The 100,999-nt window shown below is 38.4% G+C and overlaps 5 protein-coding genes across 15 annotated transcripts; 2 read left to right on the top strand and 3 right to left on the bottom strand.

The window, feature by feature from the left end:
• Positions 1–5,732: 5,732 nt before the first annotated feature.
• apobb.1 (apolipoprotein Bb, tandem duplicate 1) lies at positions 5,733–22,417 on the bottom strand. Its single transcript, XM_026999050.2, has 29 exons — positions 22,363–22,417; positions 22,022–22,051; positions 21,666–21,769; positions 21,440–21,585; positions 20,882–21,029; positions 20,580–20,732; positions 20,276–20,400; positions 20,099–20,181; positions 19,537–19,987; positions 19,291–19,405; positions 19,044–19,190; positions 18,744–18,955; positions 18,318–18,513; positions 18,053–18,232; positions 17,595–17,798; positions 16,510–16,677; positions 16,194–16,399; positions 15,886–16,065; positions 15,678–15,787; positions 15,379–15,586; positions 15,121–15,293; positions 14,827–14,990; positions 14,283–14,386; positions 13,728–14,101; positions 11,425–13,620; positions 7,597–11,226; positions 7,287–7,392; positions 6,835–7,021; positions 5,733–6,602 (listed from the first exon to the last, which is right to left on the bottom strand). The coding sequence occupies exons 1-29, from the start codon at positions 22,415–22,417 to the stop codon at positions 5,733–5,735; spliced, it is 11,025 nt and encodes a 3,674-aa protein (XP_026854851.2).
• Positions 22,418–32,062: 9,645 nt separating this feature from the next.
• hpcal1 (hippocalcin-like 1) lies at positions 32,063–39,693 on the top strand. 2 transcript variants are annotated; one of them, XM_026998953.2, is made up of 4 exons: positions 32,063–32,388; positions 36,563–37,006; positions 37,620–37,725; positions 37,953–39,693. In XM_026998953.2, exons 2-4 carry the CDS (start codon positions 36,629–36,631, stop codon positions 38,048–38,050), a joined length of 582 nt encoding a protein of 193 aa, XP_026854754.1. In that variant the 5' UTR covers positions 32,063–32,388; positions 36,563–36,628; the 3' UTR covers positions 38,051–39,693. The 2 variants fall into 2 exon arrangements, with proteins under 2 accessions (XP_026854754.1, XP_026854755.1); XM_026998954.2 differs by lacking the exon at positions 32,063–32,388 and adding an exon at positions 33,941–34,006.
• On the bottom strand, positions 39,190–44,867 carry pdia6 (protein disulfide isomerase family A, member 6). Its single transcript, XM_026998956.2, has 13 exons — positions 44,719–44,867; positions 43,513–43,654; positions 43,170–43,227; positions 42,160–42,286; positions 41,934–42,040; positions 41,697–41,833; positions 41,456–41,570; positions 41,148–41,288; positions 40,955–41,039; positions 40,700–40,772; positions 40,410–40,568; positions 40,187–40,283; positions 39,190–40,057 (listed from the first exon to the last, which is right to left on the bottom strand). Exons 1-13 carry the CDS (start codon positions 44,732–44,734, stop codon positions 39,989–39,991), a joined length of 1,326 nt encoding a protein of 441 aa, XP_026854757.2. The 5' UTR covers positions 44,735–44,867; the 3' UTR covers positions 39,190–39,988.
• Positions 44,868–45,986: 1,119 nt separating this feature from the next.
• On the bottom strand, positions 45,987–99,013 carry otofa (otoferlin a). Of its 10 annotated transcripts, XM_026999022.2 has the most exons (48): positions 98,704–98,782; positions 95,242–95,300; positions 84,672–84,760; positions 80,458–80,557; positions 79,039–79,235; positions 68,421–68,494; positions 67,813–67,939; positions 67,628–67,682; positions 66,478–66,609; positions 65,455–65,517; positions 65,178–65,262; positions 64,890–65,049; positions 64,560–64,746; positions 64,175–64,361; positions 63,798–64,021; positions 62,096–62,204; positions 60,617–60,809; positions 60,156–60,276; positions 59,931–60,031; positions 59,636–59,726; positions 59,434–59,550; positions 59,178–59,330; positions 58,826–59,015; positions 58,514–58,638; positions 58,243–58,377; positions 57,090–57,251; positions 56,638–56,709; positions 56,256–56,375; positions 55,877–56,038; positions 55,625–55,784; positions 55,119–55,273; positions 54,868–54,897; positions 54,528–54,662; positions 54,365–54,440; positions 54,051–54,193; positions 53,797–53,934; positions 53,559–53,696; positions 53,279–53,406; positions 52,691–52,861; positions 52,414–52,574; positions 51,992–52,134; positions 51,708–51,796; positions 51,204–51,302; positions 49,153–49,394; positions 48,659–48,837; positions 48,373–48,473; positions 47,702–47,903; positions 46,983–47,064 (listed from the first exon to the last, which is right to left on the bottom strand). In XM_026999022.2, the coding sequence occupies exons 1-47, from the start codon at positions 98,780–98,782 to the stop codon at positions 47,723–47,725; spliced, it is 6,138 nt and encodes a 2,045-aa protein (XP_026854823.2). In that variant the 3' UTR covers positions 46,983–47,064; positions 47,702–47,722. The 10 variants fall into 10 exon arrangements, with proteins under 10 accessions (XP_026854821.2, XP_035380562.1, XP_026854827.2 ...); XM_026999020.2 differs by lacking the exon at positions 47,702–47,903 and having other exon boundaries at positions 45,987–47,064; positions 98,704–99,013; XM_035524669.1 differs by lacking the exon at positions 47,702–47,903 and having other exon boundaries at positions 45,987–47,064; positions 55,119–55,189; positions 98,704–99,013.
• A 377-nt stretch (positions 99,014–99,390) lies between these two features.
• Positions 99,391–100,679, top strand: fam166c (family with sequence similarity 166 member C). The gene is made up of 3 exons (XM_026999064.2): positions 99,391–99,499; positions 99,729–100,002; positions 100,452–100,679. The coding sequence occupies exons 1-3, from the start codon at positions 99,417–99,419 to the stop codon at positions 100,566–100,568; spliced, it is 474 nt and encodes a 157-aa protein (XP_026854865.2). The 5' UTR covers positions 99,391–99,416; the 3' UTR covers positions 100,569–100,679.
• Positions 100,680–100,999: the final 320 nt, after the last annotated feature.

The raw sequence follows: 100,999 nt of genomic DNA, 5'->3' as shown, positions 1-100,999 counted from the left end.
GGGAATTACAGCTGGATCTGTGATGCGCAGTGGATTTTAGTTGTTCACGCCTGCTCAGATCGACAATTAACCCATTGTTGATATTTATTTGCGACTATGTAATATTGTAATTGAGCGATATGGAGGGTTTATCATCGGTTTTCAGTATTTGCTCGTTTTCTTTTAGGTCTTCATGTCGCCAGACATTAAAACAAGGGTTTGGCTGACAATGTTGAAAAATGGGAGCTGATGAGATAATACATGTAGCTGCTAGTGGCAAACCTTGTTTTCATGTGATTTGCTTGTACCTTCTTGTCATATTTTACATCTGTCATATTTTAGAAGCATCACATCTGCATGTCAAGATATATTCTATAATGCCTTCCATCAAGCTTTTCTGTGAAATACCATTGATGATTTGATAAGTTAATCCTTTGTGTGCAAACGTATACATTCTTCTCCACTTAATTTATTTGATCACCTTGTATTTATACTGTTAAGAGACTGTATACTGACAGTGGGTGGTGAGTGTATGTGAGTTATATTTCTTGACATGAAATATCATGTCAAATACCTGTGCATGGTAAAAACATTTCATTCACCATAAATAAACATAGTTACATTAGTAATATATGTTCATTCATTTTTGCATGTACTCCACTTCTGTCAGTAATATTCAGATACAAGAGTTTGGTATGGTAGAAATGACTCAACATAGTATAAACATGACCTAAGTACACTAACATTACATACACCTATGGAATGGATGCACAAGACCGAGGGCAAGAACAGAACACTGAACAGAAACAGACTTGAGGACAACAAAAGGGCCAGGAGTGAGGATGAGGAGACACAAGAAAAGACAGCAAACTACGAGGGACGACCGGAGGCACAAAAGGATGAGGAAAACAAAAACGTAAAACAGACCAGGCTAGGGACAAGGGCACTGGAACAGATACACGGATGGACACAGGGACAGAAACCAAGGGAATATGAAGCCTGTGAGTCAGAAGGCAGGTCTGGCAACAGAGCCGAGAGGTCTGGAGGCACGGCTGCAGCGTTCGGCTAGGGGTCCGGGAGGTCCTGAGGAGCAGCCGCAGCGGGCAGTGGGTACGAGAGGTCCAGAGGCACAGGGACGCTCAGCAGAGGCAGGGCCAAAGGAACAGACCGGGTAACCAGTAGAATGGCATCTTCCATGTTGGGAAGAGGAACTGGCTGGGTGGTGTCTTCCACACCAGGAACAGAAACTGGCAGAGTGGTGTCATTCCTAAATCCCCAGTCAGCTAGTTATAAGTTAAGCATTCAAATATAAAATGAAGATGCAGACTTAATAATTAGTTAAAGAGAATAGCTGGTCCTTCTTTTATTGCAAGTTAATGTTAACAAGCATTATTGAGGCACCCTCTGGAGAATGTCTAACAACCAAACAAAGAACCCACATTTTTATACACTGGTCAGAATTAATTATGTATTCACCCTACCATTTCACATACTAGGGTTTGCATTCACCACCATTACATCCACACCATACGTTAGTCAACATATGCAAACTGACATTCAACACCCACACCAGTTGTAACCTGTTACCACCACATTCCAAGAGAAGACTTGTCTTAACCTTGTCCTAAAGAAGATTGTTTTTCCGTGCCATCCTGAGCCTGGTGGAGAGGTTGTATATCTTACCCTGAGGTCCACCAAAGCCTACCCAGGATCCTTTACTAAAGCCTGCAGAGGCCTCCAGAGAGGCCCTGTATGCAAATCATTCTAAAAGGACAAAGACTCTACACTACTTTATGTTTTACATTATTAATATGTCTAATGCAATGTTAGGCCTCTTTTGCCTGTTAACATTTTTTTATTACCTCAGTGGCTTGCAGGACAGCCACTGGTACAGGTGGGGTGACCCTGGAGGAACACACAGACATAGAACCCATTTGGCAGCTCCCAAGGCTCATGCAAGCTATAGGAAGCTCGCAGTTGCGCTTGAGAGGACACCGAATAACATACCAAGGATTATCTGTGCATTCACTCTGCCTATTCACATCTTGTGGCACAGGTTGCACCTCCCTACGGCATTGATCAAAACGGGCAGACTCATAGCGCTTAGCTGGGGTCTCGTTGCAAAAACTGGCTGAAAGTGAAACTACCTGCATTGCTTTCTGCGAACGACAAGATGCCCTTATACCCGCAGCGCCAGGGGATTTGCTGTCTCTAACTTGGTGGCGCTGAGACTCGGAATGAGTGCACAATTATTAGGAAAGTTGTATTTTTGAGGATTCATTTTATTATTGAACAACTACAGAGCTCTCATCAATCCAAAATGTTAAACCTCAAACCTGCATATTTAAGAAAGTAAAATATAGCCACCCTTCTTTTCAATAAGTCATAAATAAGCCTTCCATTCATGGAGTCTGTCAGTTTTTTACTCTGTTGACGATCAACTTTTTGTGCAGCAGCAACCACAGCCTCCCAGACACTGTTCAGAGAGCTGTACTGTTTTCATTCATTGTATATCTCCTGTTTAAGAAGGTCAGGTGAGGAAGGGAGCCATGTCATTATTCTTTCATTTTTAAGGACTTTACTGGCTAGCCACACAGTGGAATACTTCAGTGCATGCGATGGCGCATTGTCCTGCATAAAAATAATGGTCTTCTTGAAAGTTACAGACTTTTTCCTGTACCACTACTTGAAATGTCTTCTAAAAACTGGCAGTAAGTTTGGAAGTTGATTTTGAGCCCATATTCAACCCAAAAAGGTCCAACTAGCTCATCTTTAATAATACCAGCCCATAGCAGTACCCCACCTGCACCTTGCTGGTCTCTTGAGTCGAAGTGGAGCTCTGTGCCCGTTACTGATCTAGCCACGGGCCCATTCATCTGGTCCATCAAGAGTCACTCTCATCTCATCATTTGGCAGTTAATTTGTCTTTTTTTTCTCAACACATTTCTTGCAGCCCCGTTGACTACTTGCAACAAAATGTTTGATGGTTCTGTAATCACACCACAATTTCTTAGAAATCTTAAGAGTGCTGCATCCCTCTGAAAGACTTTTTACAATTTTTGACTTTTCAGAGTCAGTTGAATCTTTTTTTGGCCCATTTTGCCTGAGGAAAAGAAACTACCTAATAATTATGTACACCTTGATGTGTATTCATTACACAAATACACATCACCTGATATGCTTAATTCCAATAAGATGGTTCAAGAGCGTTTATGGAAGTAAACACGGTAAGCGCAACTACTTAGCCCATTTTAGTTGACATTAGCTTACATTAGCTAGCTTTGCTAGCTACGGTTAACTGACTGACTTGCTAAGTTTTGTGGCCTAAACCATATTCGGCTAAAACTATTCCCCGTAGTTGCATTACGGAGAGTTAACTTATAGATGATCTTATTTGAATTCGACGTGAATCACTTTTACAACAATAACTGATCATTTGCATTTTTACTAGCTAGTTACTTTCATTAAAAGCTCAGTGCGAGGTAAAATGATCGTTATTTATCTAACACCAGCTAGCCACGCTTCCCATAACAATCCAACTTTCCAAACGCTTGACTGGTTAACACTGTCAGTTTATTTGTTTTTACAGAGTTAGCGTTAGAAATTCATAATGCATACATTTTAAGGCTAGACACATATAACCTACACACATGCTTAACCTACCAAAAACACATATTACATCACTAAAGCAACTGCATTAGCTAGCTCAGCTAAGACATTGGTTATTAGCAAAAGGGATCACTGTTAGTTAGTTAGTCACCTAGTTAGTTAGTTAGCTAGCTAGATACATGACAAGCTAGTAAATTGAGAAATGTAACCAGCAGCTAGCTAGCTAATCAAACGCCCCTGCTATAAGTAATTGTTAACAGACAAGACTACTTGTAAGTAGTAACGATTTTTACTTTTAGGATCAGTTTTCAGTATAATGGCTAACACAAAATTCTGACCACTGGGTCAGGTTGTTTGTTGCTCTCTGGTGCAACTTCTTCTATCTCTGGCTCAAATATAAATGATTGAATTTCACTGTTATTATATACAGTCAGCCCCATTGTCACCGCAGATTCGGTACATTTAAAAATATTTTAAGAACCAGAAGTGGAAAATTCGCAGTCAAAGTCATTATTATGCTGTTTGTCATGGCGTTGTTCACTGCTGTCCACCAGTGTCATCACTGCAACTTTCTGGAATTTCCGGAGCGACTTCGGGTTTTCCCATCAATTTACATTAATTCGGCATTTTTAAAGAAATGAGCAGGTTATTTTCTTTTTAATTCACTTTTTTTTCAGTAGCTAAGACAACGTGAAATCTTCAGGGAGGTCCATTATGTGGTGCTTAGCCTTTAATAACCTCAGCTAAATTATTTCCACAGTTGCTGATCAGTCCAGTGCAGTGAATAGAAGGCATTTTGGCCAATTTGGCCAACTGTTTCAGGACATGTATTTTTTCAACCATCGTGCTGGTGTGACCTGCTTCAGATTGCATTCCAGTGGGACTTTAATTAAGCAATTCTAAATTAATATATATTAGTGAGCTGTTTATTTACTCTTTTTTTTTGTTGTTGTTTTTTTTTTTTTGGATTATGGTCATATTGTATGTGCCACCCTCTTCAGAGTTTTAGATCATGGTCATAAGCCCTGGCATTCTGTTGTAAGATTTGCTGATACTTTATTGGTTAGATAATGTTGGGATATAAGATCACTTATTATTTATGAGAACCCCCTATATTGCATGTCTGTATATCCTCCTATATCCCTGGCTGTCACTCTCTCTGCCTTGCCTGCTCTCACCCTCCAGCCCTCATAGTTGTCATCCTACTCATCATCAGTTATGCCCCCTCCTACCTGTTCCCTATTGTTCTTGTGTTAGTTCCATCCATGAGACTTAGCTTTCCTCCTTTATGCTATGGATTATCCCTCTATGGCTGATGGCCGATCGCCTGATGCCTAACTTCTAGATGTATTTTATAGGCGAACAATTACAAACTAGAGCAAATTGTGAATGGTAACCATTTGCTATCATAAATCTCCAGTTGTCCATTTCTCTCCAGGACCACTGGTGGTTGGATTCTTTTAAAAAACTGATACAGAAGAGACATGGAAATTTGGTGATGGAAATCCTGAGAACATAGTAGAGGTCTTGGTTCAAGTCCAAACGTTGCATTTTTTTTATACATTACAATTTTATGTTCTGACTAATATAATAATATAACAAGATCTTCATTCACAGCAGTGTATTCTCAGGTATAATTCATAGTTAACACTGCTCCAGCTATATTTGAGATTCACATTTGGAGAGCTGTAATTGCACTGTAGGTTTGACAGATATACTGTAATTAGTCTCCAGATGTGGGTTATTCATACTAAGTTATATTGAATTAAATTGTAAAACAATTGTTAATACAATAACAATACAATTCACTGCACAAAACATGGTTTTTATTGTGTTTAAATCATTCCATTATGTGTTTTGGACATAAGTGATAGAGGTAAACAAAGATGCCGATATATGAATTGTCATTTACACAAACAGAATAAAATGGAATGTTATCAAGGTGTGCCAGATAGCACTGATTTCATGTATTACATGTTTATATGGTTCTTGAGTTAATTGTGCACTTCATTTGCCCTTCACTAAGAAAGTTCGTTCAGACCAATTTTCTCACTGAGAGGAAAACAAGCTCAATTTTGAGATCAAAATCCTGAATTTTAAACAAGGCTTCAGGCTCTGTTGGAAGCTTTTCATCACTGAGCTTATTAACCATGGATAAGATCCAATAAGAACTCTGCAGTTGCATTCAACTCATCAATGGTCAGCACAGCATCAATTTTCTTAATCCAGTTCTTGATCATGATGACAATATTAATGTAATATATATTGATGTACACAACAGCAGCATCGATAATATCAGATTCAATGGTATCAACAAAATCCTGTGCTTTCTGAACAGCCTGCTGGAGGGTGTGGCTCAGTCTCTCAAGAACAACATCAAGGCTCTCCATATGCTTTAGAATGTTCACAGTGTGGGTCAGAGCATTCTTCAAGGTTCTCTTCACATAATCAAAAATCTGCTCTCCAGTTATGACCTCACCATAAGGCAGGTGAACTTGGACAGTATCAATGGTTTCAGAAATGGAATTGAGGTAAGCATCCAGGTTGTCAGTGATGGCCTTCACAATCTGTTCCATCACTATGGCAGCATTCATTATGACTTTCTGGCATATCTCAGGCAAAGTGGTTTCATCCATCCCAGGCAGTATGATCTGGGTTTCCCTCAGGAATTTGACTACAGCATTAAGTAGACTTTGAATGGCCTTCTGGTACTGAACAATTATATTTCTGTAGAGGATAGACAACTGGCTAAGATTAAGAGAATGGCTGGAAGCAGCAGTGTAAGCTTCAGTAATGCCATGGACAATGGCTGTCCTCAGTCTTTTGATGACACTCACAATGCCATATTTTTCAGCAAAATTAGTAATGGCAGAAGTGATGGCAGGAATCCTCGCCTGCAAGCCCCGGATCAACTCACTGGGTGCTTCCTCCCTGAAATCTGTGTGAAATATTTTTTCATCTTCCATTGTAACAAGCCTTATGATTAGAATGTCTACATCATTTTCAGGCATAGACTGTAAAGAAAAACAGCAATTAGGGCAAAGAAAATATAAATTGTGTATTATTATTATTATTATTATTATTATTTACATTTATATAGTTCCTTTCTCATACTCAGTGATGCTTTACAGACATGTATATACTAGCTTTTACAGTCACTCATACACCAATGAAAAGCAGCAGCCAATGTGCACACAATAAATCAATTATAAAGTTAAATAGAAATGATTTTTAAAAGTTACTAACCACATAACGGCCATAGAGACGTGCATTTAACTCAGATGAAACATTGCCCTGAAGCTGAAAACCAAGAAAGCCTGTAGATGGGGTGGAAACTGAAGCACTGATTCCATCTTTGCGAGCAGAATATCGAAGGTTCATGTCAGTGAAAGTTGGGCTGGTGATGTTCACATTCAGTGTGTGGCTAGGATCACTAAAATGCAATTTATAAAGATGTATGATTACTATTCATACAGCTAAAGAAAAAGTGATGATACCATGTCAATTTTTAAAGTTATTTTGTAAATAAATATATCTATTTAATACATATTGAACATAAATAAAACAAAATGCTATTTTGTATGTTGATGCTGCACCTGAGGTAATATAAAATTGCAATACAGTATTCCATACACTTGTGTATACATATACTGACAGTACATTTTTAACAAAAACAACTGAATTGAACTGAATCTTACCTTAAGGCAATAATACTAATAAAGTCCAATGTAAAATCATCATGTTCAAGGAAAGCCTTGGTTATTGTTTTGAGTCCTTCTTTCTCCATTTCAGTACTGATATAACCTATTGCAAATCAAGGCACCAAAGCACAAATTATAGTGTGATCGATTAAATGCATTTTAACACTCACATACAAATCAAAACAATATGACCATGTTAAATGCAAAATGAATTAATGGTTTGATTAATAAAAAGGAAAATGGGGGAAGATTTGTAGTAAACATGGCTCATCATCTTTAATGAATTTAATGTCTTAAAAATACTTACTGTCCAGATCATAATCCAGGAGCAGAAATGGAGATTTAGCTGAGGATGTGAAATCAATTTTATAGACTGGTGCATTGCCATTTGCATTTACAGCAATATTTGTGGTGTGCACTGGAGAGACTATTTTTGTGAGGTAGGAAATCTTCTGCTTGGAGAATCTCAAATCAACAACTGTCTTCTCATACATAATGAGTTCACCAAGAGAGCTTGGCTGAGACAGGTCAAATTCCACATCAGCAGCCAAGGAACCCATTAGATCCAAATCAATTGTGGCTTTGGTAACATGTGTACCCTTTGTGTAAAAGGATGCAATGTTAACTTCATTGTTGGAAACAATACTGAGAACATTGTACACATGGTAAAGGGCTGCCTCGAAGTCCAGATTTTCATCAACACCAAACTGTAGTTTGAGATCTCCATGATTAACGTTTATATTACCAACAGTCTTCACTTTGGAACGCCACCTTTCACCATTCATGTAGATAGTTGCATCATTATCCAGACCTCCCTTCATAGTGCCAGTTCCTAAAAGTGTTCCATCAATTTTAGCCTTTGTGGTAGACTCAACAGCAATAAAGGAAATAGCTCCAGCAAGCTTCAAGGTTTGTTCAACATTGCCACTTCCAGCAGTTTTGATAAAAGGAAGGTCAAATGTGTGTTTGACTGTCAGTGTGGATGCAGCATTTGGTTGTACCTTGGTGTTTGCAAGCATCTTGTAGTTAACATCAAAGGTGAGGATGGGCAGGTTCAGCTTTGCAACTGTGGTCACAGCTACTGCAGCCTCCAGGTTATCTGTGTTCAGAATTATAGAGCTTTCATGGATTCCCTGAATGTGAGCATTTTCCAAAGATAAAGCAGTAGCCAATTTCAGTCCTCTTTTTGATGTTAGACTGCTGGTCCCTTCAAGCTTGCCGTTCAGTGCTTGAAGGATGGAGGCGGACGTGGCAGCGATGTAGATGACAAGGTCATCATCTCCATTTATTCTTGAATTGGCATTTAGGTTAAAAATTGCGGATTTAAAAGAAAATTCAGAAAATAGGTTACCAAAAGCAGGAACACTAATAATGCCAAGATTGTCAATTGGTGCAAACTTGCTTTTTTGGTACACAGTTTTTGCACTCATTTCAATGCTTTGTTTGGTAGTAGTCAAAAGGTTCTTAAGGTGAGTAGATTCATACAAGTTGAACTCATTGATGGCTGGGATCTTAAAATTGAATACTGGTAACACCATTTCTGGAATGCTGATAGGAAAAGTCAGGAATTTAAGGTCAGTCTCTCCTTTTACCACAGCATAAATACCTGTCTCAGTTTTGTTGTTGTCAACTGTGAAGTTATAGCTATATTTGTGCTGGTTGAAGTGCACATCTGCCATGCTGTTGATGTGTTGCTTTTTGGTGTTGATAATAACATCATAGTCATTCTGAAGATCAATCTTGGCAGAGAAGGATTCTTGAAGACTGATTTTGCCATTACCTTTGTTCTTGAAATGAGCAGTGATCTGAGTAGGACATGCCATGATGTTAATAGAATTGGAAAGGGTACCACTTACAAGTCCATTAAGTTCTGTGCTGTGGTTTGCATGAACCTCCACCTTCATATCTCGAAGTTGAGCATTTCCAGATGCAACCACGAGGCTGTTCATAATGAATGGAGCTTTAGTCTCAATTTGGCCATGGAAGTTAATGTAGCTCAGTTCAGTGGATTCAACCTTCAGTGTCTCCTTAAATTTCAGTGTGGCACTATCTGTATTAGTGGTAAAGGTGAGTTTTACATTTTTTAAATCCATAGCAAAGTTTAGTTCACTCTTGTGGGTGCCTTCATCAGAGTAGTCAAGAATAGTGTATTTGCCAGTGCCTACATTTGCAACAGTTAGTTTGATACTGGTACCTTTCTGTGAAGTAACTGCTGACTGTGTCAGAGCAGCCTCGCTGGTCAGTGAAAGGAAGGGAATGTCCACTTGGTGCTTGTAAGATGTATCAAGAGATGCTGACATTCCATATTCTACAGCAAAAAAAGCTTTGTTAACAATGTCTGCCTTGTATGGTGTAGTAACTGCCTTCACAGTTGTCTGGGCAGTAGCCTGAGCAGCGAGGCCATAGAAGGATACTGATGCTTGGTGTTCAACAGTCAGGGTACTATGTACAAACTTTAAGGTCTCTGCAATAACCACACGGCTCATTTTCGGGATACCAATATGGGCAGTGGAATCTAGATTATAGCTGAGAATATCAAAGCTAGGAGATTTACCAACAGAGGTAATAAATGCTGTAAAATGGTGCATTTGTTCATTTTCAGTTGAATTCTGAATTTCAGTAGTGATCTTGAGGGTGTAAAAGGGGCAATGAAGGTTGATTACACTGTAGAACTTTCCAAAGGCAGGCACCACAATTGCATTGGGGATTTTAGGCAGCTTGATCTCAGGAATCTGAAGAGGAACGTCAAGGAAATGCTTACCACTTAATTTGGGGATAGAAGGGAAGGAAATCTCTGGAAAAGTTATCTTTGGCAGAGTAATGGCAGAAAGGTTTGGCAAGTAGTATATTCTGAGTTCTCCAATGTAAGCATTATTATAGAACATTTCAATTTCAAAGTTAATAATGAAGTTAATTAAATCTATAACTCTCTGCTTGATATCGGCACATGTGATGGTAACTGATGGAACAGTGTGAAATCCCAGAATAGTGAACCGTGGGAAGTCGAGTTGTTTTGGGAATCCAGCTTCCTGCAGTTGGTGCAAACTGAATTTTGTAGAGGGAATGGCAAGGTCAGTGAGTGGGACAGTAAAAGAAGGAAGCTCAAGTTCCGCTGTTTTCAGGCCATTGACAACTCCCTCAAAGATTTGTTTCAGCTCTGTGAAAATTAGTTGATCACCAAGGACTTTCTTGGCAACCTCAACAATATCATTCAATGCATCAGTGAGAACACTGAGGCCCTTGGTATACATATCACTCACATACTGCAAAGCCTGGAGAATGTCTTCTCTGAGGTCCATATCAGTAACTTTCTGCTTTATAGTTTTAGCAAATTCTTTAATGTCATCAAGGATAACGTTATCAATGATGTTTTTCAATAGACTTATGACATCTGTGACTTTGACTGCGCTCAGCTCTTCTAATAAAGCAAATACAGACATCAAGGCATAGTTAATGAATTCTCTCAACGCCTCAAGCTTTTGAGGGAGCTCAAGTGACATAATAAGCTTGTTAATTCCAGTTGTGTATTCAATGATTTTTTGATTGGCTTCATCCACAAATAAGTTGTAATTGAATGACCTCATCCTTTTTATGAAAACATCAAGGTTCTCATTCAGATCTTCAAGCATTTGCTTTACTTCATTTTTCTTCAAATAGCTGATGGCATCATCCATCATATGTGTGAAAGGGGTCTGAATGGATTTCAGGGTGTTAGCAAGGATTCGAACTGTTTCATTAATCTTGAACATCTTGATTAGATCCACAGTCTTATCCAGAAATGCTTTAATTCTTTTATCAACCTTATATTTTAGAAGAAATTCTCTCACATTGCTACAGATAATCTTACACTTCTCAAGGACATCCAATTCAGTAATCAACTCTTTTAGTGTATCCACCACCTTGCTAATCTCCTCAGTGGGAAAATTAGCAATCAGATGCTCTGTGTAAGTATGAATATTGACTGAGATGATTAAGTTCTCCATATCTTCAATAAACGTGGCCTCATCAAAATTTGCAGCCATCTGCTTCAATTCACTCAAAAACTGCTCTAGCTTTTCCTTTATGGTATATTGTTCATCAAGATCATACAAGAAGGCCATACTGCTTTCCTTTATTTTCATCATATTAATCTGTTTGATCACATCCTCAATCGCTTCGATGACAGAAATGAGTATACCAATGATGTTATATTTCTCATTGAGGGCAGTAAGCTCTTTGGTTAGCTTCTGGACCGCTGTGTCAGACAGGGTTCCACTCTCAATCATTTCCTTCACAATTCCCTCCAATTCAATAGCATGAGTACCTAAGTCAGCCATAATATTCTGGACTACAGTCTTCAGTTTCATCATAGAGGCCTCAAGATCCTCAACTGTGATACCACAGTCCTGAATGAATGTAATCAGGTCCTGTTTAATTTTGACAGTGCGTTCCTCAAAATTCAGGTCAGTCACAAAGTGACTGAAGTGCTGTAGAAGGGTCTGAATCTCAATGATGACGTCTTCTCTCTTTATGTAATTGTGCAAGGCCTCAGCCATATTTACTAATGTTATTCTGATGCTATCCAGGACCACAGGCACACCCTCAATAAATGGCAAGTTGATGATATGGTTGTTTGCATTCTTATCATACTTCACAAAAGCGGATAAAGAATATTCTTTATTTTCATTAGCAGCAGACACTTCCAGTCCAATCCTCTCTTGATTGTTATAAGCACTGAGTTCTTGATCGATCACAAGGCTGTTTATCTTAGAATTCACTTTTACTATGGTTGATTGTTCAGAAGGTGTCAGCAGAGTGTCAACCTTATTGTCAAAGTTAGTCTCAATATTGACACCACCGTTCAGCTCATGTGTGGTTGAGACCCTGCATTCATGAGAATGTGCAAGGGCAAGTGGCTCTGCCTTCAAAAGGACCTTAGTATAGACCTGAGCACTCTGCTTTCCATACAAGTACAGCTCTCCATCACCATTTGCAAGGGCATGAATGTTGAAGCTAAATGGAACAGCTGTAGCTTGGAGGGTGGTGCTGAATCGGACAGGTTGGGAATTAAAGCGAGCATTGTTGTTGATCCTGGCACTGAGTCCAGAAATCTCCATTTCAGTGTTGTGGCTCATATGAGCTCCCAAGAGTTTTCCAGTGGTACTGCACTTAGCGGTTGCTGTCAACTCTGCATACCTGATCTCATAGGTGTGTTTCAATTCCTCTGTACCAGAGCCAAGCTTCAGATTACCCATCAGATCAACTTTGTAAGGTCCTACTTTAAACACAGCTTCACTGTTTACTCTGATAGGAAGAATCTTCAGGTCGTTGTTGATGATCACAGTAGCAGAGTAAGGCTCTGCCTGAACAGCGATATCATATCGGTACCACAAATCCTGGGCAAAAGTGACATCAGACTTAGAAGTTAAAGCCACAGAGGACATAGAGGCAGACAAAGAGTTGGCATTACCAAAATGGACACCAGCAAATTTCCCCTCTGTCTCAACTGATAGAGAAGCCTTAGAAGAATCAAGGTTACCAGTGAAAGTGTTCTTCAGAGTCAATCGGCTGTTCAGTGAGGTAATACCATTGGTAGTCAGACCATTTCTGTTCAAAGTGAGGCTGGCTTTATGGTTAGCTTTGTAATCAGCTATCTTGCCAGAAGCATTACTCTTTACAACTAAACCATTACCATCCACAGTTGCAATAATCAGGGAATTGATGAAATTTTCATGCAGTGGGGGAATGTTTGAAAGGCTGGTTTTGGTCTCAATTTTGATGTTGACATCTCTACCAACACCGAATTCAGCAATATTTTGTACCTGCCAGCCCAGAGCAAATGCCTTAGTATTTGATTTTGCAGCAAACTTGGATTCCATGAATGTGATTTCAGCAATGTGCATGAATCTATCCTCAAATGCAGCTGTGTTTGATTGAACTGACAGCTCTCCATTAGCGAAGGTTGCTATAAAGGTATTCTTAGCCTGGAAAGGTGTTGAATCTACATTTACTGAAGAATGAATCCTTGCCTCTGGCTTGAATGGGAGTAAAATAAGTGACTGTGTGAGGGTTGCATCACCATAAATAGGGCCACTCACAAAGGATCCCTTCAAGTTGTAATCCCCAGAGATTTCTTTTGTATTGACTCCCACTTGGCCTGTATGCTCCATAGAGAACTTTGCATCATAGAGACTGGCGACTTCAATTTTACTGCTTGATTTTATACTGATCTTCTCCACCATTGCAATTTCCTCAGTGATGCTGAGTGTTGCATCAATGAACTTGTGGTTGACTGCGCTGCTTATCTCTGCCTTTAGAGTATCATGTGAGGTTCCAGTAAGCAGGCCAAATCCTGTGCAAAGACAAATGTATTTTAGTGATCAAGTTATCAAGTTTAACCAGATTGTAGACCTCATTAACTGATAAATAGAATTAAACAGTTCCACAAAATTTACAGACCTTTAATTCTAAGAGAGAGGAGATCCATAGGGCTTGTTCCAGTTACTTCAACCTTGGCAGAATATTTTTGGTGCTGAGCAGGTTCGCTGAGAGCAGACGCAATTGCTTCCAAGTTATAGAGGTTGCTACTAAGCTTACCTGTCAATATTGCCATTCCAAAAAGGGGGAGAGATACAGTCAATGTCTCAGGGACAAATATCTCAGGAATAGGAATTTTAATGGAGGCAACTTCTAGACCAAGCTGAGGCACAGCCAGTTTTGGTGTGGTGAGAGCGGGAGGGAAGTTCAGATCTCTAGAAGATTTACCACCAAAAGGTACAGAGAAGATAATGGTGTCGTATCGATCACCAAAGTGGTACTTGGCACCAGCTTCACTGTTCAAAGAAAGTTTGTGTTATTATTTTAATAGAGTATGGTAAATATTAGTACATAACAGTTATTTGCTTTTAATCATAAAAGACAGATTTGATTAATATTACTTTTAATTTTGTTGTCATGGGATAATACAATAAGCAAACCAAAAAAAATGGTTCACTAAATAATTTCTTCACTTACATATTCAAGAATAGCCTCTCAGGGAGATTAATTTCTGTCAAGGCAGGGACTCTTATGTTTTCCAGAAATGGGATCCTACAAGCTTCAAGATAGGTATTTGTAACCTAAAAAGGTAACAGGAAGTGTGGCACTTAGGTTACACAGGGTCCAACTTTGTTATATATTATATAATTTGTAGACACAGAGTTACCAATATAGCTTCCTATAATGTAAACATAAAAAGACAATATACTGTCTGACAAGACACTGCAGGTGTTAAATACACTGCTAAGAAAGGAAGCAAATTAATGTTTAGAGGTGTTTTAAAATGGTCCTTTACGTAACTAGTTTTGGGTCTAACTAGTTTGGTAACTAGTTGGTAACTTTATGTAACTGGTTTGGTATTCAATACATGAGCCTGGCCTCTTGTTTTAGATTTCTGTGAAAACTAATTGGACTACTTGTTCTGAAATTGAAGACTGGCTAATTTGTATTTCCTCTCTTTTTTTAAAGTAGTTTTTCACATCTTTAATTGAATTAGGGAAAATTTAGAAAGAAAACTTACCTCAATTGTTGAGGTCCACACATCACGGATGTTCGTTTTTGCCTGGCCAATATGCTGATCAAGGAGGTCACTTAGCTGTGCTTTCATTGCATCAAGTCTGGGAGTGATGTTCTGAGTTTCACAATTCACATCTGACTTGATCTCTGCTTTGATTTTCTCATCATCTAAAACAGAACAATATTTAAATATCTTTCTTGAACCACAGTAATTGGTTTTCAGGACAGCAGTTCCTATCACCATTACAACAGCCCTCTTTGAGTTAGATTATTGATGTGAAACTTATCAAACAGGTACCATATTCCAGAGTGAGTTTCTGCACAGAAGAGGTCTCAAGGAATCTGAAGTCACTCTTAAGCTCCACTCTCAAATCCTCTGCACAATTAAGACTGGCAGTCACTTTTGCATCAGTCTGAAGAGAAGGGACAAGAAGCTGTACCTGCAGCATAGCATCTTTCAGTGCCTCAATCCTAGAAGAGAGGATTTACATTTTTAGGTCTGGTGAGAATTCCATACATAAGCAGATGTGAGGTCAGTTTTGTTGCATATACGCACTTTGCCTGGCCAATCAGTGATGCCTGGATGATATTTTTGTTTAGAAGGTCAATCTGTATGGAATGTTTGTCTTTGTCCTTAGTGTTCAGGTTAACATCACCAATTCTAACTCCAGCCTCAATGTCATAGTCAGGGATCTCAATACCAGCAGAGACAATATAATTCTTTCTGTTGAACATCATGCTAGCTGAGGCCCCAAAGGGTGTTCCTGGAGTCAGTGAAGTTAGAAATAACACGATTTTAGATTCAAAGGCTTAATACATTTTTGGTGGATTTGTAACAGTTATTTTGTGTCTTACCCTCAGCTTTCACATCAATTGTTACTTTGTCAACCTTCTTCTTGTGTGCATACTTAATAGTGGCAGTATACTCAGAGATCTCACCAGCAGGGTGTAGTTCAATGGCCATTCTAGGCAGATAAAGAGCTTGTTCAGCATACAGATAAAAAACAGTTTGGCGATAATAAAACTGTGTACAATAATAAGATCCAGTGTAGTTTATGCTTACTTGCTATCACCTGTGAGGGGGAAATATGGGGAGGCATCATTTAACCTGGCATCTGAGTATACAAGGATACTACAGCATTTCAGACCCGGGATGAGAAGAGTGCATTTTTCCACATCAACAGACTCCCCCATGGCAGGAATTGTTTTCATTTGAGCACCAGCAACAGACACCAGGGAGTTGCTAAACATATTCAAAAATAATAAAGAGTTATGCTTAGTTTATGTAATAATATTTGAATATATTGACAATGTAATAAAAATTAGGACACAGATAAAGATATTTTAAACAGTTTTTTTATATTAGCTCACGTAACACTGATGATCTTAGATGGGCTGTCAATAGCAGGGATGGTCAGCTTGATCTGACTGTGGGTCATAGAAACCTTAGCTCTTAGACCACTCTCATGGTAGATGTTGGTGTGGGCCTCCAGGCCAGAGTGAACATAATCTGGGAGGTGAGCACCAATCTCAGTCACAAACTCCACACCAGCAGATGGCATGAAAGCAATTTCACCCTGTAAATTAAATCAAGGGCATAGTAGTAGATGCATATTGGCATAACCCAAGCATTAAATAGATACTTGATTATTTTAGAAAGGTACAAAGAACATTTTGCTTAATTTACGCTATCACGCAGAATTCTCAATCCTCCTTTGATCCCGGGGGTAAAGATGCCAGACAGAGCAACTCTCAGTGGGACACCCATGCCAGTGGGCAGGTAGAATTCATTATCCATGAAGATGTAATGAATGAAAAGTTCATTGTCAACACTTGAGAGCAAACTCTTGATGAACTGTCAATTAGAGAATAAATATTATACACACTGAATTTTCCTTTCTAAGTGAAATATAGCTACCAACATCTATAGTCTATCTATACTTCTGTGGTTTTGAAATTTGAGATAAAAGAGATAAACAGTCATGAATCACATTCTGCTTGACTCCATCTTAATACATAAAAATGTAATCCAAACACTGAGTATTTGAAAAGTGCATATTTCCTAAATTAACACTTAAAAAATAGACACAATCTAAAGCAAGTATACTTGTTTTTCAGTAGTCTTTTGAAAAAAGCTTTACAGACAAAATAAGGATGTGTAACAAATTTTGTGTTTATAAATGTGTTATTGTCACGGGACGCGCCACCCCCACAACGCCCCCCCCCCCCCAAGTCACGTGGTACGACCACGTGCAGGAGGGTTCACCTTGTTTGTGGCCATGTCTTTTGTGATTGCGCGCACCTGCACGGGGTTTCATGGCGCGTCTATTTAAATCTCCGCTAGTGTGTGTATGGTGTTGGTCATTGTTAGTCTGCTGTTATATATTAAACACGTATGTAGTCATTGTTAATTGTTATTGCGTTGTGTGTTTTGTTAACTATGGAAGTCATGTCTTTTGTTAATGTTGTGTATGAGTGCCACCAGTGTTGTACACGTCTTTCGTTAATAAATTATTCACTTTATCGAGGGAGTCTGTGCATCCTGCTCCACGCCCATTGGCACTCGGGTCAGCATATTCGTTACAGTTATGAGTTATACCTCATGTCTAATTATCTTTGCAATTGAGCAGTTTTTGGATTTTTTTTTCTATTACATAGCTACTTGACTAGAGAGTTAATTTCAGTCACCCTCAAGACATTGTGCTTTTTAAATAGCATCATATTTACTTCTATACAAACTTCCTAACTCAAGATCTGTAAAACTGTACTTACATCACTGGGGAACATCTTAAGGAGGTTCTCAAACATCTTTATCACAGAGTAGGCCATCTCTTCCATATCCTGAGTCTTAAGATAGCCAAGCTCAGCACCCAGCAGCCTCAGATAAAGCATGGCTTCAGGGCTATCTTGAAATTTCAGGTCCTTGGTTAGTTTGTTGACATTTTGGATGATTTCCTCTATTAAATTTTGAGAGACCTACAAAGACAAAGGTTCATAAAAATCAGCCATGGAACTGTCTCTGAACAAAACTTGACCAGGAGAGAAGAACAAAAAGAACCACAACAAGAATGAGAGGTAATCAATATAATCCATTTAACAGTTTTAATTGTAAGGGCCCCAACATATATCACCGTTCTTCAGAATTGGATTGTCTGACTCATAAATTACATACTGGTCTATGACTAGGTCAAACATATCTTCTGTGAAGAACATTGTTAAATATGAAATACCTGTCTCTTTTTTCTGTCATTCCTTAGGGCTGGGATCATGCTCTTTAGAACCTCATTAACTTGAGAAGGCATTTTATCAGCAGCATAGTAAATGGTTTTCATTACAGTATCAGGAAAGAAACCATTAGGACCAAACAAGGCCTCGACAGTTGGCTCAAGTCCTTTAGCCTCCATACCAACCTAAAATAAGAAGAATTAATTGTGAAAATGAGAAATATATTTCATAGGTATGAAGAATAAACTATTATGTTATAACTATTGATACCTCAAACATGTCAATGTCATATCCAAAAGCACTGAGGGTCATTTCAAGCATGGCTTCCTTGGGAAGTTTGCTTTCTTCCTCAAAAATCATGTGTCCCTCTAGAGAGCCAATCTTGTAGCTGCGAGAAAACTTGGTGGGATCCATGACCTTTCCAACTTCATTTCTTTGGAAGGCATCAAGAATCTTCTGTCTCACTCTGCAAAGAAGAGAGGTGAAGTTAAAAGTTTTTGTTTACCATCTGCAGGATTTCAGGCCTGTGATTAAATGAAATATAAGTATTTTTAAGTGTGAGTTTGCGTGAATGTAGATTTTAAATACAGGTGTGTACCAGGAAAAAAAAAAAAAAAAAAACATTGAAATACAGTAAATGGTCTCTGCTCACTTTCATGCATACTAAGGTATTTGTGTTTTTAATGCATCACTAACTCTTTGGTCTCTGTTGCAGTAGAGCTCAGAATATTGGTGACATGAGATATAATAAAGTTCTTGGCCTGCAGGTTTCCTTCATTAGGCAGTGCTGCAGCCAACTGAGTGAGTTCTTCAGGCTGGGGATCCTTCATAAGGATGAGGTAAGCAGCAACACGCTTCTGCACAGAGCCTTTTCTATCCAAGAGAACCTGCATGAGCACCAATCTGCCCTGTATAAAGCACAAAATATTGTTAGATTGGTTTAAGGGTATTACAAAAGTAACAAGCATTGCTGTACAATGGTTGGCAAGGTTGTACCTCTTCAGTGACAGGGGTCAGTCTGAAGACCTGGATGGCAGCCTGCTGAACTTCAGGTGATGTAGTGGGATGGTTAATGCACTGGATCACAGAGGACATCAGGGCAGGGCTGGCAGCACCCATAGCAGCAGCCATGTTTCCAATGACCTTTCAAATGAAATATTACAACTAATTTAGTCAGTTTCCATTTGAGGTTTTGTGTTTCACTGAAAAACATTAAATGCACATAAAAATACAATAAACCTACCCTCAGGGTCAAATAGATCTGCTCCTGGTCACCTTTACAGTCACCAATCTCATCTAGGAAATAATTAGCCACTGCCTCAATTTCAGGGGTGACTCTTCCTTCTGCCTTATGGAGCCTAGCATTATATAGTAAAAAATAGTAGAAATAAGAGCCAATAACTTAGTTGATAATTTACAGTTATGCAACTAATTATTTATCAGACGTTCAGTACATTACAAGAATGTTGTGCATGTGTATTTCTCTTACTTCCTCACAGCATTGCTGGTAGCATAGTAGATGAGTTTGCTTGGCTTGAACTTGGCCATGTCTAGCATTTCCTTTATTAGGATGCGTGAGGGTTTGAGAATCATTCCCATGGCATAAACTGCAGCATCAATTTCCATAGTGATACTACCAGTGGTCCTCAGGCTTTGCATAATTGCACTGCTGCATTCTGGGGTGCCACACTGGAACAAGGCCTGGAGGGTCAGTGATGGGGAGATCTCCAAGGCCTTTGGCAATGTGAAAGACAGAGCGTTAGTATTCATCTTGCGGATCACAGCTACCAGCCTATTAGCCAGGTAAGCCCTCTTGTGCCCATTGTTGGTTTGGGAAAGTCCAGCCAGCTCCCTTAAAATGGCCAAGACAACAGTTGGGTCCTGAATTGGGCTCATATCAACACTGGCATCAAGGTGAAGGGGCTTCATGTTGGCCTCATCTAACAGAGAAGAGAAGGTGCGCAATCAGTACATTTGTTAATATGATGGTACGTCATTTTATTAACTAACATTTTTTGACATAACAAATATCCCTCTCAGTTGTTACTTACTGTGATCAAACACTCTTTCATTGTACTCAGTCACTCCCAACAGAGATAGTTTCTGTTTTCCAATATTGGTAACTCCGATACCCCTGTCGATAATCAAGACATTAAGTATGAGACAATTATCGAAAGTGTGAAAATATATCACACACCCTTCCTTGAGATGTTGTTTGATATATTCACTTGTGAGAGAAAGGCAAGAGGATGTGGTTCTCTGTGCAAGCACCAGAGGTCATATGCTTTTGGTGATTGTCAAATTTGTAGTTGCATGTCTGTTTGCTCCTGATCAGCTGTGCAAGTGGGTAGTGCTGAAGGACAGAAGAGGACAGTATTTTAACACAGTATGCAAACTAAAGATGTTGCCAGAAAATACAGACAGGTAATGCTAGACACTCAGTTTGAGTAATATTGCAAAATAATTGCACAATCACTTGCAAATAAAATTGTTACCCTTCAGAGAACACCTTGTGTAGTCCAAAGAACTCACCAAGCCTGTAATGAGAGCCAGAGGGCTTGTGTGGTCCTGGGTTGGCCTGAAATGGTCACATCTGGACAGGTCCCTACTGATGGTGATATCAGTGGCAATGTCGTGCCTGATGTTCACAGTGTTTTCAGTCTTGCACAGACCATAAATTGTAGGCTGATTTGGAAACAAGGTCAAAGTTGGATTTAGTTATATAAAGTTTCATTTGTCGTAATCTGATGAACGATGACTATATCTCATCCACTGATCATCTTATGTAATATCTATTTTCCCCTTCACATGACTCCAGGGAATTATCAACTGACCATTCTCTTGTTCATCTCCTCTTCAAGCACAGGAACTGCAAGGGCAGAAATGATGCCTCTCTTGATGTTCAGGATGTTTATTAGCTCATTATCCTCAGGAAAGAGCTTGATGTCATCATCACCTTCTACAGTGACCTTTAATGGATTTCTGAGTAAGAAGGGCCAGATATGCTATATTGAGCATTAGAAAATTTTTGTTTTCCCACTTAGATTTCACAATGCTTGTATATCCCTTCCTACTCATATTATACTGTTAGTCTCAGACATGTACAGTCACAAGAAAAACCTTTCACACTTTCTGAGATTGCAGGAATGTAGTAGTAAACATGTAAATTAATTGCAATGTCTTTTGCTCTTCCGATTTATGAAGATAATTAAAACTGAATAACTCTTTGGAAGAAAACTTTTGATTGGATGTAATTAAAATTTAACTATGAATTTCTTTAACCAGGAAACTTTAAATTAGAGCAACAATCACTTCAGGTTGAGGAGTCTTAACCAGAAGCAGAAAAACACTCATTAAATCTCCCAGCATAACTTAACTATCAGCAGACATACTTCTCCATTTCTGCCTTAAAAGTCTCTGTGTCAGCAGCTGGCCCAAACACTGGGCTTCCATCTGCATCAGTGTTGATGACCTCACTCAGTGTACACTCCTTCGTGTGCACAACATAATTGCATGTGCCAGGAACTTCAATTTCAACCTATAAATATACCAGAAGTGTCAGGGATATTTTGTCCAGAGTTTGCAAGAGCTGAAGGAGATTCGGTGGTGCCTACATACCTTGCAGCTGGCTCTGGGACCATTGATGGCTCCATTTAAAGCATTCAGGGACTCTGTTTCATAAATATACTCATACTTGTGAAGGCTTTTATATCGTTTAGCCACTAGGCGGAGGTAAAAAAAAAAAAAATTAACAGATAATTATCACTGTTCTACAGTATTTGTATGCATTGCAATACATTTCTGCCTTTGGATTCACAGTTGTGTTTGTAATTAATAGACCATACATTTATTCAGTACTTCAGTTGATTTCTATATTTATTACTTGATGGCAAGTTCCTCAGACCTTTAATAATTTGTCATCTTTGGGATAGCAAGTATAATAATTTTTAATCCTAATAATGCAAGGTACTTACAAAGGCATGGTGCATCATCATCCTGAGCATCTACAACAAATTATAATATTCAAATTAAAATAACTATTTTTTAAATGTAAAAATACATAAACAAATATTAAAGAGAAGTGAAAACAGGAGGAAAAACTTTTTTTTTTTGCTCATCCATCTCCCATCCATCCTGAGTATCTCTCTTTCTCTCACAGACACACACACACACACAAACACACACACACACACACACACACACACACACACACACACACACACACACACACAGAGAGGACACTATGTACAATTCCTTAAATATCAGCAAAATAATAATAATAATAATAATAATAATAATAAACTCTGCTACTTACTAGTCAAAACAATGGTGGCCAGAAGCAGCAGAAGAAAGATCTTAGTATTCCCCATGGTGGGTTCAATAAAGCTCTTACCTCTAAATCACAGGTGAGTACTCTAAGGAGACTAATTTCTGACTGTTATTGCTGGGCTTATATATCACAGAAGCTTCACAAAGGAGGGAGGTGAGATTAGAGGAGCAGACAGTGTAGTCTGCTCCAAAGTTCAGATGATCATCTCTGTGGCAGGACAAAGGCAACTTGTTTCATAAAATGAGCTTTCATAGTTTCATAAGGGTTGTTTCAAAGAGACATTTTAGATTAACATATATAATAATTAAATTGTTACATTATTTATGTATCTGTCATATAGATGTACTACATATATTTGATATTTTTATTAATTAGTTAATTTAGCTACTTATTTGAATACACAAAAGGAATCTTCTTGACTTTTAACAACAGTCCTTTACAGTCCTTTTAATGTTGGTTTTGGGGCTCTCAATAAAATAGCAAATCTCCTTGTTGCTGGAAGTGTAATAAGCTGTTTTTAGGTACTTTTAGTTCAGTCACTTCATAAAACAGACATACAAACAGACAATAACATATTTCCCAATTTGGTTCACAGTTTAATTCAAAGAAATGTCCTCTTATTTCAGTAAAAAAAAGTCAGTATCAAAACCTGGATAAAATGCTATTTTAAAACACTTGAACAGTTGTCAAAAGCAACAACATAATTTTGACTGGACACAGTTTATTTTCATGTGCCAAGTCTAATCTGCTATTGCAGGAAAGCTAAATCATTAAGTTCCTGTATGGTTTCTTAGTCTTTTAACATTTGTAAAAAAAAAAAAAAATGAATAGAGGTCTGTTCATTAAAACATGTACAGTAAATGTCAGAAAGTTAATAATAATGGTTTAATAATGTGGAAAAGTTTTTGCTTTCTGAAAAAAGCCAATAGTACACAGGTCCTGTTTGGTGATTGAATGCTGTCTCTTTCAGCCTTAAACCTGAGCATCACACACCACAGAGCAAAATCCCTATTGTCAAAGACTAAACTATTAGCTGGTATGTGCTAGACAAATTACTGCCTTATGTGATTTGTATGCATGTTAAGTATACATGCTTTATTATATGTATCCATTCTGTGTAGTGCAGTGGTTAAGGTACTTGACTTGTAATTGGAGGGTTGCTGGTTCAAGCCGCCCCACTGTTGGACCCCTGAGCAAAGCCTTTAACCCCCAAAAATACGCAGTCATAGTTGCTTTGGATAAAAGTGTCAGCTAAATGCTGCAAATGTAAATGTTTTCTAAGTGCTCACTGGGACTCGAACATGAGCACATTTCATATTGAGTGTGATGTCACCAAAGATTTAAATGAATTACAAAAGGCTAGAGAGATATTAAGAGAAGTCATAAGAAAAAGTAACCTTTCAGTAAGCCTATCCATTACCATTTCTTCCATGGTAAACTTGAGATGAGTCATGCAAATGCTTATGAATTTGCAGTCATCTGATCATGTGGGACTGTCAGTGATAAGCTAAAAACCACTGAGCTCTGCAAAAGGAAACAAAGTATCTTTTCTGAGCCTGTTTATACTGCAGATTGTATGTTCTGCACATTGTTCACTGATAGGCAAACTGAAGCTCTTTTCCGATCCCAGTTGCTGTCCAAGTTACAACAGAGGTCAGTTCATGGCAAGTGAGAGGTCATTGATCTTTTCATTCAAATACCTTCTTTTTTCACAAGAATATTACTCTGTGAAATGTTTTTCACTGTATTTCTGCAATAATATATCTTATAAAAACATTAAACTCAATCGTTGATGATTTAGCAATTGAATTTGTGTGTAAAAGTCCACCAAGATCTCTGATAAAGACAAAGAAATGCATAATGCCACCTTACACAAGTCTTTTTAAAGAGAAGTGAAACACCATTATTTAATGCTAATTTTGCTATAGGAAATACACAGCAAACAGGATATTTAACAACAGTGAAAATGGCTTTAAGATAAAATTTTAATGCAGAGTCAGCAAGACAAGCAGCTATTTTCACATTCTAATAAATAAATAGCACTGAAATCCATGTCAGAAAAGACAAATATGTCACTGGAAGTTTCAATTAATAATAAAATTCATAGTTATGAAAGTAAGTGTTATTTCAAGTAGCACACACACACAAAAAAAAAAACTGCAGAAGAACTGAAAACATCTTGTCTTAAATATTACTTTGATCCTAACATAGATTTTGATACTGTTGACTACAATGTCATTTTTAAATAATTACAAATCTTTCTGGATCTGTTTTTAATTATTACAATGCTACCTGAGTGGCTGTGAAAATGATTCTGTGCTTGGAACTCATTCATCCAACTAATGGTTTTATAGTTTTGGGATTTTTTTTATTTTTTTATTTTTTTTTTTTTGTAATGTGGAGTCCCTCAAGGTTCAATTCTGAGACTATGAATATTTAAATCTATACCTATCGCCATTAAATAGGATAATTAATAAATAGATTTTTTTTTCCCCATCAGTACGCTGACAGTACATAGCTGTATATGTCCCTAGCCACGGTGTCATGATGCGCCAGGCACCTCACAGGAGGGACACACCCACTCACTCACACACTTGCCACAGTCCCAATCACCAACTTATTAGTTAATGCACACACCTGTTCCTTGTTTGCCCTTTTTTTGTTTGCCTACTATTTAAACCCACAGGTACCTGCCATCTGTGCTGCGCTTTGCCAGTCATCTTACACCTGGAACCATACCTGTATCTGTTCTCAAGCTCCCAGTGTTCTTGCTCTTGTTTCAAGGCATTGAGCTATTAATGCTGCATTGTCAGCTTTTTGTTTTGAGTCCACTTAAGTTGAGCTGTTATTGAGAATAAAGATTCTCTCAACTTTCACTCTCTGTCCTTGCTGCCAATGTCACACAGATATTCAAAAGTCTATTTACTCCCTGTTTGATTGTATAGATGACATTTAAATCCTGGATGTGTCAATGTTCTGAAGCTAAACATAGAAAAACTTGGAATTTCTTGTTATTGACAATGGCAAATACACTGGCACATTAAGAGTATCTATACGCAAAGACTAAAGGTTGTGTCAAAACCTGAATTTTACTTTGACAGCTCCATATAGCACAATTTAAAACCATATAGGTAATTTTTTTTTCCAAAACAACATTCTGAGAACGCATAACCAAAGAGACATCCTCTCAACAGTGAAAACATATGCTTTTGTCAACTTGTCAGACTACTTTCATTGTCTTTTTCTGGTCTAACAAAGAGCTCTATGTCTATCTTGCAGGGAATGCAAAACGCTGTAGCATGAAATTTGACACACATCATTTATTCTCAGACAGCTGCACTAGATGCCTTTGTCTTTTAGAATGGATTTTAATAACCTTTAAATGGTTCATGGGCTTACCACATCATACCTCCATGAACTGATCCTTAGGTATGTTCCTGCAAGAGGTCTTGGCTCTACCAACAGAAATGTGCTGGTCATAGCTGCTAACCAGAATAAGAGTTGCCTTTTTCCTTTGGGCCTAAGCTTTGTAATTATATTAAACTAAGCATATGTAAACCACTCTAGTATATTCATTATTGTACTTTGATGAACTGCTTGTAGAATCTAGGACTTTATATTGATTGCACTGATTTATGATGTTGTTGCACAATAAACTTCATGAGTGAGGTCTTTCATCCTGTTTGCAAAAGCTTGCTCAATAATCAGAAACTCTTAATCTCATTTGTTCCTTATTCATCAAGTAATGATGGCTAATCATGCACTAAAAATTTGATCATTGAAAACCAAGTAAATATATCCTACTGGAGACAGACACACACACACACACACAACAGTAGTTGTGTGACTTCTCAGTTCCTAAGATATATTAATGTGAGCTCAGTATTAAAGGGAAGCAGAAAGGCTACACTGGCTTATAATAATAAACATGCTTGTAATATGCCTATTTGCCATCTAGTTAAAACTACAACCCTACTTTATGTGTTATGTACTGCATAAATAATATACACTACATAAATAATACACAGCATATATTATTTTGTTCAGCTCTAGAATACATGCAGGTTCTTCTTTACATCTTTATTTCTTTCCCATAGCTATGTTCAGTTTATTTTACACTGGTATGTATTTGTAGCCATATATGTCCAATATAACTATATTTTAAGGCAGTTTTAGTTGACTAAAAACACAAAACAATACACAAACTGAGACATTCCTTGCTTATTGCTTCTGGTGTTTGTAGTCTAACAGCATTTAAAAGCTAAATACAGACCATAAAATTAGTTATTTTGAAGACTTTTATTTTCTTGATTCAACATAAATAAACATAAAAAACATAAATAAATATGGTATATCATGTGTTTGTTCTCCCTTTAGAAAGCTACAAAGCTTTGACTATTTTTTATATGCAAATGACTGACAGTTGGGTTTTCCTTTAATAAATATTAACACAAAATATATCTAAAATCACATGGGGCTCAGTCAGACATTGACAAGTCTTGAACATGTCCAGACAATCCTATCCATGACACTCAATGTGATGATACTTCCCTAAATGATACAATATCTGTATGAATGAGACTGCATTTTCAGTATATGACACTAATAGTCAAATCCTGCTATATATATTTAATTTATCTGACACTTTTATCCAAAGCAACTTACAACTAGGACTGAATACAACTTGAGCAATTGAGGGTTAAGAGTCTTGCACAGGGTACCAACAGACCAACTTGGCTGTGGTAGGACTTGAACTAGCAACCTTATACTTACTACTACTATAGCAGCCCCTGTTTTGGTGGTGCATGGTCCATTGTCACTACTGTAGTTCTGTGATTGCTTATTAAACTGGATGAGTGCTTATTATACTAGTTCTATATTCCCTATATTCTAACCCAATTTTTTATGAAACAAAACATTTTTGTATGAAAATACTTTATTCAATGGCACATCAAAAGAATACATGCTAGAACCACCAAGTCATTTATTTATTTATTTATTTTGGGTTGTAGCATGATAATATTTGAATGGAACCTTTGTGCACATGAGGACCTACTTCAAGTAATTTTTGTTTGTTTGTAAAAATACTATATTGATGGCAAAGAACACTTCCATAAGACAAAGATTAGAGGGACTGGATATTGCAAAGATTATAACATGTTGACATACTAAGGACAGTACACTCATTAATAGACAGTATATAGGATAAACAACTGTATGGGCACACACCCATACTGTGGATGAACTTTGAGCCACAAAATCTGAGTTGAATACAACCTTTGGACCAGCCCGATGAGCTCATTACTTTCTTTCAAATCAGCCTGGCAATTGCAAAACAATGTTGCAGAGCTGCTGAATAGATAGTGATCCCAAAAGAAACTCGAGATTGTTTGAGCCAGACATTTTTTATGACAAAAGTATTCTACAATTACTTTCATTTGTAGGCAGGTTTCTGTCTTCAATATGACTCAGTTAGAAATGTGCTGATGAGTCATAATGGTCTCATACACCTCGAGAACGTCACATTTTCAGCATACTGTGTGAATTACCATGAAAATTATTTGAACAAAAAATGTAACAAAAAAAAAAAGCATAAATCTGTTGTCTGTAATAGAGTAGTGTGCACCAGCACTGGTTTCTTGCTAGATAATCATACAGGTCTGCAATAACTTGTCATGAGCTTAACTGTAGTAGGAATCGATGATACATAGAAACACATGACCCCAAACATTTAAACAAGCATGGAACCATACAATACTGCTGGGAGAGTTATAAGATTGTATGTGTTTTGTTGTTTATCATGTCTCAATGTAAACAACCACATTACAGGGGCATAATGTTGAACAACTGCATTAATAGTACAATACAATTTATAATTTTGTTTTCTTGTTTTAGGTTCCATGGATACATATGGGATACAATTTATTGCTGTATTCTTCCTTTCAAACATACATTTTGAGAGAAAATAAATAATTGTTATAAATTATATGTGTACTTCTTTTGCAACTAATAGAAAGTTATATGTTATAAGCCAAGTAGGCTACTCAAGAGGGTGCATGCCCAGAGAATACTTTTAAACTGTATGATTTGTGACCTATGTCCTAGATTAAAACATGTACTATTACCTATATGAGTATTTTTTAGGAAAAGACTGATAGGCTACTGTCTTTCAATACTTTGGCCATTGACAATATTTAACTAATGGCCATAATAGTATAGGCTAAGAGGTCACTTGGAGACAAAACTAGTTAGATCTTTCTAGTCAAACAGAAACTGACCTGTATAACTAAAATATTACAATGTAACTTAATATCAATTGAGACACAGCTTGTTGCAGTGGTAGCTCAGTGACTAAGGTACTTGACTAGTAATTGGAAGGTTGTCTATTCAAGCCCCACACCAGCAGGTTGCCATTGTTAGGCCACTAACAATGTGCTTAACCCTCATGTTGTATTCAATCATAATTGTATTGTCTTTCTGGAAAAAAGCATAAGATAATTGCCTTAAATGAAAATAAATTGTATATACAAACTAGCTCAAAAATACCAGGAAATAACCCAAATACAGCAGGAATGGAGAAGAGAGGTGAGTCCACACTAGAGACATTTCTAAGATGCCCCATGCTAAGCTTCATGAACTGGATCTGAAAAGTATAGTTACATAGAAAATATGGGCACATTAAACCTCTTTATATATTGTGGGTTAAAGATCCATTTGTGATTGTGTGTGTGCATGTTCGTGCATGTTCGTGCATGTATATATGTGTCCCTTGTGTGGCATGGGTAGTGATCTGTACTCTATGTATTCTGTATGCCATAAAGATAAAAACAGCAGTGGTCAGAGTTCCATTCTAATCACCTTCTTGTCATTTAAATGATTACCATGTAAAAATCAAATGTTGATTAGCTACCTAAGCAGATTGTTCAAGTACATAGTACAAAATCCTGTAATCATTCAGATGTGAACTTGAATTATTGTACATATGAACTTAATTTCAAATAAGACAAGTATGTTCTTAAAACTCTATTACTGTGAGCATTTGAAAATGTATTTTTATTTTTTAATTTATTTATCTATTTATTTATTTATTTATTTTTATACTAGTAGTGCTAAATTATTTTATTATTTAACCAGGAATTTTGAGCATAACTCTGTGTTTAACATTTATGTAATAAACTTGACTTTGATTCTAATAGATTGTGCATGATGAACAAATAATTCCAAACTTTGTACTGTTAGCCTACTGGATGTTGAAAAATGATGACAGTTTCTTGCAATCTGTTTAGCAACAATGATCTAACAGCTGTGGTTTTAAAAACAAATGCAGAAACAAAAATCAATAATGCTAAACTTCCAAAGTTGCAGCTGATATAGCTTTCCAATTAGACAAATATTTAATTCTATTAGTATTTTTTTCCCTTTTTACTCCAATTTTAAAGAGACATTTTCTTTTTATGTGAACTGTGTTGTTTTCATTAACCTATTTTTGTAACAACAATAATTTTGTTGAGGTACCCATAATAGTGGTAAATGCAGATTAATCTGTTTTTTTTCCCCTTAAACAGGATATTAGGGGGCTGGGTTTTCTCTTGTTCTTTTAAGGAAAATTCAATCTTTATGTGAACTAGTATTAATAGCTATAAATACGTAAACGAACACACACACACACACACATTACTTTATTAGAAACTGATGCACCTCAACACTGACAACCAGATTAAATTAGAATGGTCTTCTAACAAAACAAACAAACAAACAAACAAACAAACAAACAAGCAAACAAAAACCTAAACAATCAGGTCCCCAGTGTTCCTATGGTCAAAAACTGACAAGTAATGAACTGTGTAGAGGGTGGATGATGAACTGTGGATGCTAACAGATAGATAATACTCTACAGTACACCTATAAAATATACCTGAAAAAATGAAGTATCCCTCATACATTGTAGGAACAAGGTAGTTGTAAAATTGTTGATATATTGTTAGAGATACATTGCATAACATTTTTTTCTAGCTAAATGAAAACTACAAAGTACAGTATGAAATAAACATGACCCACGTATTTCATGTTTGAATATGTAGTTCATGTACTAGACTACACCTAATCATTTTCAAGCTAATATGTAATGCTTGCACTGCCTGGTCAGTCCAGGTGGTGGGTATCTTGTAGCGGCAGTCTGTGTTTTTGAACTGTGCCAAAATATGTCCTTAAAATGTATCAGATCATGTCCTTAATCTGTGGTATTTCAAGTACAATTTATTGCAGCTTGATGATAGTCTCTAAAAAAATTAACTGAATAAAAGTTAATAAAAAATAAATCGCTTTGGTAAGAAATTAGTTAAAGTTTTATCCTTTTCTTTTGGTCTGTGAAGTAGGCTTAATATAGCCAATGTTTGAATAATTTGAGACACTGGGCACTTTGTACATAAAGTTTCAAAAAAGGACTTAAAGTGCATAAATGAAGAAAAACAGCAAAGTACTAGTGAATATGCTGAATAAGGCAGAAGGTGAGTCTGCCTGGAGCAGTTTTCAGATGAAAACAAAAAACAAAAACACTAGTCTGTTTCACTAGTCTGCCCTAATGGATCCAGCAGTTAAGGCAACATGTAATGCCTCCTAGTGGAGCTTCTCAGAAAATTCAAATTCAGAAAAATGAAGGCCCTGCACAAAGCATGTGATGTGTTATGTACACATGGGGAACGTTTTGCTAATCTCTCTATTTAGCTAAGCAAAGTCACACAGAAATGTGTGCTCATCTGCTATGTGCATTTAAATATGCATATATAGACATGTACATAAATAAAAGTGAACTGAATTACATTCAGAGCAAACAGTCTTCAGTGCTGATGTTGAGTGTTCAAGTGTTCCATTGCCCATTTCACCGCTAAAGATCCCCTGATAACGCAGGTTCATAATAGTTAATCTCTCTCTCTCTCTCTCTCTCTCTCTCTCTCTCTCTCTCTCTCTCTCTCTCTCTCTCTCTCTCTCTCTCTCTCTCTCTCTCTCTCTCTCTCTCTCTCTCTCTCTCTCTCTCTCTCTCTCTCTCTCTCTCTCTCTCTCTCTCTCTCTCTCTCTCTCTCTCTCTCTCTCTCTCTCTCTCTCTCTCTCTCTCTCTCTCTCAGAGAGTGTCCCTGACCACTTTCCCCAAGCTGCCTACAACTACTGCCCTCTGCTGAGCTACAAAAACGCCAATGCTTTCAGAATCATAATTTACTGTCTTCAAAATTTATTTACAAATTAAAAGTTTAAGAAAAGTAATTTGTCCTGGAGAAAAATGAAAAAAGAACTCAATACAAAATAAGAGGAATTGTTAAGCGCAGGAAGCTTTCCTTATTTAAATTATTTTCAAAAGGTATTTATTGTGGTAAGAAAACCACTTCTTTCCCCGCTGAAACGTTCTTTCCGTAGTCACGACAGCTGCCAGATACACCGAAGAGTGTTGGGACCGAACCATGCGTTTCCATCGGTTGTTTTATTTAAATTACCTGAAAATGTCGGTAAATAACTTATGCTGTTCTTAGGAACAAACTGTATTTGCTATCCGTATATGTTCTAATGCAAACATATTCGTGAAGAAAATCTTAATAAACAAGTAGAAAAATGTTAAAATATTTGAACATCTTAAACTTCTCCCCCTGCAAATAGTCTTGGACGTGCCCATTAACAACGGCGCAAGGAGCTCTAGGGTATCAGATCTCCTGGTAGCCTAAATGATGATGTTTCAAGCATTTGTTTGAGAAATGATGGAGTCGACTTTCTCATCTGAAGAATTAAAGATACAGATGTTCTGTCAGATCATCTTTTTGAATATCGTGCGATAAGATACGTAGATTAATGGATACTTTTGCAAACATCCCACTTTAAAAGTCGTGTAGTGTTTAAACTACTACTTTTTTCCATTAGCGCAACTGCTGAAGGTTTAGCGAGGACACTCCCATTTAACGTAACCAAACGGACCAATCCTTTTGGGTCAAACAACCGGGGTCCTTTGCTTCTTAACACTTCTTCACGGTGAGTTGAGATCTCAGTTAAGCTATTGTTAAAAACTATAGGCTGGGTGTTAATTGTATGTTAAACTACATACCAAAATCCTACCATGCGGTACAGTTCGTTATTACTGTATACTTAAAAAATAACGCAAATTTCCTAAATAATGGCATTACGAACCAACTATGAAAAGCCCGCATGTTACGCAAACCCTTCGTACCTTTTTTTCCTCATCTCTAACTGTTTGGCAGAGCGATGGGTGGTGGTAGGTGTGGCATGAATGTATTTGTCCACAAACTATCGAATTCACATACATTTTTGTGGTTGTCCAGGAGATTATCATGTTATAAAAGATGATGACAGTGAAATATGTTCATGAAAGAACGCAGGGTGAAAGTCTTTTGTTTTAACTATTTGTCTACAAATATCAGTGACTGAGTCACCACCTTTACTTCTCGGTGGAAAAAAAATCATAACAGTAGCTCCATCAAACTAAAATAAACATGCTTTAAAATTTGTGCTCTTGTAACAAAGCATTTTATTCTATAAAAATACACCTTGTCTCTGGTCATTATTTGTTTTGTCACTAAATGCTGTTGTTCTTCGTTCACCTCGGGGTCACAGCATGTCCTCACAAACAAGAGTAAATAGTCAATTGTTCATATTTTCAGTTAAGGCCCTGTAGCGTCACGGAGTCAACCTTACAGCATACATACCTGAGCTGTGTTTCCTTAGCCTCAGAGCTATTTAAGGCAAATAAGTTTGCAGTTTTATGCAGCCCTCATAAATACAAGCAACATGAACAATACATTTGTATTTTTTTTTTCTTTCATTAAATTCCATTTGTCTGTAGCAGTCAATGGGAAATGTATCAAATGACCTTCTGACGCTATTAACAACCATCTATTCTGGGAAAAATACCCAGAATTCTCTGATGGCTGAGCACAAAAGCTGTTTGTTTTAGTGTCATCTTATGGTTCAGTGGAGCAGGAGAAAGGCACTGGATTTCTATCCTGCTGATCTTTTGACACCTGTCAGGGTGGATTTGGGTTATACTCTTTTTGGAGATGGGGACTTAATGAGGCCCACACAGACCCAAACACAAAGAGGTTAATGGGGTTGATGTTTAATGCATGATGAGTCAGGCATGATAACCTGCCACTGGACTGCCACCTGGAGAATTGAACTGAGACAGTTGACGTGTTCAAACCCACACGGTGTGGCTCTCAGAGCACACTTGTAGTGTATGTATATGTACCTATGTGGAAGGACAGAAATGTTCAGAAGTAGGTTCCATAGTCAGTACAGAAGTAGGGAAGAAACAGGTTTGCAAGATGTGTAAACATGTCACTTTAAAAGGGAGCTGGTAGTAAAGCAGGTTTGAAACTGTCTATTAAAGCATAGTCTTGACTGACGCAGTAGGCTGGTGTGGGCAAACTGGTAGTATGGTACAAAAGAACATTCCCATTAGCCAGAATAACACGGAGGACACCTAGGCATTGGAAATGTGGGCTGCTGTGAAAAGAGAAGAGGCAGCCTGACCTGTATTGCAGCGGTGTTACATAAACATCGTTAGTCAGTGTACACGGGAGACTGGACTAGCAACCCAATCTGCACAGGAGACAGTTTTAACACCGTAGTGGTGAGTATAATACTAAAGAGAGTTTGAGCGGATTCATGGTAGAATATTTATCCATATTTGCATTTTGACCAAGGATTACAGATAATAACAGATTATTTAGACTAGAGAGATGCAGAAAAGCCTAGACCACAAGGGTCAGTGTAATCAAAATTGTCATTCAACAAAAATCTCAAACATGCATCAACAATAGGAAAAGACAGTTAGTCCCTAATAAATAATAAAAAAAACATTGCTTTTCTTAAAAACATTCTTAGTTTTTGTAAGATGCAAAATTACTGTTAAGAAAAACAACATGTTTTGTTTTTGGTTGGTAAGTAACTTTGCTTTATTTTTCTCTTGCCTGCTGAAACCTCGAGGTAGCTACATAGCTGAACTTCCACACAGAATTTCCAAACTGATTCTGAGGGAGGTAACTTTTCATAGCTTGCGTCTTGAATTGTTCATGCGAAGACAACCACTGTGAAATCAACTGAATAAAATAGGACATGAAGGGCCCTGCAGAATCCTGGGAAATCCTGGCAGATTGCTTCTGAAGGAGAACATACAGCATGTACTGCTCCAACTGAGAGTCAGAGATACATCTGTACTAGGTCTTATAAAAAACTGGGTTTGTTCAGCATTATTGACTAGATTTACAGACATGAATAGATGTTCTATAATAATGATTAGATTCTCCACACACTTTTGTGTTTTAAAAAGCATTTCAAAAACTCTTAATATTTTTTGAGTTACTGTCTCAGCTTATACAGAGCTTAATTTTGGCATCTGTTCATCAAAAATACATCTGCGCAAGTTTGAGCTCTGTATTTGTACCATTACTGTGACATTTTTATTTTCATTTAAATAGGACCTGTGGGGACCCTTCCTGGTAACAGCAGTATATATTTGTTTCATGTCACTGCATGTTTATTTACTTGCATTTTTGTTTGTCAGCTTGGACAGGGTCTCTGGTGGCTGGGTGAGTGTGGGAGAGAAGTGGAAAGGGAACTTAAAACTGCACCCATGTTTTTATCTGTCCCTGAGTTGGCAAGGAGCATGTCTGCAGTTACACATTACGAGTCAATGGAGTAGTTATGAGTGACCATCTTGCTTAAATGGCAGACAGAGTGAAACATTGGCTGTAGAAGACATGGATGCTATGAAAAATATGAATGCTGGGAATCCAGCCTTTGGGATGCCATCCTTTAATGCTGTATTACAGTGCAAACAATCCTGATTCATCAAAGGATAAGAAACAGAGTCAAGCTCATGAGCTGTAAAGGGCAAAGGAGTCATTTTTAGTAGGAGTAGCAATTTCTATTGGCTGTTAGCTCCACATGTGCTCCATTTTAGAAATAACAAAGATGACAAAACAGCAAAATGGCGGGCTGTACCTAGCCTTGTTTTTTTGTTGTTGTACCAATCCATTACTGACTTGAAGAGCCATGGCAACAGCACATGATTGATTCAAATCTGATTACAGAAAATTGTAAATGAGTGACACATTAAGGATGAGAGACAAACATAGCAAGAAGGGAGGACAGCGAAGAGTACACATGGACATTTCTCTTTCAGGACAATAAAGCTTTTATGGGTTAAGTGGAAGGTGTAGCTAAATTATATAACCCATCATTAAATTTTGACAGGCCCTGACACCTTGCCTTTCACACGGTGTCCATATAATGCATTTAAAGTATGCTGTTTAAACATTTCTTTCCTGATGCTTATGAAACATGCTTTTTTTTTGCCTCATTTGGTTTCACATCATTGGGAAATAAGGTTGCTTGTTGCAATTTAACCTCTAGAGTGCTGCTTGTTAGGCCCTAAATAGCCAAGGTGGCACGTATTGCAAACGCTGAAAGATGCAGAAGCCCTGCATCATCATGAAATTACAGTGGCATGAGGGAATGGTGAGATTAATTTGAATGTTTCCCCTATCCTTTAGTGTTTTTCCTCCATTTAGAGTGAACTTACCCTTCAAAGATTGACAAGGTGGATGGTAAGCTAGTGTATAAATAATATGATCCGCTGGGTAATTAAATTTTTTGCGGTGTTGTTTCATCAGAGGTTTTTGTAATTTAGTATCTAAGTATCTTTCCTTTTCTGACACACAGGGTTATATATTTGAATATAGAATGGTAACATATTGCTAAGCAAAATGACACCCTAAACCACCTGACACTTAAATGTACCTATACAGACCAAAATGTAGCCACCTTCTTATGTGGCTGGTAACAGTCTTGATGGTTTCCAAGGTTATTTAGAGTCAGACATGACCTTTTGTAAGAGTTCTCTCTGTCTCCAAGATTCCCAGATGGCCGTTAACCCCCCACCATCAAGAAATCAATAAATTCTCACCTTAATAAGGTTTTAAATGGTATCCATGGATACTAGACTCCACTCCCTCATCTCACTAAGGGTAAAACGTTTCCCATCTGGCCAAATCCTCTTCTGGTAGGAGACAAATAAAAGACAAAAATCATTTGTATGACAATGGGCATACTAAAAAACAGGACCAACATCTGACAGAATCTTTTTTTTTTTTTTTTTTTTTTTTTACAATGTACCTTTGTTTAGGGCCAGAAAGAGAACCCAGGTGATCCAGAAGAGAGATTCTAGAACAGTCTGCAGGAGGGTTACAACATGGGTAAACAGAACAGCAAACTGCGCCCTGAGGTTCTGAATGACCTGCGGGAAAACACAGAATTCACAGACCATGAGCTACAGGAATGGTACCGGGGCTTCCTCAAAGATTGCCCTACTGGCCACTTAACTGTTGATGAGTTCAAGAAAATCTATGCCAACTTCTTTCCATATGGTGACGCTTCCAAGTTTGCAGAGCATGTTTTTCGCACGTTTGACACCAATGGCGATACCACCATCGACTTTCGAGAGTTCATTATTGCACTGAGCGTGACATCCCGTGGGGGCCTGGAGCAGAAGCTTCGCTGGGCCTTCAGCATGTATGACCTGGATGGGAATGGATACATCAGCCGAGCAGAGATGTTGGAGATAGTACAGGTGAAAGAAGAGCACCAGTAACATGAGCTAGAAATTCTATTTACCCACAATAACAATTATCACATTTATAACAAAAATCTTACTACGTTAATTCCGGGTTGAGTCCACGCAAGTATTTAAAAAAACCCATTTCTTACTAATAATTAATATATTATTATTAAGTTATTAAACAGCTTATGGAAAAGAGACATCTATTATTTTTCTTCCTTTCCCCAGAAATGTAACTATCTCTGAAATTTGTTATCTCTTTACCATTACTTTTTGTTTATTTAATTCTTGTTTTTGTGCTTCCGTATTTGCTCTCTAAGTCATAGTTACAAAACTCACATGTTCCATATCATTATTGGCTCAGTTGAATATTTGGCACTATAGTCTGCCTGAATAAACAGATCTCCCCAATTGAGTTCCACAGGCCATATGGCCATGCCAAAAACAGGCTTAGTTGACTGCTAGTAAAGAAAAAAGCTGTTGACTTTCATTGGATTGTTAATGATATTCAGAGACTATTCCACAGAAAAAAATGCTCAAAACTGAAATGACTGAATAGGCAACAGTACAAAAATGAAATTGATCAATACCCAGTCCATTGATGTGTTGTGGTTCATAACAACAGGCAATTTACAAAATGGTATCATCAGTGATGAAGATGCCAGAGGATGAGTCAACACCAGAGAAACGCACCGATAAGATCTTCAGACAAATGGACACCGACAATGATGGTGAGTTTTTCTCAACTTTTATTCGCTGCTTAACAATAAAATTAATTCCTCACCAAGTCCTCAAAGTAAACTTCAGTGTCAGATAAGCTTGTTATTGAAAACTGAAAAATTATCAGTTATTACCAGTGTAAAATCCAGTGCATGTCGCCTTTGTTCCTGTGAGTGTGGGAATTCAGCCAATCTGGTTATAAAATCACTAACCCCCATTTGCCTCTGTCATACTACAGGGAGACTTTCCCTGGAGGAGTTCATTAAAGGTGCCAAAAGCGACCCGTCTATCGTCAGACTACTGCAGTCTGACCAGAGCACCTCACGCCAGTTCTGAAAGCAGCCAAGTGGCAGCACTTGGATGTCACACTACACACCCACACAATCGAAGACTTGGAAACCTTATGATACTTACAAATCATAGGCTACATTTAAGTAACAGATCAATTTGGACCACTGTAGATCTGAGTAATAGATGCACACAATAACAATACTGATCAGCATCATGCAAGTCATCTTGAACTCACATCTGTTGCTCTCATCTTGTTTCATTCCATAGTCTGAGCCTCCCCATAAGATGGGAGAGGGCTATAGCCCTGTATCTTGGTCTGACCCCTTGACTTTCAAAATAGTAAATAACATTAGAGAATATCAAGTTTTGTGGTTATATTAGCAAGCTCAGTTTATAAAGCCTACATGCTGTAAATGGTACATTTTTAGATCAGAGAACACTGCCGTAAAAATGCCTTACGGGCATTACTTAAAGTAAAGGCATATCACCAAAAGACAGCTTTTCTGTCATTAGGCTTAAATTTAAACTCAATACAAGGACACAAGAATAAGACACACTAAGTACGAGTTGCATGACAGACTAGCTGAATACAAAAGTTCCAATGACGTACAGGTGTGCAAGTACAACTGATGGGCTTCAGGAATTTAAACTGCATACATTTAAGTAGCGAGGTAAATATTTCAGTGTTTGGTCTTGTAACGGACTTGTTTAGAACTTACATTTCTGTCTTTGGAGAAATTATGATCTTTGCCAGCTTATGTATATTCATAGCTTAAGATATTTGCAAATACATTAATGCTTCATCAAATGGTGAATTGCCAAAACTAGCATTTGTATTGAATTCATCAGATTCATGGGTAACTTTCAGTGGTTATATAACATGACAGGTATTTAAAGTGTAGAAGTGCAGTAAATGGGGGGGGGAAAAAAGAAAACAAACAAATTGCTCTCTGTGTGATTAACAATGGACTATCCAGCCATACTGTGAGGTACATACATCACCTTATACAGGACAGCAGCTTTCAGTTGAAATGTTGCATTTGTGTGTATGGCATAATAGTAATTCATTCATGCACTATTAGTTAACAGCATAACATGCAACCTGAAGCAGTGAGATGCAGCTGCAAAATAAACTTGTTCTAGTACAGTACTGGTTTTTAATGTTCATAATAAATCCCAGTCGGTTAATTGGCGTTTTTTTTATTTTCATAACAAAATCCATGTCAAAACAAAGTTGTGTAAGAAAAATCTACACAGTTCCCACATGACTTTCTGTCCAACACAAACACATTGTAAAGCTGGGATACTGACTCATTAACTTCCTTCTGAAAAAGTTTTAAAAACAAAGTCACATTAAAGGGGAGGTGAAATCAACAGGGCAAAATTCATCTTAAGAGAAAATCCTCATACAAGGAAGAAAATGTTTTAAAGTTAAGGACAAAACCATTAAATGGTAATATCCAGTAACATAGCTTTCTCTCCTTGGCAAACTCTTTAGAAAGACAAGCAAATCCCATATGTCATATAATAGATCTCCTCTGGTCTATTCTGTTTCAGTCAGTGAGGAATGGATGCTCCTAAAAGACATGGGGCTGGGGGAAAATATTCTGGGTGTCATTTAACTGGAACTGAGAAACATGTATCTGAATTTCCAGCAGTGTATTGTGTGTGTGTGTTTGGGGGGGGGGATACAGAGAAAAGGGGCGTTTATTGCTTCTCACTATCCTTATTGTGAGAGCTCAGCCAGCCTTTCAAATAAAAAAGACTGCCTATAAGACAACGCCAGTTTAACCATGATTTTAAATCTCAAATCATCTCATACAAACCATTGTAGAGAAGATAAAAGCAACACAAGTCTTTGTTTCAAGGGTGTACAGTAACAATGTCCCAGTCTTCCCCTCATCCACAGGAGAGGAGGGTCATGGGTAGGATCTGTGTGGGCTACACTATACCATATTACACCAGGTGCTCCAGCCAGAAAACTCATAATTCATCCTTCTCAAAATCATCCAGTTCAACATCGCTCAGGTCAATGTCATCCAGCTCAGGAAGCTGAGGGAGAGAGATAGAGGAGAGCAAGTCTAGTCTGACATTCTTTACAAGATGTGACAGATGGCAAAAAGGATAAGAAAGGTGGAAAAGGAGAGGGCTTGATTGCAAACTGTAGCCAAAGCTACTTACGACTCCATCTTTCCCATCCCATGGCTCAACAGTATGGATCTTCGGCAAAGCCCCACCTCCTACTGTAGCAGTTGACCCACGCCCAACTGAGAGATCCCTAGGGTAGGGTAAAGAAAGAAAAATAAAATAAAAAGGATATTCAAAACCTTTTCACCAATTAGTCAATTATCAGAGGAGAAACTGTTAAAAAAAAAAAAAAAAAAAAAAAAAAAAAAAAAAACACCTTAAAAACTCGTGAATCCCTGTCTCACTGAATGAGCCCTTTAGAAGAGCAAACTTCATCTTGCGAGCATTAATAGCTGCCATGGCAGGGTAGCCAAAACCCCCAATCCCCAGAGATGCCTCCAGTTCCATCTGAGCTCCAGCTTCAGTCCATAACCAACTACAGGATAAGGGGTAGACACAGTCATAAAAAGCATGCATTTTTAAAAAGTTCATGCTAGCAAATTGCCCTCAAGATTAAACTCCTATAAGATAACCTTTTGACCATTATATGCATCACAAAACACTGACCCCCACATCTTCTTCTTGTACTTCTCAGCCATAAGCATCATGGTTTCTAGATAGGCATTCCTGCCAGCCGCACCTGCAAGCACAAAGAAATAGGGTTGCTGCTTTCAAGATTTGTAATAAAAGGAATGGATGAAGCTTTGCTTCTATATTCTAATTAAAACAATGTACAGGTGGCTAACTGCTAAAATTTGTTTTCAGCAACTAAAGCTGAACAGTCAGTTCAGCCTGCAAAATTACCATGACCATCAGTCATACCAGTGTCTAGAATATGAGGCAACACAGCAATCACACACAACTGATGGTCATCACAAGTCTTCTTTAAGATGTCCTCATTCAGAATCTGAAAATCAATGGACACTTTAAACATTCTCCCCCACTTTCTCCAAACACTTTAATGTAAACAAAAGTATTTGATCCAAAAAGGTGGAGACCAAGTACTTAAACAGACCTCCAGCATTTGAGGAGGAGGGGCATTGTCCGAGTACAGGTCCAAGGCACGGGTAACCAGGTCAGAACGGGTGCGTCCACCCTGGTAGTCCTCTGGCTCCTCTCCTTTACGGAAGATCTTAATGGTGGGGAATCCTCTGATCTACAAATTAGGTAAAATCTAGTATCATCAATCAAGTACAAAACTTCTGAAAATCACACAAAGCAGTTTATGATCTTTAAAGTAGCCCTTAGGAAAAAAGTAAGTATAAGAGTATTTTACAGAGGGTCAATAAGGGGATAAATGATGTTGGTGTGTAGCAGACTCACCCCATATCGGCTTGCCAGGACCTGATGCTCAGTGGCGTCAACGGCCCCCAGCTTCACTCTACCATTGGTCTGCTCTTTGACCTGGGATGCAGCAGCTGCCCATTCAGGCTCAAGACTAAAAAGGTCAGAAGTTAAAAACTAAGATCAAGGTTAAAAATTCAGTACCATAATTTTAGAGCAATTACATTCACATGATTTGAACATGTTACAGAATTTAGCTTTATCAAAATTTTAGACTTACTTCTTGCAATGGCCACACCATGGTGCAAAGAATTCCACCATCCAAATATCATCACTGTCCAAGACCAGACGGTCAAAGTTATCATCAGTTAGCTCTACCACATCTTTCTTACTTCCCCCACTGCTGCCTCCAGAACTCTGAAACCAGCACAGAAATACAAGAAATGAAATCAAATAACGGAAATTCCAAAGAACAGACACTACCATGGCCTTTGGCTGTGGATTCAGCAGAGTTTACCTGTCTGTTGTAGTCAGAGCCTCCTGTCTTTCCACTCAGCCTTTCTTTGACCAGAGAGCGCAAAGCATTCAAAGCCCCATCTACAATTGCCTGGCTGGTGCGTCCACCTGCAGGCAAAAGGCTTCACAATCTCAGGTACCTGTATTCACACGTCTATTCTGTTCATCTGAGATCCACAGTGCAGTGACCAGTTACAAAGGGGTAAAGATGTGTGGGACATTTGTACCTTGGTATTCCTCAGGCTTGTGTTTGTTGGCTCCAAACACCTTGATGGTTGGAAAGCCACGGACTCCATACTGTCCCCCCAGTGACTTGTGCTGGTCTGCATCCACAGCTCCCACTTTAACAACACCCTGTTGAGTTACAATAAACAATTCAATGTACCATTACCTCACCACCAAGAAAATGTGGAAAATGAGTAACACCATGCAACAGTTTCCAAACTAGCCAGACCATCATGTGCTTTCACATTGTTTTACGTAGCGCTCCATTTCAAACTAACTATTAATGCAATATGGCCATATGAACCAATGGCAATGCACAGCAAGAACAGATAAGAGTAATGCAATAATTTTACACCCAACAGCCTTGATAAACTTTTTTTTTTTTTTAAACAATATCACAATCTCTAATACAGCTACAATTTCAGCACCACAAGTGCAACCTAAAACAAGCTCTAATGATAAGTGTTGTGCCGTCACCTGACTGACAGTCTACACTTAACTCTCTAGCCATTCTTGGGCATAAAGATTAACCTCAAAGAAATTTGTTTTCTCAAGCATATTTGTCCCTTCGAGCCACATTTGACAACAAAATGTCACATTATACAGCAATCTAATTTTACTCTGTATAAACAGTGGTGTATTTGACTACCAAGTGTAAATGCATGTGATTAAACTGTACAACCTAGATACAAGAAGCATGAAGAAACTAGGCTAAATTGGGGTCCTAGATATTGGCCAATCAATCGGTTTTAATTTCCACATACTTATCTATACAAACCAATAGGAATTTTGTAGTGTCTTGAAAATGTACCAGAAGAGAATTGAACAGAATAAAACAGAATGGGGCTTTATGAACTCATTATGAACTGAACTATGAACCGATTTGACCAAATCCATTTCATTAATTGTCATTTCAGTCTTATACATGGGAACATAGACAATAAAACCAAGGAGGAAAAAAAATGCTACATAAATCAATGCCACTAAAATCCTGTGAAGATTCAAAGTGCACCTTCAAGGCTGTAGCTGCTTTCTTCCATTCTGGGGCCAAGTTCTGGCAGTGCCCACACCTGTTAAAATAAACAACTATTCTCAAAGAAGTACATAAAGCATTAAGGCTTTTAATATCTTTAAACAGTTCACTTGTAATTTGCAGTTATTATACAATTACAGAGTCATCACAATTATTTTTCCATGGCTTCTGAAACTACATGATGTGACATTTGGCCAACACTATTCATCCTTTACTTGCATATTACCAATTGCACACTTGCTTGCATTAACAGTTGTGTATGACTTATGACTAGATGGAATGGGCGATCTTGTAAAAACAAATACCATCCTTTCTAACTCACCAGGGGGCATAAAACTCTACCAGCCACAGATTATCACTCTGCAGAACCTCCTTGTTGAAGTTTGAAGGACTGAGCTCAATCACATCACTGGTAGAGTAGAGCCCATGGACAGCCAGGACAGTCAGGGAACATGCCAACACACCTGTGACAGTGAAGTTAAGTTAGTGCCAGCTCAGAGAACTCAGCAATGAATCCAAGTTACAGGTAATTTAGGTAATAACTTAAGATAGTGATTTTAACCCATGCTTTCAAAATGTATGCTTCTAACACAGTAAATCCATTAGTGTACATAGTCATTCCAGATAAGCATATAAATGCAAGTTAAGAAAGGGAAACCTCGATAGTTACATTTTACTTATAAACTACAGAAGCGACTTGTACGCAAAAGAGAAAACAGATCTCAAATGCATCAAATAAGATGCGGCTGAATACAAACAAGCGAATATTTGCGTGGAAGTGCCTTAGCCCAACACTGCTGTAACTAGTTAACTGTCCAGTAGTAGTCAATAAGCGCTCACAACTAATGCACATCCAGTTTGAAGAAAGCCCTAACAGAAATCGTTCACAAAACGAACAGAGAGAAACAGACCTTAAGACTAATACGTAGCCAATTTTGTTTTAACATTCATATGATTATAGCCTACCTAAACAATTCTAAAGATCAGTAGCCAATGTTTAAAGACCTGGAGCAGATAATAAAATTGCAATAAATGTAAGTGGATCTAGCCAGGTAGCTGGCAATTTCACCACTAGCGAAATGCTACCAAATATTTATAGTTGCGCTTATGTTTATATGGCTAGCTAAATTTCAAAATACACAGGCTCACACAAGTTAGCTAGCTAGTTAGCAAGAGCAGCGCTAAATAATGCATTGCTTGTAGGTTAGCTATCCTAGCTAGGGAGCTAGATAACTATATATAGTTACGTAGCTAGAGGCATTAGCTAACGTTAAATTATTCCTCGGGATTTTAGCCTGTTAATACGAAACGTGATTTAGCGTAGATAGCTAGGTATCCTATAGCACACATGATTAACTATCGAGCCATCAAACCAGGCATTAGCTATTTTCGCACCAGCTGGAGATCTACAGCTATAGCTCAGCTATCCATTTCATCCATCTTTTCCCGCAACAGTGTTAACTAGCTAGCTAACTAACTAATCAGCCGACGTTAAACAGAAATACATTTTTAATAAGTTTGCTCTTACTCAGTAAAGCTCGCATTGTTCTTTCCAGGACCCGGCCTCTAAGGTTTTTTTGGCTATGCAATACGAGTAATACTTGGGCTCACAAACCAAACACTGCTGAACATGTACCATAGCCGGTCACATCAGACAGGCACAGAACCTCACCGTGGCCCGCACTGATTGGCGCTCCGCGTTCTGGAGCCAATAGGAGCCAATGGGAGCCCGACGTGTAGTTTTTAGCAGCGATAGAGTTACGGTGGCGTAGAGGTGACAATCTCACTAGACAAGTATAATTCGTCGAGTTCCAATGATAACTAGCCACATATTGCGCTTCACAGTGACCGTGCGCCCAAACGTAAAACACATGACGTGAGTTGTCCTTGTTTAATCGCAATTCGAAATTCTCACTTTTTTGTGTATTTTTCATATTAAAAATAATAAAATGATCCTCATCCATCTGTGGTCATGTCTTTTTTTCTCGCGTACTTAGATTTTACTTAGTAGAGCTGATAAATACCACCAATACCAGCATCAAGAGTTTGATTCCCAGGAAGTTACACATGCTATCTACTGATAAATACGTAAGTTGCTTTAGGACTGTCTGACAAATGCTTGAAACTTACTGCAAATGCTTGAGGGTGTGGCACTGTAAAGGCAGCAAAGATTATGTAGTTTTCAAGGAGAAAATACATTTTGAACAGAGGTCCATCATTTAGCTGTACAAGCTAAGTAATTATACTTATATATGCTTTAGGTATCTGCTTGAAGAGCTAGGTTGAATTTATGTTATACACCTTATCTCTCACTCACTCTCTCTCTCTCTCTCTCTCTCGCTCTCTCTGTGTGTATGTGTGTGTGTGTGTGTGTGTGTGTGTGTGTGTGTGTGTGTGTGTGTACACACACACACACACGGTCAAATAAAGTATTTTGACTCTTAAAACAAACGGATTAAATAATTTTAATAAGCATGTATTTGACAACCATAGAGAATGGTGCACATTTTACAAGCCAATGCAATATAATACAATATAATCTTATAATGTTGATAAACTTCTGACTAAGTGCAGATGGAATAGAAAAGATCGACAGGCCCAGGAATATTATCCCTGTGAGAATGATTATCACCACAAGACAAGCAAATTTATACTGCCTCCAAGCGAGGATAAACGCCACCCGCACTGGATTGAACAACCACGACAAGATGGTGGTAGGCCGACTGTGGAGTGGAAAAGGACACTGGATTACCCAGGCGTCGCACCCACACAACAAACACCACCAGAGGCAGTAAAACATGCAAGTGTCTTTATTTTTAACGAGTTTATTCAGTCTTCATACAGACAAAAATAAATCAATCAATACCTAAATGCTTCATACTGGTAAACAAGAATTATAAATACACCCCCTATGATATAAATAAATTGGATTCAGTGCAATCAAGTTAGTTATCAAATTTGTTGGTCAGTAGACGTCACACAAAACACAAATTTCTTATGGAAAAAAAGCAAGCAAGTACAAAACTACAGTGTAGAGTTGGGCACAGCAAACAAAGTACACTAAGAAGGAGATAAATATACAAATGTGTTAAAATTCTAGATGCTGGAAGAAGAATTTGCCACCTCTCCTCACTCCCTCAACATACTAGAGGATATAGAATGAAAATGCAATCATCAACGTAATTAAAACATCAAATTCTCATGTACATGAAAAGCTTGCAACTTTATTTTTAGCATGTTCTATTTAAAGTTTATGATAACTTTGTTTAAAGACATTGTTGCATGCAAATCAACTGCATTCAGGTTTGTACATTAACAATAAAGATGGGATCTCAAACAGGTCATACAATATTGTAATAATGTATTAAAGATCGAATTTATTTCTTCACCTCTTATTGAATGGTATTACACAGATAAATCCAGAAAAAAAGACATGTCTAACTGAGATATAAGCACAGTTTAAGAATTGGAAAAGTATTCAGGAATGTGAAACATTTGAAAAAATATGGTAGGTATGCAATAGTGTGGGTTAGTGAACCTTCCCGAAAGGAAAATTGTTTACAAAACGCATCAAGCAGCATCAGTTCTGAAAAATGAAAAACAAGCTTTGCAGATAGACTCTTCTGAGGAGGAGGAGTTAAATAAGATGACCTCTCTCCCTTTGTTTCAGTATCAGCCATTTGAGCACCCCCCTCAGGCTCCCAGTAGCTTCTTGACCAGATAGCCAGGCATGCTGTAGAGGAAGAGGCCCACCATGATCAGCAGCAACAGGGCCAGGACTATTTTGATAATGAGCCATTTATAGCGGTTGCACACTAGGTAGCGGATGGCCTTCAGTGGGCTCAGGAACCAGAGGAAGGTAGTGTCGGGCCGGCTGGTTGTAGTGGGGATAATGAGGTGAGTTGTAGAGATGGAGAAGGGGGATGGGTAGCGTGTGGGAGAGAGAAGCAAAGCATGTTAGTGGTTAGTGGTAGGCTACAGTCATTATTAAAGACATGGAGGATTAATTTAATTAATCATGTTTTTCTCCGCTACTTAGTAAATGTTGGATGAGTGCAAGACAGTAAGTATATCCCTGACCCTTGATCTTGACCCTTAATTATATATCTTTTGAGATATATAATTATAATGATATAGAACACTAACGGACCAAATTGTATTAAAGAAGACAGTGATCAAAAAAAAAAAAGATGTTTACAGGTATATATTTCAAACACTGCCCCAAATCTCAAGAGAAAAATTTATAACTTGACAAATCAGACCATCAAAAAAAAGTTAAGATAAAATAGGAATGCCCAGTGACAGAGAGGGTGAGACAGGATGCCTGAATGCATAACTAGCAACTTGCAATCTGCTGTACTCCTCATTTCCTATCTTGGGCCAGTCAAATTTAAACAGACACAGTTCTTCTTAATAAAATGTGAGCTTGTGGAGTGGTTAAATGTTGCTCTAAGCACAGAAGGCGTGGAAGGGGTGGGGATTGGACAAAGGAGGGTATAAGGGAGGGCTACCGAGGGTCCTGCCCTCTCTGCTCACGCCCCCAGTAGTTTCTTGACCAGATATCCAGGGATGGAGTAGAGGAAGAGGCCGAGAAGCAGGAGGAAGAGCAGCAGGACCACAGTCTTCACAATCAGCCAGCGGTAGTTGTGCCAAATGAAGTAGCGAATGGACTTCAGAGGGTTCATAAACCACACGAGACTGGTGTCCGGACGACTTTTTTTTCCAGAACAGGAGTGTATTCAAGAGTGGAGGAGATGAACAGGTGAGGGTAGGCAGGGGCAGGGGAGCCACACGGAAGAAGGAAGGAAATGATGATGGAGAGTGGGAATGTTAGAAAGAGGAAAAGTTAACAAGATAGTGGGAGGGCTGTTTGTCCTGCATGGAAGAGGGTGCCTATGCTTTATGATTATCTTTTTGTGAAGATGGATTGGAAATGGGAATGCTGAATACAGTCCAACTATAATAAGGTGTTCTGTGACTTCTTTAGGGATCAATGCAAAGCACCACTATGCCTAATATTATTCTGAGAGTACACTGTCACTTTAAAGATGGGGAATATAAGTAAACAATTGTGTTTGTTTCTAAGATATGCTTGTGTATGTTTGTGTGTGTGTGTGTGTGTGTGTGTGTGTGTGTGTGTGTGTGTGTGTGTGTGTGTGTGTGTGTGTGCTAAATATCTTACTTTGGTTTCTCCAGTGGGTCTGGCTCATTCCTTCCAAGGCCAACAGGATTTTTCTCTGCTTCCTCTGCTGTCATTAGATGGAGCTCTGCCTCCACTTTGCCCTATTAAGAGAATTATTACTAATGATAAGAGTAGTTTGGGCTTGTACATTGGCATACTTGGACTATACACTCAGGCAGTCTATGCATGGTAGCAGCGCTATAATTTAAAGCTGTCAGGGGGTTTTGTGTGCTAGGAACATATTTTTGAAGGAAATCTCATATGGTGAAAGGTGTTCAGGCCTCACCGTAAGCTGTAGTTCATCATTCTCATCTCGGGCCACAAAAGGCCACCAACCCTTCACCCTCTTCTGTTTGAAGATTGATATTGTGGGCAGATCCTGTTCGTTAAGCACCATGTCAATGGAGCACTGCTTTGCTGTTTTTGCCCCACGAAGAAACCGGTTCAGATCCAACTCAATTGCACCTGTGAGAAACCATCTATCTTTTAATGCTGGAACAAAATGTTGCATGTCAATAAAAGCCACATGGTGCTGGAGATAATCCTAAGACGAACATGGAGGACAATAAGGCCCCTTTGACATATAAATGCATACAACTTCTTACACTCACAACACCTTTCTCACTGCATGACATTCTACCAGCTTTAAAGGAACTGAAAAACTGATTTTCACCAATTTCCCAAAGTACACCACAATGTCTATATGAGATCATAGCACTGAATCATAAAAAATGCTTGTAGTATGAAAGACCCTATAATACAAAAGGGGGTTTATCATACCCAAGAAATCATCGGCGGAGAAGTGGTCAGCATCCCATACTTGGAGGGTGAGGCGTGCAGGGATCTTGTACTCAGTCTCATCCCAGGAAAACAAGGACTCTCTCTTGGAGATGACAATTTTCTCCTCAGCCATGAGATAGTCGAAGGGAAACACAAACCGCCAGTTGAAGTTGCCCTCCCCGGTCAGAGAGTGGTAGTGCACATCTGTGTCCTGTTTATCCTCCTGTTGCCCTTTCAGCCAGCTGGGCAGGGAGGCCATTTGGAGTGGTTACCCACACATTTTACTTTAAAACAGTCACACTGTGATACTTCACACATAAGACCACAAATGCTTGACCTTCCCTCACTCGAACTTATTTAAGAATTAGCACAGGCCTATAAAACCTGTGGCAAGCCAGCTTATTTATTGCATATGATGAACCTGCTTTCAATATAGCAACAAATATTGGGATCTTGTGATTCTTGCTGTAATGTAAATAGTGAAATTAATTTAAATGCCTCCTTCTCATGACTAGAACCTAGTACAGCGAATACACACAGCTGCTAATGCTACCTAATGTTACGTCTCATGCAATAAGTGCTAGGATGCTAGCATTATTAATACATGTATTTACAGTAAAGGAGTAATGAATTTATTTAAAAAGCAAGCTGGTGAAAACTGATTGCATATGTAATTATTACTTAGATTACTATAGCACAATTAGACAACTGTACTATTATAGGTTAATGTGTACTAACCTGTAAATACTAATATTATTAACACCTACTTGGAATGTAAAAATGGAAAGAAAAGGGGAATTTAAGTAATATCTCTCAGTATTTCTGAGCATAATGTGCCCTCTGTGACCTGCTCACATTAAAGATATTGCAAATTCAAGGATGACACTGATGACCATTATTCACATTATTAAAGCTGCTCATTTTAGTCATATGGCTTATCTTTCTTTCATAATGTACTTGACACTCTTTCATAATTGTCATTGAGAGATGCAAAAACCTCCTTGGCTTTATTGCCAGACACCTGAAAGCACTTGAACTGGAATCCAAGCAGTTCTGTTGGTTACTCTCTATTGGCTGAGTTGATCTAAAGATTTCATTTGCCAACAAGACCCATATATTTCTGTAGTACATTGTCTGTTCCACGTATAAGCACCAACACAGCAACCCTAGCCTTGGTAAGGAAGCGGCAGTGATTCAGTACAAGAAAATGCATGACAGCTTGACAATGCATAGTTAGGTAATCTCCTTCAAAACCAATGTAGGTTTTATAGAAAATGCTAGAGTTTTACAGTCTACAGTTAGAACACATTTTGTAAGACATTTATATATTTATTATGCTTATAAATCAATTGCTAGAAATCAATGCAGTTTAAGCAGTTTATGTAGTTGTTGCCATGCAAACAGTCATGTTTAAGGCTTTCATGCATTATCAGGGAAACATTTTCAAATCCCGTGGCATTTAGTGCCCTTCTGTTGAATTTTAATGAGAAACCAAAACCATAGCATTTAATCAAATATCTAGAAGGTAAAATGTATATAAACTACTAAATGGTTGATCTTAGCCTCATGCTTATAATATTACTGGGTAATCATTCATTAGTCAACATGTAATAATATTTTAGCAGTTGTTTTAATGCTATGGTCCCATATGGCAGAGGTATTTATTTTGCCATGACTGGAACAGGAGCAGAAGGACAGGCTTAAGTAACTTTCGTTCTTTTTAATAAGGTGCTGGCTAATGGTAAGCACTGGCAGAGAAGACAAGCCATGCAATGGAGTCATTTTACCCCCTGACATAGATGTCAGACATCTTCTCTCCTGTCATGAAAGCATCGTCTTGTAGAACTACGTCATCAGTGTTCCAAACAATAACACGGAGCTCAAATCTAGACAGCACAGCAATAACGCAGACGAAACGCAGACATAACAAGGCCAAACAAGACACGCACAAAAATAAAAACAAAGACAAAACAAGGGAAAGGAAACAAACAAAACAAAAATACATGATTAACAAGACCACCCATGTGTGTCACACACCTGCCCATACCTACCCCCTGACAAAAATGTCACTGGACTTTTCCCCTGTGAAGTAATCATCGTCTTCCAGTATTACCTCGTCAGTATTCCATATTATCACCCTGAGCTCATATCTGGTGAGGCGGTGGGGGAGGGGCGAGAAGGGGAGGACATGTGGTCATCTTATACGCTTCTCTGACTAAACTATGTATCAGAAAATATTATGAGTTAGAAAAAAGAAAGAAAGGAATCTTATGAAAAGGTAAAATAGAGAGATGAAGCATGATATCTGTCTCTGTGTCAGTATTTCTGATGTCCTTTTGGCAAAAACATATAAGGAAAAAAAAAACATTCATAACATTGAAAGTTTCATTTTAAATCCAAAAGACAGCAATATCAGCAATAGTATGATGAGAAGTACTACTTCATAAGATGCGGCAAGTGCATGAGTATTCAGTATTTCTAATCAGTATTACTTTCCTACCAGATAAATCATCAGCAACATCAGCTCTCTATTCCCATAAAAGGGTAAAACCCACCTCTTTGGTTTACGTGGTGATATATCTATGGCTGGTCCTGGGGCAGGTACGTCCAATGGGAACATGTCCACCCACATCTCAATTCGTCCCTGTCCAGTTTCATTTATAACAATTAGTGAGAAACAATTACATTTTAACGAGGCTTAGTTCATGAGGTTCTTTTTGAAATACCTGTCATACCTGCATCATTTTGAGGAACACATAGGTTTGATGTTTTCTGTAAAGAATCTCTTTTAAAGGTTCATGTATTAAATTGCAAAAAACTGTGAGTGATCTGACCTTACCTGCTCTATGCCTGGTTTATCAGGGTTGAGGAGAGGTCTGGTTTCGACGTGCTCTGGGACAAGTTTGCAGCCTACTCGAGGAATCTCCTCCCAGTGCTTCAACACAGTTAGAGCCAAATGTTCTTCTGTCTGTTTCTTAAAACCTGCAGAGCATTCACACACACACACACACACACACACACACACACACACACACACACACACACACACACACACACACACAGACACACACACAGACACACACACACAGACAGACATGCACACATATGCACAAACACATACACACACCACATAAAGCGATATTAATCAATGCAGTCATCGCAAGTTATTAAAATTGCCTTTCACTGATATTCATAGATTAGACCTGTTGTAATCAAACTGAAATAGATTTTCAGAATTACATTTTTTTTAAAACAACTCACCATTTTCATCTTCAATTTCTGTTGGCCCCAGAAAGACACGGTTTGAAACCTTAACCTTTCCACCTGGCCCATAATGGGGCCCATCCACCTTGCCCTCCTTACACAGTTTAGCAAGTATGTGGGTGGGTTTTTGTGGATCACGCCACATGTTATAACCATGCCTGCATGCGCCAAACAAAAACAGACAATTCAATAGACACATGGTGTTTGGGCTACAGATCATGGGTGTAACCATGTATTTGTGTCAGACAGTGAGGCTGGACAAATAACTGCTCACAGAGAGTAGCTGAACGCGATGCCACAGGTGGCTCTGTGTTTACTGTAGTAACGATTCTCCAAATCCACTTTAGTCTCTCCAATCAGATCATCAGTGCCAACTAAATCCCAGTCATACACTGACACTGTCAGCATTGAGTCCATTGGAAACGTAGCCTCCATGTCAAAGGACCTTTAAAAGATTAACCCATTTTTCTTTAACAGAGACATGTGAAGACCAAACAAAGCAACCTATAACATATAACTGTCTTCTCACTAGCACTTAGTTTGCTGAAGATGGTCTCTTGAACTGGAAACCATCACAACTATAGCTCTCCAGCTCTTAGGAGTCTATATGTTCTATTCTGTATAGTTGTTGTTGGTATTATTTTTACATGTTTTTTAAAGAGTTTCAGGAAAAAGTGCAGTTTATATTCTGTTTGCCTCTGTCTGGATTGTAAGGATACTGTTCCTTACAGGGATAAATAACAGACTACTAAAGCTACTTGCATAAATCTACCAATAATACTACCACTACTTCAGATGGTATTCCAGTTGCAATTCCCTTTCATATTTGAAACCCATTAGAAAAACACTGTTAAACACTTACTTCCCAAAGACAGGATTCAGCTGCTTAGAGATATAGTTTTCTTTGTCCTTGATCTCTGATTTCCCCAGCTTGATGACAATGTAGGGGTCAGCTTTCCCATTTATGTCTGCAGGGTGAAGGTCTGTTGCCTGGTAAAAGAAACAGCAGATTCTGTTTTGTGGATGATTTTTTTAGCTCATTAAATCCAGCAATGTGGAAATGGAGGTGAAGGACAAACACTAAGTAAGAGTATTTTAGACTAAGGTTTTAGGGTTATAATGTGAAATAAGAAACATCTCACCCTGACAACATAAATCCTCACGAGGACATTGATTGGATCATTGTGTGGTATACTCTGAAACATGCCCATATTAGGATCAAATCCAGTTTCTCTGGTGAACTCCTCTGATAGTGGTATCTTGTACATACACAGTGACCCCTAGATTAAAGGTCACAGAAAGAGGTCGGCAATATAGTGACACACAAAAAAAGTGGTTAGCCTTGCTTTGAACTACCGATGAAATCAACAGGGCTCATACTTTGAATCGGCCAACGATCCTGTCATCGTCCACAACTGTGGTGTCATCATCATCTCCTGCTTTTCCTCTGTACAGGTTAAAGGTGTGAAGCCAGTCTTCAAAGTGATCAAACTCACTCTCCAGTTCCTTATGGTACACCTGAGTATAACCAAAACAGTGGTGTACTTTAAGCACAGCCAGGATAAATAAAAACTTACTAAATAATGCACATTTCTGCCCTAAGGATCAATATTGCAGTATAAAAAAACATTGACCAAAAGTTCATCCACTTTGGACTTTGGCATTTTCTTCTCTGGCCCCTCACTGCCTTGGCTCTTCTTCTTGTCCTTGAAGCTCCTGGCTTTGCTCTTCTCTTTAGTCTTGGTGCCTTTCATGTGAGCCTCATCAGGTCTGATCTCTGCAGTTAGGATTGACATCATATCTCATATGCAATATACTTTAATCCCATATGTAATGCATGTGATGAGAAGGAGTGAATAAGGAACAGGTAAGAGTACTGGTATGATGCCTTTCACACTGCCTCATTGCCCCTTGGCTCCTTTTGTGCATTCTAAAGCAGACTGATTACCTGCGCCTTCTGCTGCATTCTCCAGATCCTCTCGCTCCTCTGTCTCTGCAAAGAGCCCTTCCTGGGCTCGCAGATTCTACATACAAAGGTGTGAATTCAAACAAAAATTTTTCTTGGCAAGGTATCTGGGGACTGAGGGAATAGTAATTGCAGAGTTTCTCACCTCCATCATGGTCTCTATGGAGGCAAAATACTTCGACCACCAGTCCAGCATGCTTTCATCTGGCTCCTCATCTTCTGTTTCTTCACCCTTCTTTTTCTTTTTCTTCTTTTTCTCTTTGTTCTTTTCATCCTCGTTCTATAAGAATAAAAATGGCTTTATTGTTTTCCTTTTAATTTTAAACTCTTTATGGCCATCATGGTTGTTATTAGAATAGTAAAATGCTTTAAGGGGTTTGAATGGATGGTCTACTTTAACGCATTAACAGAAGATGCCCATAAGGGAGGCTTTCAGGGACAAAAATGGTTTTTTAATCTAAAAAAGCATTTTAGTTGTGACTTACCACATCAATTTTAACAACAGCATCAGATGTCTACAGAAAAGGGACCATATGAAACAAACATAAAATCACAAATATAAACAAAACAAATAATTATAGACCAACACAAGGATGAAATGAGCATATTTACATAGGGCCACAAATAGCTTCTCAGATACTGACTTCCACATGTAGACATACTCATGAAGTTGACACTGTGGAGCTGCCAACAGTACAGGTGTTTTGAACCTCAAACCACTAATAAAGAAACTCACAGCATCCAGTTTGACAACAGTCTCCATCTTCTTTATGTTGGTGTCAGGGTCCATGTTGACCACGATGTCACCTGAGGGGTGAGAGATGGGGCAGGAGTAGAGGTGGGAGTGGGATGTCTCATTGGTAAGAGCCATATAGCCATAGGCCAGCCTAGCTGGAGTGGGCAGGGTCATTTGGTTGAGCAGTCAATGCCCAGTGACAACAGAGACAAGGACAAGACAGTGCCACCAACAATTCAGAAAGAGGACAAATAGAGACAGAAGGGAAGAATGAAAATTAGATGAAGGGAAAAGGAATAGCCTTTTTAGCCTTTGTAAAAGCCTGTAATCATGTGGGGGTTTTTTTTTTAGCATCTTGCCATAATTATTTTTTGGTAATGCTGTAAATAGTTAAGAAAATTATAAGAAACTCATGAAGAGTAAGAGCTTTATAGACCATTTAGAGAAAATGTAAAGGAATGTTACAAGCTCTGGAAAACAGCCTCAGTCACTGAGAAGACTGGTACCTGCATTGGCCCAATCTTTGGCCTGCTTTGGGGGTATGTAGATAAATTTACGTAGGCTGGTCACAGCATGTGAGCCAACCAGGGTGTAGCGACCAAATGCTCTGCAGTCCACCACTCGGATATTCAGAGGAGGGTGGAGCAACTCATTCTCCGGCAGGTCCTGCCATAAAGCAATACCAAATTACTAACCCAAAATGGCATCTAAAAGTATCAAACATGCGATTGCAATACTGTGCATCAAAGAGAACTCACCACTTCAAACCACTTCACCAGAGTGTTGAAGTTTGGATTTTTTTTGTAGTTCTGAATGAGGGCTGATTGGACTCCTTTGCCTGCACATTCAATGTCCACCCGAGGTCTGTCCACCTGGGCAAGGTTAATTCTCTTCAGTTCCCTCAAGCCCCAGAACAGAACCTAAAGAGTGACAAAGTGGTTAATTCAGACACAGTCTCTCTACAGAGTTGACCCAAACCACCACAGAAAGACAAAACATTATATGCAGTACAATCAGTAATGACAGCAACTGTCACCACATCATTTAAGTGCTTCCTGTGTGACCTTTGCAGTAGGATAAGCTAGTGCTTGTTTGTGTGTGTGTGTGTGTTTGGGGGGGGGGGGGGGGGGGGGGTACCTCTATGCGATATCTGCTGAGAACAGGCCGTATGCCCAGAGGCACTGGCATGATAGGTCCACGGTCACAGTCTGCTGGCCCGTCAGTGGGAGGAAGTTCTGTTTTTCCTGCTGGACCAATCTGTGCATAGAGACACAATCAGCAAAATCAACCACACTTCCTGCAATTCATAGTCTCAAAACACGAGTATATAAAAATCTACTCCTAATATAGTGGTACATATTTTAATGTGCTCATTTACAAAAATGGCTTCCTTTCAAATCTTTGCAAAACAGAAAAGCAACATTAAAAAGGATGGAGTCTGTTACAGAGGAAATGGAACATGAACTACAGAGAAAGAGACTGCTGTAAAGAAGGATGAAACGTTTCCTGAGACAGGCACCTTGATTTGAGGGACAGCAAAGTCATGGACAGCAATAAGAGCCCTCCTGATCTCCTCACCGTCATAAGGGCTCTGCCAGAGGGCCAGTGAATGGGACACAATGGGACACAGTGGGAGATAATGATATGAAAATGGAAGGAAGAGCAGAAAGAAACAATTGAGAAAGACAGGAAGAGAAGTCTCTGTATTACTCTTCTACTGCAGATAATAGAAAAATTGGAAAAATTAGCAGTTTGAAATGTTCAAACAATATACAGTTTTGGCACTCTGTGTGTGTGTGTGTGTGTGTGTGTGTGTGTGTGTGTGTGTGTGTGTGTCTGTGTGTAATGAAACTTGATTATTCATGCATTCTTCTTGCACAGCCACTCAGGAGTTAGGAGATAGGAGGCACCAAACTGGACATGCAGAAAGAGTGCTCCTGAGCTCAGTTATGCCTGCGCAGGGTTCTGTACCTGCAGCAGCTCAAATGCAGCCAGCAGCTCTCCGGCAGTGCAGTTGCCTCTGTATATCTGATAGTACTCCAGCTGGGCTGGGAACCGCGGGGGGCCATAATGCTCGTCGGCCATCTTGGTTAGTGGCTTGGCAAAGGTTCGGCCAATGAAGTCAGCTTTCCCCTGCACGTAACACCCAAATACACACAAAAACAGTTGTGCAAAACAATTCGCAAACTCTGGGGGTCAGTGTTGGCACACACATTTGGATTTAAGATATGCCGGTAAATATGATTAACTGACACTAGTTTAAACATGTATAAATAAAAGTGCAATAAGGCGCATAATTGTAAATGTAAAGTTTAACCTTTTTTTGTTTTTTATTAAATGTCCACGAACAATTACATAGCTAATGCTAATGCTAATTAGCTAACATTAATGCTAATGCACCTATGTAGTAATGTACATTTTTCATACATTTGTAACTACAAAAAATAAACTTTTATCCATGACAGTTTTAGAATTATCAAGAGGCACGTTCATGCACAGGACTAAAGCAGACACACCCTCTTAAGGGTGGCTGCTCATTTTATTTGTGCTTCTAGCTCTCACACTCAATACAGCACCATTACTACTACAGCTATAATGACAGCTATAATTAAAACTACAACTAATAGCAAAACAAAATGCACAACATCACTAATTTCTCTAGTTTCAACCCCCAAACAAACAAACAAACAACAACAACAAAAAAACAGCTTTGCAGTAGCATGCACTAAAAGTTGATTCATGTAATCCTATTGGAATAGTGGGTCTCTTCTTGTGACTTAGGCCCAATTCACTGCACCTCTTGCATGCCATGTGAAGCTCATCTTATTGCTTAAACTTTTGGGTAAGAGAAGAGCTAGAGAAGGCTCTCACCCTGTACTGAGCAAAAGTGTCACCCAACAAAGGGGTAGGAGCTGCAGAGTTAAACAGGAAGAAACCTCCAGTCTGGACAATGGAACACATTCCCATAAACTCTTATCATAGCTAAACCAGAGCGTCTTATCAGTCCATTACACATTCCTAAAATGCAAAATATAGCATAACTATCAAGAGTGCAGCCTTGGGATCTACTGAAGTGAAATCCAAAGTCAATTTATTTAAAATAATTTAAAATTTAGAGCCTTACCACAGTGTCCTGGTCATAAATTTCTATGACAATGATTGGAGGGTCATCACGGAGTTCGCTAACCTCGCCATAAAGCTCAACATTATCAAATATCAGCAACTGGTCCCATGTAGGACAAAGAGTCTCATTGAGTACCTGAAAATTAACATTATGCATTAGATGATGTGGATATAAATACACACATGCGCACTCACATGTGCGCATTCACACAGACACACACACAAATACTCATTCAAATTTGTTGATGAATTCACAGGCAAAAGAACCTTACCTCTGTGACCTGACTGTGTGTAGAAAAGAAGACCCTGGCGAAAGGATCAGACAGGCCGCTGGTGTCAGCGGCAAAGAGGCTGCGGGCCTGGTACATGTGAGCCCTCAGCTGGAATACCTGCTTCACTAAAGCGAGAGATGGAGGGCTCAAGGAACCAGTACAAACCTGGTTCAGAGACGTGCAAATCACATACTGTTTGCTATTATGCCTTCATGCTATTGGTCACGTGAAAGGAGTAAATGAAAAAGACAGCATGGCATGGTTTTCCATGTCTAGACTGAAGAAAAGAGGGTAGATAGAGTTCATCCTTACTGTTATAGATGAGGCTGATGGGTGGCACAGACTGAAGCCCTGAGCTCTTCATTGCTTTCTTCTCCTCAAAGCCATTGGGCAGGCCACTGAGGAAGTCCTTCCTCTGTTTATTAAGGCCCAGCCACAGGTACATCTCCAGCTTAGCTTGAACAGTCCACCCAGCCTGACCGAAACCCTTCTTTCCTGGCAACTACGTATAAACATATTATATAATCACTGACTTCAGCAGCCTTCTTTTAGAGACAGGAAATGAAAAGAATCCCAGTAGAAAACAGAAAGAAAGATGACACAAGTAGCTACACATGTAGCAAGAAAGAGGTACATGTACTGCAGGGAGACATGGGAAACTTGCCCGAAGGAAGCAGGCTTTAACTTTTCCACAGTCTTTACCCATCTCTTCATCCACGATCGAGTACAGGATGTCTTTGGAAGGAATGCGGGCATATGCTATACGCTTGTTGTTACTCATCATCCAAATAAACACATCTGGAATACTGTGCTGGGGCTGGACACACACATACACACACAACACAGACAATCAAAAATGACAAGATTACAATGTGATGTTCTTATGCACTTGAAATGCTGTGAGCTGAAGTTCATCAGACCTCATCGGCCAGGAAGCGGAGCCTGTGCAGGAAATTCAGAGCTGCCTTGAGCTTGTCTCGTACTGTGTTCCTCTTCACTTGGGAGCGAAGTGTCTTGGCCTGCTGGCTCATGCTCTCCTGCCAACAACACACAAGAGCACATGATATCAGTTTGCTGGGATTGTGTCTACTAAAAATTTGGTATTGTGAACTAACACCATACCATCTCTCTCATGCACGACTTCAGCCTCTCCCGATCTAGCTTGGTTCTGCCTGCCTGGCTTTGGTCTTTGTTAGCCAGTGTGACAAATCGACTGTCAGGAAAAAAAGATTAGAGGAAATGAGAGGATTGTTACTTAATTAATCAAGGTATGTCTTGCACAACTGATAAACACATTTTTAAAGGTTTCTACTCATTCCTTTACAAATCAAACATTCCTGAACCACTGGGCTGGAAAAAAGTGCTCCAGGTGCTCTCCAAAATCACAGTGAGCTTTCAGACTCTCTATCACACACACCTGCAGCCAGTGCTCAACTCCTCCAGAACACCCCTCAGTCTGCGTTCTGGATAAGGCTTCTCTGTCTTTATGATCTCCTGAACATCATTTAGACCCTCTTCCTGTCAAACATGTATGCACATTTTTTAAGCAAAGAAACAGCACAAATTTCAACATATATTCATTTCTAAGAGAAAGTACCTATTCCACTTCTTGTCCACTTCAATTTAAACAAATTCTTCTTACCAGTTTATCTGCTATCTTGTCCATGATGTTTGAATTGTAGAGCCGTCTCCTCTGGTCCTGCCACCAACTTTTAATATAGATGCAGGGCTTCTTCTCAAAATAAGGTAGGTGAAAGTAGTTTCTGAAAAATTACCATTGCAGGGTGGTTTTTCATGAGACTTTGGATATTGTTGATATAATAAGTGATTAAATTAGTTATCAATTAAAATCAGTTTATAGGACTACAAAGCATTATGCCATTGTATTTCATGTTCAGTTTCAGCCTCACAGTCCTCATCTACACCTATGATCGGTATATTCTCTATGATCTCTTCACAACTAGATCAAATCAATCAAACTGCCATTTCTATGCAGCACCTCCATATGTTTTGTTTAGCTGTGGAATTTTGTCAGTGAAATAATGATAATAATGAAATGTACAGACCAATCTATTTTCAGACCATTCTACCTTAGGCTCTGACCTGTCAGTAATTACGGGTTTCATAGGGGGGCTTGAGGACACGGACACCAGATCGCCATCATCTTCAGCCTCTTCATCAGTGGAGTTTTGGATCAGCTCTGATTCCTCTTCATCAGCCTCCCCTCCACCTTCTCGGTTTTTCTTCCTCCTTGACACTGATTTGCTCACTCCATCAATCTCATTACCATAGTTGCCTAAGAAAAGGAAGGCATACATAGAAAAGGTATTTGTTTCAAAGTGATCATCTGTATTCCTAACTTTGTGCACATTTTCCCATTATATTTAGTCTGTTATAATAGTGAACTGTAGTAGTATACAGATTCTGGCAAGAAAATAGGCACAAAAGTTTAGTGCTTCTTTCAAGTCATTGGTGTGCAAGATATCAATTATGCAATCTTCAGGTGTGAAAATGTGATTGCCTCAACACCCCCCATGAGATTTTGTGCAACAAAATTGAAGTTTTTTGGATCAGTGATCAGAAACCAGCATGAGTGCTTCAGTTATGCACCAGCCATGAGTTGGGCCGTCCTTTCCAAAAGAAATGTAAAAACTGAAATAAATGTTCAGGAATGGTTTCAGGAACATGACAAAGAGCTCAATTTGGCCTCCAAATTGGCCTCCAAATTTCCCAGATCTCATCTCTGGGATGTGCTAAAAAACAAATCCAATTCATGGAGTCCCCACCTCATAACTTACAGGATTTAAAGGATGTGCTTCTAACATCTTGGTGCCAGATTACACAGGACCTTATCAGATGTTTTGTGAAGTCCACAGGTCAGAGCTGTTTTGGCAGCACGGGGGAGACCTACACAATATTAGGCAGGACCTACATAATATTATGTGTACAAGAAACACAAGGAACCAAAAACAAACACAGGACTACTGTGACTTATGGACAGATGAATATAAAGTAGAGCTTTTTGTCAACATGGGTCTTGTTATGTCTGGTGAGCAAAAAGCAAGTCCAGCTCCCAATAGTTACATTTTAGGAATTACATTGTCAAATCCAGATTTAAACATTATTGAAATGTTTTGGCAGTTTATGCATGTAGGCAGGCAAATGTTATGGCGCTGAAGCAGATCTGCAAGGAGGATTATGGCAAAATTCTTCCATGGCATTTTGAGACACTAATTAACAGCTAAAGAAAATGTTTGCTTGCAGTTATTGCTGCTAAGAATGTGCAACCAAATATCGAAAGGAAAGCAGCATGCGCTTTTTCAAATAAGGGGATGTTGAATACCTTTTCTTAGTAAATACATAAAATGTCTATCACATTGTATATTTTGCTCCCTTGGGGTCCCTTTTATGCATTATTAGGTCTTGGTTTAAGATGTCATTCAGTGTGTGAAATGTGCACATATTCAGGAATTCAGACAGGGTCAGAGGCAAGCACTTTTTCATTGCGCTGTATATTTGCCAACAACATGAATTAATCAATGTAAGTGATTATTATGAAGTTTATATCAGTCATTCCCCCACCAATAGTAACTTCAAAGTTGATGGGTTTATCTCCAATCTTCCTGTCAATCATAGTGGCCTCTAAGAAGGCTCCAAATAGGAAGAATTCCTCCACTTTTCCTGTTGCACTCTGAAGGGAGAGCACAAAAATAAACTTTTAAGTTAAACTTCCATGGATCTTAGTTCTGGGTCCTACCTTCTAAAATTTTATATCTTTTCTGTTTTGAACAGTTCCTTGCATTATATATAGAATTCTTCTAGCTTAGCAGTGATATACTGTGTAAAATCTTTAATGTTATTTTCCCTAGAACTCAATACTGTTTTTGTTTTTCACCTTTTCACTGTAGCTGCTTGAATATTCTCTAAAGTTCGATGATTAAATTCTCTTTCTCTGAACTCCATTCTATAAATTGTATTCTACTACATTCAATTAAAAAACTAAATTAACAATGAACTAGACATTGAACTGAACATTGTGCAACTGAATCAACACTGAACCATGCTGCTAATATAACACATGATTAAATGATTCACATAGTATAAGAAATTACATTGTGAATCCACCCCAAATGTTCTGTTCACACCTGATGTAAACAGGCTGATCTCATCACAAAACCCAGTGGTTAAAATGATCATAGCTGCAAACTAAGGTCCACATTTCTGGCATTTTCTTTGCACTACACCTTTTGGGTCTGAAAGTAAAGTCATAATTTATAGAACATGTATATTATAATAGACAAAATCTTTACCTGAGAAAAGTTATATAATTTGATTTTACACCCATCTGTTCCCAAGACAGAAGTCAGATAGATTTTAAATTTGTCATATTGAGTGTTTTACCTATATTTAGTGTTCTTTTCCATATCATTGCTCTAAGGTATATGTCTGGAACATTTTATATCTCTGCTTGACACAAAGACTAGATCAATATATAGGTTTTCACACTGTCAACAAAATTTTAATTATTAGCCCCATTAATCTCTGCATTTTGTGTGACACAAAATTCTGCCCACTGGCAAAAAAGATCAATATCTCCAGAGGTCCACCCACATACCAAAAATCCAGAGAGGCTGATATTTTACACCCCCATTCACTGTATATCTAAGCCAGAGGTCATAATAGGAGCATTAGTGGTCTCCTTATTTGCCTGTTAACATCTGGTAAAAAGCAGGCCATAGCTTCAAGAACCGATAAATTAGCCCTTCAACATTTGCATCCCTCCTTTAAGTTTTATCTCTTTATCCCTCAGTACATGAGAGATCAAACTGATAGTCATTTCACAAATAAGATCATGTTATTATTCTTGTATAGTTTAATATATAATGTGGTATTCCCCTGGAACTAATCATGACCAACTCTTTGTATGGAGCTTTCCATTGTTAAATGTTCTTTTTAATTTTTAAAACAGAGATTAAAAGTGCACTGTCTGCTATTTGATGAGAAGCTTATATTACTAGTAGAGACTAAAATAATTTGTTAAACATATTCTTATGGGTTACTTTTGTAACACGGTTGATAACTTTCTTTTTTGTACCATAACATGAGGTCTTTTGACAGTCAAAACCAAAGTTGTGTTATGTGCTTATGAATGGTAACAAACCATAAATTTAACATTTATTAACTATGAGAAGAGAAAGAGAAGTCCGGTATATAGAAATGTTTTCATTTCTGCATGATTATTTATGGTCCATTCCCAACTTCCCCACAATGAATTGTAACCTACCTCTGAAATCATAGAGACTGGCTCCAACTGGACTTCTGTGGAGCTCATTATTTCAACAGAGGTGATGTCCAAGATCTCCACAGCAACACTGAGAAGAAGGCGTGCCCTAAAGGACACACCCTCCCCAAGCCCCTCATTCAGGTCCTGGTGCTCATCCATCAGGGTGTAATTGCGGGTGGAGCCATACATGTTTACCCAGGCTGGACCAAGTGTAGGTAAAAATCCTGAAGAAGGTAGAGAGAGGTCAGAGAAAAGTGGTTCTGGGAAGATGTCAATTTGCTTGCTAATTTCTTAAGAAGAGTGGTCTAAAAGCACACTTGCTATACCCATTTCAGAAAGTTCTAGTGCAGTAGAAAATAAATGGCCTTTTCTTGTACCTTTATCTCCATCATTTGAAATCTTGCGTAGGTCAATGAAATGAGTCCCTATGGCAACATCATTAACCTTGTCAGAGTCTCGGATCTGAACTTTCATGCGTTTACAGAGGGGTGGGAACATTTCTGTGAAGATGATCTGCTCATTCCATATAGGCTCATAGCTGCTCTTCTGGACTGATGTTTTTCCCTGTTTCCACAAGAGGAGGATTGGAGTTTAATACAAAACGGAAAAAGGTGATTAGCAGCCACAAGCAGGGCAATGTAATACCTTGTTCTACAAAGGACATTGAGGTAATTTGCACAGTACATCAACTACATCAAATTGAAAAACAGCTGCATTGGAAACTATTAACATATCTTCAAGCAGTGTTATACAGCATTTTACCTTCTGGCCTGCAAACTGTACTAGAACATAGGGGTCCACAAGGTCCTTGTTCTCTCCAATGAAAGCCTTTTTCACATTGGCCATGATGCTGGTGTTCATCTTAGGGAGGCCCTCTGCTCTGTAGATCTTCACATAGAACCGGGCCCACTGCCTTTCTGATGGAACACCCTCAGGTAACAGGAGATTCCTGAAAAGTAGCCAAAACAAAGGTGAATCAAGACATAATTAACTTTTTTTGTATTTACTGCATTATGTTCAATTTATGTGATTTTCAGCAATATAATTCACTGAAGAAGAATAGTATGAAAAATAACATCAGTATTTTTTTACCCTTCTATGTCATCATCATCTGTCTCATTGGCCTTGTGAGGAGTCTTTATATTGTCACCTTTCCCCATAATTGCTATGTCACATTTTATATAGCCTTTGCACCCTGCAGTGATGTCATCATGGTCAGATAACATGGCCCATTTGTGGTAGAATTGATGCTCTGCAACCAATAGCAATCAGTTAATGAACAACAGATCAATTAACTTGGCAGTTTATCAATTCAGGTATTTATTTAGCACAACAACAATACGATTATCCATTGAGGTAATTATTCTCATGGTCACTCACCAGGTTGTGAGTAGACTGTTCCTATATCCAGTTTAAAGGTGCCCACCAATGTACCACTTCGCAGTAGGTTTTTAGAATGAATTACCTGTGAATTTTTGAATGCATTACATATGAAGAAATATAACTGAGTCCTAATCCCACGTGATGATCATGTTTCTAACTGAACAATATACAGATTTGTTTTTGGTGTTTTGGGATGTATTGCAAAGTTGGAATGAGAATTTTTTTTGAAATATTTTCTCATGCCAGGGTTTCACAACAAATGTAGAGTACTCACAGACAGCTTCAGGATCTTGTCAAACATAACATCTGGCGGAACATGGAAGTCAAACACAAAGTACTACGGGGATGATAAAAATGCAGCACATTAAAATTACTGAACAGCAATACAGCATGAAACAAGGTTCCATTCTATTAATACCCCTTAAAAAGTGCACACTGAAACAATTATGTTAATATAACTCAGACTCAGCACTAGAATAATAGTTGGGATGCTGATGTACAGGGATACAATTATATGTCATGTTTCTAAACAGTTTCAGTGATGGAGTATAATATTTGTATTTCCCCATTAATCAAAAGGAGAGCCTTTATTTCCAATGACATGTGGAGAAAGATGATAAAAGACAGGAACATAAAATACCAAGAAAAGAAAAGAAAAAAAGAATAAAAAACACCACATCCGAGAATCAAGTTATCCAATCCAAGAAAGATAAGCCTGTGAAAGAGTCTATACTAATTCTCTGAAGAGAAAACTGAAGCTGGCACTTGGTTAACTTTCACTGACAAGGGCTTCTCCATTTTTAATCAGTCAGTAAAGCAAAGAGGGACCGTTATCTTTGGGGGCTATTTCTAGAACTAGCTTTGGTCCTAGCCCTCTTCCAGTTCTACATTATGAAGTCAGAATAATGAGAGAGACCTAACAGGCCCTTCAGCACAATATCTTGTTTAAGACAATAGAATGCACATAGAAAATGAAATTAAAGTAAAGCTTTTTGCATTATAAAAAACAGGATGTCTTGTTCTTGATATTAGAACAAGTAACTACATTATTGCCTTCATTTTATTAACCAAAATATAGTAATTATATGTAGTCCTGTAAACTTGATATTAAAATGATGAATTAACAGTAACATTAATCTCTTTGGGCAATGATCAGATCTTAATTTATTAGGTAGTAATTTGTTTATCCAGGCAAACTAATAGAAATATCACATTAAGTCTAGTTAATCATGTAAAAACAGGAGTTATAGATAATTTACTAGATAATCCCAAATGTGACCATAGTTCTGTTGCCAACCTCATTGTAGTATGGACAATTTGTTGATTCCTTCATGGATGTGTATTTCTTCTCCTCCCCGATTTCCACACACACCATAGGATCCATGTTCAAACCCACCAGCTGCCGAGCCTCAATTACTGTCACACTAATCTGCAAAGCAAAAGTGCATTAAGCTATGGTAATTACTAAACTAGGGGCAGTGGTAGCTCAGTGGTTACGGTACTTGGCTTGTAATTGGAAGATGGCGGGGTCAAGCCCCACCACTGCCAAGTTGCTGTTGTCAGACCCCTGAGCAAGGCCAATAATCCTCAAGCTGTACTCATAATTGTAAGTTGCTTTGGATAAAAGCATCAGGTAAACATGAAGCCACATTGGGTGGCTTTTTGACTGGATGTGTTATTTATTCATCATGATGTCAGTACTGTGCAGGACAATGGCTACGCTAGATATTTTGTCAAGTGATAGTGTAAAACAATGTCTGACAAATTATGCATGATCTAGCTCTGTATGCTGCTTTGTTTACTGTGTGTACAAGCTGTTGCTAAATATGTCGAATGAGCAACAAATACATTTTTGAAAGTAAGGATAATATGAAAAGGGAAAATTCTAGTTTATTGGTGTACTTTGCCAGTATGTAAATGTGCATTATTAAATGTATTACTGTGGCACTCATTCTATCACTCTTTTTGTGTCATTACTCTCTCTGCTTACATAGTACATAACAATACAAGCATTCGCTCAATTTACCACAAACTCTCTCCATCCTAAAAACTTCACTACTAGGTGGAAATCCATGGATTCAGAAATAAAGTAATACAGCTTATGACTACAAAATAGCCTTAAAACCTACAGCAAGTGAGAGTGGGTGGAAAAGTAAGAGCCTGCAGTTGTCTGTCCTATACCAGATAATACAATGAAGGGGAAAAAAGACATGAAAGCTATGAGCTATGTTAAAGAAACGCACTTCTGCAGCAATGTAGGGCTAAAGTAAGGTTGCTCAGTTCAGAGAACTCTGCATGTATAATGCAGTAAAGGAAATATTATCATATCATAGATAGGTATTATTTATTTATGACATAGATCATACATTCAATAGAAGTTTATTTCAACCAGTGTTTGTAAGTTGTGACCTTGGCACTGTATCATGCAACTCCATTTTTTTCCATACCTGGTAATCCATGGGTCTTCCTGAGCTGGGTTCCATCTTAATGTCAGGCTTTGATCTGGAAAGCATTCAATGAGGGTCAAATAATCACAGCTTCTGAATAAGAATTAAATAGTGTCAAAGACCCTTGCTGTAAGACTGTAAGGCACACATGAGATCAGAGTTTTAAGAGAGCGATGTATGCTGACCTCTTATTAGAGACATTGGTGGTTACAGCAGTGACAGAGGCCAGTGAGACTGTGTCTGGATCAAGCCCGCCCGCTAGACGCATGGCTTTGCGATCAAGATCCTCAGCTTCCAAGATGGCAGGATCATCTTGACACAAAGGTTAAAGTTACACTTAGGAGAGATATTGCAAGATTTAAACTGAAGTGTTGTACACTTCATTACCCCTCAGATAACTTTAAGTAGGAACTTTCTGAATCTTCTGCTCTCATAATAGAACAGTTAAGCAGCTATCAAGGTGGGGGAAGAGAATAAGATCATATAATTCTTTATAGCGCATATCAGACCAACATCAATCCAGGCAGGGTTAGGCATTAATGTTCCTCTGCCCATAAAAACATAATATGAATCCAGAATATGATTCCATTCCTAGCCTGTTCCTGAACAGTGTTAGTACAGTAGAGAACTGCTGACGTAATCATTCTCCCCCTTTAGCTGACAGATCAAGTCAAATTTGATCATTTGGGAAATCCTAAAATTCAGTCACCTTTACCTATGAGCAAACAAAAGCACAAAACATCCCCATCCTTCTAAGAAATGGCACAGCAGAGGTGTACATGCTGACATGTACCTCCTTTCTTGTGGTCATCTTTGGAGCTGCGCACCTTTCCGAGCTTCATGGCTGAAAACACCCCCTTCCCTGCTCTGGAATTCAAGATACATTTGAAATGGGTTGATGAGACTTACCAGACATTATGATGACATCTGCGATATGTATTTTAGTGCTACCTAGAGCTAACATAGTGTGAATTTATTAGGTCCTTGCTAGAGATGCAGAGAACATATTTAATACTGTACTTCAGGTACATTAAATAGCATGTGCCCACATTCCAGTGCATATTAAATTTGTGTAAAGTGTACAGACAGTATGCAAATGCATATTATAGTGTGGACAGCAAATGCAGTTTTTGAGAGCACAGGCCTCTAGCAAGCAAATGCCTTTATAAACAAAACAGATAATCTCTAAATAATAATTTTACCATTTATTGAATGCATGCACAATGATTTATGATCAATAACACTGAGTCATGGTTGCTGATGTCATGATGGAAAATTTTAGAGATGTTTATCACACAGACAAGACAACCATTTCACCAGCAAAACCCCCAGTTACAATAGCCCCACCAGTATCCAGTAACGCTGCACTGATATTACAGTGATCAAATATCAGCATTACTACAAAAGGCTGATGATGTCACAGTCTGGCTCAACAAATGAGGGGTCTTAATAATTTAACAAGATGGGCATGAGTGTTCAGTTAGCTGGAGACACGGACCTATGACCAAGAACATATGAAAGTGATCTACACTGTTTTGTTCCTTTATTGTCTTACTTTTAAATGTCTTATAACTATGAAGAAAATATTTATGAACCTTTTGAAATTGTCTGTATTTCTGCAAAAGTGTTTTCTTTAAAGGGTATCTGATTTTCATTTGATAATAAATATATGGACCCTTATTTAAACAAACAAAGGTACATTTTACATTGTCTTTTTAAAGCGAATTGTGCAGTTCAATGATCATGGACAGAAAAAGTATGTGAATGTTTATATTTAGCAACTAGTGGAACCTCCATTTTAGCAATAACTTGCATAAGAATAATCACTACTGATCACTCCTGAACAGTAGTCAGGTATTAGAACAATTTCAAGTTGCAAAACTCAGGATATGTGTAACTTTGGTCTTGCTTGAATTCCATCTGTTAGATCACACAGCAAAACCAAACATTTTATGTAAACTTAGCTGTCCAGCAATGCTTTCCTTGTGGTAACCTCCAATGTACCACTGTGTTTTTTGTATGATATAATCATGAACACAGAAGTTACCAGATACAAACAACGCTTGCATAATGGCCACTTTTAGGAAACATAGCAACAGTGCTGAATTTCTTCTTTGTAAACCATCGGCCTGACTGAAGTCTTATGGACGCCCAAGTCTTCAGAAATCCTTATGTAATTCACCATCCTTTCTCCCAAGGCCCTCTGAAATCTCTTTTTAATACAGCCATATTGAATAGGATTGTGTTGTCAAGGGCAAAATATAACATTTATTGGAAGAGCATGTCAAATCTACACCTAAATGGGAACATAACCCCAGTGATCTCTTCAAGAGACCATTATACCAAACATTAATATACTGTTTAAATTAATGACTTCAATTATTGAAATAATTATGGCAATATCTAATTAAGTGTGTGTAGTTTGTTAAATTTATATTTATGGACAATGTGAAAAACCATAAAATGAAAAAGTGAATCAATACTACAGTGGAAAACACCTCTTAAGACATGCGTGATGATGGCCAATAAAAGATAAGAGATGCACTGTGACCTTGGAGGAGAATGTAATTTTGAAGACACATCTCAAAAACTCAACCTTCTCAACTAGCTGTTGAATGTCAACTAAATTCATGAGTATGAGCTTTTACTCCAGGCCAGATCAGTAGGTCATTGCAATCTAACAGAACGTTAGGTTTTCACACTGAAATAAGTTATTCAGAGCACACATCTGACAAGATACATGAATAATAAAAATATTTATAAAGGAACATTTTCACTCAAAAATCAAAGGAAAAAATTTAATAAACTATTACTGGCAAAGCATCACTCTCATAATGCACATACACAGTTTCTTTAAATCCCACTGCAGGAAGCCTGTTCACCATCATATAGGGCAAAAAGTAGTTCACACATTCATACAAATCTGATCCGCATAGCATGTTATTTAAGAAAATGACTTGACTGGTATACTAGAGTGCAAGGGTACATACCATACACACCGGGTACTCTCTACCTCCAGGGAACTCTGAAGTGACCAATAACAAATGGAGTCACTAAGCAAGGTGGATGTGAGCAGGTGGTAGACTGTATGTCCACTTCAACTGGCTAATTCAAGAACTGTCAGGGACAGAGCCACTGCTGGGAGTAAGAAGGAGGTCACCAATGAACAGGGAACCTGAGATGACTCGGTGGAAACCAGATTGCATGCACACAAACACACACACACACACACACACACACCCCATACACACACTCACATCACATACATGTACACACTTAAACTCAATCATGTTACACAGTTTGATTAAAGAACTGTGTCCCACTATTTAAAACCATAAAAAGGCATTTGCCAAAAGGTTTCATGTTTACCAGTCTTAGACATTGATACTGGAAGAAAGATCATGCTTTGATAACTACTACACAAAAGTCACTAAAGGCCATTTCTTCAAATGTCCACATGTGCATGGCCAAGAAGGTGAGCTCCTTGTTAAACTCCAACCGGAGATGAGGACTGTAATTAAGCTAGGTGGATGTGACAGTACTACACTCACTGCTTGGTTTTTAGAGCATGAACAGATCGGTCCTATTGAATTAAATGCCATACTCCACCCCAGCAGCCACAGAGAAGCAAACCACTACATCAGAAATAATAAGCCATTTACAGTCATTTTCCGCAGACCAGAACTATAGAGAAAAAGGCAGCTCTAATGCAAAGGCAGACCAAAACAACATGATATCACATCATATTTTATGTATGCCAATAGATTGACAATCCTAGCTATGCAGATAGGTTTGATAATCCTATTCCTTCATGCAGCATTTTATGCCATGTTTGGTGCAGAGCTTGTTGTCTTAGAAATGTTCATAAGTTTCTGCTCACACTGCACTCTTGCTTAGTCCTTAAATCATTGCATCTATACGGTGTGTCCATGCCAAGCTGTTCGGTGTAGAGAAACTGTCACTCTGTCAGACAGTGTTGTCACACAGGACAAAGCCTTCAATCTCAAATTGCCCAGTGGATTAATCCACCCAGCCACGGCCGGCCACGGATGGTAACGTCTGACCTGCAATCATGAGTTAGCATGAAAAGAAACGCAATTAGTGAACAGCACGAGAAGCCTTCCTAACCTTTCTAAACTCTTATATAATAAGTATGTGTCGAACAATCCTTGAAAGGCTTTGACTGCAAATACCATTTTAAAAAAGGAGGTAAATATATGTTTAAATACAGGCTAATGCCTGCATGTTTTATTCTTTTTATATTTATTGTCATCTTCTCAAACCTTTTACTTTACAATCTAGACAAAACAATAGGTACTGGTGTGGAAATATATTTTACTAGGGCATGTTCTTTTCCTGATTCTTTATTGACACTTTATTTTAAAAATAATTTCCCCACTTTTGTTTAATCTAGGAGTATCTTTAGAAGATGTCTCTTATGTTCACTGTACATGAAACTAAGAAGGCATTGGCTTGCATGTGGAGATACATTCATGGAGACAAGCATAAAACTTGCTGCCTTAACCATTAGTGGCAGCATCAGCACAACACCATTCTGCCTCAATAACTCAGCACTTCCACTGCCAAACACAAACCAATGCCAGTGACACGTGGAACACAGAACCCATGGAGCAGAAAGACCCTTCTGTCATTTGATGAGTTTCTAAAGCAAAGTCTTACTCTTTTGGGGATAAAAAATAAAGATGAAAATGACCAGAAAATCACAAATAAAACTATCAGAACTTAAATTAGAATAAACATCACTAAACATCTGTTCAGCTCTATAGATTCAACCATATCAATGCAGTGGGAATGGAGAATGGTTACTCTTTCAAGATCAGGATCAGGTTTAATGATCGGTTGGTTTTCACACAAATGTTTATTCAGGGCGCACTGGATACAACAGCATCACTGAATGATTTCAGAGTGGAGTCCTTAATAAAAATGAATTAAAATATAACTGAGTAAATGTTCTTGCAAACCTCTAAAGCAGTGCTTTGGACTGCATTGCTCCAGCACTTCACAAACTCAAACACAATTCAGATTCCAAAAGACCAGGCAATCATGAGCTGATGAGATGTCTTGGGACTGTTAGAGGATGGAAAGCGAAATGCAGCAACACAGCAAACCTCCTGAGCCAGGAGCGAAGAATTTGACCAAACATGCCACTACATACAACGTAATACAACTAAAAGAAAAGACAGAAAAGAAAGAAAGAAATGAGCAAAGAAAAGATAAATAACTGCGGATTTCTTTCCCGATCAGTATGTGGTACCCGCTGAAGCTGGAGACTTGAACATTTGTACTACTACATATAAAAAGCAAAGTCGAAGAGATGAATTAGATGATAAGTAAATACAGAGAAAACAGTACAAAGACTGCTGGTGAATACTGTATGGTTAAGGCTGTTGTGCTCGAGAGACTTGGGTGAGTGAGCTGAGCTTCACTGGCCAGTAGGACTGAATACAGCAGGTATGCCCTGAAGATCAGCACAGAGCAGGTAAGACAATACCACTGCTCTCTAGCTACAGTTACACAATGCTTGATCTTTATCACTGTCGCTGATCTCAGTGATTAGTACATTTGGCATGTACTGAGACCAGTACATTCACTATGGGCTTCCAGAAGAAGGACATCACCAAACAGACTGTCAGGCTCAGTCAGTGAGAAGCTTCAGTTAGTTTTTGACTGAGTGGATTTCACAAGGTGACATGTCAGTCCTCTCTACTTAAGTAAATGCTAAGGTTTCTTGGCAAAACTTTTTCAGACACTGAATGCCATGTAAGCTACCATTTTCTTTGAGTGAGAAAAAACCTGAAGATGATTATTACACCGTGAGCTGTAATATCTGACTGCTAAACTAAACAGAGGTACAGAGGTTTACTTTAAAACCATGTATTAACAAAAAGTTTGCATTTTCTTTTTTTACACTATCATCATCAAAAGTATTGTCTAATGTAATATAGTAAAACTTTGAAACATAAAATAAACATGAAATAAGATTACTAAATAAATAAATAGTAATAATAAATAAATAAGAGTTGTTTGTTTTTTTGCTGAATTACAATGAGTGGGCAGCAAACATGGCTCTGTTTGTGGGCGAGAGAAATATGGGTGAGAGAACTATACACAGAGAAATGATGGAGAGAGGAACAAGCTCAGAGAAAACCAGAGAAGTGGATCGTTACACCAGCAGTGAGGGAGGCAAAGAAAACCACTGCAGAAATGCAGCTATACTAAATCATCCAAAACATTCCACCATATCTCCAGATCCAGTCGAATCTAACTTTATATGCTAGTCATTCGTCAAGCTTCTGTTGCATCAAACATCACAGAGTGGGGCCGAAGATTTCTAACAAAAATCATAGCTGGGATCTTTGCTGGAACGCTTGAACGCCTCCACATATCATCTGACTGATCATGCAGATTGTAGTTATTTTTTAAGCCTGACCACTGCATCTCTTCTCAACAAGAGTCAGACCTTGAAGTTATATGGAGCTGTCCCTATTGACACTCCTGTTCACTGACACGTCCATGTTTCACGAGAAACAAAGAGAAAAAAAACAAGAGACAATTCACGCAAAGAAAGTAAACCATTAAAGGCCTCTTTCAATGTTGTCCTGAACCTCAACCTATTTAATGCTGAAAATAGAACCAGTGGTATTTTCAGAGCCTGGCTTTGAAAAGAAGGCACATTAAGGATGGCAGGAGAATTCTGTGCGTTCTTTTTAGATCTTCCTTCTGGTTCCTATGAGATAAGAGTAAATCTTTATTTCATTTAAAAAGAAAGATCAAAACACACTGGAACATCAAAGGTATCTCTACAGCCAGGAGGTAAAGCATCATATGAAGACAAGCATGATAAGAGTATAACAGAGAACATGGAGTCATCAGATTTCATTATGGAGTTCAAAGAGATAGAACTGGTGAGTTTGCTAGACACGTTATGTTCTGCTTTGCTCAAACACAAGATAAACTTTTAATTATTTTACCTTCTTTTACCTTTTAATGCCACTAAACAACTGAAATGTGTCTTGTATGATAAAGACTTCACATACGAAAGTACATTTTAGAACCAGATGTGGCTACTGAGCCTTTGTTGTACTGTGGTTGATATCAAAGGCTTTTTATGTGATTGTCATGACAGGTGGGGTTCTTTCATATGCTGCATTAATGACTGAACAAGCAAAAGCTCATATCAATGAACATTAAACATGAAATATTTATAATATGTAAAAAAATATCCCTGTCTCACACTTCCGGTGGGAGGTTATATCTTTTTAGTACCTCAAACTCAGGCAAGCTTGAGAGTTTGAGGGTGCCAGTATTTTTTCCTTTCCATATATTGATGCAGGCAATACCTTGGACTGAGACTGATTCTGGGATTCTTGGTATCATATATATATTTAACAACAAATTGAAATTGAATACCCAAGCCTATCCAAATCATACAGCTCATAGAGCTGGAAATATGATTAAATATGTGATTGTCTAAAATATCTAATTGTTGCAGCAGGCTAGAAATATGGTGTATTGTTACACAAAACAATAAATCAGTGACACTGCAATGACATGGTACTTGTTCTGGTTTATAGGAGCAAATAAACATGACCTGGACGGATTTGGAGACCATGTGGCGGCTCTGTGGGAGGCAAGAAGATGATAGAAGAGTGAGGGAGAAGAGACTCAGTCTTCAACCTGAAGTCATCAAACTGAAGCTAGGCAATTACTTAAGCTGAGAAAGGCTGCCATCTCCCTTAGCATTCCCCCACTAACCTAGTCACATTATAAACAGGCACAGGCACACACACACACACACACACACACACACACAGACACACACACACACTGTTAAAGTATTTTTAATAGCAATCATGCCTAATATATGCACACACAGCAAGAGAGAAAGAGAAGTTCTCTCTTTCTCTCTAGCCAGCAGATATACAGAGGATTGCCATGTAAAGCTGTATCATCCTGCTCTGAAGGGAGTGGTAGGGAAAGTCCTGGGAGTTTCGACAACTATCTTGCACACAGAACATTAGCACAACAATATATGAGCATGGTGGCATTTTCATCTTCTATATGCAGAACATACGTGAGGCTCTCTATCAAAACTGCAATTGTGGTACTGGAACGAGATCGCTCTCAATTACTTGAATCCATCTTTCAAAGCTAATAACTAATCAACTATAGCCAGATCACAGAACACAAATGCCAGCCAGCCTGGTACAGGAGCAGAGCTAAATTTCTCCCTCAGTGACTTTGGTTATGCTTCCTCACACCAGTCCCCTGGATCACCTGCCAGCAAGTCACTGTGCCGGAGCCCCTATCCCTGGCTGCCATAAATTCACACCTACATACCATTTCCCACGATGCACTATTTCCTTCTTAAGATGGGCTTACACTGTATGAGATGAAGCCAATAAAGTCTATGCCCGATTGTGTAACATCATGAGTTATTAAAGTTAGACTGTACAATAAGGATTCTAATAAATTATAGACATGTGATTAAAGGGAATTACTATGTACATCATCAATGAGCATACCATGACAAGCATTTGTACTTGTCCTGTGAGTTTTGCATCATAATCTAAATTTTCAAAAATAATATGTCTTTGGTTGCAGAGGCTCTAAATCTGCCACTGGAAAGTATGTCACACTGTGCAATCTACATCCACTCATCTTAACTCCCAACCAAGATATTTGTATGCGATGCGTGATAGGGCCTAGGACAGCAAAATCAGGCCTATTAATGCCCAGTGTAATCCCGGCTCTACTTTCCCTACTCAGGCAGGGATCTGACCCTACATTTCAGTACATAAAAACTTCTCCAGGGCCTAACTGCAAAAAGCCTGCATATGGATTTATTTTGTTCATTCTGTTCATACTTTTGTAAAGCCCTTTCATAATACATATTCTTACAAAATTAATTATTTTAACATGAGCAGTCTTTTTAAACAATAGAATTGGAACATCAAGAATAAGTCTGTTCTTTCATGTTGTAAGGTGAAGATGGTTAATCTGTTCATTCACACCCTTACGGTGTAATATAGAAATTAACTGCTAGAATGACACTCTTGTCCCATTAGAGAAAAATGTGAACTTCCCCCAACCAAATCATCTCTGTTCTCCACCACTATTCTCCATATATACATGAACAGACACATATACACACAAACACATGGCCTTGTAGGTGGATAGTAGATATTTCCACTTTCCACTGACCTGGGTACCAGCATATTACAACAATGCTAGACCTAAACTCAAGACAAACACACACACACACACACACACACACACACAGACACACACACATACACACACAACTATTCAAACTTCAGTAAAGTTTCTCTTATGAAAAAAACAGTTCTTTTGACATCAAAGCACATGCACATACACTCACATGCTCGAATACACACACACATGTGCGGACACACACGCATACACACACACACACACACACACACACACACACTTACACATACACCTATCAGTCTCACTGGAATCATCATCAGCGCTGTCAAAACCTTCTGCTTCTCTGTAACCAGGGCAACTCCAGCAGTTAGAATGCGTTACATAATCCTACCACAACAGTGAGTCACCCTCTCAGTTGAGAAAGCATGAAGACTGAAGTAGACTGCAGAGTGAGAACTACTGCAAGGAATACAGTGAACTGCTGCATTCATACTTGAAACTCGTGCTATGGGTATATTTGCCTACTATATACTGTGACAAACTGGCAGCACATCTCCTCTGCACAGCTTTTTTGTTTTATAGTAAGTGTCAGACAAAGACGCGCGCAAGTCACTTCATGACTATGAATCATCCTAAAATCTTAGTGTCCACTGTTTCTCTAGAGTACTGAAGGTCAGGCTTTATCAACATAAACCCAATAAGACAGAGGTTCGAATAATGATAACTGGCAATGTAATTAGACACACCACCCTGGCTCATTAGGGCTAGTTGCTGAGAGTAGATATCAGCTATGAAAGCGAACATTGCTGTGGAATTGGGAATTGTGACAATGAAGCTACTAGTATGAAGAACTGAAGCAGAGAGCAACAAGGCTAGTTGAATCATCACAGGATAGGACTGAGCCCAGCAATGATGAGGTGCTCAAAATGCTAATGGAAAAAATGGGAAAAAAGATTTCATATGAAAAAAGAAATCTCCTGGCTGAGATACGGTGCCTTAAAACAAAAACAAACAAAAAAATGTATAATCTAATAATTAAAAACTAGTGGTTAAATATAAATGAATGTTAGCATGTATGCTCTCTGTATGGAGGCCTTAGCTATTCAAGTAAATGCACTGTGATTTGGCTGCACCAAAAGAAAAAAAAAACTACAATCTCTCAGGTTTTTGTGGAGGAGTGTAAAAAATAGGTTCTGTTCTAATCCAGCTCTTTTATAGAATTAAAAAAATGCTGACTCCAATATCACAGCCCATGTTTCTGAGCATCAGGCTAAATACTCCCTGCATGACTGACCATATATGCTCTAGATTTCCTTCCCACTGTTTACTTTTCTTAAGGGACCATAAACCGTCCACCATACACACTGTATACAACCCTTAAAGGGTCTCTGAGGGACTTAGCAAAATATGAATTTATCTGTCTGGGCAGATTCTAAACACTTGGGCCAGGAAGACCATAAGCATTTACTCAGTGACCTCAGTACTGTGTTCTTTATTAGTGTTATTAGTGATTTTCTCACAACAATGAGAAAATCAGGAATAAATGTGATAAAGCAAAAGACAGGTACATATCCAATGCAAATGTACACAGATGTTATGATCACACACAGAAACACACACACACACACACACACACACACACACACACACACACACACACATATATACACATACACACACACACACCACACACACACACACACACACACACAGACACATACACACACTCATATACACACATACACACATATATACACATACACACACACACACACGTGCACGCACACACACACACACACACACACACACACAAACAGTGTGTAGATTAGCACCCCAGAAACCGATGAAGGTTAGCACAGAATAATAGGCTGTACCTCCTTGGCAGTTATGATTAATCAGCAGGTCTATAGAGACCAGCTGGCTTAGTAGAAATCAATACTGCATCCCACACACTATTTAGCAGGAAAACACCCTTAGACAAAGAGTTCTGAATATTAGTCATAGAGCACCCATTATTCACCAAATCCTCACACAAACAAAAAAAGTAATTAATACTTCATTAGGGATTTTCCACAACAATTGTTATATGAGCCTTTACAATAGTATAAATACTGCAATTCCATCCAGTCATATTTGTCATCACCACATGCAAGCCTCAGAAACACACCCTGATGATGGTGTTATTATAGGCATTCTGAAGGCCAGGCCACACTCACTTCCTGAATGCAGGGATAGCATGACTCGAGCGTCCTGGAGAAGTCCCAGAGCTCTGGCTGTGTGCCGAAAGCAGGCTTTCTGTCTCAAACTGGAACATCCCATCACGGTCAGTCGGCACGTCGAGGAACTCCCCATCGCTCCACACCTGCACACTCCCATCCATCAGCTGGTACCTGATCTCTATGGAGACACTTGTCTGAAAGAATAGACATCAAATTAACATCAATGTAGAGTTCTCTATTGTGCATTGTGTTGCCTCCAGGACTCATATGACATTCTGTTCTTTATATAATGTGCTTTGCTGCACCCTCATTTTAATTAATTGGACTGAATCCTCCAACAGCAGTGATGCTACATATGATCTGTGGGAGGAGTGATCAGTCTACCATATCATTCTCGCATGCAAGAAGAGGCAAGCTAAAGCCTGTGGGCTCGAAGCCCTGCTGCTGGCATTAGTTACGGCATCACTACATGCTTACAAACGTCTAACCGCAGGAACAAGTGAACGTTTAACTCTGGCCCCACTTGGCCCTGTAATCCCCCCCTGCCTATTACTTCCCCAGGGAGGTAAAATATAACATACAAAGGGAACTGCAGACCTCCTGTAACTCTGGAACTGAGAGGTCCCAACCCACAGCATAACTGTGTACAATGAACCCCCATCAAACCTGAGAAATCACTGATGGAGAACTGAGACATCAAGTAAGAAATATTGCATTACCCAGATAGGGGGAACATATCTACAGAATTAATACAGGCCAGTATTGATGTAAGAGTTTATTTATGGGCCCCCTATTAAATTTTGCAATGTGCTTGTTACAAAGACTTGTTTATGACCAGGACATAAAATGTACACTGTAATTACATTCCACTGATTTACCAAGGTAATCCAGATATATATGCACAGAATAGGTGGATTTTGAACACATTTGGTCAGTAGACATATAAAGCAGGTGAATGGAAATGGAAACAAACATATTTATGTGACAGGATATTACTATCCTTCACTAAATAAGACACAACCCGAATTTTACCCATTTCTGTTCTCATTGCAAACATTTTATTGTAATAGATAATTGACTTAGTAAAAGCTGGGAAGGTGGCTTTTCATTTATTTATGAAGTTTGGTCTCAGAGGCTTTCTGTTTTTATCACTGATGCACAGAGATGAGATCGAGAACCCAGTGTCAATCAGTTTCAATATGATGGTGATATACATGCTTCTTTCTTTAGGGAGAGATAAAATATAGAGCAGGGGTCCATACAAGTTTCATAAAGCACATGTAGCCATGACGACAGAGTGTTATGCAAATTGTAAATGGAACTGACTCTAGGGTGGGATGACAATAAATGCTTATGGATAAGTGGAGTTTTCATTAGTGACACTCATACACACACATGTTGTGTTCCAACTTTTACCTGGATAGCTGTATTGTTGTCATCAGTAAGAGTGTCAGACACCTCTAAATGGCCCTCTTCCACCACCTTCTGCAATACCATACAGAAGGTGCCAATCAATCTGTGAAGAAAAGAAAATGTCAGCTATCAATACCCAAAGCTGTAATGTATTCCTCCTACTGATCTGTTTGACTGTAGTTCTCCCCAGACCACATGTCAGGGCTAGAGGTAGTGATAGTGATGCACAATAGCAACCACAGAGATGAACAACATCGGCTTTTGCATTTGTATCAGAGCAACACATACACACACACACACACACAAACGTACATAAACACACAAATTCACTTTGCAGTGTAACTGCAGAGTCAAAGAGCGAATTACAATGATCTAGAATTGAATCCCTTTAGTGTATATATCTCTGTTCTCAGAGACTGAACGTGACCTCATTTGTTTAGAGGAAAGTACACACTTAATTATTTAGATCTTTTTGCTCACACCGCACAACATTCTAGAAGCCCTCTATAATGAGGACCATGCAATCATTACAAACATGTATCCACTTATGCTTACAACCATGTATTTTTGCCTTCTGATCTACTAGTACAACTAAGAAGCTAAGAAGTCAACTGTGCCTTCTCATATTCTAGGAAGAGGGACAAAGTTTTAAATGCAGACAACAAACTATTTTCTACAGCTTTCTTTTTTCTCTTTTCATACATACACACGCACATACCCACACATTGATACAACACTTTATTAGCAATCTGCAAACATGTATGGGTGAATAATTCACTGATCTGGGATTAGGTTCTGGCTCCTGTTGTCCCTTTCAAAAGAGCGTTTATGCATTATTGATCTTCCATACAGCACAACACAACTGACTTTCATCTGCTTCGTAATTTATTTCATCCAGTCTTTTTAGGACAAAACCCTTTGTTTGGAAGTTTATGGTGTCAGCCCCATGTCTGGTTAATTTTTCTTTGCTTGGCAGAGAACAGAATTCCTTAGGAGTATAACTGATGAAGGCCTATGTCAGCCTCTGTTTCCAGGTAAAACCATTGTCAGGATCCACTGTATTCCCAAACTAACATCGGTCCTCTTCTGGAACAACAGTACTATTGTGTTACCAGTCAAATCCAGTTTGCTGGGACCCAGAAAGCAAATGACATCCTTCAGCAGATCCCTGCTGTTTCAACTTAACAAAACACCCACTTTGATTCTCCAAATATAATGGCTCCCATAATAGCTTTTGATGGTTAGATGGAAAAATAACTGAAAGAGTAGCAATTAATAATGCTAAAACAGAACATTGGGTTCTTGGTTTGGATGTACCCTCAGCTTTGTAGTAGTACCGAAACTGTGGCGAATGCAGAGGGATTTGAGGACCCCAGTATTACTGGAATCAATATAAAATCCATTACCTGAAAATGATGGTTCAACTGAATTATTAAAAAATAGATGGATGTCTTAACAAATGATTTGAGGTTGCTATTACTAAAATATTTATACACTAGCACGATTAGACAGTAAGTATGGTGTTAATTGTTTGTACTGGCGGCATCCTATTAGCTATAAACCGCAAACCCTAACTGCAGTATAGGCCAAGGAGAGGTGATGTAACCTTATCTGTAGTCCTTTACAGTTCAGATTAACCGTTCTTTGTTCTTCTGAAAGTTAGGAGATGCACTACAGCGCCACCACCTGGCACCACCATCTTTTAAAGCCACATTGCAGTCCAAGGCATCTATGGAAAAGGTACGTTAAAAAGGTGTGTGGCTGGTAAATTTTAATCCTCTAAGTCTGTAATCATTGACTGCTGTACGAGGAAAATTTGCTGCACTGGGAAATTGAAAACAAAAAGCAAAACTAAACAAAACAAAACAACAACAAAACAATGCAAAAAAGAAATCGTTAAAATTGTCCAGTTGATGCATACATGTAGACTTATACCCAACAAGCAGATTACTATCTGTCTTGTATATGTGATGTGTAAGAACAAACGTTTGGTTACAACGTTAACTGTAAGGCAGTTGTAATTTTTTTCTGAGTTGAAAATGCTATTCACCCAGGGAGCATCTCCTATGTGCATAACATAGAAGATAAGTTCTTTGTCTGTGTAACAGCCACTTTTAAATTTAATTGCAAGTAAATCATTTACAAATTTTTACAGTATTTTAAAATTTTACAGTATTTAGCTGTTACTTTTATCCAAAGCAACTTAAAATTAGGAGTGAATACAAGCCAAGCATTTGAGGGTTAAGGACCTTGCCCAGGGGCTCAAAAGTGGCAACTTGACAGTGGTGGAGTCTGAACCATCAACCCTCTAATAACTAATCACATACCTTAACTACTGAGCTACCATAAAAGACTCATGGCTAAGAAACATTTGTTGTTATTGTTTAACCTGACTTCCACCAGAAAATCTAGACCTAAACAATCCAACTATGAGAAATAGGGCCCAAGATATCTTCTTACATTTGTTTATTTGAGTGCCGAGAGTAAACAGATCATTTACTGTAGCACAAATAAGAAAAATGTGGTAACACTTTATTTTCAGTAGTCCTTTAAAGATGATTAACAAACTCTCAAAAGATTATCTGTAACACTGTCATAAATGAAATGACCGAAAAACCTGATCCTAACCCTCACCCTGGCCCTAATCCTGACCCTAACGCTAACCAAAATCCAGATATAGAATGTTGTCAACAGTATGACAGCTTGTTGAGTATGCTAAGATGGTATGTATTATATCTGTTCCATGTTCAGGGAGTTCTCAAGTTAACCTCTACAGTTAAGAACACTCAAAATAAAGTAAAAACAACTGAATTCATTAGATTATAAACAAATCTTATTTAAATACTTAATTAAAAATCTCTTGATTAATCTACTGATTATTCCGATGCTTCACTACTGCTACACCATTGATGTTACTGAGAGTTACTGTTGAGTATTTATTTAATCTAAAAAAGACCTCTCAAAATAAAGTGTCACCAAAAAAGATAATGAGTTAGAGAAACATTTTACACTGGCATTTTAATCATTAATGAGGACTGTCAAAACTGTAATCAAATGCAATATACAAACCCTGAAATTACATGGTCATAGAATAAAAAGAGTGAATGGTTTGATAATTAATTAGATAAGAGATCTCCAACTTTGTACAAAATTTGTGGTTATGCAAGTTGGAATTTGCATTTGAGCATCTACCTGCTCAGTTCATCACTTCAAAGTCCTTAAGTTCCCTTGACTTTACTGGCTTCGATTAGAAGGTACAAATAATGGGGACTGACCCCACACTGAGGCAAAAGTGTCAGAAAATCTATAAACAGCCTGGTCATGGCAATCCAACTGTGACTCATCCCAGCAAGGGGCCAGGAACAAGAGAACAGGCACACACACACACACACACACACACACACACACACACTCACACTCACACTCACTCCAGTGTCTGGCACAGGAAATGTGTCAAGCCTTGTCAGGACATAGGATTTAGCTGTCACTCAGAGGGCTGGGGCCAGAGGATGTAGTCCTAATGGACATGCAAGTCAGCTGCCTCTATTAAAGAAGACAAATGGGTGCCCTCTTATGGATTAAGAAGGAGAAAATTGAAGCAAGTGTTAGGAGAATGCTCAAGGATACACACAGCGAAAGATTAAGGCAACATGACATGTCTTTCTAACTTAGTCCCAAAGTTCCCACCGAACTTCACATAGTGAACAAATAAGAAAACATTTGACGGACTATGTCATGTGAAGCGCCTAGAACCCTGTTGCTTTATGAAGTGAACATTATCCAGCCCATCCTGCTCTGTTGTAGACTCTATCCCCCGTGCAGGTTTTATCTTATTCTTTCCATCCATTTTAGGATCATTTGCATGATGATCCTGAGCACTTTCACCCCCACAAGCAGGATTCATAGATTCATAGGCAGTTCTGGGTTTACACAGAAGACCAAGTTCACCTAAAAAAATCTAGTGTTTAATATGCAAATTTGACAAGATATAATGGCCAAAGAAACCAGCAATGTAATTATACATATCTGAAAACCTAACAATAATGAATGATATGCAGAACATAAATAGAGACTATTAGCTGCTCATTATCCTTTGACACATAGTCTGTTTACATGAAGCAACTTTATTTGATGGGCTTTTTCATGTTACTGAAACTTCTAGGCCGTGTGGAGTAAACGGACACTACACCGTGCACTGTAGTGCTACATTCACACACCTGTTAGTGAAGACTTTGCTGTAGTTGAATACCTGGATCTCCAGCATCTCATTGCCATCCACTTTACTGGCAATTGGCCAACGGAAAACCTGGAAAGAATTCAAAGTAAACAGAACAAAAATCATTTAATTCTAGGTTGTTTATAAGGAAGGAATTGAATACATCGAAACATTCACAGACATTAGAAGGCCCATTGCTAAACTAGACTTTTTATTGTTAAGTTTTAATTATGAAGTCATTCTTTTTTTTTTTTAATGCTTGCCACATACTGATAAATAAAGTATGTCAAACACACCACCAGCTTAAATTAACTGAAACTTCCATAAGCCTTTAATTGGATTTTAGAAAGATAAACACTGTACAGAAATTACCCTTAATGACAGAACAAAAAATGAAATCAGAGAACAAGAGAAGAGAAGGATAATATTTTTGCTACATTTTTACAGGGAATTACACAAAGAACAATATACGATAAATAATATTTATTTACAAGAATGAATATTTTGGCACATAAATTCAAGGAATTCATAAATTCAAGTATGAAAAAATATTTTCACAGTATTCAGAAATATATGTTTTTCTCCACTCAAACCAGGTTAATTAACTGGGCAAAGCAATGAATAGGGTTGATGTTCATGTGATCAAGCAGATAATTGCAGGGCATGAAAAAGATACTGCAGATTTACTTTCCTCTATGTAACCTCCTGAGACAAGAATGTGTGTGGGACCTCCCCTCTGGCACTGTGGACACCTGCCAGTGGGATAATCTATTAGCCTCCTCCTGAATGTGAGACCTGGAGCTCCCATCTGCCACAATCATACATCCAGCCAAAGCAGTTGCTGTGGGGCTTATGGAGACATGCCATTTCATACAGGGATAATGAGGAGCATACCACCCCCCAACTATAGACTGCAGGACAGTCTCCAGGCAAGGCCACAGAGAGAGCAGAGCATGTTTCAAATGTAAGGTGCTAGCTTTTGCTACTTGGCTATAGAAATTTGAAAAGAAAGATATAACTGAAGTAAAAGATATCTGACGGAGTGACTGAGTCAGTCTGAAATAAGCTTAGACCTGTATAAGAGAAACTGATGGATTTGAGAGACTTATCAATGTTGGGGAGCGAGGTGTGATAAAAACAGCAACGATGGGTAATAATGGAGGAGGCGGTCCCCAAACCTCCAGTGCTTTATCTGAGAGGTGCCAAATGGTATCAGTAGTGTTATATCAGCATCGATGAAGATCTAATATGAGCATTTCAACCAGTATGTGGTCCTTAAAGACACATAGTCTCATCTGAGACACACACCCTCACTCCAAGAAGCACAAAAACAATACTGGGTCACCAGTGAGGGGGATCTTGCGATTATGCATAGGTACACACACACATGCACGCACACACATGCACAGACAAACCCACACACACACACGTGCACATACACACACACACACACACACACACACGCACACACACACAAAAGCTTGTATCACAACTTATTGTTAACATGCCCTAGAATTAAATCAAGCACACACATACACACACACACACACACACACACACCAAGGCAATTGAAGTCTTCCCTAGAGCAGTTTTGACTATGGCACCCTGCCTAATAGTAAATTACACACATTAAAGACATTCTTATGCTTGAGCATAATGTTCCATCATCCCAGCATGCTCTGAATTATAAGATAAGTAAGTACTGTGCAATGCTATTATGCTAATATGAATATAGTACTGATCTCTGCAGAAACAACCCTTAATGTACCATAATAATAATAATAATAATAATAATAATAATAATAATAAAATACCCTGCTTTGTTTTCCTGGTATACATGCTATTATTACAAACACAAAAATCTGTTTCTCTGGCATTTGAAAAACGTATTTGGGCTTTTGGGCAAGACTGGTATAGTCATTATAGGGCTAGGGCTTCATATAGTCTTAGAGTCTGAACTCATGGGAGACACTACAGCATAGGCCTTCAGATAAGAAAGAAAAAGATTTATTCCTTGGTGTTAATATAAATATTCATAAGAGGCTTGAGATTCACAGCTGTTTAAGTTCAGAAGGGAGGAGGACTTGCTAAACAAGTGAATCGTGATCCTGATATAAAATCCTCTAAGCCTTTAGTCATACTCTAATTACTCCAGTCTCTAGTGGAAATGTGTGAGGGAGCTGTAGGAAGCAGCACTTAACATGCACCATGAGAGCTATTCCAGATACATCACAACAATGGGCTCAGTAGTAATGTTGAGCAGAGAACCCAGCCATTATCATCACCAACAACATCACCTCCACCCCTATAATGGAGATGAAGACTGAAAGTAAAGGGATCTAAGGGGAGCAAAAGAAAAATGGATTGTGCTTAACAGGGGGAAGTTCTTGATGCTGATAATGAGTTGTCAAGTTTGCATTAATAGTTTGGGAGGCCATGTATAGAGCAGTGAGTTGTGATTAGGGCTTCAAAAATGCATCTGGTAAATGAATCACAGCATGCTAGTTTTTCTCAATAGGGTTTTTTTTTGGTGATGATGGACTCTAAAGACAGGTAGTGGGAGGTTGAATATGAATAAGTAGTTTACTTTTGGTAATACTATAATACTGATATTTTGCAAATAAGGGATAATGGAAGGTTCATCCAACGTTAGTATTTATAGCTGCATGTAAAGGACTGAAATCAGTTTTAGGCAAGTCTTGGCATCTGGGTGGAGATTTTGATATACTAAGTGCTTAGGGCTGTGGGTAGACACTGGTGTCTGGTGAATTCATGTTGAGTGGGAGCATGTGTCATTTGGTCTAGTTAATAGAATAATTAGTTTTGAATATTTTGGAATATTTATCAACAGTTTGAAGAGTCTGTTAAACTGATGAGAGGATTTTGCAGGTACAGTAATATATCATCTGCATATAAAACCACTTTGTGTTCTGCGTTGTCGGTCTAAATACCTTTGATATTTGTATTTGGTTGCATGTTGCTAAAGGGACTATTATTATTGAGAATATGCCCATGACCTCTGTGCATTGTGAAATTAGTTGATATTAGTTGAAATTAGTTGAGTCCATGAATACTGATTGTGGCCTTGAGTGTTGTGTAAAGAGTTTTAATCAATTTTAGATGGAACACGTTTCTAATCTGATAGCTAAAATCTTGCTTATAATTCTTGTGTCTGTGTTAATGAGTAATCATTTTTGTAACTAGAGGGAAGGGGAGGATCTTTGGGTTTAAGGTAGAGTGAAATAGTGGCAGTATTCATTTTAATGGCGAATTTCTCATTTTATTTTATCTACCAATGTATTGAAAAGTGGGGCAAGTATTGTCCAACAGTGCTTGTCAAACATGGCGAGATAGCCACCAGGTCCTGTTGTGAGATAGCCACCAGGTCCTATTGCTAGATAGCCACCAAGTGCAGGTTCTTTGTTATTAAGAATTTGGTTGAGTGCATTATGAAATTTGTTTTGATTTTCTATTGGTGTTTTGTTTTTTCTAATGTGTCTTTTTGTTCTGCATCTTATTTTGCAAAGTTGCTATTACCGAGAAATGTGTTGCTATCTCCTGAATCTGGATCTCAGTCAATTAATATATATTTTTATAAAATGTCCTTAATATTTTATTTATCTTCTTTGGTGTCTGTTTGATTTTTCCCACCTTTTGTCTTTCTTTGCTACAGGATGATGTTTCTTTGTTACATTTAACCAGATGGGCTAAGAATGTTTCAATTGATGAAGTAACAAGTGAGTTAATTATGCTCATTATGTTGTAATTTGTATTTGCTTAATTATTTTTTTGTTTTCTCTGTGGGGTTGTTTATCATCGTATTCTCCAATTCCTTGAATTTTGTTCTAGATTTTCAATTTTCTGTAAAATGTTTATTTTTAAATGAAGAATACTATATGATTTTCTCAGTAATGTTAGGACTTTCTCAGTTTCCAAAAGCATTGTTTGCAAAGCAATGGGATTTAATTGGAGGTGACATTAATTGACTAATATTTGCTTATAACAACTTATCTGCACAAAACATATAGTTGGCAATCAGCAGAAGCAATAATGCAATTCATACAATTTGTCTGATTTCGGGCTTGGAAAATGATTGGTGCTTCAAACACCCATCCCCAGAGAACTCTCATTTTGTCACCAGTTCACCACACATACTCTTGCTTTGACTTCTTTCAAAGCAGTAAGTCCATTAAATAGCATTTCAAACATACAGTATCATCCTATTACATTCAGCAAACACATTCCTGTCTCACTCACATGAAATATAATTCACAAACACAAATCTGCCGTCAGATGGGGCTTTAATATGTCCCTACTAAAAACCTGGAATTTGATAGAATTTGACATCTTTCCTAGAAATAATTCTCCTGAAACCTTATGAACATTGCTTTGAGCCTCTTGCTACTTACTGTAATTGCAATCTCCAGCTCACACTGTGGCAGAGTTGATGTGACAGCTGACTCCTTTCCAAGGACTTTAGCAGCAGTTCATGACAAACACAGAGTGGTAGGAAAGGACACAGTGCAAGGGCCATCTACACATGCATGGGTTTGGCTCAGGCTTCTAAAGTTTATAGGTACAAATTGGAAGTGTATTTAATCAATACATTAGCCTTCCAGGATTAACAAACATTAACTTGCATTGCTAAAGGTTTTTTTTTTTACAAGGTAGTGCCTGAAGATGCTGAAGTCTCTTTAAGGCTGGATTTTTAGCGTAGGCTTTAGGATATTTGCTTGTAGATAAGAATTTAAAAACTAATTAAGCTTTCTTAGCAGTGTGCTAAGAGTGCTCACTACTCTGTATGAGCCTTGACTAAGTGTGATTTGTGTTTTCCATGAGCCTTTACCGGTCAGGAGAGCTTAGTCTCCTCATATCTTCAGTACTGCAGGACTACTTTATTAGTGGTGTTCTTTGTTGCTATGGAGATAAATCTTATCAGGTTAATATTAGCCTCAATTACAGAACTCTCATATTCTTCAGTGATATAAAATGAATTAAAATAACTAAAAGAATGTGAGAGTCAAACTGGCTGTTATGTTAGTGGTAAAGAAAAAATATTACATTGCACACTTATTTTCATTTACAGCATTCTAATTTTTTTCATTCTAAGACCACTCCACATGAGGTCACATCAACATTAGTTTACTTTACCTCACGGTGTCCAAATTCCTTATTCAAGCAATAAGTAGTAATGGTTACAATAATCACTACTACTGTACAACTGTGTGTATAACTCTAATTTAATATATGTAGACAGTTTTTAGTCATGTAAATAATGATAAATATTTTTAATTTTAACTTATTTTGTTTGTTTTATATATATATATGACCAGTTGACTTCAGTCCAAGTTACTTATTAATATTTTAAATATTAAATTAATTTTAACCTATTGTCAAGAGACCATTACTATTTTAAACAAATATTTAATAGTAGCATTTTTTCTCTCTAGTGCTCTGATGGTACAAGATTGTTGCAAGGAGTCTAATTAGTGGAGCCAAAAGCTGAATTAGAAATAAACACACCAGACAATATCAGTTAGAATGATTAAAACCATTATAGTTTAGGAAGTTTACTCTGAGGGTCAAGAAATGTAGTAAGCAGTAAACTCACACACACACACACACACACACACACACACACACACACACACACACTGCAGATAAACAGGCATGTAAAAAAACTGGATGTTGCTATGGGTACACAGAGTACTGAAAATCACATTCAAGGTAAGTTATGTTTGGCCTAGAAGTCACTGAAGAGAATGCCCTTTCTTAATGATACCAGCTGAATGTTTCTAAAGCTGAGCACTGAAAGCTTTAGCAGATTATGCTGAATCTTCTTTATACTCTATTAAAGCATCCATGGGTTCATCACTAATACCATTGAGTTCTGAATAATTAAGACAACAATCATTACTATAACAATTTAATGGGCATAATTATTACTACACTGTATACAGGCCTTCTTATATGAGCTTAGCATCTCGCCTGCTGTTTGTGGTCTTTAAAAGGTAATGCTTTCTTATGCTTACATGCATTTCATTTAATTATGCTCCATTTTCCAAACCCTACATGTTCAAAGTCCGAGGAGTGATGCCAAGATTACCAAAATTTCTGTAATTTCTGTAAACTGTTTATAATATAGCTATGATAAAGGTATAAAAGAATACAGTTTTCTAGTACTACTGTACACTGTCTTCTTCATAGATAATTATAAGACATGACAATATGTATAATAATGCACTATGCAACTGTGAACTCCATACATTGTCTAATTTCGCATTCCTACTTTAATATGATACAAGAATTTTCCTAGACATGATGTAAACCTATTGTTTATTAAATAAGTTTTAGATTTGAACTTTAGGGTGGATTATGATTGTGCCCAACACAGATTTTGTCGAATACAATCCTGTGGAGATACAGAGCTGCAGGACTGAAGATGTTATTCAAGGAACTCATCATCAGTTCTAAAGCAGAACCACTGAATTATTCACACCCATACGCCTCCTCTCACTCTCTCATCACCTCCTATCTTTGTCCTTCTTTCCTCTTTCTCTTTTTCTCTCTGCTATGACTTAGCCCTGTTATGACTTTCCTTTCACTATAATGGCGTGAAGTCACAGCTGCAAACAGGCCCAGCACAAGAATCAGCGGAGGGACAGATGCCCGGAGTTTTAGAGAAATCAATGCAGCAGCATTTTTGCTGGTACTGACATCAAATCGTATCCCTAATAGGTCTTGTCTGTGGAGTCTCCCACTGTCCTCTTCCCCAGTCCCTCAGACCTCTCTCTTCCCGCACTGCTCCTGGTTTCTGCACGGACCTCTCTGCCAGACAACTGTAATGTTCTCATTTTTTCTCCCACACATCTTACCCTCTCTCTAGTTTTCCTTACTTGTCATTTGATTAGTGCGATTTTATAGAATATAGTCTTTAATTTCACTTGTTAATGGCCCATTCAGACCCAACCTTTATGAATTCCCTTATTTTGTTGCAATAGTATCTTCATAATGGCAAATACTATTCCAGAGTAAGATAAATACTAAGGAACATGTCAGCAGTCACGGAACGCTCGCCTCCCGGGAGGAACGTGGTTTGGCCAGCCACGTGCAGTGGGAGGACCCTCGTTTGTGGCCACGCCTGCACACACCTGCGCCTCATTTGTCTGTGTATTTAAACCCACGTCAGGGCGTGCAGCGTCGTTGGTCATTGTTGACGTAATGTGTTGTGTTATTGTCAATGGCGATGTTAAACGTTATGTTCGTTATTGTTAGCTGTATATGTGTTTATCGTCTGTACTTAGTGTTAATCATTTCTTGTTTGTATTAATCGTGTGTGATTCTTGTGAGTGCCATTAGTGTTCTATGTTAAATGTTATGAAATGTACGTCCCAGACGTTGGGAGTATGTGCGTCCTGCCCCTGCGGCACTCGAGCTACGCGGCGTTACATCAGCTAATGAGGCTTTTGGTAAAGGTTGCAGCAAGAAATTGGGCTGTTTTAGTTTACTACATTTGGGATGTTTTCGTGGCCATTACTTTCTCTTTTCTGCTCTCCGAGATTTGACTTCACAGCACTTTCTTCAGTAACGTTTCAAATGCTTCCATTTCATTTCAGAGTTTGAGACACTGTTATCATGATTCTGCTCTCACTTCTCCTTTTTGACTGTGGTACAATGTGTGGGTTTCCATATAATTGAAGTCATTAGAAAAACAGCTTTAGCCTTATACTGCTAACTTCCAATTGAATTGCGACTTGCAAATTCGCAAGAGTATTTAAAGGAAGTATCAAATAAAGTGAAAATGTGACATTTTCAGACTTCACCGGGTGTGTGATAAGGTCACCATACATTTGTGCTGTCTTGTAGCCACCCTCCAAAAGAGGAAGCTAGAGTGATGACTGACAACTTATGACTGGATTTAATTTGATACCTGCAGTCAAACCAAACACTTTACATTCTAACTATACTAATACAATGCAATGTTGGTAGTACAATGCTGCACAACCACAGGGAGTAAACAAGAGATACAATCCAGTGGTGTACAGGGTTCTCTAGTCTGCACTAGCTGTTTCATAAGGACTACATAAGCAGTTTCATAAGGATTACACTAGTTGTTTTATAAGGACTTCACAAGCAGTTTCGTAAGGATTAAGCTAGCTGTTTCATAAGAAGTGCACTTCACAGATTTCCAGTAAATCCCTTTTAAAGAGGTTTTACAGAAATGTTGAATCTTAGTTCAACTATTGATCTATTGTCAACCTTGACAGCAGCACTCAGTCTCAGGCAGAAATTGTCAGCACATGATATTTTCCCCCATTCCAGGTACATATTGATCTACAGACTTCCCCATGTTCAGACCACCCACCCATCTCCAGACACTACTTTCCCATTTGCCTCTCATTGGGGACATGGGACACCTTTCTCAATGAGCCAACACTGCACACTTTTTACAGCACCAATAGACCTTAACTCGACTCGCGTTGATAAGAAATGCTTGTAACTTTAAAGGCAAGTAGTGCCTGTAAATGGGCACTGGGTGGTATTAGCCCAGATGAATTAGATGAACAAGTCTGGCCTCACAAAATAGAATAGGTGATCTAGGGAAATAGGGAGTAGAAGAGCCTTCCCTGCAGGGGAAAGTGTTGAACCAGTAAAACCAGTCAAGTTTTATGCCTTGAGCACAACAAAAAAGCACTTTGCTTTAAAGAGCATAAGTAGCTCAGGGTCCAAACAAACACAGCTGTAGCTATTACATCACAGCTGCACACAAGCAAGTAAAATCAATTTATAAGACTACATAAATGAAGAATACCTATGAGATTTTTCAGCATTTTTCACTCTAAAGATATATACTCACCCTTGATCAGCTATGAGGAGTTTGATAAGGTAGAAGATTGAAGATGGCATTATTAATGTTCTATTTTAAATCAGGTGGTCATGACTGTGTCTTTGTAAAAGCAATATGTACTGGTTCGGACAAGGTAGTTGGTAAAGTAACATTTATAAACTCTGAGTTTTATAAACTGTGCATACACTGAAAAGGTGAGCAAACAAATAAGCACAGAAAGGTGAAATGTGCTTAATTAGAAGCTAAGTATTGAATTTATTTGTCAAATTAAGAACTTGAGGTAGATATCAGATTAAATATCAACCAGATAATAAACTCTCTCTTTCTCTCACTTGAATAATGCAGTCTTGTATATGGTTACATATCCATACACCACATCAATCCATGTTATATGAGCTGTGGGCTGTGAGTGTGTTGAGTAAGATTGGTGGAATAAAATGCCCAAAGGCCCTTTACAGTCTGCAGTGATGTTTCCCCCATTTTCTGTTTAACTGGGTGGGAAAACAAAGGCTTGCTCATTTAACCCAAACAAAAACACACTAATCTCAACAGGAAACAGCACTTAGCTTTTCCCTCTCCCCTCACTGAATGCCTGTTTGTAAGTGCCCACTGCTGTTTTCCAGGCCCCTGCACTACCACCACCACCACCTGACCACACCCACTGTATTCGCAGTAGCCCTGGGTCATTAGAGACTGTAAAGGGCCCTTTGGACACTTCATGCCACCAATCTCAGACATGACTCTTAGTCACAGCCCACAGCTCATATTACATGGACTGAGTCAAGTGAAAGAAAGACAGAAGAGTTTATTGTCTGGTTTGATGAAACTTGATGAAAGAGGACAATATTAAAACCTGTCCTTGACAGCTGTATAGAATAGATGACTAAAATACAAAGCAGACAAAGTCTGTTTTAACTCAGTATTAACTCATTTAAAACTAAAAGCAGCATTTACTGCTGCTATTCTAAATTACAATAGAATGCAAATACAAACTACAAAACAAATGTAAATTTAAGCATAATAAATAAGCAAATTAAGCATAAGCAAATTAAATAAACCAAATGTGAAAGTAAAGCTTTCATCAGGCATAAAACAACCATTTCTAAGCAGGAGCCTTCTTTCCTAAGCATTCCAGCCATGTCCTCAACCACAACTCCTCACCAATGGCTATTAGCACTCCTCTGGCTTCTCCATGCACTGTTTTAAACCTTTAGCCACTCATGCTTCCCCATTCGAGTGAGCAGAATGAGACTTGGCCCCATATACTGTGCGGGTCAAATGGGATTTGACTGGAGTGAAGAGACACAGAGGGTCCTTTAACACGTTCACCTGCGCCTTAAAGAACAGCAACAGTGGGTGGTGGATCAGCACCCGCAGAGCATGCAGGATTACAGACAGACACAAACGCTTAAGATTGCAGTGGACAGGGACTTTGCGTAATTTAGTGGGTGCAGTCAAAGGGTTATAGTTTCTTTTTTATTGCCAGTTCACTACCCCCTGCTTCTGCACTTGGAATATCAGTGAGAAAGAGTAAGGACAAATAAATGTGATGTACTAGTGGCTTGATTTTTTTTACAGTCCCTTCAGGGCAGTAAAGATAGGACACAATCTAGAGCATGTATTGGATTCACTGTTCCTGAAGCTGCAGGAACAGGGTTAAGGGGCGATGTCACATGTAAACAATGGCATGGGGGTGGGGAGGGGAAGGATTAGTTGTACTGACCTCCTCAAATCGAGCTTCATCCTCACAGTTCTCCAGCACCCTGGAGTAGAAAGACAGGCCTATGGAGAGAAAAAGGGGCCATGGTGGTAAAAAAAAACCAAAAAAAAAAAACCTGAATATCCAACCAATAAGCATCAGCAACTGCAATTCTCAAAATCATTTTCTCAGTTTGAAAGTCTAATGGACACGCTCTGCAAAACCCATGTGAGTATGATGCGCATCTGTACGAAAACAGCTAAGTGAAACTGAAAATGTGGAGGCACAGAAGGCAGAAAGGGGCAGAAAGATCTTTATTCAGCCCCTTTGCAATGACAATGACACTCCAACTCACATAGTGCCATTTGGATAGATGCACTAAACCGACTCCAGGAATAAAAATGAAAAGAGTGGACACAGACAGGATAATGATGACTACAGATAGAAAGTATGGTGGCCAGCTGAAGTGGCCACCATATACAGTGTATGATTTTCTTGGCAATGCAGGTTGTTGAAGCAAAAAAAACAGGTTATAATGAGGTTACAGTACCAGAGTTGCAAAGCAAAAAAAAATGTTAAATACAAGGATATATGAAACACTGCGTCTGACTAAATACTGGTGAAGAATTGATAAGAGCTCCTGAATGTGTCTGTGCATGCATATCTATGTGTGTGTGTCTCTGTGTGTGCATGTACATGTGAGCATTTGTGCATACATGCATATGCGTGCAACAGCTAAGCAAACAAGCTATCAAAACAAATACATAAACATGACCATTCACTGAGACACATCCATGCACACATAGACACAAACACACACACACACACACACACACACACACACACACACACATAGGGCAACGATCAATTTACAGGAAATTAACGTTGCAGTAGCACAAACACAAGTAGGTGAATGGCAGTGCTACACAAAAAATGCATTCAGTAAATTATGTCAGATTTGCAGAGTGCTAATTAACGAGTCAAAATCACTGTACCTCTTGCTCATATCACAGTACAAGTGGAGCTTTTAAATTCGAAGTGCCCACTACCTCAGACTGTGGTTGTGTACTGAATTACAGTACAGGTGGGTTCACAAAAGGAGAGAACACAAGTGCAGAGACAGCTGTGGACAGTCGAAGCCTTTATAAAGCATAATACGAAATAAAAATGATATATGGAGTTTGCTTTTGTTCTTTCTGATACTAACTGTTTGCTGTACTGCAAGTCTTATTCAGAATGGAAATTTAATTTAAATTAGAAATATTTCTTAGAGTTTGTCCCTTGGAGCTTTATCAGTAGTGGCTGTCACTAAAATAGACCACTACCTTTGCCATGACTCATCATTTGAGCTTGATTGATTCATTTTGAGTTAATAAATTATTACACCCACCTGTTGAATAATAATTATATTCAAGTCCCACCAATGAGCATTACAGCAATCAATAGACTCTCTGATAACTTAATTAAACACCTAGGCTTATGTGATTCTCCCTAGTGTGTGAACAAAAAACCCTTTGATGATGAAAGTATCTAGAGAGACAGCAACAGCTCTGCCTCTCTGCATTCAGTTCAGCAGGGTTTGCCTGCATAAGCAGAAGGATGACTGCAGATGTCTGATTGGTGAGCAGATGGAAGAACACTTTCAGGAACATGCAGTGACAGGTCAAGTGTAGTGTGAAGTGTAAAGTGAAGTATATAAAGTTACAGAAGTTATAATAAAATGAAAAAAAAATGGGAAAAATCTTTTAAGCATGATGTAAACACAAGTGAGCTGACTGGTGAAATATGGTTGAAATATATTTATAATGTTAGAGAATAACACATCCAGTACAGTCCCACAGCAACTGAGGAACTAGGTGAACAGCAAGCATGAATTTTTAAACCCAAAGATTGACTGTTGTTACTTTGTTAACTATCAAATAAGAATGCTGGAAATTAGGGCAGTTTCATAATACTGCTAATTTAATTGTAAATTAAATAACCTACACAGACTCATGCTAATTAAATTATGCCTATGCTGAAGATTTTTAAAAATCTAAACAAATATTAATAATTAGTTTACAAAAGCTTTAAGCATACACTTTTTTTGTTGTTGTTGTTTTTCTGACAAAGTTTCTGGGGCTTTACTCATACCCATCTCATCAGAATCAGGAGTACTCTGTGGGAATACTGATTAAATGAGGCTCTTAGACTGTATTAGGCTGAGGTTTAATGTGGCGTTGCACTCAGTTTGGTTGTATGCAAGCTCTTCATTTCCCAGTGGAACAGGATACAGCTAAGGCGCTGCTTCCTGAAAACCCTTCCGCTGCAGATGAGCTGGAACATGATGTGTCACGGCCAGGGTTGGTGGGGGGGGGGGGGGTGAACCAAGCAGTGGTGCAAGTGCAGAAGAGGTGAGGAGACAAGGAAGCTGGAGTGATTTACATGGTATACCATGTGTCAACATGCACCATAACACAACAGAATAATACCAAAGTTTGTTCTAAAATCCTTCACAAAAATATGGCAGCTTTAACCAGCTCTAGTGCTTTGACTTTCTTGTAGTAGAGTGGTGTTGGAAGCAGCTTGCTCATATTTGGTTCACCCAAATGTTTACACTGACCAGTGCGCAATGAATATCATGACCAGCACTGATAAAACATGACACATGGCCGTTTCTAAAACGAGATGGCAAACAAGACATGGCGCTGTCCAAGGTTCTGTATCGAAAAATAAAAACAGATTAGCAAGATGAGAGGGAGAAAGAGAGTCTGTTTCAGCAGCCTGTAGTTCTTTAATCATAAAGAGTCAATGAATACTCCTTGTAGATATAAGTAACGTATAAGCAAATTGTAATTTACCACTGAAAGTTTATTGGATGGCAAAATGTTGATACCATTGCTTTAACGCGCCTCATTTTATTTGTTATAATTAACTCGTTCTAATCATACGTAATTCGTGAATTGATTCAAATAAAGGTGTGTTTGCATAAAACATTACATTTCTAACAGTAAAACTGTGTTAAATTAGCTCAGTTCCCATGTATGTAAATTCATTTAACGCCCTTAAATATGAAAAACAAAATACGGCAATACTCTGTTCTTTAACAGATTAGTGCATAGCGCATTTTTGAAATCCTTCATATTCACAAACGTAATCTCACACTATTAGATTCAAGATATTTAAGCGCGCAAAGTGCACGAAAAATACTCATAGAAACCCGAACAATAATTTACATACATAGAAATTGCCGGGAGGACTGCCAAAACAACGTGCAGACCTCGACATTATTTTATAGAGGCGCGCTGAAGAGAGAAAGGGGATTCCCCAACTTCACTGGACCCCCCCCCCCCCCCCGAGACGCGCCACTGTCCAAAGACAAACATGCAAACAGACACTACACTGGGCTAATCGTAAAGGCTATACATATCTCAACATAAAATAGTATACATTTGAATACATATACATCAAAATATGAAAAACAAAATGATTAAAGAGTAGCAGTACCTCGAAACGACACTTTGGCGATTCGGTCCCCTTTCCCACGGAGCTGCGTAACCGTTTTTAGATACACTACTAAAGCCATAACAAATAAATGGAAAAAAGAAAAGTCATAAATGTATCCTGATGCTCACAAAGCTTGCTGTCCCTAAAACATCTATTTTATTTTATTTTATTTGTGACGGGGGAAAATCCTTCCATTTTGTGGACAACATCCGATGTATCCTCTGACTTTAAAAACAGTCATGAATAATTAAAGTGCTTTCATTTTCTGTGGGCTATGCCATGCAGCGGTAGGGGTACGGCATCTATGCTCTCAGCCCTCCAGTCCTTACTACTGATGTGCGCTGCGCCAGTTATGCCGTAGTGTAAGACGGTGAGATAATGAGCAACAGAGGGCAGTATTTAAAACCTGTTACAAGAAGACGTCGGTACCAATACCATATTAGAAATGGATTTTAGTGCGTTTTCCACATCAATCACACACTGATTTACTGCGGCAACAGTTGCATGTATTTGCTGTACGTGCTATTTAAGAATATACACAAAAATTGTACACTGTAATACACTGCACTGACGCCAATATTGTCAATGGATGCGTAACAATACAACACTCATTGGGTGACGTGGAAAACTGAGTTGTTACCAAGCAACTCCGTGTTGTCGCTCTGGAAAAGCGGGCTACGATCGACCTTGAGTTCTGTGGTCCGGTCTGAGGAATGCAAGACATGACTTTCAGAGGAAACGGCACTCTTATCACGCACAACAATGCGACCTACCTTCCGTCTTCTCTGATGCCTGGGTAAAAATGAAGAATTAATTATATAAAAATGCATGATACTACTTATGGTGGTCCAGCAACAACTATTTATTTTACATCGACACGTGCTCTCTCAGTGACAGTTCAGAATTGTGGTTATTACAAAAAATAGTAATACGCTACGTTACGTTTCGATTGTGTCTAAATCATGTTTTGCATATAGTTTGCGGTTTTTTTTTTTTCCTGCTGTCAATCATGCTGAATTATTTAGGTACTGTGGGCATGTGCCAAACGCCAAGTTCCTGTACGGGGACACGTTTGGAAATGCGACCATCAAGTATTTCCAGGATTTCCGGTGTGCAGCCATGGCCTCCAGCGCTAGTGCATACAGTAAAGGTGGCATGTTTCCTTCTATCTACTCCAATGCTGATACGCTGGTCATTGCGCAGCGCTCCATGAACAGAGACCGAGCTCTGAACACCCCCTACTGGGCGCGTTACAACGTACACTTCAATCGCCAACGAGAGATCGTGCAATTTGCTGAGGTGAGGGGACTGTAGTGTATTGTCCTCGGACTCCTGGTGCTCAGCCACTTGTGTCATGCTGGGTGCTTATATCTTTCGAATACAGTCTATGGCACCGAAGACATGGGAATCTCTAAGATAACATAGAAAGAGAGTGTTACAGGGAAGGAATATCAGATACGAGAGAGAGAGAGAGAGAGAGAGAGAGAGAGAGAGAGATTGATTGTGTGTGTGTGAGAGAGAGAGAGAGAGAGAGAGAGAGAGAGAGAGAAAAAGAGAGATTGTGTGTGTGTGTGTGTGTGTGTGAGAGAGAGAGAGAGAGAGAGAGAGAGAGAGAGAGAGAGTGTGTGTGTGTGTGTGTGTGTGTGTGTGTGTGTGTGTGTGTGTGTGTGTGTGTGTAAAAGAGACCCTGTGAGACACAATGACACGTGTGCCTCTCAGCATTGTGCTTACCAGCTCTTGTTCTCCAGCTGGCACAGAAACACAGAGGGAACTACAACGACCAGACAGGCACCCTGCAGCCTGTGCCTTTCTTCTGCTTGCCACTGAGGGACACCAAGCAACACACACAGCAGAAGTGTTTTTGATGTGGCAAAACAGGGTTGTTCTTTTTCGCTTGCTGCTATGTTATTGTATTTTACCGCTTAATTTCTCTCATGAATTGTACTGAATGTAAGCATTCCAGCTAGTAACTTATGTGAGACCGTAATCAGTTAGAAATTAAAAATGATTTTATACATTTGTTAAAATAGAGTATTTCTTAGAGCTTAGTTTCTTTACTTGTAACAGCATACACCCTTCAACTGAGGTTTTAAAGCAAACTGTGATGAAATAAACAAAATGAAGACGTGAGTGTGCAATGTGCCAGAAGGAGAACACACAGCATGGTCCCAGACATAAGAAGGTACAGGTGCCTGCGTGTGAGCTGGAAAGAGAATGTCTGAACACATTTATCATGCAAGTTAGGTTAGGTCCGCATACAATACCACCATTTTTTTTCACCGTCCATTAAAAAAAC

The sequence above is a fragment of the Electrophorus electricus genome, chromosome 3 (assembly GCF_013358815.1).
Source record: "Electrophorus electricus isolate fEleEle1 chromosome 3, fEleEle1.pri, whole genome shotgun sequence".
Classification (NCBI taxonomy): Eukaryota; Metazoa; Chordata; class Actinopteri; order Gymnotiformes; family Gymnotidae; genus Electrophorus; species Electrophorus electricus.
This window is presented reverse-complemented; position numbering and strand designations above follow the sequence as displayed.

Bases quoted from the DNA above. Each gene is read 5' to 3' on its own strand.
- fam166c (XM_026999064.2), top strand. From the start codon at position 99,417: ATGCAAGACATGACTTTCAGAGGAAACGGCACTCTTATCACGCACAAC. The intron at 99,500-99,728 runs GTAAAAATGAAG...TGAATTATTTAG, and splicing joins CCGTCTTCTCTGATGCCTGG to GTACTGTGGGCATGTGCCAA. The intron at 100,003-100,451 runs GTGAGGGGACTG...CTTGTTCTCCAG, and splicing joins AGATCGTGCAATTTGCTGAG to CTGGCACAGAAACACAGAGG.
- apobb.1 (XM_026999050.2), bottom strand. From the start codon at position 22,417: ATGGGGAATACTAAGATCTTTCTTCTGCTGCTTCTGGCCACCATTGTT. The intron at 15,587-15,677 runs GTAAGACACAAA...CACTGACTCCAG, and splicing joins AATTGATGTGAAAGCTGAGG to GAACACCCTTTGGGGCCTCA. The intron at 15,294-15,378 runs GTGCGTATATGC...CCTCTCTTCTAG, and splicing joins TCACTGATTGGCCAGGCAAA to GATTGAGGCACTGAAAGATG.
- pdia6 (XM_026998956.2), bottom strand. The intron at 42,287-43,169 runs GTGCACTTTGAA...GTAACTCAACAG, and splicing joins AAGCAGCTACAGCCTTGAAG to GGTGTTGTTAAAGTGGGAGC. The intron at 40,569-40,699 runs GTCAGTGTTTTG...CTTATCCTGTAG, and splicing joins TACAAGAAGAAGATGTGGGG to TTGGTTATGGACTGAAGCTG.
- hpcal1 (XM_026998953.2), top strand. From the start codon at position 36,629: ATGGGTAAACAGAACAGCAAACTGCGCCCTGAGGTTCTGAATGACCTG. The intron at 37,007-37,619 runs GTGAAAGAAGAG...TCATAACAACAG, and splicing joins AGATGTTGGAGATAGTACAG to GCAATTTACAAAATGGTATC. The intron at 37,726-37,952 runs GTGAGTTTTTCT...GTCATACTACAG, and splicing joins AATGGACACCGACAATGATG to GGAGACTTTCCCTGGAGGAG.
- otofa (XM_026999020.2), bottom strand. From the start codon at position 98,782: ATGGCTTTAGTAGTGTATCTAAAAACGGTTACGCAGCTCCGTGGGAAA. The intron at 84,761-95,241 runs GTCAGTACAACT...AATTCTTTCCAG, and splicing joins ATGAAGCTCGATTTGAGGAG to GTTTTCCGTTGGCCAATTGC. The intron at 67,683-67,812 runs GTCAGCATACAT...AATGCTTTCCAG, and splicing joins ACCAATGTCTCTAATAAGAG to ATCAAAGCCTGACATTAAGA.